This window comes from Leptosomus discolor, chromosome 1 (genome assembly GCF_034619465.1).
Source record: "Leptosomus discolor isolate bLepDis1 chromosome 1, bLepDis1.hap2, whole genome shotgun sequence".
Classification (NCBI taxonomy): Eukaryota; Metazoa; Chordata; class Aves; order Leptosomiformes; family Leptosomidae; genus Leptosomus; species Leptosomus discolor.
In genome coordinates, this window is record NC_141391.1 from 109,149,378 (window position 1) to 109,293,556 (window position 144,179).

A 144,179-nucleotide genomic window follows, 5' to 3' on the forward strand; every position below is an offset into this window, starting at 1 on the left:
TAGCGATCAGACCTACGTAGGTGTCTAGTGTCACACAGCCCTCTGCTCACAGAAAAATGTGGTTAAATGCTGAAGTCTTTGCTGAAAAATTATACTGAAGGTAGACTGTGCACATCTGCAGGCAGGTAACTGTTCTTAATTCATTAGAAGTGGCACGTATACGCACAGAGAGGTATGTCTCTACAGCCCTAATTAATAGCGGGTAATATCTGAGTAGATACTGGATTACTAAGTAAAAAATATATTTGAAGGTACTTTCAAAGAATACTTTTAATACATACTTTTACTTCTTTAATTCTTTTAAATAGATACAATTTTAGTGAGTTATTTATTTGCATGTATTATGTATAGATATAAAAATGTTCCCACACAACCTTAGTGAACTGTTTACTACCCAACAGTACAAATGTTAAGAAGTTATTCATTAACAAAAGTGAGTCCTATCCCGCAATGAATAGCATAGGGACTTTTCAGGAAAACTAAGGGAGCTGTAGCCTTCTCTGCTGTCTCACTCCAGTATGCACTCAGAGTCAGAGAGTTTTGGTGGTTTTTCACTTTGTGTTCGTTGAGTAATTTTTTCCTAGTTGCGGTTAGTCACGTAAAGGTAATTTCAAATTTTAGATCCTCTAAGTTTAAGTTACTTCAAATTAAAACTTTATATCAAGAGGATCTGTGGGTACAGAAGATAACTTTAAAATTACTTTAGCCTAGATTCATTTAAATCCACTTTTATAAATAGATGTTCTTCTCACAGCTGATGAAAGCCGATTATTGCCTAAGGAAGGAGGTAAACAAATCCAGGCAACTAAAAAGAGAGTCAATGGATTAAACAAAACAAACTCTAAGAAAAAGATTGATAAAGCTGTGCTCTTAGCATTACATATTTGCTCTACTTATTGTGACAGACAGTGTCTTAATCAAATTCCTGCCTGATGTAACAAGCATAAAGGGAAATTGAGAAAAAAATCACAACGAAAATACCAAGAAAAAAAAATCCAGTCTGTTCCCTCTATTCTACTAAATGATGTAATTTTCTCCCAGAAGGCTGTGCAGTAGAATAAAAAAAAAATCATTTCTTTGCAGGAAAGGGGCTCTACTGACAGAATATGTCACATGAGTGGAAGCTTTCAAGTAGTACAGCAGTTTCTTGCAACTCTTAGTTTAGTAAGAAAGGGGATGTGATTCTTCCTTGGGTGCAGTAATGGGACTATGGCCTTAAAATCAGAGTTTGTTATAGCCTCACCTTTTATTTATTTATTTATCCACTCTGTCCCAGCCTGAGTAGCTCGTAGGAGTTACTTTCCTCAGTCTCTTACTCCCTCCAACCCCCATCACAAGTAATGGTTATTTTGAAAAGACTTCCTAAATAACACAACAAACAGAAGTTCCTAATCATAAGAACTGCAGCTATAGTAATGCTGTTACATATTCGCCTCTACCTCCACTGTGCTCAGATGCCCACTGCTGCTACCACCATGTTAACAAAAAGCAATGAAAGTGCTTTTTGGTCTTCACCAGCTGTGCTGATGTAAGAATGCTTCTAGCTGCAAATACCTCTCTCCACTACCTGAAGCTATATTCACCTGTGCCACTCTCTCAGCAGCACATATCAGCCTGTGTGAAAGATTACTAACAGACTTCCTCTGGTTTTTGTTTGAGCTTTTTGTTGTAAGGTTGTGGGAATTTCTTTGGTTGGTTGGTTTTAATATGGACTTGACGGTGAAATGAACATTTTAGCCTATGACTTCCCAGATAATAGATTTTGAGCTTGGAGACTACAATAGCTTGGGGCATGCAGATTTTACATTTGTAAAAATGAACATTAGGAAGTGTTAGTGTTAGGAATGTTAAGAGCATCGTATTTCCTCAGATTCCTACTCTGAGTAAATATTTAGCTGCACTCTATTACAATGACATATTTACAACACTAGGGTTAATACTACATTTTTTAATGTGTTTTCTGCACTCCATTTTCCTGAATACCACAAGGATTATGTGACATTCTGTTTGAGTTCATTTGTCTTCAGATGCTGAAACTGTCTTGTGTGTTATCATATCATGCAAAAAGACAGCCTGCAAGCCCTTGCTAAGCCTCATAACAGTCTATGATAGCATGAAAAGTGAAGTTAAGTGCAACCGGTTATAAGCCAGTTACTACTCAAAGCTGTGAGCAAGACCTAACAAACCTGCCTTTCTTCACTGAACAGTAGTTCAGCAAAAGTCTGGTTTTACTTTCAGGGAAAATGTAGTGTTTGACCATTACACGACATCTGAAGTTGCACATATAGTATATTAATTTTCTTTTTGGTAGCAGTGTATCAATTAATACAAAATAAAAAAAAAAAATTTTGTTGGATATTATGAGCGAATATGTGAAATTTTATACATGTTTTAACTTATACTAGCAAAATTCCTTTCAGAATTGTCAAAAATACATCTCCATGTGCAGTTACAGAAAGCTTTATTTCAACTAAATTTCTCAATTCTGGTAGGGAACAGGAAGTAGATTCTTCCTTCACCCACAATACTAAGATTCATAGATTTCAGACCTTTTCCTCTCAAAAGAGCATATGGACTTACAAAAACTTCTTTGAAGATGAAAGAGTATTCTGTTTGTTAAAGAAATTTAGGATCAGAGCAAGAGTGATTAATAATTGTTTTCTTCTGAATATTGTGAATTGTATTTTATTCATTTAAGTACTAAAGTCTAAGCCAAAATTAGTTTGTCTAAATAACTATTTGAAGGAACTATGCTCTCCTGTTTCATTCAGGAGATACAGAGCTGAGACTACAGAAATAGAGTATCTCCTGGAGAAGAAATTTGATACAGAGTTGTATGCCTTTTTATTTTGTTCGTTAGTTCTTTCTTTCTTTTTTTATTAACCAAATATTTAATTTCTGTGGTTTTGGACATTTTTAAATTTTTTAATCACGCAACCCTCTACTGTCTTTATTAAAAGTACCTACTCTTACCTGTTTCTTTGGAAAAAAAGATATTTAAAATGAATTAACAAAAGGAGTGTTTTATATATTAAGCAAAGCAATTAAAGAGTTATACTGTGAATACAATAATATGCTGTTATTCTTTATAAAATGTGAAAACAAATTTATAAATTTATGTTTAGGAAAGGATTATTTTGGTTATTTGATTTTCTCTTTCCCACATCCTGCCCATTGTTCACTATGGCAGAGTATGAAATGGAAAAAAGGACAGAAGAAAGCTTAGAGGCAAATATACAAGGAAAAGTGGCACAGGGAATATACTTCAGAAACAAGTATTTTTCAATAGAGGTTCTTAAAAATACTCTTTAAAAATTTCAGAACTTTTTGAAGGTGAAATAATTTTAAGTAGCACGGTCATATATTTTAACAAAACATCTCTGTCAAGTCTGACAGGGTCTACAAATTAAGAAGCAGACATGTTAATTAAAATTAACACATTTTGCAAACAAAGAGTACCTGAAGAACTTCAACCATCTGCTTTTCAGAAGTTACTAGTATTTGGTAATGTTTGATGATTTTCTCTATATTACTTTTTTGTTTCACATCATAGAACTGCTTTAAAACTTTTTCAGAATAAGACATGGAAAGTTAACTTCAAAAGATGTCTTATTTAACTTTTCAGACCAAATCAGGTCCAATACTCTGAAGATAACAAAATGTCCAGACTTATATCAACCATGATATGGGTCTGGGCCACCACATCTACCTTCAGGCCTAGTAGACTTTAGTGTAGGACAATGTAGAAAATTCTATTATGCAATCATTTTTATACAGTGGACAACTGTATTCTTCAAATATTATAATTGTTATTGCACACTCTTTGCTATCATATACAAAATACTGTAAAATAGAATAAGGAAGTAGATTAATAGTAGCTTAGCACATGTAAGTGCCAACATTAAGTACACAACAGGTATCTTGTGCAAACACAACATTGGGCTAGGCTAACTAGAAACAAGATGAACAGGAAATACCAGAGAGATTAGAAAGAGGTGAATTTAAGTTCCCCACAGGTAAAAAGGTCAGAATAAATAGCCCAACTGCAAAGTAGCTCATAATTTACAGCCTATAAACATATGTGATTCCCTATATAGATTTAGGTAGTTTTGTATTAGTGCTTAAGATGATAAAAAGAAAGATCCAGCATGATAGTATTGGTCTGACTGTGTGATTTGTTAATGCAGGGCACTCCCATCTTGAACATAGCTTCTGCTGAATGGGCAGTTTCCATTCTCTGTACCTGAAGAATACCAGAGTAGACTTAGGGAGGGTAAAAAGAGGGCAACTAAAGTCGAACTAAAGTGAAACTTTTCAGAACGGAGGTGTTCGTTAAGAGTTTCCTACCCAGGAGGTTAAAATTCCCTACTACCTAAGTAGTCTTAACTGTTAAAATACTCACTTTTACATTCTAATTTTTTCCTCTTTTTTTCATGTCATTTAGTACCCACAACGTCACCGACTGTCACCAATGTGTACGCTTCCTATCATTGTATGAGATATAATGGTTCTCCTATCTACTTCATTGTTATTTATTTACTCAGTACATTACATCATTAGATTAAGTAATCCTCTTTTTATCTGTTGTACTGGGTCTGGCTGGGGTGGCATTAATTTTCTTCACAGCAGCCTATATGGTTCTGTGTTTTTTATTTGTGGCTAAATCAGTGTTTCAGTGCTGTACAGTGCTTGCACAGTGTCAAGTTTTTCTTTTTCTCCTGCTCTGAACTCCCGGTGAGCAGGATGGGGGTGGGTAAGACATTAGTCAGAGACAAAGCCAGGTCAGCTGATGCAAATTGGCCAGAGGGATATTCCATGCCATATAACATCATGCTTAGCTGTAAAAAATACTATGAATAGAATCATGGAATAATAGAATGGTTTGGATTGGAAGTGACCTCAAAGACCATCTAGTTCCAACCCCCCTGCCATGGCAGGGACACCTCCCACTAGACCAGGTTGCTCAAGACTCTATCCAACCTGGTCTTGAATACTTCCAGAGATGGACCACCCACAGCTTCCTTAGGCAACCTGTTCCAGTGTCTCACCACCCTCAGGGTGAAGAACTTTTTCCTTGTATCTAGCATAAAGCTGCCCTCTCCCAGCTTCCAACTGTTACCCCTCATCCTACTACTGTGGGCCCTTGTAAAAAGTCCTTCCCCAGCCTTCCTGTAGGCCCCCTTCAGGTACCGGAAGGCCACTAAAAGGTCTCCCCAGAGCCTTCTCTTTTCCAGGCTGAACAAGCCCAACTTTCAGCCTGTCTTCATAGGAAAGGTGTTCCAATCCTCTGACCATCTTGGTAGCCCTCCTCCGGACTTGCTCTAACATCTCTATGTTTTCCTTGTGTTGAGGGCTCCAGAGCTGGATGCAGTACTCCAAGTGAGGTCTCACAAGGGCAGAGTAGAGGGGCAGAATCACCTCCCTCGACCCGCTGGCCACACTTCTCTTGATGTAATCCAAGATACGGCTGGCTTTTGGGGCTGCAAGCACACACTGTTGGCTCATGTTCATCCTATCATCCACCAGCACACCCAAGTCCTTCTCCCCACAACAGCTCTCAATCCACTCATTGCGCAGCCTGTATCTGTGTGTCATGGTTTGAGCCTATCCAGCTGGCAGTAAAAGCCCCCTGCAGCTGCTCTCTCACACCTACTCTGCCCCCTGAGGGATGGGGAGGAGAAAATACAACCAAAAGGGCTTGAGGGTCGAGACACAGGACAGGGAGGGCTCACTCACCAGTTATGGTCACGGGCAAAAGACAGACTCACCTTGGGGCTAACAACACACATTTAATACAAAACAACCACCACTATCAAGGATAATGAGAGTACAATCTGGTCTTAAATAAAACACACCTCCCCCCCCCGCACCTCTCTGGTCTTTCTAGACTCAACTCTGCTACCTCTTCCCTCCCAGCAGCTCAGGGGGCAGGGAATGGGGGTTACCTGGCACAAGGTGTCTCCACTGCTCCTTCCTCCTCAGGGAGAGAGGTCCTCACAGCCCTCCCCTGCCCCACCGTGGTGTCCCTTTGTCACGGGTTGAGGCTGAGCCAGCCACTAAAAAATGACAGATGCTCTCTATTAACCCCTCTCCGTTCCCAAAAGGAAAAAGGAGAGAGAACAAGGGAGAGAGACTTTACAGTTTGGAAAAGAAAACTAAAACAGCTTCAGTGAAAGAATAACAATAAAAGAAAAGATAATAATAAGAATAAGGAAATAATGAAATATATACAACATGTACAAATATATACAAATAGATACAAGACCAATACTGAACCCAGCTCCCCCCACTCTGATGATGATACGTCACCACCGACACTGCAGGGCTGGCACTGGGGCAGTCCCAGGCTGGACTCGGCAGCAGATGGAACCAGATGCAGGAGATGGACTCAGGCACTGGATTCAGGGATGCACAGATCGGGATTGACGAGAGAAGAACAGATGTAGGCCTTCTCAGATGTAGGCCATAAAAGAAGAAAGATTGACCCTCATGATCTCTCAGCTTTATACTGAATATGACGTATAGGGGATGGAATATTCTGTTGGTCAGGTTTGGGTCACCTGTCTGGTTCGCTCTGCCCTGCAGGTGCGACCTTTTACGTGCTCGTGACCTTTTTCATTCCCTGCACCCCAACACGGAGTACAAGATTTAGCAGTGACCTTGGTCGCTACAAGAACAAGTACAAGCAAGGGCCTCTCTGCACACCGTTCCTTGGTACGATCTATAAACCTCAGGCCTGATCACTGCTAGAAGCCGTCACTGTCTGGGAAAACAGGCTGCTGCTTCAGAAAGTGCAGTTAGTTAGAAGAGACTTAACTGAAAACTTAAAGCACTAAAACAGAGTTAGTTCTGGTTTAGCCCAAACCAGGACACCCTCTCCCGGCAGACATTCCTCCTCCCGCTGCCCCAACGCGAGTCCTTCCCGCGGGGCCGCAGCTCCCCAGAACCCCCCAGCGCGGGGCCCTCCCGGGGCTGCCGCCCTCCCACCCACGGGCGGCTCCAGCGCGGCCGCAGTCGCGCTCTGCTCCGGGCCCGGTCCCTGCCCCTCCGGCCCGGGGCCCTCCGCGGGCTGCAGGGCGACCTCTGGGCCGCCGCGGGGCTCCAGGGGCTGCAGGGGCTCAGCCGCCCCCCACCGCGGGCCGCAGGGGAACCTCTGCTCTGGCACAGCTCCCCCTCTCCTGCCTCACTGACCGGGGTGTCTGCATGGTTGTCTCTCCCCCGTCCCTGCTGTCCCCCACCCCTGCACTCACCAGCACAAAAAAACAAAACAAAAAAAAAAAGAAACCACTTCTTTCACTCTTAAACATATATTCTCAGAGGCACCATTGGTCTGGCCTTTGCCAGAGGCAGGTCTGAAATTGGAGCGAGGGGAGTTTCTCGAAGCTTCTTAGAGGAGCCACCATTGTAGTCCCCTACCCCACTACTAAAACTCCACCCAAACCCCGCCAGACCCCAAACCACCACGCCGTGCTTGGGATTTCCTCGACCCAGGTGCAGGACCTTACACTTGGCCTTGTTAAACTTCATGAAGTTGCCCTGGGCCCACCTCTCAAGCCTGTCAAGGTCCCTCTGGATGGCAAAGATATTGAATAGCATAGGTCCCAGTACCGATCCCTGTGGAACACCACTTGTCACTGGTCTCCACTCAGACATCGAGCCATTGATCATGACTTTTTGCGTGTGATCTTTCAGCCAATTTCTTATTCACCGAGTGGTCCATCCGTCAAATCCATGTCTTTCCAATCTGGAGACCAGGATGTCATGTGGCATAGTGTTGAAGTCTTTGCACAAGTCCAGATAGATGACATCAGTTGCTCTTCCCTTGTCAATTGATGCTGTAACTCCATCATAAAAGGCCACCAGACTCATCAGGCAGGATTTTCCCTTGGCGAAGCCATGTTTGTTGCCACCAATCACCTCCACATTTTCCATGTGCCATAGCAGAGCCTTCAGGAGGATCTGTTCCATGATCTTGCCAGGCATAGAGGTGATACTCACTGGCCTATAGTTGCCTGGGTCTTCCTTTTTTCCCTTTTTGAAAATAGGGGTGATGTTTCCCTTTTTCCAGTCAATGGGCACTTCACCAGTCTGCCATGACTTCTCAAATATGATGGAAAATAATTATAACTCATCTTACCGGGGAGATATCCTTTAACATTTGTAAATCCTTTGTCACTGTTTGGAAGTGGGTGTGTCAACAAAAGAGTGATGGCACCTCTGTGTGTCCAGATGAGTCACTGGGTTTGAATGTCTTTATTCATATCCAGCTGAACTGCAGAGATGGCATTCATTTCACAGAATCACAGAATCATAGAATCACAGAATCATAAAATCACAGAATGTTAGGGGTTAGAAGAGACCTCAAAAGATCATCTAGTCTGACTCCCCTGCCAGAGCAGGGCCACCTAAAGTAGATCATACAGGAACGCATCCAGGTGGGTTTTGAATTTCTCCAGAGAAGGAGACTCCACAGCCTCTGTGGGCAGCCTGTTCCAGTGCTCTGTCACCTTCACAGTGAAAACGTTTTTCCTTATGTTAACGTGGAACCTCCTATGCTCCCGCTTGCACTTGTTGCCCCTTGCCCTATCATCACTGAGAAGAGCCCGGCTCCATCCTCCTGACACTCACCCTTTACATATTTATAAACATTGATGAGGTCACCCCTCAGTCTCCTCTTCTCCAAGCTAAAGAGACCCATCTTCCACAACCATTCATCATAAGAGAGATGCTCCACCCACTTAATCATCCTTGTGGCTCTGTGCTGGACTCTTTCAAGCAGCTCCCTGTCCTTCTTGAACTGAGGGGCCCAGAACTGGACATAATATTAGAGATGTGGTCTCACCAGGGCAGAGTAGAGGGGGAGGAGATCCTCTCTCAACCTACTGACCACACCTCTTCTAATACACCCCAGGATGCCATTGGCCTTCTTGGTCATGAGGGCACATTGCTGGCTCACGGTCATCCTGCTGTCCACCAGGAGCCCCAGGTCCCTTTCCCCTACGCTACTCTCTAACAGCTCAGTCCCCAACCTGTACTGGCACATGGGGTTGTTCTTTCCCAGATGCAAGACTCTACACTTGCCCTTGTTGTATTTCATTAAATTTCTCCCTGCTCAGCTCTCCAGCCTGTCCAGGTCTCTCTGAATGGCAGCACGGCCTTCTGGTGTGTCAGCCACTCCTCCCAGTTTTGCGTCATCAGCAAACTTGCTGACAGTGCACTCTGTTCCCTCATCCAGGTCATTGATGAATATATTGAATAGTACTGGTCCCAGTACCGACCCCTGAGGGACTCCACTAGACACAGGCCTCCAAATAGACTCTGTCCCATTGATGATAACTCTCTGACTTCTTTCATTCAACCAATTCACAATCCACCTCACTACCCAATCATCTAGACCACACTTCCTCAGTTTAGCTGCAAGGATGCTGTGGGAGATGGTGTCAAATGCTTTACTGAAATCAAGATAAACCACATCCACTGCATTACCATCATCTATCTACCTGTTTATGTCTTCATAAAAGGCTATCAGGTTGGTCAAACACGATTTCCCCATGTTGACTGCCTGTAATGACCCTCTTATCCTTGATATGCCTTGACAATACCAAGGATAAGTTGTTCCATCACCCTTCCAGGGATGGAGGTGAGGCTGACCGGTCTGTAGTTACCTGGGTCCTCCTTCTTGCCCTTTTTAAAGACTGGAATGGCATTTGCTTTCTTCCAGTCCTCTGGCACGTCACCTGTTCCCCATAACTTACCAAAGGTGATGGAGAGTGGTCTAGCAATGACTTCTGCCAGCTCCCTCAGCACCTGTGGGTGCATCCCATCAGGGCTCGTGGATTTGTGTATGTCCAGGTTGCATAACTGATCCCTAACCCAGTCCTCATCAACCAAGGCAAACTCCTCCTTTATCCTGATTTTCTCTGGGGCCTCAGGTGTCTGAGGGCAGTCTCCAGCAGTATAGACAGAGACAAAGGCGGCATTCAGTAACTCTGCCTTCGTTGTATCCTCTGTCACCAGAGCACCCGCCTCATTCAACGGTGGGCCTACATAGTCTCTAGTGTTAGTCTTGTCTGCAGGAAAGGAAATTTTGAGCACCTTATCATAAGCAAATCACTCCTGAGCTACAAAGCGATCAGATTACTGGAACCAGGCTCAAGCATCACAGGCGAATGTGGTGCTCTGACACATTTAGCAGTTGTATCAGGCTTTACATATAAAAGTTTAGAGGTGAACACGTTTCTTAGTCTTCACCATGTCAGGATATTCAAAATTCTGTTGAAGACTCAATAAACATGTAAACTTGGGATCATTACTGGATCTGTATTTAAAAAATGAAGCAAGACAACGCGTGTATATAAAGTAGGCTTTTAGAAAACACAAGGCATGAACAACTTCGTCAGACCAATGGTCCATCTATCCAAGTAATCTCAATAGGGTGCTCTGTCTCTCAATGGGAGATGCTACTTAGAAAGCATACAGAAACCTGGTCAATCCCACACCTATAACTTTATTTGCCCTCCTCTATACCCTCCCTAAGTCTACTCTGGTAGAGTAGAGAATGGAAACTGCCCATTCAGCAGAAGCTACACTCGAGATGAGAGTGCCCCAAGGGTTTTGATTAGCGTTTTAAGTAAATTTTAATGATGTCCTCTTTAACGTTGCCATTAACCCTCCTAATGGTGCCCTCAATATTTTCTTTGCTCTCCTGGCTGCCGCCATGCACTGAATTAAAAATTGTAGATGACTGCTAACGATTTTCCCAGGATCTTTTTCCTGAGTTATAATGGATACTCCCAACTTTAGCATAATGTAGTCATATTTTAGATATTTTTTCCCCCTAGATGTATAATCTTGCATTTATGTGCGCTGAAGGTCATGTTCCACCTTTTTTACCCATTAACTCAGATATGAGAGATCCTTCTAGAGCTCCTTGTCATTAGTGCATCTGACAATTAACCAAAGCTTAACATCAGCAATGAACTTGGATATTTCACTGATTACACCTTTCTTTAGGTCATTGATGAAGAAGCTGGCTAAAAAACAATCCCAGCACCGACCCTTGAGGGACTCCGTTACAGACTCTTCTCTTCCCTGAAAAGTGAGAATTAAGCTGTCCCTTTTGCTTTCTGTGTATGTTATGGGTCACCGTTCAGGGATCTATACACCAGTTCAGTGGCAACTTAGTTTCTTTAATACTTCTTCATGTGGAATCTTGTTAAAGTGTTCTAAAAAGTGAGATATTTCCACCATACGCCTTTATCAAAATGCTTATTGACACCCACACAGCACATATTGACTTAAATATTATGTATAACTGTTCCAAAATGATGCATACATTTTACTCATCCAAAAATACAGACATTCAAAAACTTTGCAGTTAATTATTTACATGCTCTCCATCTTGTATTTTAAGAATTAAATCAAAAATCGTATTTTTGTATCTTTATCTACCACAAAACGACTTTACAGTCACATTCTTTCAGCACAGATTCTTTAAAAAATTTTTACTAAATAACTTCTTCATTGTTAAATGGAAATTTTCACATTACTGTAGAGAAGAGTAATCAATGAGTTCCTTTAAGAAAGAAAAATTGCAATAATTAATGACTGAATTACTCATAGTTTACAGAAAATATCTTTTGCACATTATGTTACACCTTAGTCTACGCATTTTGGTGTTTTTCAAAATTCATGAGGCTTTTTTTTACTTTTTTTTTAACTTTTACAATATTTCTGTTATTTTTTTACCTTACTTTACAAGTTTTTACCTGGATTTTATTTTTCTTCAAGGTTTCCTGCATGTCCTTCGAACATGTTCCTTCCTTCTTTAATTTTCGTCTCAGCGAATCTAAATCTCACTTTGAACAGAGTATCTCCAAATTCTCTGTATTTTAATTTTTCACTGAGGACTGATCTTTTCGGATGTTTTCTATTAGAAATTAGGTGAAAATTCAGCTTTTATACTTTAATAAACAGTTTGTCTCCATCTCTGTGACTTTTGAATGAGGTGTATTCTGTTGACTTTCCAAGGGGCAGTGTAAATGCTATTAACTATCCCGTCTCCACTGTTTCAAAAGTGTCACATTTTTCATGCTTTTTTAGAAAAAAGTTTAGATATAATTTTCAAACAAAAAAATCTCTAATTATTTTATTTTTTTCATATAAGTTCTAGTCAAAAGAAAACAACTGAAATGATACAATAGTAATAAATGTTATTTATAATTCCATTATCTTTTTATTTCTCAAATTTTTACAGTTTCTATAAATACTATTGTTTGCATAGTTGTATTATTAAACCATCTAATATGCATTTTACTAGACTGCTTCACTCTGAAAAATTGCCCTTTTTATTTGCATTTGACTAATGTGATCATGTGTGACTGCAGTAAAAATCACTGTTTTGGGAGATTATGCTGTTTTCAGCCTCCACGTACTTTTTTTAAAAACACTGCAAAGATGCATATGATGACACAATTTGACTTTATAATTTATGACCTCCTTTTTCTGTTGGATAAACTTGATCTCAAAGATAAAGTCTCAAAGATAATCACCAAGAGCAAATATTGCTGAGGGGGTAAAAGGAAAATGCATACTGGTACACGTAGGATGTTAGGACCCCAAATGAAGATGTAAGGTTATTGAAGAAAGTCAGATGTTTGCCACTGTGTAGAAAAATATTTTATTTAAGAAATAAGAAAAAAAATCAAGCAAATTTAAATAAATCAGATTTATTTTTCGTGCCTGTTCTTTTAGGACTCATCTATCATGATTATTCTTTGTTACGTCTAGAAGAAAGAGAGTAGAAACTTAGTATTATAAAAGATACAGGACTGCTAATTCAGCATTTACAGATTCTGAATGTTACATCTGTGTTACCCTGTCATCCTAAATCTTTAAAACTTGTTAGCTCTATGGGTTCTTACTCCTCCAGAGCAGAGCCTTGAAGGCCAGACTCTAGCAGACTCTGCTAAAATCTTTTTATCCCCAAGACAGTAGCTCTAATATGGATTTTTTTTTTTTTGGTTGGTAGTAACAGGAAAACCTTACAATGTAGTTGTACCTCAACAATGATGCCTTAGAATATATGTACAACTCAGTCTAACCGGCACACTTTAAGTTAAAGATGATTATCTTGTGACTGAAAAGAGTTTAATTTTCCATTTATAGTTTAAACAATTGACAGAGGCATGAGAGAGGGTAATACATTCTTTTTTTGTCAACAGAACTGCCAGCTTGGTTCCACTGCTGTAATCTTTTATCACTTCTATGTGTAAATGAAAAAGAACAGGGATCTCAAATCCATTTACGGGGCTAGTACTTAATAAGACAAATTATTAAAGGTAAATTGATTCAAAATGTGTTGCTTATGCAAAGTTGGAAAAAAATCAGATTTATAGGCAGTGTAGTGATTACAGGGGTTTGACATTTCTACTGAAGTAATTGACATATTTGATAGCTGGAAATGCTAAAACTCTTCTATATTTATATATCAAAAGTAAGAGATAAATACAAGCAAAAATGTTGATCGATTTACAAATTAAAATTCTTTCTGGAAGAATTATACCGAAGCATGCCCTTCTCATTCCCTGTCCCTCCCTTCCAATGAGGGAAAGAATTTTTTATGAAATCTGAAATATTGGTCTCATCTATAGGGAATTTTTTAAGGTCTCATTTTTGGCAGCATCGCCATTTGGTCAGTTTCTAATAATTTTTTGATTTTTGCCACATTTCAGACTGACTTAAAAGAGCAACTATTTTTCTCTTTTTGTTTTTTGTTCTCCTCCAAAACATTTCCAGTCTGTCAGAGTCTATTTACATTTGTATGTAAATCCTTTCATGCAGAGTAGTCCTGTGTCTCAGCTGTCCAGTTTTCATTGGTTTTTGAGTGGCAATTCTGATTTTTAAATGAAGACAAATTGAGGCTGAAAGCTTGTCATAGAAAAAGTAGTACAATTTCAAATATCATTGTTAGTATTTCATGTGTTGTTTTTGATATCAGGTATTTTTGTCCCATATTGGATAGACATTAAGATAAAGAAGTCATCAATAGTTTTAACAACAGAAAGCTATAAAACATTTTACCATACAGCATCTTGGGAACATTTAAATTGTTTTGAAAGAGATAGTCTTATTTTTGTAGCACTCACAATGGGTAATGAGGAACAATATGAACACAATGACCAAAATTTGAACTCCTGTTCAAATAGAGTTAAATTATATGAACCTTTGAGAAAGTAATTACATGCTTAGTTGACCTCATTTTCAAAATCCAAAAGCATTTTCTTCATACTTCTGTGTTATCTGTCAGCTACTGTTAAAATTATTATCATGAAAAAAAAAAAAAAGAAACTTATTGTACATTCTTTATTTTATTTCTCCATCACCTTGTCAAATGTCCGATGCAAAAAGTTGATTTGGTGCAAGAAGCTGAATGGATTATCACAGAGGTCTAACCTGGATGCCCTTCCACCTGTGTTTAAAAGAATATAAATTATTTTTTGTTCAGTAGTTATTTTGTGGGTCAAGTATAAAGGACAAGAAAATAAGAGTGTTCAAATCATTTGGTGATCTAAGTTTTCATCAGTATTTTCTTGCTTGGGGAAGCTTGAAACGTGGACTACAATAGTTTATTTGGCATTTGTTTGTTCCAAAACAAACACATAATTGTTGCCCTACTGTTATGTTAGGTGTAAAGTGGGATTTTTCAAAGGATTCTGCACTGGTGTAAAACTTCTACAAGTCAAGCTCAGCTTCTACTGAAAGTTTTACTACAAATTTCAAAAGAAAAGGAGCAAGACTGAGGCCGAATTTTTTGGAAGGATGTGCAGAGTATTTTTAACATCAGAAAATATCGTGCTGTCAAAATGCTTTGTAATACGTGTATTTAGAGAGACCAAGCTCATGCTTATATTTGACACATTGAGCACTAGGTAAATGCTTATCGGTGCTCTTTTACAGCTTCCATGGACTGATCTTTTTCCTCATTTTTATGCACTATTTATATGAGTGAACTTCAAAAATTTCAGATTTACTTCTCCCTATCTTCTCCTTTAAATGGAGCATTCTCTGTCTCACCTGTGTATCTGATTTTCCTTTACTCTGGTTGATGTGGTCAACCAGAAATAACCCCTATGAAGTGGTAACAAATGGCATAATAACGGAGATATTTGAGGGTTTGTTTCTTATGGTCTGCCTTCCAGAATCTCAGTCAAGTAAGAGTGCTGTCACACTCACAATATAGCTACACAGGCATACAAATGTTTCATAAAACCAAACTGGATTTCACATAGAGAGTTCCCAAATCATTCCAAAGGCTTTGGACAAATTATCTTGGTCTTTGTAGTATTGATTATAAAGGGTAGAAACAGAGACAGCTATTGCTGCTTAGGCATTTCTTACTCTTCCTGCTCCAGAGATATTGACGACGAGGGTTTTCCAGGGTTGTAAGAAAAAAAGATCAGTTTTAAAGGTGTGTCTAAAAGAGGTTTATCAAGAGGACCTGGAGACTGGAACTTCTAAAGCACTTAAATTTCAGAGAAACCGGTGCTATTCCCACTTTTTATAGTTAATGACCTTGTAAGTACCTTCAGCTAGCTGATCTGCAGAACAGGGGATAGTAATGTTTATCAACTTCCGTGACCTGCAGTCAATAAATTGTTTGATAATTGAAATTACCTTAATGAAATAATTCATATTTGAACATGAAATTTCCTATTATTCATATTTTTTTGAGGCACAGGTCTTTGAGTATGTATCAGGAATAACACTTTGCTAACTAGCATGAACAACCAGCAATGGTTTTCCCCATACTTTGCAGAGGTTATAGATACCATGAAATAAGTTACATAGGATGGAAAGAGATTAGACTAGCCTATATTTAACTCCTTGTTTCAGTCCTTTTTCTTTTCTGTGTTTTGTGGCCCCTTAACATGCATAAAAACATCCAAAGATTTATTCCAAAGCTTCTTTAGAAACAAATATATACCGACAAAATCCTGTGTGTCTAGTATAGAAAAAGGTAGTTTGCATTTATGTTGTCATTCTGAATAAAAGCTAAGGAAGACAGAGGAGAATTGTTCTCCTGCCATTTTAATTTTCTTTTCAATGCTTCCATATTGGCCTATAAGGCACAAATTTATATGTACAGTAATGTTGCTGTAATTGCTTTTATTCATAGAAACTATTACATTGTGGTAAATTTACTGCTGTTTTCAGCTACTGCTCCACACTGACTTTTACATTAATTCAATAAGATCAGCAATAATGCTGCTATTTCTTCTTGACCTTTGTCTTTTACCTGCTTATTTTGCCATTCAGTGTTATCAGTGGAGTTAAGACTGATTCTTTCCCATGTCTGCCATATCTGTTCCTGCCTCATCCTACTTACTCGTTAGAGAACTTTGCATTGGCATGCTCTTTTCATTACTCAGATAGTTCATGATATTTTGTTCTCTTCTATCGTCAGCCTCCACTAAATAGTGTTTTATTTATTGATTGCTATTATCTCCACTTTGTTCCCATGATCCATACCTTTTTTTTTTTTCTAATAATAAGAGGAAATAAAAGGAAACATATACAACTAGGGGTGCAAAACTAGCTAACTAATTCAGTATGACTAATTTTCTTAATCGAAGGCATCATGTTATACTCAGCTCACTTAATTTTAACTACCTAACAACTAGATATTTATGTTACAAATTTTATTTGTGATGTTTCTTTAGTCAATGAAGAAGGATTCACTGCCTCCAGAAAAAAATTCTACCCCTCACCATTAGATCTCTAAAGTTAGGTGAAAGTCTTCCTTTACTCTCAGTGTCAGCTGCTAGCGCTGTGATCACTTCGGCTGAAGAAAACTGGATTCATCACAGATTTTTCTTTCTGGATACTCTTAATTTGATCTACTTTCTGTTATAATCTATTAAGAAACACATCTCTGATTCTGACTTAAAATAGGATTCTCTGATTCTGTTTTGGGAACTACTGGAAAAGTAAGTGAAAGTTGAGTTGCAGTTACCCAAAGTCAGACAAGGTATTGATTGATCTGGAAAGGAACCTCAGTGCTCTCCTGTGGAATCTTTTTGGATGTGCTTAAACAAGGGAAGTTATGATTTTGTTGGTGCTGGGTTTTTTTTTGTGGGGTTTTGTGGCTGTTGTTCTTACTTTTTTTTTTTTTTTTAAAAAAAGGTCTTTCACTGTGGGAAAGGTAGTATATTCCACTTCTGCTTTCTGTGCAAATTTTCTTTCACCAAGTCAGTCTGAAGTATTATGACTGCTAATGACAGCAGTGTATTTTTAATTACTTTCCTGATATGAATTAATTAACATGGAGACAGGTTAGTTCCCAGCGATCCATTTGGATCATTTCATTGAATAGTTAATTTTAATCCATATTTCTGAAGCCCCTTCAAGGGTTGTATAAATCCATGGGGTTTTTATGTTGGTTTTTTTTTTTTCCTTTTTGTTATAGGCTTGTTGGAAGTCAGAATTTAATTAAATTGTGAATGCACTAAACAGCATAGATATTAGCTCATGTGATAGCAATCTAAAACTTCTCAGAACCTTTTGTCAGAGTTTCAGTATGGTCTTCCATATAAAGTAACTGTATCAGTTACTTAATTGTATTCAGTTTCCCATTACTGTATTATTTTGCACATTACACATCCCATCTGTTTAGTGATCACTCACTCCTAGGAAACTTATTTCTTCTCACGTGTGTATGTGAAAGATCTTGGGTAGTGTCTTAAAGCAAACACCCTTGTTAGATGACTCCATGAGCAGGTCTTCCCATTACCAGTAAATCTTCCAGTGTGATGAGACCCGCCACAATCAACTCAAGAGTTTTCAACAATTGTTACTTCAATGTATACTTAAAGCCCAAATTTGAGGAATGTTTAAGGACTGGAGGCAGGTATCAGTGTCCAGTTCCCTTCTCTATGTTCTCGCCTTCGACAATCATAGCCTAATGGAGACCTACATTACCTAGTCCTACTTGTTACATGACCCTGAAACCAGATTGGGGTTTTTTTGTTTGATTTTGGAGGGTTTTGGTTGGACGGTTAGTAGGTTGTTTTTTTAATTAGCTCAAACTATATGACTTTGGGGGGAAAATGAAGACTTTGTTCCTTCATACCTTTCACTAGACTAAAATACAGGTCTTTCCAAATTTATTCAGTATTTTTGTGTTCCAAAGAATAGTTTTTTCATAATCTCTATTTCAATTTAAAGAAAAGCAAATTAGTCATTACTTACATCTTTAATACTGTGAGCACTTTTAAAATTTTGTGATCTCGTTTAAGAACCTCAGGATAAGAAATACCATCCCAGAAAACTGAAGATGCAGCAAGTCCTCAAGTTGGATTGTCCTGGAAATGCGTGAAAATAGGGTGTGCAAAGACTATGTGGTCCTCTGCTAAGTCATGTCTTGCTGGGTCAGATATGCATAAGAAGATCTCTGAAGAGAGTATAGCACATTAGTGATGTATATAGTATGCCACTCTTAGTCAAGCAATATTAAATAATGGATTACATGAAAAATCATATATTTTTTAACTACTAAAAATTCTGATAACTCATTTAGTAAATGAGGTCCATATTTTTCATTTCATACAAAATTTGACAGCTGATTGACCACTATCATATATCTTCCTCATCCTCAGTACATGTAGTTGGAAGATAATCAAAATGCAGGTTTTAGATTTTTTTAAATATGGCACTACTGAGAAGTTGTGCTTCTGTATGAGTTCCCTTTTAAACTTCTTTTTATGATTTAATAGTAAAAATAAGCTCATAATCTGTTTCTGCACTTTCACTGCAGATCCATTGATTTGTTTTTTTGCCTCCCTCTATGGAAGTCTGAATAGCAAAAGGAACAAATCACTTAGATATCTGAAAACAGCCTCCATAGGAAAGCTGATTTTCATTTCATTTTGATATGGGAGGGCAAGTCTGTGTGGGTTACCAAAATATTTTCACACAGATAGCTAGCTATTAATGGAATGTCAGGCTTTATGTATGTTTGTGATAGACTGGGTATTAGAGAAGGTATCTAAACATAACAACCCCTCCTTTCTATGTCAGCAGTCTTTTTACCTTGTGCTGGAGACTGATTGAACAAGAAAATAAAGGCAGCCCAATAAGGCTATAAAACCTGTGGAGCTGCAGATGTGGATGCAACATAAATGAACTAAATTGTGAATCTGTTAGGCTTCTACTATGGCAATGACTTATTTCTTTAAAAATGACCTGGTCTCATATTTCATTAGTATGACTATAGTAATAATTCAAAAAAACTATCAATTATCAATACGTAAATATGTTGCCACATTTCTCTGGTTTTGAACACATTAATAGAATATTTGCCTTTGTACCATTTAGTCTATTTTTAAATCGTGGTATAATTATTCCATCATACAGTTCACAAGCAGTATCATAAAACTAGAGCTTGGAAAACAACACACAACTGATTTCATTAGTTTCTTATTTGCAAATTGTTTGCCAATAGAATTGAATAATCATCTGGTTCATTATTTTTAATGTTATATTATTTTCTCCAGTGAATAACTTCTGCACTTCAGGCTGTTCGTGGCCTCTGAATACTCACAACTTGAAGTAGATGGAAATTCACTCTAACTTGATAGTAATATCAGTTAATGCTCACTCTTTTCCTGAATGGATCACACTGTTTCATCAGTTTAGTCATGTAGCAAACCAACTTGCAAGAGTCCTATCGGTCTATAGAAGAAATGGAAGTGAACAATAAACTTTAGAGTAATCGAAAGAAAAAATATACAGCCAAGACGGAGGAAGAAGAATAACAGGAAGAGAAGCAACTACATGAGGAATAAAAGAGTAGAAGCAGGTGAAGTCAATGGCTAGAGGGAAGTTTTAAGATACAGTCATTAACAGGACTTGTTATTAACAAACACAGATATGCCCTGACAAGAACCTCATAAAGTTTATTCAAGTTCAACAAGTGCAAAGTTCTGAATCTGAGATGGAATAAACCTATGTACCAGTACTGACTGCGGGTTGATAAGCTGGCAGGAGTGTCTAATCTCTGCCTTCAGCTACCTAAGGGATGACTACAGAGAAGATGGAGCCAGACATTTTTCAGAATTGGATAATGAAAGCCCAAGAGGCAATAAATACAAATTGCAACTGGAATTCCAGTAAGACATAAGAAAAAAAAAATCACTACGCAGGTAATCAGTTCTGGCACGGGTGGTTTTTCCAGAGTGGTTGTGGGGTCTTCCACCTTGGAGACATTCAGATCTTGCCTAGACATAGCCCTGAACAGTCTGGTCTAATTTCAGTTACCCCTGGTTTGAACAGGAGGTTGGACCAGATGAACATCACAGGTGACTTCCAGCATAAACTGCTCTGCTTCTATAATCCATGATTAATGGTAAAGTAGCACTGGCAGAGTGTTGAAGTCTGCCTCTCTCGTTTTGAAGATTTATAAATTAATATATGAAAACATGTGTTCTTATATTCTTTTTTAACCAGACCATAGTAGTACAGACTATAGCATGTTACAAAAAAATTAATGAAAGAGCTCGCTCTTAGTTACTATCAGCTCAGTGTCCAGGGCTTGCCTATAATTGTTACTACCATGAAATTGTTGCCAGCTAGAATTGTTTAGGAAATGAGTTCATTTGTAGGAGTCATAACTCTGGTTAGAGACTGCCCATGCTAAGTTATGTCCTTGGCCAGACTGTAATCAATGTATACGAGTGCATATACAACTTGACTATCACATGCAAGGTGCTAGTGAAAGAACTGAATTGTAAATGACCACAACTTTAACTTCTCTTGTTAATCACTTCACCATTAGGGCATAAATTCAGAATTTAACATGCAGTGATGTCTTTGGATAATAATGTTTATCTTTTATTAGCCGTATACAATATCAATGATACAAATAGTTAAATTATGCAAAATATGACAGAGGAATCCAAAGTCCATCTGCACAAAACTCCTCAGATTTGTGATAAAAAATGTCTAATTAGGAATAAGACAGGAATAAACTAGTACTGTTTCAGGCAGCATGAAAAACTGTAGTGAGTTAACCTTGGCTGAATGACAGACGTCTACCCAGTTGCTTCCTCACTCCACCTCCTCAACAGGACAGCGGGAGAAAATAGGAAAGGAAAACTTGTGGGTCAAGATAAAGGCAGGGAGATCACTCATCCCTTACCATCACTGGCAAAACAGATTCGGCTTGGGAAAAAAACATTTGATTTACTACCAACCCCAAGTGGCACAGGGCGATGGGGACTGGAGGGTTGTGAGCTCCTCTCTGCCACTCCTTCCTCCTCACATGCTTCCTCTGCTCCAGTGTGGATCCTTCCCACAGGCTGCAACCCTTCAGGATAAACCTGTTGCAGCATGGGGTCTCCACAGGCTGCAGTTCCTTCTTGAAACATCTTCTTCCATGGGTGCAGTGTGGATACCTTCACCACCAAGGTCTCACCAGGGGCTGCAGGGCATTACCTGCTGCCCAGCAGTCTCTCCAGGGGCTGCAGGGAAACCCCTGCTCCAGCCTGGATCACCTCCTTCACCTCGACATGCAGGGCTCACAGGGCCGTTTCTCACCCTTTCCCCTCATCCCCCACCGCCGGGCAGCACTTTGCCCTCCCTCCCCCTGGCTCTCCCCAAAGTGCCACCATCGTGGCTGTGGGGGTCCGCCGTGCCTTGCGGGGAGTCGGTTGGAGCCGTCTGGTACCGTCTGTGTCCAGCCCAGGGCAACCCCATCTGCTTCCCACTGAGGCTGCCCTGCAGCCCCAATCAGCCCCTGGGCAACTGCACCCGGTGCAGCCAGCACATAATTATGTAGTTCTGCTAGATGTGGGATAATATAACATGTGTAACTGAGCAAAGTGGGATGTTTAGAGGTATTCTGAACTTCTGTAATAGAGGCAATGTTCGGAAAACAATAAAAACTTAAAATCCTTGTAATGAAAGGTATTAAAATTATTGCTGAATAATCATAAATAGTAACAGAGATACTACTCTCTATCATCTATCAACAATCCCAGTTAATGAGAGAGGTCCTGGAAGACTAGAGGCTTGCCAATATGATGCCCAGAATGAGGATCTGGGGAACTACAGGCCTGTCAGCCTGACCTCAGTATCAGGCAAGATTATGGAGTGGTTCATCTTGGGTGCTTTCACACGGCAAGCGCAGGACATCCAGGGAATCAGGCCCAGAGAGCATGGGTTCATGAAAGGTAGGTCCTGTTTGACCAACCTAATCTCCTTCTATGATCAGGTGACCTGCATAGTGGATGAAGGAAAAGCTTTGGATGTTGTCCACCTGGACTTCAGTAAGGCATTTGACAGCCTCCCACAGCATCCTATGAGACAAGCTGGTGACTCATGGCTTAGACAGGTGTATCCTTCACTGGGTAAAAAATGGGGTAGATGGCTGGGGCCAAAGACTGGTGGAGTTAAATCAAGTTGCAACCGGTCACAAACGGTGTTCCCCAGGGCTCAGTATTGGAGCTGGTCTTGTTTAATATCCTTATCAATGACCTGGATGAGGAGATTGAGTGCATCCTCAGTAAGTTTGCAGATGACAGGAAATTAGGCGGGAGCGTCAATCTGCTTGAAAGTAGGAAGGCTCTGCAGAGGGATCTGGACAGGCTGGACCGATGGACTGAGGCCAACTGTATGAGGTTCAACAAGGCCAAGTGCCGGGTCCTGCACTTGGGTCACAACAACCCCATGCAGCGCTACAGGCTTGGGGATGAGTGGCTGGGAAGCTGCCTGGTGGAAAAGGACCTGGGGGTGCTGGTTGACAGCCGGCTGAACATGAGCCAGCAGTGTGCCCAGGTGGTCAAGAAGGCAAACAGCATCCTGGCCTGCATCAGAAATACTGTGGCCAGCAGGAGCAGGGAGGTGATTGTGCCCCTGTACTTGGCACTGGTAAGACCACATCTGAGTACTGTGTCCAGTTTTGGGCGCCACAGTATAAGAAAGATGTTGAGGTCCTGGAGCGGGTCTAGAGAAGGGCAACAAAGCTGGTGAGGGGTCTGGAAAACATGTCTTATGAGGAGCACTTGAGGGAACTGGGGTTATTTAGCCTAGTGAAGAGGGGGCTGAGAGGAGACATTGCTCTCTACAACTACCTAAAAGGAAGTTGTAGTGAGGCCGGTGTTGGTCTCTTCTCCCAAGTAACTAATGACAGGACAAGAGGTAATGGCCTCAAGTTGCGCCAGGGGAGATTTAGATTGGATATTATGAAAAATTTATTTACTGAAAGAGTGATGAGACATTGGAACAGGCTGCCCAGGGATGTGGTGGAGTCACCATCCCTGGAGGTCTTCAAAAGACATATAGATGTGGTGCTTAGGGACATGGTTTAGTGGTGGGATTGGCAGTGTTAGGATAGTGGTTGGACCTGATGATCTTAAGGGTCTTTTCCAACCAAAATGATTCTATGATTCTATGGTTCTATGATTCTACACTGTGCCACTGTTCAGCAAAGTGCTCAGCAATACAGATTTAATTTGCACTTTTATATATATGTGTATATAAACACACACATATTCATATATATATGTCTGTGTGTCATACACATACAAAGGGAATCCTTATTGTAATTCATCTAGCATGATGACTCAAAGATCTTATCCATTTGCAGGACATAGACTTAGTTCACTTTTGCTCTGTAAGGGCAATATGTTTAAGCTGCCCTAAATTTCATTTTAAAAACTTTGGTTTGAGGTGAATCATTATTAGTAGTTAGTAATGAGAAGTATTACTAAATTTCTTTCATTGTGTTGTGATAATACACTAAATCGAGGATACTACTGACAAACCAAGATTATTATTGCAATTTAGAGTGCTTTAAATCTGTGTTGCAGATGCTTTCAAATATCCCGCTTTTCACAGACTGGGCAGAGAACTGTTACATCATCCAAGAGTCTTATTTCGAGCCTTTATGATTTCTTCCCTATTCTTATTATCTCCATTTCTGTCAATTTACGGTAGCTAGAGCCTCTCTCTTCCAAAGATTGACTCAGGCAAGTTTCCCTTTCGTTTTACAGGTGGCAATATGGCTGATTTGCTCAGATTCTCCAGTTCTGTAAGGAGTTCTGAGGAATGCCATACCATAAATCTCAATGTAGGACCTCTGATCCAGAGTCAAAAACAGGAGCTCACAGGACACCAAACATAAAATCAGTGTAATTCCACTTTTCTGGAGCTGATTAATTCAAAAGTTTTGACAAATTAAATTTGTAATAAAAACTTTTGTGACTGGATGATATGTTGTTTAATTTACTCTTGTTTTATTAAGGATGTAGGACTAGCCATCCACAATGCTTTAAGTTTATCAAGAGCTTGCATCCCATGGCACATTTATGCCTGGCAAGAAAATACAGAAAAAGCACACGTTTCGTAATATCTTCTCTGGTTAGTTCTCCAAATATGTGGTTAAAGAACCATGCCTTACACAGATCAAATTTGTACTGCTGAATTACTATTCAGTGCCAAACACATTGCTGAACTGTGGCATAGTACTAAACAACTAATTAGCCTTGCATTTCCTATATATTTGAAATTAATTTTAAAGAAACTTTTTAAGCAGAATGATGAAAGATACGGCTTTAACTATTGACCTCATAACTGTGCTTGTGACAAATTACCAAAAAAATCCTATATAAGCAGTAAATCTGACGGCAGTATTTTATATTAATTTTCAGTTAAAAATAACAGATGACAAGAAATAGTGCAAATCCAGTGACCAACCTTACATTTCTGTGGTTTTGCTTATTCTTTATCTGAGACATAATCTTAAGCGCTTCCTTTCTGAAGACATTTCTTCATATTTGCATATCTTATGCATGAATATGACTGTTCTGGAATGTTGTAAAAACCTATGTCAATGAATTTTTATGACATAATTAATTTACAAGCGTCTCCTATAAATATCTGTCCATGTTGTGTCTTTTATTAGTTCTTAATACAAGCTTTCAAGACAGAAATGAAGCTGAAAAAATCATCTAATAAGAAATATGTCCCTCTTAGTTACTATGAAATTTTGTTTGCTTCTCTGCTTGCAATTTTTGTGTGTGTTTGTGTTGGACTGCTTGTACTTTCCTGGTTATCAATCCAGAAGTTAGAACGAGGTAAGTAGCCAAACTTTAACCTTTTCAGGGGGTTTTCAGTAGATTTTCAGACTTTGAAGCCAGTGATATTGTCATTGTAACTATATTTTATATTTCATGCTGTGCTTTTAATGCTGGTGTGTGTGTGTGTGTTATGCTTTCTTCCTCTCCTACTCTGGAAAATGGATGTGAACAATCTTATGGCAAAAATACAAGCCGTTGAAGCATGTCCCAAAGCCATAGAAATAAATTTTCGTGGTTTAGATTTTGGGAGAGGTCCCTGGAATGCAATCCAAGCTATAAAGCTTTGATTATTCAATTGTGTTCATCATCTAGAGAAAGTAATGTGGCAAATTGTGAATTTTTGCTTTTTGAGGTTTGACTCAAAGTCATTGATAATTCACTGAAGTCTGTGGGAAGTTTTAGGTGTTCTACATCTCTTGGAACCTTTTCATTTTCATGATAAAAAATGATTTTAGAGTCATTTATTGTGAGAGAGATCCTGCATTAGACAGTCAGCTCCCAGCCTTACATAAAGTCATTCTTAATATTTAGCCAATGCTCAGAATGTGATAGAATCAAGCTACTAATATTCAAAGTAAATCAAATCAAAAATCAGTGTAGGATGATTTTCAAATGGAACCAAAATTTTGTTTAAAGATCTGGGGGATGTATGTTAATTTTACCCTGGTAAGGCCACACCTGGAGTATTGTGTTCAGTTCTAGGCTCCCCAGTACATCTAGATTTTTGATTGGACGGAAATGTGCTTAGGTCCACCAAGCTCTCACGGCTAGTAGCGAAAAAGTGTTTTGAAATGGGGTGAAGGAAACAGGTTAGGCAAAAGATTCAAGAAACACATTTTTTTCATTATAATGATATTTATAGTTGAAAAAAATAATTCTGATACATTGAAGTTTTTAGTAACTTATTAACCAAAAATCCATACTTTTTCGTACTGAAGTACATGAAGACTATACTAGCTGTAAGCCATACTTTAAAAAAACCTGTTTTGTTGGAATATTCATATTTATTCCTTTAGTTGCTATCGTTTTTCATTCCGCATTTTAATAGTTGTTCTCCCTGCTGACTTTCCTCTCCTCTTACCAGAATGCTATTACATTCCAGTAAAATAAAATGATCTTAAAGGTAATGATGGTATATTATTGCATCTAGAGACAGGCTTTAAATTAATGACTTAGGTTTTAGAAGATAAATAAGCAAGAGTTTAATCGTGTACAAGCAATAATTTAAAAAATTATATTTGACACACATAACAAAAAAAGGCCTTTGCTATTTACAAACATTTGTTTAAACAGATTTGCAATTGCTGTAAGGATAAATGGCCTTTAAAGAAGCTCAAAGTAGTCTGCTGTTACTAGTTGATAGTAGCAAATTGGTGTCACTAGGTTGTGCCTTCATCACAAGCTGTTTATTATAGCACTTATTAGTTATCTGGTTTTGTCTTAAAACTTGTCTTGGATGTTAATGCCTTCAAACACAACCTAAAAATACCACTGGTACTGTGACTGGTAAGCAAAAAGCATTTTATATCATTATCAACCACATTAATTCAAGTCTTATTTGAAAATTTCCAATGTGTTACACAGTGCGGAAATATTTTTAATGTTTAATTAATTGCTTTATGCATACCTCATATGCTGTAACACATTAAAAATCAAGAATAAATTTGCAGTAAGGACCAGTTACCTAGTTTCTTCAGAATCCTCCCAGCATTTCATGCATGTATTGGTAAGAACGGTCAGGTCAAAAATAGTTTAACTAGTCTGACACTAGTGTTTCCAGTGCTGTCATCAAAACCAATGAACATTTATATAAAAAAGTGCACAGTATTTAATAAGAAAGTGTAAAGTAATAATTCCTAATATTTTTAATTGAGAATACACAAAACCTCCATAATTCACTCTATAATAATTCAAACTATTATTCTTCCCATTTATCTTTGTCCCTTGTGTTAGATCAACTGGACATACCATTGTCCCCTTTATCTATTCACAGTGCTGCTGGAAAACAGCACTGAAAACAGACTTGAAAGTAATGAGAACCAGGGACAAATGGTGTTAATAAAAATATGTTTACAGGCGTGACTATTGCAAACATTGAAAAATGCCTATCACTTTTAAAGTCAGCACTAGGCAAAACATCTCTGATTGCAAAGCAAAACAGAAAGCTGAAAGTTGTTGTATTGATGATCTGTGGAACAAAATCTAATGTAATGTTTTTAAATTATTTCCATATAATTCAAACATTGATTTTTATTTTTAATTATCTAGCTGAAGCAGATGGGAATACTCATCGCTACATGGGAACATTTAAAATACTCTCAGGGACATCATTCACTCCTGCTTTGCAAAACAGATCGTCAGTTGATTTCAAAGTCCTTGCGTTTGATGTTGAACAATTGGTAAGAACCTATTGGTCTCTGCTTGATTCAAGCATATTTGATAGGTACATTAATTTCCTAACATGACCTGCTATTGATGCCATTTTCCTCTCTCCAAAAAGAGATATTTCTGGACCTAAGCCTGATCAGAACTCAATTTCTTCCTTATTTGCGAAAATCAGTGAAGCATCAAAGAAAAAGTTTGCTTCTGTAGTCTAGATCTGGGAAGGAAAAAATATTTAGTATTAAAACCATGAATGCAATGTGCAACTGGGTGTATTTTTAGTTATTACATGGGTTCAAGATTTCTCTTTTCCATATAGATACAAAATGTCTTTCAAGCAAGTGACCTGAAAAATGAATTTGAGAGATGTGAAATTTCCCAGTTCAAGTAGGTACAGTTTACTTAAACTTTGCGAAAAAATGTCAAAAATCCTCACTTAGCTATTTCTCTCAGCCGTGCTGACCAATACCTTGCTTTTCAAGAGATCCTTGGAAACATCCTTTTTTGTTCCCATCACACCTTATATCTTCCAAATGTTACCGTGGGAAGTTTGACACCAATGTGTTTACTTGGGCAAGCTTCCTTCTTGGACTCCTCTATGTCCATGCCTTGACCAAACAAGTAAGGCTAAGCCCTAAAATCAACTCACGACACTTTTATATTTTAAAGAATTACTAAAATCTCCCCCCCCCCCCAGGTTTATTGGTTGTGCTGTGTTTGCAGGGTTGCTGGCCCTTGCCATCTAGAAGAAAGTTCAGATTAGAGATCTGCTGGCATAAACTCAGATGAATTGACATACGTTCATATGTCCCTATGGACACGAATCCACTTAACTCAAATTCCTTAGGGTGTTAGCAAATGAGTATGTCATTTGACAGCAGGTAAAGCTACACACTGTGTGTCCTAAAGAGTCCATAAAATAGTTACAGTACAACCTTCTTCATTTATTAAAGCTTGTTTGACTTCATTTTTCAATGTCCTATTATGTTGGTTGTCCTACTGAAGGCCAGCTGGGAAAAAAGTCCAGTATATGCGCTGAGGTCTGTAGTGTTAATTCCATCTGCACTGTTCTTAATGAGGTCCTGATTCAGCAAAATGTCTGTAATACTGTCTCCCATTATTGAACAGTTTCAGAATACGCTTCCATCCTATCCACAACATTATAAACTCAAGGGGAATCATATGCTTTTGTGTTGTGTTTTGGTTTATTGATTTTTTGTTTCTACAGGAAATCTGAAGATGACCATGAAAGATTCAAGAAATCAGAGGCTGGGTAATTGCATATGACAAAGTTTACTTAAAATATGTGCAAGAGACAATGATCCTATTAATTTAGATATTTCTTCTGTGTACAGAATAGATGAAAAAGTACATTAGAGATTGGATAAGGCCCTCGAAAGAGCGTATGAAGTTACAAGGCATATCTTTCCTCCAAAAACATCATTTAGCATTAGAAGAAAAAAGATGTAATAGTCCCTGGGACTGTCAATTTATAAAGAAAAATGGGAAAGGTAAGGACAGGGAAGTAGGTAGGAAACTAGCTAGAAAAGAAAGGGTATCAGTTTGTGCTGAGCTTGCTTGTGGAAAGCTGCTTAGACTGGGGGGCAAATCTCACATTATCATTAGTAACTTAAGTTTTAAATAAAGAAAGATGTGATGACAAAGTATGATAGGTAAGAATAAAACAGAGGACAAAATATTAAGACTCTAGAAGAACTGGAATACCTTGAGAAATGAATGATATAATTAGTTGTCTTGTAGGTGAGACACAAAATTAAGAAAAATACACATTACATGTCAGCAGATGATGCAACTCTGTGATTCTGTGATACCAGCTGTTCTTGTGATAAAAATGTTTTCCATAAATTCATAAAATGGATAAATACTCAGAGGACATAGTTCATTTGAATGATAGTGCTTGCAAAAGAAAAATGGAGATTAGCCAACTGTCAATACATGTATGTTGAAAATGGGAAGCAGATTTGAATTAGAGCAATCTTTTGACTGGAATAGTGAAGGCATAAACCTAATTAGCTAGAAAGGTGGAGTATAATCACTTTATGAAGGATTTTAAAACATCAAGGGAATGGAGTACACAGTGGTAGGAGTAGGTCTCTTCCAGGTTTTTGTCCTTGTGAAGGTAGATCCAATCAGCACAATTGGTTTCTGCAAAAAGAATGGGACTATTCCCATCAAAATTTGGGCATCAAAGATGGAGACAACTCTGAGCTAGTTGCTGAAGACTCTTTGTAAATGATGGGTTTTTAGATTTTTCTCGTCCGGTCAATTAAAGTGCCTTTTATAGGGAGAGAGCAATTATACCAAAGAATGTCTTATTTCTTTCCATCAACTACAGTAGGAATCTAAATATCTGCACTGTAAACATCTATATTTGGTAAAACCAATTCCACCCCCATATCTTGACACAAATACCACAGAAATCACAGAAAATCTGATTTCAGTTAATGTGCGATCTGGTTTTAAATATACCAGTAAGTATCTGTCTTCATTTCTACTTTGAAATAATACTTGAAATATTACTTTGTCCCCAAAATTATTTTCTAGTTGACTTTTTTCATTTAAAAACTGTTTACCCCTTTGGGTAATCTGTTTGTTACTTCACCCTCAAACTCTACTGAGTCACAAGAACAGCAATAAAAGCTTTTGTTTGCTCAGCATGGCCTAGAGGTTATCAGAAACGTAACAAATTAAAGATGAGAGTGTTTCCATATACTGCAAACTGCAAACTATGCTCAGCAAAATGGCAGGATTAATCACCCCTCGTCAAAAAGCCCTACTAAGTCAGTTGCAATTGGGTAGCATAAATACTTCAGAATAAAAAAGTTTACACTTGAATTTAAGTAAAGGGAAAAAAACTTTATCTTTAGCAAGCATCATACTTTGACACTACCTTAATCTAGCTACAAATATAAAACTCAATAATAGTATCTAGAAAGTCTGGGAGAGAGTAAACAGAAAGCACTCTGGATAAAATTCAGGCCTCATAGAAGTTAAATGCAGTTTAACAACTTGTTTCAAAATACCCGTGCTCTCAGCCATTACTGTTTCCTTATGAGAATCCAGGCAGTCACACAGCAGATCCTCACAGATGCAGAATCCATAGAAGAGGTTTGCTTTATAGAAGTGATCACTTTGTATTATATTTTTGTAACACGAATGTATTATTTAATACTCACAACATTTCAAGGTTCACCATCAATATTTTAGGGCTTAAAGTAGAAGACCCGTTGAATAACAATAAACCTACTTCTCCTTTGGTTTATTGAAATTCAGGTCCATTGCAGCAATTGATATGAGTGTTGTTCTGATTTTGTTTTTTTTTTTCCACACTGAAAATAAGAGTAGATAAAGAAAAAAAAAGCCTGTTTCTACAAGGTTCAAAGCTACCTGATAATTAAGAGGTGATTCTTTATGTGTCATCTTTGCCAGCCAACACTTAAAGATACTCTGACTTTGCAAACGGAACGAAATACTGTCTAGATGATTAGTCATACAGATTTACTTCATTAACTTGCGTAACTAACCACCTTCTCTGTTTTGTATTGCCAGTGTTGTTGTGATCTTCAATCTTTATTTTACCCAGATGGTAACAGTTGAGAAAGTAAAAAATGAGCTGGTTTTGGGTATCAACGCAAATAAAACTAACCAGACATTGAAAATTGATGTGAACAGCATACAAGTCACAGGTAATGCTAGTAAACATTTTTTATTATTATTATATAAATCCTTGAGAACTACAGGTAACATGAATGAAAACTTTGGCTCACAAACAGCAAAGGAATTGTTACTTACGGTCATGGTTACCCTCCTTCCCCATTACAGAATATTCAGTAGCAGCTGAAAGAACCATTTACAACTTTGACAACAAGAAAGTGTGAGTCAGCATTGTGTATGTTCACTAAGGAGGGCAAAGTAATGATTTTCCAGTGAAAACCACTCAATTTCATCTCTTTTATGTAGCATAACATTTGTTATTTTGTTATCACTCAAATTAAAGCAATTAAATCCCAACTGTGCAGTTTCATAAGTAAATGCAAATATCATTTTGTTTTGCTAAAGAATAAGGAAAATGGCTCAGCCTCACAGTGAGTGAAGACTCATTGATTGAAAAGATGTCAGTAAGAACAACAAATTGAATATAGAGTGTGGCTTCTGGAGAAGTACAGCCAAGGAACTGATTTCGTATTTTCTAAAGCTTAGATAAAGTTTAACTGGAAAAAAAGGAATGTCACTTTAAAGACTAGGTAGTTTTGAATATTGCAAATATACTAATACAGTGGGTTTATGTAAGTACAGGAGAATTTATTGAAGCCTAAGTGGAAGCCAAACAAGATCAATAGGAATCTTTGTTTTTACCACAATAAACTTCAAAACGGACCTTCACTGAGGATGAGGATAAAAAGTAATTTCAAACCTTTGAAGTGGAAGTTGATTAGCTGACATTTGTGGACCTGCTGGAGATACTATTAAGTAGCAACTGATTGCTTCAAGAGGAGTGGTACATCTGGTGTGCAATGTGTCTTACTCTATTTTAAAAGGTGCATTTTTTACAAAGTACTTCAGATATTCAAAGGCTAAATTCTGAATCTTGATTTTATTTATCTTTACTACCTGCACCACGTATAAGAAGTTGTTCTAAATAACTGCATATCACTGTGGAAAGTGATTGCTCATTATACTTCAAAAATGCCACCAAAGAAAATTATGAAGAGTTTTTTAAAAGGTTGTATATATATTGATGAACTTTGAAATAGCCAAATTTTTCTTGCTGTGGATCGTTAAAATGTATCTTTTCACATGGCATATCATCTGTCCTTTCCATCGGGAGTGCTTCAGTAAAATAATAACTGTAACTAGTTAACAACCATAATCATATATGGCATTCTTGCATCCTATATCTCAGTATGTTCTGCAAGAGAAGTCCTATTCCTGTTTCAGAGAGGGAGGGAGCTACAACACAGGTGTGACTTGCTTGAAATGACAGATTTCACAGTGATTAAAAGTGACTTTCTTTCTTGCAAATTATCCCAGGTTAATTTTAACTCATTCATCTGATCTAAATACTGTCCTATAAGACACAGGTGCTCTGAAAATCTCGATAGTATAAAAAGTGCCAAGATGAAAATTTCCCAGATGAAGACATTTCATATTCAATACAATGAATAGGGCTTGAGGATTGAAAGAGATTAATATTTCCTCTTTAGGAAAATCATAGAGTTTGAGAAAAGGTTGGGAACAGGGCGAGATGGTCAAAAGGAGAGAAGTGGGATACTGATAATGATTCAAAGAGAAATAGCCACAGTCGATTTTTTTTTTTACTTTTCTTTCTCTGAATTGTGTAAAACTAGATACTGTGCTATAAAAGTTTATAATGAACTTGCTTTCTTCCAGTAGCTGTTGAAAATCTTACTACAATGATGCCTTTAACTTCATCAGGTCAGTACCTTTCATAAAACAGAAACTATCTTTTGTAACCAATACAACATGAAGAAACAAGACTTGCTTTTCAGCTGATGTAATTTAGTAAAGCTCTTTGCCTGTAGTCAGGGCTTGACTGTTAGGGTCCATTCAGTGATAGCAGCTTTTCATCATTTCTGACCATTTGAGAAAGCAGTGATCTGAAGTCTTTGCAAAAGCTCTAAGAGCTTAATTAGTGGATCAAAACAAAAGTTGAGTCTCCATCAACCATCTGAGTCACAAGCCAAAGTTTTCCTAGGTTTAGACAGGTAGATGAGTCTGAGGAGTACTACTGTCTTGCTGTGGTTACCAATATGCTGAATAATGTTGATCGATAGACTTTCCTACCACTATCACTGGACATCTTATGACGATAGGGTATGTAGTAGACTTAACTCCTTGGTCTCACAAATTCGCTGAGTATAAACCTGCCAAAAGTCAGTCAGACTGCTTAATAATACAGGAAGTGCTTTGTAGCACGAGATGCAGGTAGAGCTGTCACATAGAAACTGCTAACAAATTATCACATACAAATTCTCCGGGGCAGGGTACTAGACCAGGAACATCACATAATTTATGCGAGCTAAAGAAATGCACCTATGAATATAGGAGTCAAGTATTTATTGATAGTCTAATTACAGCCATAACAATGAAAGAGTTATTAGTCTAATTACAGGCCTCCTAAGATGTATAGTACAAAATGCACAATTCCCAGTGTATTCCAAATAATACAATTAAAACTGCTAACATACAAATTTTCTCCTATCTGTCCCCACCTCTGGTGTGCTATCTCAATGCTCCCCTGAGTCCTAAGTTCAATGTCACTAATCAACCTCAAGAAGAAATTGGGAGGAGGGGGGAGGTGCCAGAGGAAGGGGGAAAAGAGTTGGAGTTTCTGCACCCCAGGCTGGAATAGGAATAATGTTCTTGGTGTGGATTCCTTCCCCCTTGGTCTAGGGTCTGCTTGGGGTTATTCTTTCGTGTTTGCTAACACTAGCTGCCTCCTTGCTCTTTCTGTTTCAGTCCGAATCCTGGTATATACCCAAGTTTTACCATATCTGGTATGTTTACATCTGCTGGATGTTTGGGGTTTGGCTCTGTTGACCTAAAACCATCCTTATCCACCTCACATGTCACTTTAGTGAGATCTCACAGTAATTGACCATTTGTGATTTCTGCTTATGCCATTGATGCCTCTGTCACTGTCCTGTGCTTTTCCTTTTATGGCTTTTGCTGTCAGCTTGTGTGTGCACTTTTGGGAGTGCCTGTAACAATTCCAATTTTTTTCAACAGTCTTCAAGACGTAGCTTTCTGACAACTGTTTCATTAGAATTGCTTGCTCATGCACACATCCATGTTTTAGGTCTTTGAATGTTTCATTACTTCCAAAATAGCTGTCTTTTAGAAAATATATAGACAGATATGCAGGTAGATACACGTGTATGTAAGACTTTGGAAACTACTGTGAAGGTATGAACAAAGCTTCCTTCTCTGAATATATCTGTATGTCCATGCAGCTACACTCTCCCTGCACCTTCTGCTGGGCTCTCCTCTCTCTTTGCCAGAGGAACTGTGTCCTTAAATTTGCTGGGATAGAATGCTCCATTTAATACAAAATGGCCTAGCCTAGCTTAATAGTGTTTGCTAAATATGAATGGTTTGATAGAAAATTTGTAGGAAGTCCTCATGCAGGTTTGTGCACTTGTAGGTCTGGGAGAGAAAGAACAGCTAACAAAAGTAAGTCTGTGATGGCCAGTGATCAGCAACGTCTGCCAGCAAAACTGATAGAGGACAAACTATAGAGAAGGCCTTACTACATCTCTCACTTTATTCCTTCTGGACCTTCATCTTATAAACTAAGGCACAGGATCCATTAACTGTATTGACATGGGGATCTTTTCCAGCTGAGGACATCATCATCCTGCTTAGATATTTGAGTCTTAATGTAGAAAGTAAAAATAGCAAACAGGGATGCTAATGCAAATTCAAAGAGGAAAAAAAAATACTATTTGGGAGCCAGAAACACCAGCGGCATCCTCAGTGATTGTTGTTAAGAGCAGCACTAAGTGGAAGTTGTTTTGTAACAATCATAAATAAGCATTCCGTTTTTCCAGAATGTTTTGCAGTTCACAATCACTAATACAAATATACTTATGTACCTAGGCATTTGTTCATGTGTAAATATGTATACACACAAATATGTATGTATGCCTATATGTAATATACAAATACTAGATAGGTTTGAGGCTCCTCTCCTCGCACTGCAATAACTGATTTATTGAGCAATGCTATTTATAAGAAAATGTATATATAAATTTTAGTATTAATATCAAATTTGTCATAACTTGTCTTGTTTTCAACAGATGCCATGAGTCTAATTACATACTCCCTGACACCAACTTCAGGTCAGAACTTTTACATACCAGGGGAAGACAAGAAAACATTGCTGTTATTTTAATGAGAAAAAAACTCAAAAGTCTTCTGAAGTTATTTAAAAGCATGTGACTGGAGCTAAAAGAATGAGATTTAAAATACACTTGGGGTCTACATTATTTTTCTCATGTTTATTGTGAATTTGTCCTTCAGGATCAAGCCACTCAGGTTGGTGTTACCATATCATTACCTAAGCTGGGATTTGGGGATACAGCAAATAATGCATATATAAAAGCAGACTAGCTGCTGCTTAGTTCTGCCCAAGCGACTGCAAAGGTGCTCCCAGAGAGCAAGAAGTTGAGTTCTAACCTTGAGTTGTGTTTGCCTAGGTTCAGGACAACTCACCACAAGCAAGTCCTCAACAACTGTAGGTAGGTAACTACATATGGGGAGAAGCAGGGAAGTTATATGGAACAGTCTGAGATCTTTGAATTACACTGTCTGAGTACAGCCTCTTCTTTCATAATTGAATTCTCACATCCCATTCCTACAAACACACAATATGCGGGTTTACCTTTGATTTGACTAAGGAGACATCTTCAAAGAGAAGGGACTTTTAAGACAGTATATTCTACAAAAATGGTATATGAATTGTGTATATTGATGTATATATTGACACTCATACTGACTGCTCATTTTTGTTTCCTAATATTTCTTGTGGCTTTTTGAAAAAAAAAAAACCTCAAAGCTGTTAGCAAACTCTCACATGACTTCCAATGGACAGAAAGCCAAAGATGTTTGAAAACTTCCCCTACCCTTATTAAATGGTGAAATACATATGACATTTATAAACATTTTCAAATGCGTCTAATGTATTTACTGCCATTTTTTAGTTGAGTATAGCAATTACATTGCAATTTAAGGTAATTTGCTGTTTAAAAAATGAAGTCCGAATGTTTTACTAGAAAATGTTCATTTTTTCCTATCCAGTAGGTGGCAATGCTGGTTAGTTTTCTGAATCGAAGAACAAAACTAGAACAGAATATGTTGTATGCAAACAATGTTTACTTGCATATTGGGCTTGTGCAAAACATATTCCTAGATTATCAGCTGGTTTTTGTTCTGGGCCAAAATGCACAGTTTCATCTCTGCTCATTTGTGGCAATTCAGTCATTGCTACTGTAACACTTCCAACACCTGACTAAAGTATGTTTGGTTTGCTTCAGTTACCGACTGGATGCAAAATGGCAGCTCTTTTGCTTTGCACTGCATTGCTAACACTGGAAGTGTTTTGTAAAGCACTTTGAAATGCTACAATACATCCAAACCAATTTCAGTCTTTGTCACTTATACAGATATACAATACAATATCATACAAGTGTGTACTTAATCTGATTACAGAACTAACAGTTTTATGAAAAAATAAATCAAGCAGTAATGGTTAGAGGCTGCAAGATCAGTTTCGCAAATTAGTATTTTCCCCTCTTGCATAAGAAATTTTTGCCTTTTCCAGTAAGCATTTACTGAAGCAAAGAAAGGGAACAACATGTATAGTGCTAGGTGAATAGTTTCCATAGAATTTAATGCAATTTTCAATAATTTTTAAATTAGTAGTTATCCACAGTTTATTTTAGCTACGTGGTTTTGTTCACTTTAATAGGACCTACTTGAATTACAAAGATGTCTAAGACCAAAACCGCCTAAAGACTAAAAGAGCATGTTTGCAGTGGATGAACATTTATTGTCTAAGAAAACACTGTTAGTGAGCTTCCACAATTTTAAGGCTCTGGCCATATATTCCTTTTGCTGATATTTGCTCTTGACTTATAAATTTAATTTGCAAATCTGAAAAGAGTAGTGTTTCTGCTAGTCCCAGTATTTCCAAGTCTTAAAGGCTTTCATTTTCAAGATACACTGGTTAAAACCCAAGATTCTTTAGTATGATGAAGTGCAACAGTGAGATGTGTTGAAGTTGGAGAAACTAAAATAAATTGTATTCAAATAAAACCAGAGATATTTCACTGTTATTTAAACCACAGTACAGTTTTCTCATGTTATTCAAGCATAAGAAATTGGAAAATGTAATTTATTTTTGCATAAAGTAGTTTATTTGGGTAGAGGAAGGAAATGGGAATTCATGGAAATTTTCTTCCAGCCCTACATCAAGCATAGTATCCAAAAAATATGTCACCTCTGAGAACTTCCTCTGTTCTGTGCCACATTTATCTTTTTAGTATATGATATTTCATTCCAGGCTTCCAAAAATGCAGTTTTGTAAAACGCAATACAGTGGTTGATTTGATTTGTGTAAAGTAACCAGAGGTAAGTCAATTTTCCTTTATAGTGAAACTATATTACTGCTGTGCTGTTATTGCTATTGTCTTTAACATTCCAGCTGAGTGTTTGCCACTTGATGAACTCTGTGATGATGGTGTAACCTGCATTAGAAAAGATTTATTTTGTGATGGAGTCTTGGACTGCCCAGATGGTTCAGATGAATCTGAAAAAAGATGTGGTAAGAATGTAAACCTATGTAAAGCAGTCTTTTTAAACATACTTAAACCTGTCAGTAGTTTGTAAATAGTTTATAGGCAATAAACCACACAGTGAAGTCCAAATCAATTCTACTAAAAATAGTGAGTGATTGTTAAAGCATTATCTAGTAAATGGAAACAATTTTCTTTAAAATTCTCATTAATGAAGAATATGTTTAATAAATAATGAAGAAATACTACAATCTGGCTATATTAATATAAAATAATACAGAAATTGTTTACTGCATAAATGTTAATACTATACATTAATATAATGTAAATTATAAAATAATATAGACATTTGATGTGTAGTTGTGTACCAGTAAAATCAAATAATGTTCTTTTCAAATATAAATTAAAGTGATGACCCTATACAGATATGAAGTCACATTACCTAGTATCAGACACCACCTAATGGCATATTTGGAGTCAGAAGAGAGGTTTCTCTTTTGATTCCAGCATGGAGAATATCATCATATAGAACACTACAAACAGCATTCTCCAGGTTACTATGTACATGCAGATACATTGATATTGTACATGCAGAAACTTAAGGAGGGTGGGGGTGGCTGGTGGGCAATGGCAGCATTTTACAGCCAGGGCAGACAAGTGTGACTGCTGCCACTGCAGGATGGAGCCCTGTCAGGAACTCTAACTCTTTCTGTTGGCCTCCCATCTGCATCTCACTGCACCAAGTGCTAGGGAATGGGAGTGTCTGTCTGACTCCAACACAAATGTTTGAGTTGCTGGCACCACAGTGAGATGCAAGACGATGACGTGAAAATCAGGGCAATTGGCTCTAGGTGGCCCTGCTTGAGCAGAGCGTTGGACCAGGTGAACTCCAGAGGTCCCTTCCAACCTCAACCCTTCTGTGATTCTATGAAAATCTTACAAACTTGAAACCTGATTAGTGTTTAGTGGAAAAAGTTTATATCCTTCAGTGCCAGTGAGTTTATTTGTCTTTATTTAACTGCCCAGTTTCCCTAAGCACTTTTTTGTGCAGAGCGGCTGCTGTTCCATGCAGCAGTGCACACTCTGAAATTGTGTCAAGGAGTCTGACTACGTTGCCGCTTACCAAAGTGCATATGCAGCTTTTTGGTGGGGAGGCATGTGTGTTAACGTGGTCTGCATTGCTCTTCACAGTCTCTGCTCTCAGTTAATATCTGCAAAGTTTTCTTGTAAAAAGGACTTTGCAAAAGTTTTAGGGGAATTTGGAACAATTAACTCCCTCAGTGTTTTGTTTGTTTGGTTTTTAAATGTAGAATTCGGTGCAGGAAACTTGGAAAGTTCATTTCCTTTCTGCTGTAAGAACAGTGTCCTGAGCTTTCCTGAGAATAATGGTGGGGACAGTCTGGTCTGAGCTTTCAGAAACATGTAAAGTGCCGGGCTCTGGTTTAAAAACAAACAAGGAAGTAAAAGACCAATTTTTTTAAAAAAATCTTCAAGCCTGTTTCTGAAGGCTGGTGACATGCTGACCCCTTCTGCTAGAAGTGGAATTTTCTTCAGAAAAAAAAAAAAAGGTGAATTGTAGGCCTATCATCTCTATTTTTTTTGAGTACAGCCAACTCAGAAAAGAGACTTAGCTGAACTTTTGGGGGAAAACCCATCAAAAAACTTCAGTAGAATATCCAGTGAAATACATCCACATGTCTATTTAGTATAACAGCTGCATCCAGCTACATCATAACAATGATGTGCTCTGAGCAAGTCCCACTGCAGCTGAGGAAATCAGAAGGTCCTAAAGTAGCCTCAGCTAGACCTTTGTTCCACTGCGAGCGTTAAGGTAGCACAACCCCGAAGAGTTATTTAGTCATTGTTTCTACCATCATACTGTTTTGAGCCACGGATTTTGTTTGTGGTATTTGTTTATTTTGTTTTCGTTTCTTTAATTTTGTTTTACTTTAGATATAACTAAATAAAAATGTGCAGATCCTTCTAGAAACAGAGGTATTAGACACCTCATCAAAATGAGTGCTTTTTCATTACTGTGAGTGATTATATTTGAGTTTACAAGTCTTGCTCACATTTTACTAAAGATATTACGGTCAGACCTGTTATATAGGACAGAATTTAATTGATATTTGTAGATTGGTAGATACAGACAAAAATAAGCTCATCCACTTGCAGTCAAAGCTAGGTAAATATAACTCAGCTGTGCCCTGGAGGCTAGACAGTGGTTTAAGTGATGAATTGTGCTTGAGTACAGTTTTTCAGCTGAGGCATAGCTTCTTATGCACATGGCTTTTGGATCTTTCGGATCTGATTTGCATCTCTTTCTGAATCTCTGCCAAATATGTTGTGAAGGCCCTGCTCCTCTGTAATTGAGGATATTATTAATCAGCGTTTTAACAGTCACTAAAATGTATGTACAACAGATGAAAATTTCAGGAATGTACACACAAATAAAAATAGACAGAAAGTCATAAGAAAACTAGCTACAGTTACAGTCCACTTCAGGGAGCTAGACGATTTGCCCCTTTCATCTTCATCGATGCCTGGTATTTCCAAGCAATTCATTCATTAGTTTATCAGTTTCAGCTCATAATCTTACAGAAATACAGCTCTGGCTGGAGGACAAATTGCTGCTGCATGACTTTTATGTTACATTTTCAGTTTTAAATTTTTCCATCCAAAAACTCAGAGCTTTTCCAAATTTCTGTATTTAGATTTCTTAGCAGACTTTGCAAAACCAGTGGAATGAGTGGCAATAAGCTGTATGCACATTTGGGATGCCTGCTAATTTTTCTACCTCTTTGATTTTTCGCTTATGTCCCATCCCTAGTTAGTAACTCAATCCAGTCACATGAAACCTAAAAATGTCTAGATTTTCAGAAGTGCTTCAGAGTTTCACAATGAGATTTACAGCCAATTTGTGATTCATACTACAAGTGCTCTTGCACACAAAAGAGTTGGTGCCCTTTAAATAACTTGGTTTGTTTTTTCATCTTGATTATTATTCCCTTTAGTACTTCTGATTTTAGAATATGGTAGTGGGTTTAAAACACAGGACACAAGGGTGAATTTTAATAGTCTCGGCCTGCATTAGACAGAATTCAGTAAAAGTTCAGATTCTCAGCAGAGATTCAGACAACTGAACACTTTCATTTTTTTTTTGATTTATTGATTAAAATTATCTTGCTACGTTTCTCTCTGGCTCTGCAATGCAGTGCAGTAACAAAAGGCATTGCAAAAGTGCAGTTAGTAATTCAAATGAAAAAGTCTCTAGAGAAATGTCAAAGTCTGAACAGCGTCTATTAATAACGGCTGGCATTGCTGAAAAGGAGCCATGTAGCACATAAGTATAAGGAAAGGGAGGCTGGAGGCTGATCCCAGGAGCTGTTTCTCTCTGCAGACTCTCTTTGCAGTTATTATATGTCTAGGCTAACATTTTGTGATTACCTACCTCACAGCATCACTACAGTACTGAGAGAGACTAATCATACGTAAGCTGGGAAGTAATATACTGCCCTTGGCAGAGAAAGGTCCTGTCAAGCAAAATATGTGGGCTTGATCTGACCAGTTTGGGGAGCTTCTCCCTGCAATTCAAGGATAATAGGATTAATCCCTCCTAACGTGCCCTGTATGCAACATAAGTAAATAGAAACGGACAGCAAGATGCATGTGGGGGAAGCAGTGAAAGTGTTTCCTACAAAAGATGTCTCCTGTCTCATTAGGAGAACAACTGAGGCTTTTCTGAGGGCTCCAGGAGGAGGCAGAAATGTAATGAGTTCTGTGACCCTGCCTGCCTTTGACCACAGCTGCCTCCTCCCTGCAATGAGGAAGCACTGGGGGGTCCTTCAGGGAAACAGGATCAGTCCCAGCTATCTTCCTGCTTATTCCGGAGATACTAAGCACTGACCGTTGCTAGGCTGCAGATAAGCAGCCTAGGGACTTTTGCCTGAATCTTTCTGTCCTGTTTCAAGTTACTTGCTGTCACTTAAGAGATAAGAAGAAACAAATAAAAGCAAACAAGAAGAACAGAAACGAACTGCTGACAAGAGCAAACTTTTGTCATTAATTTTATTAGAATAGTATGCTACAGCTCTTTTTATTACTGCCAGTGCAGGAGTTCCTTTTTAGATCAGGATGTCTCTTGTTAACCACTTGTTAACAGTACCACATTTTTTTGCACACTTCATTAATAAGAAACTGGGCACTTTCCTTCTTCTCATGCTGATTTTATTGCTCGCAATGGAAAATTGTTGTAAATAACAGCCCATTGGTAAGGCTAGGAAACACATGAATTAAAACGGACAGAAAAAGTACTTCTATAACAATACCTGGCTCTAAAGCTGTAGTCTATTCTGATAAAAGGTTGTATAGAATAGCATCTCTCTTTTTCATGGGCCCTTTTTCTCTATGTATTTAAAATCTGATGTGTTCTGTTTTCCTCTCAAAGGCCATGAAGACTGCAAAAGGGAGTATCTTTCTCTTCCAGCTCATGCGTTAGACTTACCATCATTAGTGAAGTTCATTCTGCACAGTCTTTGTTTAATATGCATGCCTGAGCCTGATTGAAACAAAGCTTAAGTTATATGTTGTGTTTGCTACAGTGGTAGTCAGAAAGAATTTTACACTTATAAAATGAACAAACAAGGAGCTTTGATTGATCATTGTATATATCATTTCCCAGAGGAGGACTATGCTCAATAAAATTTCCATTTAATTTTCAATGTGATTGATTATTCGTAATTTGGATAGTCATTATAGGTATGATTTAATTTCTGATGTTAATGAAAAGCTCTGATTATCTGCCTCAAATTGATGATTTTGCTACTGTTTTTATCTTTATTTGAAAGCTCTATGATGCTTTTGAAAAAAACTGAAGAAAGCCCATCCTCAGATTCCTAACATACTGTTCAAAAGGTGCAGCAAAAACTTCAACAGTGCTTCAGTGTTTGCTGAAATAAAATAACTGTATGTGAATTAGCATTTCTAATCTTGCTGAGGCTTAAAAATGCTTTTTTTTTTTTTTTTGAAATAACTGATTTTTAAACTGAAGAACATGTGTAGAATGAAATAGCAGAACCAAGGAAACAAAACTAATAAAAGCTTTTTGAAAAACTATGATGATGCATGACATTTTCCGCAAATGAATTAATTCAATAACTGGCGGGAAACTTGCGACAGCCACTTATCTCTTTGAGTACTTAATAATATATAACGCGAGGAACTAGGAAGCTCATAAAAGAGATAGCAATAGTCAACCGTATCCCTTCTTGCTTTTATTCACATGGGATCAAATTGTTTCAGATAGTGCAACATAGTTTCCTGATTTAAAGTAGCTGTAGATAATAACTGTTAAGGCAAGATCCTGTTTTCTTATGAATGTAAAAAATAAAACAAAAGAGAGTTGGACTAGTTGAATCCAACTGTTGGATTTTAGTTATTTGGATTGCTTTGGTCTAGATTGGATTAGCTGGATTTTCTCTAATTTACAAGTGAGTTATCTGTACTGTCTTTTTTGTCATATAGTACTTTGAGGTCAAATAGTTACAGGAATTAGAAGTGGGAGCAAGCTGGTAGTGTGTTTTACTTTGTCTTCCCACTGTTGCCCACAAAGCATTTCCAAGGTAATCCATGCAAACGAATATCTAAAATTGCCCTCATTTTGGGTCTGATTCTGTTTTTCAAATGGCATTTTGACAAATGTTCTTCATTATATCTTTACAGCTGCAGTTTGTGATGGAAAATTTATGTTGACTGATTCCTCCGGGTTTTTTCACTCTATGAATTACCCAAAACCGTATAACGCAAATATCATTTGCCAATGGATTATACTGTAAGCCATTTTCCAATAATTTTCTACCTAACACTCTTTTGATTATGAGGTGATACTGTTTCCTGCTCATCAACTTAATACCATTTGTTTCTATTCCCAAACACGCTAGCATTGACAATATGTAACAGCATTTTCTCCTTTGTATTTATGTAACATTTCTTTAAAAACTTGCACGCCTGAAACCCGTAACTATATCAATAATTTTCCCACTTACAAAAATTCCTAGGTATGATTTTGAGAAATCTCACGTGTTACATGCATGCACAGGAACATACTTGCAAGCTCAAAATTAATAACACAAAATAATTGCAAAATATTTGTTTCAAGTTATTACAGTAAATACTAGTCTTTAGCTAACGGTTTTATATGACATAAATGTTACTAACACATGGAGTTTTCAAGAATTCCAGTGTCATTTACAGGTACAAGTTTCATATGGGAGTTAACAGGACTTGTGCTCCTAAGTCATTCAGGATAGGTTTTAAAAGCATATGAGTATCATTTGACAAAATAGCACCAAATGCCTTTGGAGCCCTAGGCACAAGAAGTAGAATTTGAATAATCCAGGATACCTACATACAGGGAGGGACAGCTATTTGACTTTGACACTCTAGGTCCACTTCATGGGCAAGGGAGAAAAAACAATAAACTTAGTATGTGATAAATCTCATCCTAAAGTACACATCTAAAATAAATTAGATGATTGTAAGTTGGAAGCTCCTAAAAATCCCTATAATGACTGCCAATTCAGAAGTTACTGCTTTGAAAGGCAGTAGTTCTTATTATGGTTTTGTAATAATGGCCATTCTTTGATTCTGAGAAATATTAATTTGGTAGAAGTGTTTCAATGGAGATTAAGGAAATGCCTTTAAAATTGGGTAAGATTTGAACTTGTCATCCCCAAGGCTCCTGTGAAAGTGCTAGCCTTTGAATTTGTTCAGGACTTTTGTCTTCACCTTGACACTTCAGGAAAAAGTCATGGTTTTCCTTCCGTTTAGTACATTTTTTCCTTCTCATCTTCAGCAATACTATTCACCAATAATTACCAGCTACACCTGGCTTTAAAATATAGGAAAAACACAAGATTATAACCTTCAGAACATAAGCATGACTTGTTCCTCAGTTCACAGTGTGGTAGATTTTGAGCACAATAAATAATCGTGTCTTAAGTGAACTACCTCCTTCTAAGCTGTTAATTTTGCTTCAAAAACTTCTATAGCTGGAAGCAGCATTGTATTAGGTAGATATCTATACCAGAGATGTAGCTAACAAAAGCTTAATTTTGGAAAGAATTATGAATTGCAAACAATATAGTATAGGTACTACAGATCTGTGTAATTACAGATTGATCAATGACAAAAACAACCCTCTGGTTTTATTTTCCAGTTATCTGCTTTAAAAATTCTGGCAACACTGACAGTAAAGGCCTGAAAAATTCAATGTTGTGCTCAAATTTAGTCTCCCTTTCAAGCAGAATTGTTTCTATAAGGGAACCATTTGGGTTTCCCAGCAAGAAATGAGAGACATTTTGTCCTATTATTTTTATTATCCCTATAAAAATGTGTTAAAAGTCACCCTATAATACATCCAGAATTTTATTTCTCTTCTGCCTTTCTTTTTCTAGAAAGATTTTCCCATTGCCTTTAGGAAAAGCTTTTACATTTTCACCCCATTAACTCCTCCCCAAGTGAAGATGTAATTTCCTCCCCTTTTAAAAGTATGAGCAGTATACTCAACATTTCCCTGAAAGATTAACTTCCTGAAAGATTATATATTTTGCTCTTTTCAAACCAAGGATGTTTTTTCTTATGGAGAAATACATAACAACAACAACAACAACAAAAAACAAATGCAAAAATTCAGATACTTAGTTCACACTTTCTACTAATCAGTACTGACAAGCACTAGCAGACTGCTGTTGAAAAGCTCTCTTCATTGAGTCTCTCAGTTCCAGAAAACAACAAACAGTGGTATAGAAAGTTAAGCTGATTGTGATAGTAGAGTTTTAGAATTTGGACTACCATATATGTTTAGTGGAAAGGCAATGGGAGAACTACTTAAGTATAGATTAGTGAAAGAATATAACTGAAGCAAAATAAAACTCAGCATTTTTTCACACCTTTGTTAAGGTGACTTTTGTTATTAAACTTACTTAGTGATGGTTAGGTTTGATAATATGTTCCCAAACAGTGGGTTTGAGATCCTCAAATCTTCATGCAAATCCTGGTTTTGTCATAAGAGACATTATTTTGTATTTTCAGGAGACAGATTTTGATATCTTGCTATCCATATTGATACATGATACTGTTTCTCTGACTTTAGGAAGTCTACCTGAGCAGTGAGATCTTATCTATTAATAACATGTATTAAAAAGTAACTGTAAATTAATAAGATGCAGAGAAAAAAAAAAAAACACACAAAAAACTGTTCAGCTGAATATCACATTCTGAAGTTTAGAATATTCAGTTCCTAAAATATACTTAACTCCAGTGAGTAAAGGAGTAGTTGTACTGTTACAAAAGGTTTATGCCCTATTCCTTTGGTAATTTTGCAAACTAGAAGTTAGCCAAATAGGTCATCTTGATTAATAATCTTGATCAACGTAATTTTGCATCATTTCTGAACTTAACATCATTCAAGCACACAATGACTTTTACTACAGTCAAAAAAAGATTATTAGAACATGACTTTTAGTTTTGTGGTTTGTTTTTCTCTTGTTATCTTAGAGTGCCTCAAGGGCTATCCATTAAACTGAACTTCACTTCTTTTGATACTCAACAATATGCGGACATTTTAAATATTTTTGAAGGTATAGGACAAAACAAGATTTTAAGAGGTAAGGTTATTTTTCAGCTAATATTACTTTTTCTATTAATGATATTTAAGTGGTAAAATAAGATTTTTTAAATGAATGTTTCATTTTAAATGAAAAAAATTGCATGCCTACATTTAAGTGGAAGAATGCATCTGTGTAAAGTTACCCTGTTAGACAATTGATCTCAATATACATGTCTACTCTTATGAAGTGACCAGATAAATGTTTCACTAATATATTAAAAAATCTCTACTTTTTTTTAATATCTTATTTGAACAATCTTGATGACTTGACCAGAGCCACGGTCTTGTGGAGTCCACCTTTTACTGGAAATATGTTGTCTAGAAGATCCTGTAACTTCAAATGAAAGCGTTTAATGAAACTGTTGGGAGAAGTACTGTGATACTCCCTGAAATCCATTACAAACATGGCATTGCTTTCCTCAGACCTTGAAATATTGATTACACCTTATCTCTGTCCCTATGTTTTATTCTGGAAAACTAGGGTTTTGCCCATTTTTCACAGGACTCAGTCTATTCAGATGAATTCCATCAGAGGTGGAAAATATGTACTTGAAGATAAATAGAGTTTGAGCAGCAGATTTCCAGGTGTTGGAAATAGCAAATATAGAGGAAAGGACTATAAGACATTTCCAAATTAAGACTCTCCACTTAAGTAAAAGAACCTGAGAAGGAGGAAAGAAAATAGCGCATATATAATTAATAGTGTGAAAGATGATGCACATCATCTTTCCTTAATAATTGGGCACTGTTTCAAAAATATAGTATTACAACTAGGTAAATAGATCCTCCTCAAAAAAGCAAAGACCCTCTATCCATGCAAAACTGGGCAAGGACTTCAGAACAGAAAAAGTGGAGGCAAAAACCGTCACAGAACAGTGAGGAATTCAGGATTTTCTTTAGCCTGAATATGGTCACTAGTCTAACTGTTGTTGCCTAGTATCATATCAGCTTTAGATGGAGAAGCAACTATTTTACTGTATGATTTGTATCGATCCTTTCATTTCACACATATTGAATTTATATGAGTGGATTTAAATTAATTTGGAATTTAAAGTCAAAATTTAGATACATTGTCCCATAGAATCATAGAACTGCCCACCTCAGAAAGGACCTTGAAAGATCTTCTGGTCCAGCTTTGATGGAAAATGGAGCCTAGATGAGATTACCTAGCACCCTGCCGAGTCGTTTCTCAGGACATTGCAATCGATCCTGTGCTATATGCCTTTAAGTATGCATCACAAAATGAAATTCCTATGTAATTTCACAGTTTCCTTACTCTTTGAGTATCTGTAAGTGTATGTGCTAATTACTAAACTCTGAGAGTAAGTATATATAAAAAAATGTATAATCAATGCTCTGATTCTAGAGTGTCAAAGTAGATATCTGTAAATTTTGAAAACATTTACAGAATAATAAACATGTATATGAAGATTATAGTGTTGAATATGTGTACCATAAGAGATGTTTCTCCACTAGTTGATATCCATATTGATGGATATGTGAGATGGGATGTGCAGAATACTTATACGGCAGCCAAACACCTAAATGCCTTCAGGGTTTTGAAGTTATTGTAGGCAGGATCACAGCAAGAGGGAAAGTATTCTTTAAGACTCAAAATGCTAATCCACTGTATTTTTCTGACAGCACTGGGGATTTTAATGTGCATGGGATTGTTTACTCTCTGACTATGTTATTCTTTATTTATTCTCAGCTTCCCTGTCAGGGACTAATCCTGAGACAATTTACATTTTTTCACATGAGGCTACAGCACAGTTTATATCCGATTATTCTGAAAATTACAATGGCTTTTATGCAACGTACACCACATTTAGCGCAAATGAACTAAACAGTAAGTGGTCTTTGTGTGTGTGTTTTTGTTTGTTATCCTGTAAGTTTGGTGAAACTGTATATTAGGTTTGACAAAATAGAGGTGAAAAGAGAAGCATTATTTTCTACCAACTAGATCCACTTTGAGAAATTTCATACTATATTAAAGATCAAATCACTGATTTCAGGAAGACTGTCCACAGGTTTACAGGCCTGGATCTAGGAGCAGGATAATGCCTTACAAGGTTAATCTATTTAAATAAGAGTAAAACACTGGCCATATCTCCATCAAATTCCTCTCAATCAGATTGTTCACTAATGAACGCTGTTGAATCACTGACACTAATCATTATTCTGTGATCGCCTGACAGAACCTGTTCTCCCGAGTTTCTGGTGTACTAACTCATTGCCACAAGTAGTAGTCCCAAACTGTAAAGCTAACAATCAGGAAAACACCTGCTTCAGTAAACAGGCATTGGGAACATTCCAGGTGTAGTAAATCTACAGTGACAATAAAGTTCAGCAATAGGACTCATGCACTGGTGTTCTTTAATATTCGGGAAAAAAAATTAGATGCAGATCGGACAAATGAACGCTTCTTCAGCTCCTAAAACTTGAGCAGGATGTGAACAGGGAATGTGACTGGGAAGGGATATGCTGCAAGAAGCATGGAGGGTGCCAGCAAACTCTTGTCATGTGGAAGCCCTTGCTGGGGACTGACCTGCACTTCAAGGCACCACGAAAAGACACTGAGCAAAATACCAAGAAAAGTGATGAGGATGTTGCAGCAAATATATGTGAACAAAGGAGAAGAAGGAGGGGGGGGGGGGGTGTGGAGAAGGAGAAGGAGAAGGAGAAGGAGAAGGAGAAGGAGAAGGAGAAGGAGAAGGAGAAGGAGAAGGAGAAGGAGAAGGAGAAGGAGAAGGAGGAGGAGAAGGGCATCCGGGTGCATGAGGCACAGCACTTCTGAGCATTCAGCTCTGGTGGTGAGCCCTTTCAGCTGGAGCAATTCAGAGCTTGGCAAAGAAAAAAGAGTGGGGTTAGCCCTTGGTGCTAGCTATGCAAGGGGTCGTCTCTCATTCAACCACCATGTTACTGGTGAAGGATCAAAAAAGAAAGTTGATGCATGAGTGAAAGAGCATGTAGGGCACCTTCAGCGATATATTTTCTTAACAAGTGCAAATGATGCATTTCTTTGAGTAATTATATTATACTGCATAGAAGAGGAAATTGAGTCACTGTGGGCTCCAGTTTTCAAACACAGTGAAAAATTTATTGTTCATCACTCACGTAATTCTGAGAAAATGCTTAACGTCTCTACCATTTTTATTTACTAGAGGTTCTTATTCACAGATTATGAGAAAGTCAATTGCACTTTTGAAGATGGCTTTTGCTACTGGATACAAGATTTAGATGATGATTCAGACTGGGAGAGAGTTCAGGGTCCTACCTTTCCCTTTATGAGTGGTCCTGATTTTGATCATACATTTGGCAACCTGTCAGGTAAGATCGAACACAAGTTGCTTGTAGATTAAAGGAAAAGCTTGATTTAGCTTATATTATACCACTGCACATATGTACAATATATTCTATGTAGCGGTACTATTGGGATGTAATTTTATTCTGCCAGAAAAATGAGCCAGGGCTACCAGACAAAACATTTGATGCTACTGATTGCCATCTTGTGGACATACGCCAAAACTAAAAGAAGAAATAAACTGATTAAAGTGTGAGGTATTGAAAAGTTTCAATGTCATTAATATGCCAAAGTGCCTTACCTGAGAAAGGAGCTTCTATTATGCAAGTGTTATAGGTCAAATAATTGCATGTTTACCTTAAGGAAAAAAAAGTATAGTTACACTTTAGGGAAGTCACTTCTATCACATCCCTATCTACTGGTGACACCCATATGATGGTCACAGAATAATTTTAACATAAAGTTGACCTGCAGGGTGCATAGAATGTCTGTGTCCCCAGTTAGAATGGCACACCAAATACAGATTTTCTACAGATGTGCAAAACATAAAAACACTCCAGCAACCGCTACAGCAAAACGACTTAATTGTAAGACTGATCATATCAAATGTGGGTTTCAATTAAAGAGACAATACTGATAGAAATCAGATTCTGAATGTGTATCATGAATGTTTCAGCAGGAAAACCAAACAATCTCTTTCTCAGCTGATTTGTCAGTTCAGCTAAAACTGATTAACATAATATGGATTTTGTAATTGTTATAAGTATTCTATGTAAGATTTATACAGAGCTTATTTCAGTGACAAATAACTGAAAAAATTTCAAATTATTCTGGAAGAAGTTACTCCCAGGAAAAGAAAAATGTTATTCAGCACATTATTGGGTAGAAATTATTCATCTGTCTCTGAGTAAATGCACGTTTTCTAAACAATTTTCAGAACAGTTATATCTTCCCACTTGACTCCTAGAATGCAAATCAGATGAAAGAATATTAAATTTATTTAACAAGACAATTGACAGAAATTTCTAGCTCTCTTGGAAATGCTAATTTATTTTACGTGCTCTTTGTTTCACTGTGCTAGATCTAAGCTGACATATGTAATGTAGCTATATGCAGTGTTGCTATTATATTGAATATTCAAATTTCTGCAACCTGCATTTGAAGTAAAAATGTGAGCTGCATCATCATATCTAGCTATTACATACATTCAGTGAGACTGTGTATTTTTGGTTTGATGCTCTTGGAAAGCAAAGAACTTAATACATCCACAACAATTGATTCTGAATGCTGAGAGAATTGATGAAAGAAAGACAAGGAACTGTCACTCTGACTATATGAAGCCCTTTTCTGAAAAAGAAGGCTATGTTCATTTTCTTAAAGCTAGACACCATGCATACTTTAATGCATGCTTTCTAAGCCAACACAGGAAATGAAAGTCCTGATTCAGATTTCAGACTAATTTCCAGGTACTTTAACCTCCCAAATGAAAAAGCTAGCTAATCTAGAAGTATAAATAATGGAATATAGTATATATAATTTACATTATATCATTATATTTATATTTATTTGTAAATATAATATTTGCATATATAGGTATTAGATAGATAAATAGACAGAATAAAATCTAAGATTACAGCCATTATTTCAATAAAGCAAGAATTTTATTTTAGGACTTTTAACTCTCCTTAATTTTGCTTTTCTTGTGACAAATCACAATGCTTCTCTAGCCAGACCTCACATCACATTTCCATACGGTAGCAAGAAATCCAAATTCCCAAGTGCAAGGAATTAACTCAGAAAAATCTAAAAACCCAGTTTCCTCAAATAATGTATTTTTCTTGTTAATAATGCTTGACCTTGCTATAAAATATTCATGTAGTCATTCCCTCAACCCCCTCAACACACAACCCGTATTTCCCATTATTATGTAGATAAAAATTATAAAAATGTCAGGAAAATCTTCTGCAAAATCACAAGCAATGTCAAACAGGAAGACATTTTTATAAACTAAGTAGAAATCGCTCAGGTGAATCTGCCTTCACTAAATAGAAGGCAGATCTCCCACTGACTTCAAAAGGACTAGTTTCCCATTTCATGTCTACTTCTGAGGAGTGTTTGATAAGCATAAAAGCTCATTTTTAATATGTCATTGACTGATTAATATAACCTGGGATAATAATTCACATTTATTTTGTCAGGAATCTTTCAAGTCATGCAACACTATCTGTGCTTTAAATTGTTTATTTTATTTCTAATTTTAAAATATCATTAAAAAAAATAAGTAATTCTGTATTGACTAATATGTGCTCATTATCTTTCAGGATTTTATATTTCAACGCCCATAGGACTTGGATTAAGAGAAGAGAGAGTCCGGATTCTGAGTTTGCCTTTGGTCTCTTCAGATTCGTCTTGTCTAAGCTTTTGGTATTCTTAAATAATTCCTAAATATATGCTTTGTTTAAGAATAAAACCAAATAGATTTCTTCCATGTATAATATTAATCCAAGTCAGTGTGCCACCAATACAAGCCTGCTTCTGTTTGGATTTCCATGATAAGTCTCAACTCCAGGCCTGAAACTTTGACTCCTTTATGGGTTAGATTCTTGCAGTTAGCTCTAATGTATTTTCTTTTTCACTTTGCAGCCAATATTAATTTCTATACAGAAATGATTATAAGAATCCCTGAAATATTTTTTGTCATGAAGCTTAACTAGGCCTCTGCAGAAAACGTAGCAAAGTAACGAGTAAAACTTCCAGGTGTAATCTAAACATAGGATTAATTTTATTTTTATGCTAACTGCAAATTAGTCCTAATTCCATAAAAGCATTTATAAAATAAAAGCTTGATATTTGTTCATGAAATTTCACTTTGTTCTAATAATACCAAAATTGCTCTTCCACCTCTAGGTATTTCATGTACAGTACTAATGTTTACCGCTTAAGAGTTAGTGTAAGTAACGAGCATGGTTTGGAAAAGATAATTTTCCAGAAAGAAGGAAACTATGGAAACAACTGGAATTATGGACAAGTAACTTTAAACGAAACATCTGATTTTAAGGTTTGTTAAACTGCTAGTGTTTTTTAAAATCTATTTTAGCTAAACTGATATCAGAGTTTTCTGCCAAATGAACCAAATGATCCACAGCTCCAAAATACTGTCTAGTACTGTTTACTAATGCATGCCATCAAATAAATGTTAGTATGCAGAAGACTGAAGTCCCCATTTGAATTGTCACCCCCCACCCCACTTCCCTACTCTGGAATTTAAAGTATTATTGTTGTAGAAAACACAAAACCTTAATGTTGTGTGGGACAATCAATATTAACATGGAAGAGAGCTTTCCACAAAACAAAGGTGTTCGAAGCCTATTAAAATCTGATGTGGAGTTTAAAATCTGGACAGCAAGTGTGAAATGAGGCACTTAGCCATGAGAAGATTTAAATTTAATGACTTCAGATTCTGAAGAAGTATTTCCACTAATTAATTACAGAGTAAGTTACTGAAAGCATGTTTCAGATGGAAATGTATTTGGTGCCACATGGTTAACAACCAACCTGATTTGTTTGTAAACAAAAGGAGTAGACATGTTAGACAATTCCTGCAGCAACTCCCTATTGAAAACAATTTGGTTTTATGGTATTTGGGATGGCTTGTCCTGCTATAGCAGTTTTGATGCAAAAGCACTGCCAGGAATCTGAGGAAGTAAATGAATCTGTGATAGCTGCATCAGATTTCCAGCAAATGTGTGCTTTATGATCTCAGGAAGAGTGTTATATCTAGCCATATTTCACCAGCACAAATTCTTTGGTAGCAGAATTACTTTAAATATGTGGATATTAAAGCACAATAACAAACAAATGAGATAAATTTTAATTTTTCATGGAGATAGGCCATTAGATCAGGAGAAGTTTGGACTGATGAGATGAGTGATACAGAATTTGTGTTTCAAAAATTACATGTATTTATACATAAAAAACAAAGTTATTGAATAGTTTTAAATCATGTTAATCATTTATATGAACAAGTTCCTGCATTCCTTGCAATGCTCCCCTTGGTTTGCACAGTGCTGTTTTCGTTTGTGAGGAAAGATTGCAGTGGAAATAAGAGCATTCAAAAAAGAACACAGAATGATTCAGCATAGGAAGCTTAAAAATATTTAATTAAATTATAAAATTCTATTTTTTCATGAAATCAGGTTATTTTTGATGGCTTTAAAAAGCATGGTCCCAGTGATATTGCCTTGGATGACATCAGCCTGACAAAGGGAAAGTGTAATGAAAGTATCTATGTAGAGCCAACTGCAATTCCGACTGTTACTACTGTCCCTTCAGTTCCTAGTAAGTAAACACTAAATTAGAGTTGATTACTATTTCCTATCACTGTATTTGTCTATAAATGATTCAGAATTTTCAACCTTCAGTTTTAGAAAAATGTCTCTTCAGCGTTATAAAAGTATCTTCAGGATAAGATACATAGGATCAGGTTCCCTGTCCATGACTCCATTGATAGCAAAAGAACTGGTAGATTCACAGCTTAAACTATCAGTACAGTATCTTCCAAAACTTGAAGACTGGAGGGTAATTAAAGAATTCAGAATTTGTCTCTAAAAGCTTTCATTAATAAAGCTTCCAGGAAGCCACTGATGGGGAAGGAAGAAGAAAGAGAAGGACGGTTATAACTTCTGTTTTTGAAATTATAAGCAATGTAGCAGGAGAATAAGAGAATGAGCAAAGTCACATAATAATATCACTAGAGGTCTCAATAGCAAAAATTCACCAAGCTCTGAGAACATGTGCACACTGAAAACATATTTAGGGGAATGAATCTATAATAGTGCCAGAAAGGTTTAAGAATGGAGCATGATCTAATACACAAAATAGAGGTACTATCCGGAAAAAAGCTCACAATTAATGAGTTCTTTCCAATATGTATTTGCCGTATTATTATCCTCCTATATCTGATTACATTAAAAAAGAAAAAGAAAGCAATATTTGCTTTGAAAAAAATGTAAATAGGGAAACAGAAAGAACAGAAAGACAGTTACAAGTTTTGGAGGAAATGAGTGGACAAAATAACCCCAAAGAACTCTTTCCATTCCCTGATCTAATGAGAGGTTTCAATATTTGCATAAATTATGAAATGTATCAAAACCTAAGCCTGATTTCTTCAATTTTGCCTTTGCTAGCTCTATTCCTAATGGAAGAGTGATGAATAAGTGCTTGCTCTACTAATAACGGATGGGGCCTTTTTCCTGCTTGTTGGGACCTTATTTCATCTCACTCTCTTCTTGACACCTTTTCTGAATCCCAGGTTCAGTTGGAAGCTGTGAAAGGGTTGGTTTTGTTTGCACATTTTTGCCATCTTCTCCAAGTCAAGTAGAAGTTAATGAAACACAAAATATTACTACCTGTAATGCATATGCACTTCTCCAGACGGGTTGACCCAGGCCCATCATACTGCAGAGTCTTTTAGAGAAAAGCACACAGATTTAGGCTTCCTCAAAACATTCCAGTTTCACAGAGCTAGTTAGAAAAATCTCACTGAAAAAAATCTGAAAAATTATTTGTAGCCATCATTGTAAATGGTAAATGTATATACAACAATTAAGAAAGATTGCATATGATGTTAACCAGGTCCACACATATTCAAAGCAAAAACTAGTGCAAATACAAATATAAATAGAGCTTGTGGAAAAAAATCATTAAAATATCTGATAGGGATTTGTAATTTATTGTGAAAGAGGTGTGAACTTTATGGGAAAAAAAAAAAGAGATTCCTACAAAAGACCTAGTCACAGATGACTTCAAATCATTAAAACAAACAATGATTATGTTCCAGGACTGCGTCTTGTTAGATTTACTGTCACTTACAAAGCACAGTTAGCTGCTCTCTTGACAGCATATAGTAAATAAAAATGGTCTAAAATCAAAATAATAGAAAAATGCTGTTTGCATTGTATTCATGTTGAAGCACTGTGTACTAATATTGTCATTCTATCAAATCTATCACCTCTAAATCTATTGCACCAGGACAGGTAAGAAAACAAAACTTTCTAAATATAAGAGCAATACTCAGTTTTAGAACTCCATCCTGAGACACAGGGATGTAAAGTTCAACAAGATGTCTGTCAGCAAAATTAAATTTTAATAACAGTAGTAATTTCAGTCATAATTTACCAAAGTGAGTTTTGGAATCTGATTGCAGTTTTCATTAAAATAATACTGTGGAGACATCCTGATGTCTGCTACCTCCAGCCATTTTTCAGGTGTGGTGGGTAAACTTACCTCACAAGTTAGCATCAGGCTAATGATTCGTAGTAGAATGACCCTGTGGTAAATAGTATCTGAATGTTGCTGTCAAAACACCAAAGAAATATTATTCAAAATGTAGATCTCTACTCAAAATATAGTGATAAAGTTTTATTCATATTTATTATTTTTTATTTATTTAAATTATAATATTTATGTAAATTTATTTTTATAAATTAAATAAAATTTATTTAAATTATAATATTTATTTTATTCAATTTATTGTTCAAAAATAATATTCAAAAAAAAGGATGTGGTCATGTGACATATAACTCCTTACAAAACAGATTAGAGAGGATCCATGTTGTCCTTCAACATGGTACAAAAGCACGGTCTAAGATGTTGCTGGGGAAAAACTAACTTGTTTGCATAAATTAATTGAGGCATCAATTATGTATATGCTATCTGTAACCTGCTGAAAAAAAGTCAATGTTATCAATCATCTTCAAAGAAGTATGAAATTACTTTGATGGATGTGGTGCAAGCTTACTAACATTAATGGTTTCACTATAAATGTCATGTCTATAAACATGAGATGAAAGAATTTGAGCTGAGCCAATTTTTTTTTCCTGGAATTAGAGCTTCAGTAAGAAGCACTGGCATCATTCACAGTGCCACAAAAGCTCATTGAAAAGTCAAAAAAATTTTTGGTGGTGAGGTAGGGAAGCTGGATTTGCTTTTGTCTTCTGCATAAGACTATCAGCTTACACTTTCATCTAAAACAAAGATTGCTTTCATCTTCATATTTATAACCTGTCTTCTAACACAAACAGTGTGGAAATTACAGTGTAGATTCCACATTTAAGATGTGTAGATCAATATAAATTAAAGTTTTGGCCAAAGCACAGAGGATTTTCTTTTATGAATAGTCATATATAATTTTCTGCATTGTTGAGAAGATTGTCTATTATGTTTAATGGAAGAATCAAGATTATTGGCACTGATTGTTATTTGGTGACAGATATACGAGTAACTCCATATAAATTTGTGCTTAAAGAGCACTGGAAATTTTTAAAACTTTTTTCCCAGACATGGGTAAAATCAATTACTTCTGGTGGTTTTCTATGTCAGGGGAAGATCATTGCTAATGTGCCTTACATGTAGTCAACATCAGATCAGCTTTCATCATAAGTTGCCCCTGTTCTGCTATTAAAAAAGGTGGTTTTGCTCTGCTCATATCATCAGATGATACTGGCTACGAATCATATATTCTTCATGCAGCTTGTCTGTTTGTATGTGCAGTGATGTTTCATTAAAAAAGCCAATGTAATCCTTATTTTTTGTTAATGATATTTACAGAAATTAGTCCTCATTGTGAGCTGTATGGCTGAAACATAATACACTTGGTAGTTACTGTGTGATTGTTAACAGTTCCTTTTCCTTTCAGGGAGTTCAGCTTTTCTTGCCAGGAGTGATTTGGTGAAACAGAAAGTTCTGTAAGATGGCTATCATGAGAGACTTCAAACCTTTCTTGTATTTAGTGAAGCTTCCTCTCAGTGGGATTCAATGGGCAAATTCAGTAGGACTTGTAGATTATGCAGTCCCCAAACCAAGTGCCTCAGAGTATGCAATACTGAGAGACATAATGAAATTCAACATTTGAGCCATAAGGGGTGGATCTGTGTGTGTGTGTTTTGAAGTTTAGCCAAAGTCTGAAAATAGAAAAAAAAATCGTTTTTAATTCAAAGACTAAAAAAACAAGACAAATAAAAAATGTAGATTTCTTCTGCCTTAACTTCTATTTCCTGAAGCAGGTCAAGGAGCACTGTTTATTTTTGCATAAAACAATTGCTAACAACAGAAGTGGGAAAACACCAAAGTTCATTTTGATGATACAGCTGAAACAAAAATAAATAGTATTTCTCAATATAAAGTAAACTTTTGGAATATGATGCTGATATATTTTGCATGTAAACTACCATCTAAACTATATATTGAAAGAGAATATTGAATATACGAAGTACAATTAGCTATGTCTATGCGTGTGAGGGAATGCGTGTGTGTATATATGTAACTACAATATTTGATTTTAAATTAATTTTATTTATTTTTATGTATAAGTGCATATATATGTTTATCATACAGACCTTTCTTATTGGAGAAGTTATTTCAAGGAAAAAGCAAATTGCTACTTTTACCATTTACAAGGCTTAACTGTAAAAGTTTTTAGGGTCCTGTTGAAATCAACATAACTACATGGGGAAGATGCCTCATAGCACCATCATGAATACAGTTGTGCACCTGGGCACTAGCACTCACAAGCAGCAATATATGAACTATAGCTGTAGATATCACTATGGCATCAATTTTGTGTGTCAGCAGGTCTGACTTAGACATTGTAACTAATAAGGACAGTAAATTTCTTACACGCCTTGTTTCCTTGATGCTCTGTGTCCTTCCCGGAGTGTTGGCTTCCCACAATTCATTGTTCAAGCTTTATACCAATGGCACTGTAACTGAACCCTTACAGTGATGAAGTTAGCTTGAATACTCTTTTCATAAAATCACTTTTTCAAATTTTCTTTGTTACAACGGTTTGCAAAAGTAAGACAAAATGTTAATTATGTTTTTGAAATGTTTTCTTTTTCAGCTGACTGTGGAGGGCCTGTTGAACTCTGGGAGCCAAACAGTACATTCAGCTCTGAAAACTTTCCAAACAATTACCCTAATCGAGCTTTTTGTAAGTCATTCTTCTCCAAGTTCAGGAAAAGTTTAGCCATATAAAAGTAAAGTTACTAAATCTGTTTTCCCAAGCCAGATGCTGTCAAGCAACAAAGATCTAAGCTATATACAGTGGAATCTTTTAACTGAAGTCTGTATGGCACTTAGCAGAAGCTAACGAATCATGTACCAGTTGATTAAAAAGCGATGAAGACAAGCATGATCCCTTGGAATGGATTCAGACAGGCCAATTCCATCACACCTATTATGTCAAATATCTTTATGTCAATGCAACAACAGACAAGGTTCTGGAAGTCCCTATTCAGTTCCCAAGTCAGCCTGGAGATAAGAAGGCTTCAGAGAGACCTTGTAGTGACCTTCCAGTACTTAAAGAAGCCCTACAGGAAAGATGGGCAGGTACTCTTTACCAGGGAGTGTAGTGATAGGACGAGGGGTAACAGTTTCAAACTGAAAGAGGGGACATTTAGATTATATATTGGGAAGAAATTCTTCACTGTGAGGGTGGTGAGGCACTGGAAGAGGTTGCCCAGAGAAGCTGTGGCTGCCCCCTCCCTGGCAGTCTTCAAGGCCAGGTTGGATGGGGCTTTGAGCAACCTGGTCTAGTGGAAGGTGTCCCTGCCCATGGCAGTGGGGTTGGAACTAGATGGTCTTTAAGGTCCCTTCCAACCCAAACCATTCCATGATTCTATGGTTTTACCATTACACCTCAATGTATTTGCCAGGTTAATATCATCATCTCTTCTGTTAAATAGTTAACATTTTCTAGGGGCAAAGAATGTGTGTATGTATTTTGCAAGGGACCCTCTCTTTATTAAATGTTTCTTAACATACTAGTTTAAAGTCATCGTTATTCTACTGATGTTACTTGACTTAGATTAAGTTACAGCTGGCAAAAGTGAAAATATTTCAAGGTGGTCCACTATGTGCTGTTGATAGATGAAGCAAGGAAGAGAACTTTGTCATTGCTTCTTAATGAAATTTTAATTATTTATTACTTCACCTTTAGCTGGAGAACTGTGTTGGGAAGCTAAATTGTAATTTTGTGTTTCTCTTCCACTTGAGATATGACTGTCATTTCCAGGTATTAATTTCACAAGTCCCCAGATGAGATTCCTACTAGTGAGAAAATACTAAATTTATTTATTTTATTTATTTATTTATTTTGGTAAAAAATGCATGTGTATATGTCTTAGGAGTCTAAATCCAGTTTTCAGAAGTGTTTTAGAGAATAGGAGTCAATTGAATTTTGGATCTTGACAGCATAAGTTGCTTTAAAATGTAAGATTTAGAATTCTCTTGGGTGATTCTCAATAGTTTAGCAGAGATTTTTTTTTCACCCAAATCCTCCAATATGAAAATGACACAGTAAACGTTAACAACTGAAATGGGTTTTTTTGGATGTGTATTATTTCCTAGGTGTGTGGTACTTAAATGCTGAAAAGGGAAAAAATATTCAACTTCATTTTCAAGTTTTTGATCTGGAAAATATTAATGATGTAGTTGAAGTCAGAGACGGCAGAGGACAAAATTCCTTACTTTTGGGCAAGTAACAGCACTTGGGTACTAAAATTAACGTAATCAGGCAGCTGGACCAAACTGATGGATATAATATAAAGGAAATTAATTCTCTCTAATTTCTTTCTGCATTTCTTCACATTTTTGTTTCTCAGAAATTAGGAACAAAACTTGAGAAAGCATAATGTATGCTTTCTCAACATATTTCCCAAATATTAGCACACTCACTCAGCTTTCTATGCAATCCAAACAAAATTAACATCTCAATTAATTAAACTGCTCATATATGTTGGACAAACAGAAGAATAATCTCTCAGTTGAACATTATTTTTCTATACTGACATGTCAAATTTGAGATCATTGCAGCCTGTTAACAGTTAGGATCGGGGGAATAACTGTATTCATCTGCTAACAGTATTTGCTTTTGAACCCAAAACATTTTGAAATACATAGGAACAGGATAGCTTAAATGTATTCATGTTCTCCTGGAGAACAGCTGTCTATACAGGACAAGACCCATTGCCAGATGTCTTCTCTACAACAAACCAGATGACAGTAATCCTCCTTACGGACAAGTCTGCAACAAAGAAAGGATTTCTTGCAAACTTCACTACAGGCTACCACCTAGGTAAGCATATAAACCCTTGTATTTAAGAAGTTATACTACTGGTTAAGCGCATTTGAGAAAAAGTGGAGGATGGAAGGTGACAGAAATATGAAAAAGTTAAAGAGAAAAAGCCTAGCTGTTGCCCATCTGTACTTTATGTTTTCTAGCACGAAAAGTGATGCTTTTGTTGCTTTAGTGGAATTGGACCAATATCTGTATCACCTGCAACTCTATGTGACATTATGTGAAAAATTGACTCAGTATTTTGACCAAAAACTGTCCAAATACTAAGAGGGTAAATACGAACTATTCTGTATACAAGCCCCAGAAAAGAACATCACTTTGTGACGTATTTGAGGGTGTCATTAATGTGTGTTTAAATGCATTTGTAAAATACTTATTATTGATCATATCCACTAGAAGAGAAAAATGTGTATGGTAACTCTGATTAATGTTTGTAATACGGTCGTCCTTGCATCTTTAAAAATTTGATCCTTAACATGTGAAGATCTGGGACGAGTTAGTCTTTTAAATATTTGAACAGCAGTGTTTCTGGTCCCAGACACTCCCCTTCTGAAAGACTCCTGGTTTTGCTGGGCACTGCAATTAGACTTGTCACTCATATAAATAATTCAGCAATCAGATCTCCAAAAATATGCAAAATGGAGCCAAATGCTGAAGTACATGGAACAGCAATATGCTTACCAGGACAAATACTTACAGTAACTCTAGGCCAAATCTTGATGGAATTAATTAGTCTTTGTATTACTTCTGCAGAAGTCTGACAGGAGAAAAAAAAAAAAAAAAGATAATTGAATTCAGAAATGTGTGAAGTACTATTCGTTTACATGAATGTAAAGTCAACAAGATTCTACACTCTTTTTCTGACTTTAAATAACATATAAGACAAATGTCTCCTAGCATGTTAGCTAGTTGCATCCTTTTTATATGTTAACAGTAACCCTATTAATTTTCTTAATCTTTGAAAAAATTTTAACCGTTGATTTATCTTTGTAAAGGCAACTCAGTTTAGTCCCATTGTGCAAGACAGAGAGGTAGGTTTATATGAACATATAACCATTTTGCTGCTTCTTGTTCTGCCTTCTCTATCACATTTGTTCAGTCCAACAACACTATGCCTTTATTTTAGCTGGTTCAGCATCTTTGCTGAGCCAGCTTTGCCCATATTTTGCTGTAAAATAAAAATCAAGCTTAGCAAGCCAGAGTTCTCAATGTGGCCATTGCCAATTCTGGTTAAATATATCAAAAAGGTTCCATTTGCAAAAGAATTATGCTTATTCATGATCTTTGCAGCCAAAGGACAGAGACTAATAGCATTAGCATGCAGACCCAAGGATAAAAAGACTGTCAGTAAATAAATTATTTTTATAAAAAAATTGATTTTTCTTTGTATTTTATTTTTCCATGAAATATTGAGTTTTTGAAAAAGTAGCATAATTTGAAAAGAAATACTTCTTGGCACTATACAATATAATAAAAATCTGTCTAACTGAGAACTAAGTTCCATGGAAAATCTGGCATCAGTTATGGCCACTGAATGTGTGAAATTCTGGTTTGGGCCTTTTATAAACCCTGTTCTTTTTCTTTCATACTGTACAACAGGTCATACTGACTGATTAATGAATCATTTCATATGAATATTAGAAATTCAGAAGCAAAGCAGTTATCTTGCCTTAAATAAAACTTCTAGATAATTAAATGTTTCAGTCAGTAAGTTCAGAAAGGTAAAATAAAGAAAATAAACAATTTTTTAATGGAAGTAAATTTTATGACTGTATATTTCCTGTAAATGTATAGAATTGTGCCCTTAAAAATACATTTTGGGCATAGAAAGAATTATAATTTTATATTTACTCTCTGCCTGATCTGCTTTTGTTACATAACTGATACTGAAGTAGCCTAATCCTACTTCCGTGAATGCTTTCCTCGTTCATTACTGTTACTTTTGTGGCTTCCACCTTTCCTCCCAGACAGGTTTCCAAAGGAGACTCTCAGCTTTCAATGCCTCTTTACTTATATGTTTGATTTGACATACTTTAAGGTCTCTCAACTTTTATGAAAGTGCTGAACATCTGAAACTTGAAATCACTTTTGACAGGATTTGTTCAGGATTTGACTTTTTCTCATCCCTCCAAAGCTTATTACATGTAACAGAAGAACACTAGTAACTGAGCACTGTTAACTATAGTAGAAACTATAAGGTATAATACTATGTATTTTGTTTTTAATTAGCTTCTATTTCTCTGAAAATCCTCTTTATTTTGAAAAAGAGATTGATAGAATAGAAAAAAAAAAAGAAATCAAGGGTTCTGCATACTATCCACTCAATATTCCTTTCAGGTGGACTGTATGATCCCCAGTGAACATCAACCTTCCTTGTAATTACAGAATAATTTTCCTTTCCTGTTTTCCTTCAGGAGCTTGTGCAATTGACGAGCACCAGTGTGGTAGCGGGGATTGTATACCATTGCATAACCTTTGTGACAACCTACCTCACTGTGAAGACGGCTCTGATGAAGCAAAGTGCAGTAAGGTTTCCTTCATACAAAGAGAAGGAATGCATGTATATTTGGTAGGAATTACCTAGGAAAACAGCCACAAAACCTCAGCTAGCATAAACTACTGTAGCTGCATGCAGGTCATGCCAATTTACACAGCGGTACCTCATTGAGTTTGTTAGGCTGAAAAAAACAGTCACTTTTCTGAGATAGTGTATGTAAGCTGGCAAAGATCTCTGGAAAAGGTAGGAAGTTCTTCTGTGTTTAAAACTGTGGCTGCTTATAATGGCCTCAAAATTAAATGAAAACTCATTAAATGCTTTCCTTCTGTATCACACAGAATCACAGAATGTTAGGGGTTGGAAGAGACCTTGAAAGATCATCTAGTCCAACTCCCCTGCCAGAGCAGGACCACCTAGAGTAGATCACGCAGGAACGCGTTCAGGCGGGTTTTGAATGTCTCCGGAGAAGGAGAATCCACAACCTCTCTGGGCAGCCTGTATACACTTCATATTCACAAATTTTATCACTTTTTGCTGTGATTAAGTTGAGTTTCACAGCAGTATAAATTCTGCAGTGTAGGGCAGAGAATAAGAGTCATCTTGATGGAAATACCCAGATAGCCTTGTGGGTGTGAAGCCAAACTGCCACATATGGCACTCTCCAGCCTGCCTGGAATTGTGGAGGCACTGCCATAGGGTGAAGGGATGGCACAGCTGCAAAAGCAGCATCCATTGCTCATAGTGGATGTGCAGATTCCTACAACAAGGAGACCAACAGCTGCTATTGCTTAGTCCTCTGGTAAAATTGTAGGTGTATAGTATATGGCTTCATTTCACATAACATGGAAATAGCATTCTCTAAACCATAATTTAAATGTAAAACTGATATTAAAATCATGTTGGGCCTAGTACAGAAAATAAATCACTCTTTCTGACAAAGTGCTGTTCTGACAATCTATTATGGAGCACTAATGGAAGAATTAAAAGTGGGCTTTTAAGCTCAGTACAACATCATCTTCCTTTGTTTTAAAGAGGACTGCTAGGGATGAGATATATCCTTGGATGTGTGCTGTCAGTTCTCATTGATTTCAGTATTTTACATGTGCATATAGATATGGCATATATAAATATATGTACATAAACATATGTGTATGTCCAAAGGCACAGATTCACTTGTGTCAGCACAGTTAGCTGTTTTGTTGCAAACATATTCTTCCTTTAAAATGCATAGAATAAAATCCTACAGGAACAGGCCTGTCAGTCTGACGTCGGTGCTGGGGAAGATTATGGAGCAGATTGAGTGCCATCACGTAGCACATACAGGGCAACCAGGTGATCAGACCCAGTCAGCACGGGTTTATGAAAGGCAATTCCTGCTTGACTAATGTGGTCTCCGTCTATAACAAGCTGGCACACTTAACGGATGAGGGAAAGACTGTGGATGTTGTCTACCTGGACTTTAGTAAAGCCTTTGACACTATTTCCCATGGCATTCTCCTGGAGAAACTGTCTGCTCATGGCTTAGACAGGTGTACTCTTCACTGGGTAAAAAATTGGGTGGATGGCTGGGCCCAAAGAGCGGTGGTGAATGGAGTTAAATTTAGTGTTCCTCAGGGCTCAATGTTGGGGCCAGTTCTGTTTAATATTTTTATCAATGATCTGGACGAGGGGATTGAGTGCACCCTCAGTAAGGTTGCAGATGGCACCAAGCTGGGTGGAAGTGTTGATCTGCTCGAGGCTAGGAAGGCTCTGCAGAGGGACCTGGACAGGCTGGATCGATGGGCTGAGGTCAACTGTATGAGGTTCAACAAGGCCAAGTGCTGGGTCCTGCACTTGGGTCACAACGACCCCCAGCAGCGCTACAGGCTTGGGGATGAGTGGCTGGGAAGCTGCCCGGTGGAAAAGGACTTGCAGGCAACGGTCAACAGCCAGCTGAACATGTGCCAGCAGTGTGCCCAGGTGGCCAAGAAGGCCAACAGCATCCTGGCCTGTATCAGAAACAGTGTGGCCAGCAGAAGTAGGGAAGGGATTGTGCCCCTGTACTCGGCACTGGTGAGGCCTCTCCTGCAATACTGTGTGCAGTTTTGGGCCCTCACTACAAGAAAGACATTGAGGTGCTGGAGCGTGTCCAGAGAAGGGCAACAAAACTGGTGAAGAGTCTGGAGCACAAGTCTTATGAGGAGCAGCTGAGGCATCTGGGGTTGTTTAGCCTGGAGAAAAGGAGGCTGAGGGGAAACCTTATCACTCTCTGCAACTACCTGAAAGGAAGTTGTAAGAAGGTGGTGGTTACTCTCTTCTCCCATGTAACAAGAGATAGGATGACAGGAAATGGCTTCAGTTGCGCCAGGGGAGGTTTAGATTGGATATTGTAAAAATTTCTCACCAAGAGTCTTGTTAAGCATTAGAATAGGGATCCCAGAGAAGTGGTTGGTCACCATCCCTGGAGGTACTTAAAAGACTTCTAGATGTAGTGCTTAGGGACATGGTTTAGTAGTGGACTTGGCAGTGCTCAGTTAACAGTTGGACTCAATGATCTTAAAGGTCTTTTCCAACCTAAACTGTTCTATGATTCTATGATTCAGCTTCTTCTTAAGCCAAGAGGATTACAACTAATTTTTCCAGTCATTGCTAAAGAAGATCAGAACAAGGTAACCATCAGCTACATTAACATGATGTACATTTTCCCAAAGATTTATTTTGCCATAGATTGCCTATTACTTCATAACAAATTGCTTCACATTAAAGGACCGGGAGAATTGTTTCCAAAAACCCATTTAATCCAAACATTGGCTGAATCAATCTAAACCTTAAATAAAAAGAAAATCCAATTAGACATCCTCACACTGAATCTTTTCAGCGTCCAAAATCTTGCTCATTTTCCTGAAATCAATTTCAATTTCTTATCAGAAGTGGCAATTTGGACTAGACAAACTGTCATTTTCAAATATTCCAACTTCTGAAACTTCCCAGGGACTGCAAAGAAAAGCCATAGGATACCTCTTCCTTTGCAGAATCCTAAAATATATGACATTTGAATTAAGCAGTTATTGAGTGCTCAATGACTTATTCCTTACCAACAACATGTTTGGAGAAAAACATGGATCTGATGAAGAGAAAGGAAAAGGAATTACAGTTCAAGTAGAAGAGAGGAGAGGTGTCAAAAATAATTTGGAGAAATCCTGCAGTGCAAACGATTCTGCAATTTTTCAAGACTGCTCAAAAATTTCTTGTGACTGAAGTTTACCATTAATTAATCACTGTATATCACTTCTTTCATTCATTCACTCTGGGTGTCAGAGACATTCCTAAAAATATGGGGTTTTTTTATTATTTTACTATGTTGGGTACATTTTACTTTTTTGTGGAAATGTTTTGGTGGAAAAAGGTTTCCTGAACAACTAAGATTTTAAAAAAAAATATTTTGGCAACTAGTAGATTTCAAACGCATTGTATATTTTTTCCTACTTCATGCTGGCAGTAACTCTGCCTGAAATGCAGCTGTAGCTACTGAGACATACATGGGATTCTGTCGATCTTCTTAAACCTTATGGCCCAACTCACTTAATCACTGTGCTAATAGCATAAGATTTTTCACCAAATACTTAATGTGATTCTGAATTTTTGTTCTGAATATTTTGTTTTAGGAGAAGTTTTGGTAGCAAGATTGGTTTTCAGGGAGCTTTTATTATTTGTGTGTGTCTTTTTTGACTAAAGATGCAGTGAAAACAGTGAAAATTCTCATAGGAACTGGAACTGGAAAATCCAATTTTTGTCAGCTCTTGTTTTAACCTTATTTCCAACCAGTGTTACTGAGCATCATGTAGCTAAAGCTTCACATAGTATCTGGAAATTACACAATGCTTGCTAAGAGAAAACATTGATTAGAGTTGATGGAAAATGTATTGTTTATTGTGAGACATTTGCAAAATACAGGGTACGAAACTCTCCTGTGGCAGAAATGTAGAAAGAGGTAACAATAACTTTTCCTTCCTGTGGGAACACAGTATCCTGGACATGGGTTTATTACCACTGTAACGTATTTTACCTTTCTATTTTTTGTTCTTTGCTGGCAATAATAAATCTGTTTATATTACATTTCTGTTTGCTTGGGGTAGGGTAGAGGGTGGTTTACCACCTATCTAAAATGCTTCTGTCCATTTTCGTCTACAGTGAGATTGCTTAATGGTTCTCTAAGCACCGAAGGGCTGGTACAGGCCAGGATTGGCAAGATGTGGCACCTGGCATGTGCAGATGATTGGAATGAAGAGACTGCAGACAGTGTTTGCCAGCTGCTGGGGTTTGGGTGAGTGAAAAATATTCATTGTCCTTGTAACTTGTTTGCAAGTTTGTTGAATCTGTATATTGGTATTTTCCTCATCATTCTACTGATATTTTTCTGTGGCAAGTGAAGTGCTTGCTGTGCCACCAAATTTGTAAGTGTTGCAAACCCTGTTTGATGGCATTCATTACGGGACTCTGTTTTGACGGCATTCGTTACAGGACTCTGAATATGGCAGATTAGACATGAGGATACATACTGGAGAACATTGGAAGACTGATGTATTAGTCTTTTATCCCTTTATGTCATCATTTACGTCTTCACTTTTATGAGGAAGGCTCGAAACTAAAGCCAGAGCAAACAGCAGCCTTGGCTGCTCCAGTATCATACAAATGTTCATTTCAAGTAAATTCAAGATAATCACTTGGGTATTCTGCTGTTGGGTGACCAATACATTTCATACCTATCACTAGACCTGAGCTGCTGGGAGAAGAAAATGTATTTCTCTTGAGGTATACTTAGAGTGGGGAGGGAGGAGAGAAGAATATGATGGAAAAAATAGATTTGGCTTCAGTCACTGTTCAGCAGAATTTCCAGGGAAGAGGTGGGGACGGTTGAATGCAGAAGTGTGGTACTTTTCAATCTATGGTAAAATTTATGGCCTAAATTCTGGCCTTACTTACACTGTATGCAACTTCACTGAATAATAAATAGCTTTCCTACAGTGCTGAGGTTTTTAGGGAATGTCACTCATCCAAGTAATAATCAAATTAAATTCTGAGCTTGCAATTTGTTATGTTGAATACTGTAACCAAAGTAGGATGCCTGTAAATGCCCTTCTGATAAATCAATTGTAGACATCACAGAGTTAGGAGGACTTAGATAAATATCCAAGTGTTATTTGAAAATATTTTTAATCATTGGATGAATGTGTGCTGGTTTGCCTTTTTACTTTTTTTCCCTTTGGGTAGGTACTGCATTTACATAAATATTAGACACCTGCATGCACAAATCCTGATTGTAATTTTTGTACGTAGCTATATCATTAATGCATGCATATAAGAACATACAAATTATGACTAAATGATCTTCTAGTCAAATACCTTGTCCTTTACAGTGGCCAGTAGCCTTCTTCCTCTGATTCTTTCTCCCCCTCTCCTACCTCCTTTCCCTCTGTAACTTCTGGATGCTAGTTTGTGGTCTACTGGTTTAATTTACATTTTTATATTTGACAGGCTTCAGTGAACTTTGTCTTTCATGGTACTTTCTAATATGTTTTAAAAATTAATTATGCTTTTGTCTTCATAACATTCTGCAGCAATACGTTTCAGTTTGTCTCTATAAACTACATATTCCCATTGTCAAGAAAAGTACTTTTAAACCTAAATTATGTCACATTCTTATATGCTGGGTGCTTCTGCTGTTACCGATCCTACAGAATAAGATAAAATTCTCACATATATAGATATGTATAAGTCCTGTAAGCAATTCACTGTTTCTGCCTTCCATGAATCTCCCTGTAGCAGCATATTTATTAATAAATGGCACCATATTTGTTACTAAACAGATGTTTGTAATAATAGGTCTTGAGTAGGCTATCGATCATGCTCCTATACTGAATAATTACTTAGAATCATGCTTTATTAGAGAAAGAGGATAAGGTTCATCTAGGACAATTTACTTTTGCTGTTAATTGCTTATACATTGCTAGTCTCATTTACTGTTTAATTTATGAAAAGGACCGAAATGATAGAAGTCATGTAGCATATCCTGGTTATTTATGTAGCTGGGCTAGAAATTGCAATGTTCCACACAAATTCTAATAAATCATACATGAATCTTTCTGCCTCCATTTTTCAAATATGACACTGTCGCATTTGTGATATGTGCCAAACAGGAAGCAAATCTGGAGGTAGGCCTGTGTGTTCGTCTACAAAATACAGCTTAGGCAAATCATTTACAAATATTCTTAATGAGTCTGGAGTGCAAGGTGCACAAATTGATGCTCTTGAGAAACCTGAACAAGACCCTTTGCTCAGCTTGTACTTGTAACTGTGTGCATCTGTGAGAACACTTAAAATGTGAGTATTGTTAGCATTGCTTTTCCTTGAACCAACAAAATCATACATTGAGCTTTTCACCGTTCTACTGGTCTGGTGTGAAACATGCTTGTTTCTCTGGGACAGAGCCAACTGAGTCTTTACTGAATTGTACCCAGGAATGGGGGTAGACCTTGCAATTTTGCCATACCCAAAAGTCCAACAAGGACTGAGAGTTTAGGCCTTGCTCTCAACCCTGCAGTCTGTTTTCTGCACGAACTCACAAAATTCTTGAGAAGGAAATGAGTTCATTGGAATACAATGCCTTCTCTGAGATTTCCAGGTCCATTAGGTTTTCATGTTCCCACTTACGAATGGTCAGTAGTAGCTATGTGCCTAGCTCCTTGAGACCTGAGAAAATCCTGTCATTGACTGTCAGGCTCAGGTTCTCCAGTGTGCTGAGAATATATCATACAACCTGAAAGGGGTGGAAATGATCCCCCAAAATTTATGCACAAAAAAATTGTATTCTGATGGATAAATTACAATAATAGACAGTATGATCTTACTCTGCTGTAGAGCCAGTGAGAGTTGTGTGCTGGATGTAAGAAAGAACCTGGTTCTGACTGTCTTCAGGCTGTGTTTGCAGCACTGTGAACCAGAATTAGGACAGTCCTAGTAATTTGGCGATAGACTTAATTACATGTCAGTTGTCACCAAGTAATAATGTGCACTTTGACCCGAAAGCCTCAGGAGGAGTCTCAATGATTTTTTTGGATTTGTAGATCCACAGCTTCATTTACAATCAGACACTGTTAGCAAGCTTGGCTTAAACTCAATGCTTAAGAAGCTTCATTTCAAATCCAGAAAGAATAGAGAGGTTACTTTTATTTATCATTTGCAAATTTTCATATAAAGAAATTGTGTGCACACAAGCATTTAGAAAACAGCAGCTCTTCATACAAATCCACATGTGAACAAAGCTTTTTTATGCCAAAGAAAGTGCTTGCTATTTGTAATTTGCTACTCTTCTTCATTGTTTGTTTTTCTGTCAGAAAATCAGTGGATGAAACAGAAACACTGCCCTGTGTCTCAAACACAAATTAAACAAACTGCAAACATCCCACAGGCTGAGAATTAAACAATGACTTACAAAATGTGTGAACATATTTTCTTCAAACTAGAAATACGTTGTGTTTTTTTTAAACATGGAAAAGGAGTGTAGTTATCAGACAATTGCTCTTCTATCCTTACCCTGAATATTTTTTTTCACATGGTACCACATCATCTGAATCTTTCCAAACATTTGCTACTGCTTATTGTTACTGAGCACATCTGAGACAGAGGTAGAGACTGAAATCATAGTGATCCTTAGAGTATTTAGGTACATGAGGACCAATAATATCTGAAGAATTTACTGCACAGATATCTCTGTACGTCTGCATGTAAGAAACTTCTAAGACTATTCTCTAAGTTTTCTGTAAGTTTTGCCAGGTAAGCATGTTGAATGGAATAAGGGTTACTTATCACCTAGGTTAGACTCTTAAAGGCCATTTTTGTCACAACATGAAAGATTTCTAAAGGTCATTTTCATTAAATGTTTCTTGAGTATATGTTTCAAGCTGATCATACCAGTATCACAAAGTATATGATTCAGAATGGGCTATAAAGTAAATCTGGATACGGGTTGTAAACGTCAAAACAATTTATCTCACAGTAGTGAGATAGAATTCTTGGTGTTCAAAAGGCCATCGTTACAAAAAAAGTTAGTCGAGGAGTACACCCCACTTCAGAGGAACTATCTGTTCAACAGCAAACATGACACCCTTGACTTACTCCACAGTTATTTTGATTTCAACAGATCTATGAAGTGAAACTTAACTTCTAAGGAAGGTAGCATTTATTCCACTAGATTCTTCATGATACAGAACATAGTTTCATTTCTTCTCTAGGCACAGAAGTATAGTATCAATGTAATTACACCCCCTCAAAAAAGCAACACTAATATTCCAAGGTTCAGCTGTTGGTAACTTCTACCATGGGTAGAATGGGTAACTTCTACCATGTTCTATTTTGCATGTTAAGTTTTAGCTCCATATATTTAAGAAGTGGTTCTGCAAACCCTTCATTGTGGCACAGAAAAGCAGAAATTGATAATTTATTGTTACTAAAACAGTTATGTCTGTCTCCTTCAGTATTATTGTAGCATTAGAAATCTCAGAATAAGATGTAAGAGTGAAAGTAGGTGAGTCGCATTTTAATCCATGTGTGTTTTAAGCACCAAAAATCTCCTGATAAATAATCATTATTTCAGGAAAAAAATGATGCCGTTTATTCCACCAGCATAATCATTTTGCAAACATTCCTCCACTGGTGGAACACAACAAATACCTAAAAATATGCATGTGAGTCTTTTCCTTCCAGGGATGTCAATATGTCGTCAACCGTATTATTCACTGGAGATGGCCCATTTATCAACATCACCAAAGCAGCTAACCACAGCCTAATATTTACAAAAAGGTGAGTAGAGTGATGTTTCTTCCTCATACAAAGGATAACAAGGTATGGTGGTGATTGTTTATACACAACGAGCTCAAGTTTATCCGACAGGTGACATGGTTCTGCATGAGGTCTGGACTATAAGCATGTCTACGTTTTATTCTCTGTCTACTGCTGAATTCTGTGTAACATTGGGCAACTGACTCTTCCCCCTTTCACTCCTGTCCATCTACGGCAAATCTAAAAGGAGAAAGATGCTTGCTACAGATTTAGCTAGCATGCAGTACAATCTAAAGCTAAGTCTATACATTTACTGTGGAAATGATAAATACTGCTATTTTTACAAAACATTTCTTATCCAGAAATCTCTAAATTATGAATATATAATATAGTAGAAGAATTAAAATGGACTGGCATTCACACATGGTTATATAGTAGTTATAACACTGGCTTCTCTCTGTAATCAACAGAGAAAAATAAGCCCTCCAAATTGCAATCCATCAAGGTGTCTCTTGAAATATGATGAGTCGCACTCTATAATCCATTGGCTTTATTGATACAGATTTAGGAGTAAATGCGGATTGCACAGGTAAGCAACCACAGACAGATGTCTTTATTTAGACAAATTAGTCTCACTCAAAAACGACTTCCGGATTTGTCTCCACATTTAGAAGTGAATCATTAGATGACCCAAATCTCAGAATACATTTGATTATATTCTAATCTTTCTCAGTCCAAATAGCAGCTGAAGCGACTCTGAAGAGTCCTACAAACTGGTAGAGTTTCTTGTAGATTAAATAAAAATGTAACATTAGCACAGGATTATATTCTCTGGAAATTCTGGGATTTATAGTACACCCCCAAAAGGACAAAGGCTTGCTATCATCAAATAATAATAATAATAAAAAAATATATAATGACTTCAATTACTGTCTTTCTGCTTACAAGAGGGCTTATTATACACATTTTTCTGGAATCTTACCAAAAACACTGAGGCAGAAAATTACTGTCTAATTGCTAAAATGCTGAAACCATGTTGAGGGTGGCAAGAGTCCATGTTCTTTCAGGTTTCTTTTATAAATGTACCACATAGTAACGAAGCAAGAGAGAATTTTTAATTTGCTATGCTGTATTTTATCCATACTTTAAAAATATTTAAAAGATACATTTTATGTTCTAATTATACATTGTAAATCCCAAACATTTATCATTCTCACTGGTGGTGAAACTATCCTAAACTAACAGAACATCATTGCAAGCTATTTTTCTTTTTTTCTTGAGTGGATGATTAAACCATCATTGCCACAAGAGATCTTAAAGAGCAGCAATGATTTAAAGATGTCTTTTGTTAATTTCTATTAAACACTAAAAAGTGATTAAAGCAGGAGGAAATGGAGCAAGTTAATTCATCGTAGTTGTATTTCTGTTGCAGAAATGGGTAACGTCTACCATGTTTCATTTGGAAAGCTGATGGGAGTCATTTTACAGGGTGACACCATTACAGATCTGCACACTTTTTTCTGTACATATAATGAACGATAGAAAGATCACACGGATTTGATAATTAAAAAAAAACCAAAACACATTCACTAACTGATAATCAAATTATAAAACATATTTCTCACACTGTCTTTGGTCTTTATGTAAGTGTAACTACCACTGAAGCAAAGGAAGGCACATATAATAGAACTTGAAAGCCACGGTGGCAGAGACATCGAAACTGTTCTCTGATGCCCTTGGGTAATATATTTCTTGGCAGGATAGCTTTGTAACAGGGCAAAAGCCTGCCTTGAAGATATATGTGAGCAGATTCCACAGGCATAATTGCTTTTCCCAGTCCTAAGTGAAGATCATACTCACAGATGTCCCAGCTACTCCAGACTTCTGTCTGGCATGCTGCTTCACAGCTGACACTCAGAGAGGCACATAGGGTGGGCATTCAGCAGATGCAATGCCGCTGTTGCCTTTTGGATATGCCTGTGCTCACCAAGAGGCAACTGAGGACTGGTGAATTGAAGTGCAGGCAAGGAAGTGGTTTTCATACCGGGAGCTAGCTTCAGAAAGAAGAAAAAGCAGAGGCACATGAAGTAATTTCTACTAAAGCAATCAGTAGGTACCGGTGGTGGGACAAAGACCCTTGCAACATGCAATTCTGTGCTTCAATGTAAAAAACATAGGGACAAATCTGACATGTTGGATGTTAGTTTGGCTAGTTTATGCATCTACCTAAAGAAAGTGTAGGACTGGATAAAGGAGCTAATATACAGTACCACTGACCAGCCTTTTACAGCCTATGGAGAGAGCTTGGTCAACTGCCATGAAATTTTTGCAGAAGATGGTATTTGTTTCCTGTGGATTTATGCATTTCTGGTTGTCCTCCTTGTGGTTTGTCTCACTATCAAGGTAAACCCTTATGAAGTCAATACAGATTTGAATACAAATTACAAAATTTGATTTTCACTTTTTAAAATACAGCTTTAAAATTATGCATCTGTCTTGAAGTGGAAAATGGCTCCATGAGACTATTCAGGACTGGAGGCATATCTCATTGTTATCCCCTCTGTAGTGAAGATTTAACTGGGGAGGTGACAGAAGGTTACAGTTCTCACTTGCTCTTCCTGCACCACTATGTCATTGCGAAAACGCTGGGTTATGTCATGCATTATTTCCCTCACAACAGATATCAAATTTTAGAGCAAACATAGTGAGGGACACATAATACCATATCACATTTAAAGTATCCTTCTCTTTTTCTATTCAAAAATGATGTAGAAATGCATACTGTAAAGTAGCCATTGGCAGACTTTTTTTTTTCCCTCTGATATATTTCTGTGTACCAGATATAAATTGCTAGCACACACACTGTCCCAAGTGTTCAGATTCATTACAAGCTATGAAGATAATCTTAAAACCTCTGGGTATCAGGAACGCTTGAGTAGTTTTGATCTGTGGTCTTGATCTCGTCAGACTCTGGCTTTATATCTCTGCTAAATAATTCCTAACCCTGTATATGCAGCTATATATTTTACGGTGCATTATAATCTTAGTGAAAAGGTACAGTGATATCAAACTAACCTCTTAAATTCTTTGGTCACACTGATCTCTAGTGGTAAGGTATTGATAACATCTCAAAAGATAGAAAAAATACCATACAGAGTTACAATTTTACTGAGAATCTGTCACAGACAGATGACTCATTCCCTAAAACACAAGGGGAGTCTACTTTTATTTCCATGACATATGCCAAATAAATCTCCATTGAAGAGGAATATGTACATTTAATTATATATCATAATGTTTATCTATAATTAAAATATAATTAAAACATGTAGGACAAAATATTGTATTCAACAGTTTGATACTGATAAACTATATACAAGTATAAAAATGCTTATATACATTAATAAAGACATGTATGTGTATGTATGTGTATTTGACAGTCATTTAGTGTTACCTGGTGTGCAGATACTTGTGATTTAATCGCACTTTCATTCTAGAGAACACTGTTTGAACAACCTGGTGGTTCATCTGCAATGTAACATTAAACGTAAGTACACATACCCTGGGAATATTTCACACAGAAATCAAATTGTTCAGTCCATAAAGCCTAATGTTTATAGTTTGAATTGAAAGGTTAGGGAATGGACTATAAAAGCTATACTCATAATAATATAAACACAGGAAAATTTACAGTCTTCACTTGTTTTCAGAGTTAAGTATACACTAGAGATGAGTCTATACTGAAAACACATATATAAAAAATCCAGGAGGTCTGAGGAAACATCTAAATCCAAGTTATAAAGTTGCATCTTGATTTCAGCTATAAAATACCAAACTTTTTTTCCACAGTGACATTATTTTTGAATAGCAGTTCAGATACTCCAAAGCCTATTTTTCCAACAATGTTAGCTAGTCTAATGAAACATACTGTATCCCTCTAAAAATCCACAAATGTTTCTTTTTCCCTTTTTTCACCTTTTTCTTTTTTTTTTTTTTTTTAATTTTAGCTTGTGGAAAACACCTGGTAACTCAGAAGAATGGAACAAGGATTGTAGGTGGAAGTGATGCCAGAAGAGAGGCTTGGCCTTGGATAGTTTCACTCCATTTTAATTTCAGACCTATTTGTGGAGCTTCCCTTGTCAGTGATGAATGGCTGGTGACAGCAGCACACTGTGTATATGGGTAATGTTCATTGCTCTTCAAAGCTAACACATTCTGATACTTCCACAACATGCAAGTATCCAAATGGTGGATAGTCATTGGTAAAGCTGGGTTGAAGTATGACCTAAGCCACCAGTCAGTCCTGTATAGAGCAGAACACACTTTGGAAGGATCACACTGAAATCACTGGGGAGCAGCACTTTTTAGAGGGTTTCTAGATGTTTACTTTAGAATTAATTTAATATAAATTCACAAGTGCCTCTTTCTCTCCACTGGCTCCAGGGCATCTTTCCAACTGCCTAAGATGGTCATATGAAAACCACGCCACGTCTTTTCTTTTTGATTTTAATGATGACAAAATACTTGTTTTATGTGCAGGTTCACTGAGGCATCAGATTATGAATAATTTGTGACACTGATATAAAACATTAACAACTAGCTCATTGTTTAATTACTGTGTTCTGAATCACTTGTGGGCTCAGCTTAGGGCTCCTTTACTTTCTGGTAAACCCTCAGACCTTACTTTAAAGAAGAGAATCGTGGAAACTAAGCAGCATTTTCTGAACAATGAAGAATTGCACTTTAAATATATGATATTAATACAGAGCATTTGCACTTAACCCATAATTAATGTGGGCCTCCATTAATTAGTTGAATCTCTGCCAGTGGTATAAAGGATGACATCATACCTCATGAAGGTAAACTCAGTGTTGCCTGTTCCTCCTGTATATTATCATACATTGATCAAGATTTACTGTGCCTCATTAGAATGGACCTTGATTTATATGCATTGATTAGGCAATATTGGATATTCTCTAGACGGTGTTATTTGTACCATTCTAAGAAATTATGCGTATTTAAATATTTTCTAGGGTTTGCTTCCATAAAATCTATAACAAAAACAAGTGCTGTAGAAGACACCTGGAAACTGGAATGGCAAAAAAAAGAAACATTAATATTCAAAATTACAGTAGAGACAGGACAAAAGGAAATGCTTTTAAACTGAAGGAGCATAGGTTTAGACTAGATCTTAGGAAGAATTTCTTCAGTACGAGGGTGGTGAGACTCTGGAATAGACTGCCCAGGGAGGTTGTGGATGCCTCCTCCCTGAGACGTTCAAGGCCAGGTTAGATGAGGCCTTGAGCAACCTGGTCTAGTTGAGAGGTGCCCCTGCCCATGGCAGGGGGGTTGGATTAGATGATCTCTAAGGTCCCTTCCTACCTAAGCCATTCTATGATTCTATGATTATAAACAGCTAAGTAGTAAGGAAGTGGAGACTATGCCAATACATTAATGACAGGAGTTATATTCCACACAAAGACTGAAATGAGAAGGATCAAGCCCTCTTAGTTTTCACACAATAAAGCCACACCTGTCTTGGTACTTCTTTTTCACTTACATCACCTTTCTATTTTCACTTAAATCTCATTTTATCATCTCAACTTCGCTGGAATTTTCCTAAGTGGGATCTTGCAATTTCACATCTCAGTTCTGAACATTTAACTTAAACGCTTTCAGTTCAGAACAAGACAACCTCTTGAAGTCCAACCAAAAGATCAACAGAAACCAGTTCAGTAAAACAATCAGGCTGAAAACATATTTTTGAAACTATGAACTGGTTGATTAAAAAACAGTAAATAATTAAGTTATCCCATTTAAACACAGCCACAAACCAGCCCACATAGTTCAGCAAAAAATGCAGATTATGCCATATTTTGTCTTAGCATCTTTTTTTTTCGATTTAGATTAAAACAATAAGAGACCAGTTTTCTGAGTTTATGAGCTGCAGCATTTCCAATGACATTTTAGACCTATTATTCTTCAGATATTCCATAATAATTTTCTAACTAGGACCAATATTAATTGCCCAGTGGGCAGTCAGCAGTATTCTTCACAGTGTTTAAAATGCCATAGTAATTTAGTTAATGTATTTTCCTTCTCTGCACTACTGTCTGATTAATTCTTTATAAATAATGCATTACAAGCTTAACATAAAAAAATCAACCATATATTTCTACAATGTGGATGTTTAAGATAGTATTATTACCACTAAACTGTAAACACATCTGCTACATTCTACTTATTTTGACAAAATGTGCAAATGCTAGGAATTATCATGAGGTTAAAGATTATGATTTTACCTAACACGTTTTTCAAAACTTTCATTAATCACTCATAATTATGAATATTCTTTGCAACTTCTAGGAGGCAATTAAAACTATCTCAATGGAAAGCAGTTCTTGGCATGTATGACCAATCAGATATGACAAATCCTTCAATAGTGGTTCAAAACATCAATCGAATAATTATAAATCCTCATTACATGAAGCGTACAAAAGATAGCGATATTGCTCTCATGCACCTTCAATACAAAGTGCAATATACAGGTGAGTTGTTATTTTTCCATGAAACATTTACTCTGTTATGCAAAACTCTAACTGTGCTAAGCATATGAGGGTGATGGGATGGCTGTACATTTTTTACAACCAAATCATTCCAGAGTCAGTGCAGTATTTCCTGGATATCATGCACCAAAAATGGGTTTGAATTAATGAATATTTTCTTACGTGACTCCATAAAAACCTGAATACAGGGAAGAGGTCAAAACTGATTGCTTGTTTCTCATTCACAGATTACATACAACCTATCTGCTTACCGGAAAAAAATCAACAGTTTTTACCAGGAATTAAGTGCTCTGTTGCTGGATGGGGTGATATTATGACTGGAGGTGGGTCATCTGCTTGGAAAATTATGACAGACATGAAGCTGTGAGGGAAAGCTTGCTCCTGAATCCACAGCAGTTGTTAAGGTCAAATAGTTTAGAGAGGTACTCCTCCATATGAAAATTTGGGAACTAACCCCCTCCACTGTTCCTCCTCTAAAGCAAAGTAACAGAGATATAACTTATTTATTAGAGGAAAATATACATATCTAAGACCATTAAATTATGGAAAAACCTTATTATGTTATAGCTATGATGACTACTTTTCTCAATGTGAAATATGTACATCTTACTTCCAGATATTGGCTGGGGGAGGAGGAAGATTAGTCTTTTTGACAATGTGCAGATGATTTCCCCCAGAAGTCAAGCATACTGACTGTAGTGTGAAATGTATGTTCTGTTTGTATATCATATGCTCCAGATCTGGGGTCTCTGTGAAATAATAACATGCCATTTCACTTCCATAGTTGCTTGTATGCACTTGTGTCTACATTTTCAGAATAAAATTGCTTTTAAAATTTTGGGTAGGAATTTGTAAAATAAATTTTTATAAAAACTTGAAATACTCAAATATTTACATAATTAACAGTGAGGAACACTGGACAATCCAAACTCCTAAGCCCTTAATTATCCCTTAGATCTCCCCACGGTGAGTTCATAGTCATTGATTTTAGTAATCTTGATTTAATTATAACCAAATTCAGCACCATTAGACAAATGAAAGACAGGATTCAGTTAATGAGCACCATTTAATCAGCGACTGTGTGACAGGGGTATAAGCCTGAATATAGTACAGCAGTGAGGCAGGTCCTCCTGCTGCTCAGTATCATGCCCAGCACGCTGGAACAAGAACAAAACCATCAGTGTTTGGAGCAGCATGTATATATTTATTACAGCAGGTAAACGTACCTTGTATTTTCATCAGGTCCCCCTTCAAATATATTGCAAGAAGCAGAGGTCCCTCTCATCTCGAATGAAAAATGTGAAAAACAGATGCCAGAATATATTATTACTGAGAATATGATCTGTGCGGGATATGACAAAGGAGAAATAGATTCCTGTCGGGTAAATACAAGCAACTCATTTTCACTGCTAGCATATACTACATCTGATTACTGAATAAAATGCTCCCTGATCCTCCAGTCATTAAAACCAGGACACTCACTGTCCATAAACATAATTTCTACTCACATTTGCCCATTTAATACTTCATCAGGATACAAGTTGAAAAGATAAAAATCTATTTTGTATTATCTTAACATAAACAAGCATGGAGGAAGATAAATATGAAGACTGGAAATTTTCTGCACTAAGCTTTGACTAATCACTGCTGAGTAATTCCATGAAGGAAAGAGGGAGGAATGTTTTCCACGAAGGAAAGAGGGATATGCTTAGGGAAAAGAAAGAGTGCAATGATGCTTTTCCCCAGAATCTGTAGACTCTGAAGGCTTTTTGTAAGTGGACGCCACGGTATTTTGGAGAGGCTGCCTTTCCGCATTGATCTCATGTGCTGCTTCCTGGGGATCTAGTTTTTATCCATCACAGCTCTGCTCATAAAGCACTGATTCTCTTTGAGCATGTAGTCAAGAGTTGGCTGTCATAATTTTTTCTTTCAGCACTATGGAGTCTATAGCATAGAGACTGGCTGGTTCTCCTCAAGCCTGATGAGGAGCACTCATGTAATTGCTTGTGCCTTGCCCTCACAACCTAAGCTTTCATCAGGTGCAAGGACTTTGGCTAGCTTGGCTAGGAGGATGCAAGCCTAATCGCACTTGCCATTCCTTCAGCCTCTATGACTTTCCTCTTTCCTTTTTGCCTTCTGAACCTCACACTGAAAAAAAAAAAAGCAGTGTAGCACCACAGGCTGCTACAGAGTACAAGTGACCAGTGTTGTGATCAATGACCGTTCAACCATAAGCAAAGATGAACAAGTGAGTCCTGATAGTGCTTCAGCCTTTAGGCTGCTGTCACAGCCTCTGAACATTTGCGGATGCCCTAGATTTATGGGCAGAAGTATTTTAATGGCCAAGTCCTTGCAGAACTCTCCCATAAAGGGCCGCGAGAAGACAAAAATAATATACGTTCAATTAACTCGATAGACAATAAAACCTAGTCATTGTTTTCTTTCTCATGGAAACAAGAAACTCACGGCTGACTCATCCCTCACTCAGGTTGTGGGATAAACCAAATTTGGTCTCCCACACTCTAGTGCAATGCTACATCTGCTAAGCTATTGAGAAGAAGGTGTGAGAAAAGGACAACTCTTCTGGCAATCTTGCCATCATTTTCTCTAAATTTGAAATTGCAGAAACTCTGGTGTGACTGAAAATAGAACTGCATTTTGGCTGAATAGATTCAACTGAAAAATAATCCTACACATTTACTCAGGCTTTGTGAAAGATGAAGGCCTAAACATAAGCTCAATAAGCAAAAAAAAAAAATCATTTGAAACCCAGTCCTGTATTGAAAGACTCATGAGAGCTTAAGATCACATCCTTTAAAAAAAAAAAAGAGAAAAAAGGAAATAGATTATGTCAAGAATTTTTACACATGGAAGAATTCACATTGATCTCCCTTGTGGTACCCAAGACATAAGAATACAATGTCTATGATCAAGGATCAACAGAAACAAAATATAATAAACAGGCTTTGCTCCAGAGTTGACAATGTTCACTTTTAACTTTTGAATTTCATATTGTAGGGAGATTCAGGGGGCCCTCTGACATCTGAAGATGGTAACAAGTGGTTTTTGGTTGGTGTAACATCATTTGGCCATGGGTGTGCACTTCCCAAACGACCAGGAGTGTACGCACGAGTCACCATGTTCGTGGACTGGATGCAAAAAATCATCTATTAGCTTGATATTTTTTAATGACAGAAATAGAATTTAAAGGTTGAAAGCAAGCCATTGTACAATGATGTAAACCAGACTGGCATTTCAACCTCACAGTTATAGAAACTGAATAAATATTTACATTTTGGGGAGGAAAATATTAATAATTGAGAACTCCATTACCAATTGAGAGCAATATTTCAAAATAGATGCTGTGCTTATGTTAATAAACAGTTTTATCATTTTACTTTTTCTTTTAACTGAGACCTTGGGGAAAGTTTCTTTGAACACCAGTGCATTAAATGCACAGCAGAGGGATTTGCAAAGCATGGGCAGTAAAAAAAAAAGCTTGCAAACTGCAAATGTTTTATTGAAAAATCATCTAAATTATTGACCTCAGGCCAAACATTACCTGGTTTTATGTTTTTACACTGTATTTTTCAACATGCATTTTCATTTCAATGCATAGTCAACTCTTCTCAGTAATCTCACCACATATCTGTTCAAACTGCGCTTATGGGAGTTCTTCAGTCTTGTCTATTACAAAAAGCTCTGGAATGAGGTTTATTGATTGTGCACAAAGGCTGATCATGTATCATGCTGCTTTCTAATGAATAAACTGAATGTAAGCCAAAAGTTCTCTCTCATGTAATTCATTTGGAATTAATAGAGTTAAATAAGAATCAAATACAGCTTTTTAGTTTTCTTTTTAGGCAAGTGTTTTGGCAATTATTCAAGCAATTATAGATACGTGCTTGTGTATGTCCAAGCACAGACACATAATATTGCAACTTCCTATCATAAAAAAGCAATGTTTTTTAAAAAAACCCCTGACAATAATGAGTATCAGCTATTCCTGGTGAATAAAAAGTAGTTGGGTTCCTTTAATATATTATATGCTTTTTCTGTACTGGTGCCTTATTACCGATTTTGTGCTTTGTATAAAAACTACAGCCCATTACAGCATTATAAAGGGGAAACAACATGAAGGAAAAAAGGGGGTTTAATCTCCTTGAGCTCTTTTCTAAATAGGTTTCTATTAAAATATCTACTTGTTGAGATACCTTAAATTCAATGGTGCCTTAATGTTAATGCAGCACATCGTATTTCCTTTATTTCTGTTTTCAAACTAGTGTAGGAATTTAATATATTTTTAATTCCAAAGTACTGCATGAAAATATAAAACGCATTCTAACTTACAGTGTATGTTTATCTACACATATACACACAGATATACAATTTTTGTAAGGAGCTCCCACACTTGGTGCTTGTAACACTAAATGCAGCTATGAAGGGCTCAAAATATAAGGCCAGCTTATAAACACAGGTCAGCAGTCACTGAAGGACTAGGTCCAGACCAAAATACTTAGCTTTATCAATACATCTGTGACCACAACACCGACAGATGTCATTAAGCCAGAAAGAAGACACTTTTTCATATAAACTACAGTTTTTAACATTAAAATGTTAAAGTTGCAAATCCTGTCTTTCATAGTGGACTGCTATTTCTCCTGTCACTCTCCTTCACTTGAAAACAGCCACTGAAAATAAAGTGCACTCTGCTATCAGTATAAATTGATTCGGAAGAAGCAATTACATTAAAATGCTTAATTAAAATGTGACATGATTTCTGCATTATTTACCATATATCACTATTGTAAATTGTGTTTCAGTTTGTTAATGAAATACAGGAGCCAACTCAAAGCAGATCCAGTCACTAGAAATTGTGCTTCCCAGAAATACAGTAATATACTTTTATTTATGCGTATTTTTTGCTTCCCAAAATGCAAAGCATAGATATATTTTGAGGTTTACATTAATAAACCATCCCATCAGACTAAAAAAAATCCTGTTATAAACTCTGGTATAGAAACATATATGTAATATCGATTAGTATAGTTGAAAATAAACATTTCCACTAATTTATGTCTAGATAAAAATAACATAACCTTAGTCATCCACATTCTAGCCTTCATTCAGCATCCATTGCTTCAGTTGTCTGCATATTAACCTGTGGAGAAACCAGCTGTTACTATGTTAAAACATATGGGCAGAAAATAATGGATTATTTTCAGTTGAGTCACAGTCCCAAGATGCTTTGAAATAGAGGGTGGAAGCTTGATGCTGATTGACACTTGCTTGCACCCAAAACGTTAAAAGATTAAAGAAGGAAACAAGAGCTTTTTCTCCCAGATGCTTTTTGCTTGCAAAAGGCCAAGATAACTACCAGGAAAAAAAAAGTTATATTCCCTGGGGAAAACCGTGGAAGTACAAAGTTTTTTAAACTGACAAACTGAGGCCCTGCCATCCATCTGAGCACTAGCCAAGGTTTACTGTTGATTCTTCAGCTCCTTGCCTCACCCACTGCTGTCATTTAGAAGAGATTTAGAGAGGCAGTGAGCAGAAGGGAATCTGGTCACTGTGAGGGGACCTCACAGCTTTACAGAAAAGCCAAAAAGCTTATTCAAAGTGGCTCTAGTTGATGAAATCTGTCACCTGAAACTGGAAATCATTTTCCTTTCTCCATTCTGCAGATTTTAATGTGAATATGAAGGACAGAGGAGGTTGGGGAGTTTTGTTGGTGGGTTTTGTGGGTGGGTTTTTTCGTTTGGGTTTTTTGTTTGCTTTTCTTTGTAAATAGCAATTCTGTTGCCACTAATGGACCATGTCATGTAAATACCTGTTGTTTTTCTGTATTCTTTAAGCCCAAAGAAAATACAAAGGAAATATCAGCATAAAGTCCCATTTCTAGGTATTCTCTCTGTAAGTATGCATCACACCTATCTCTCCCCTTTTCCTCTTTTACTTACTCCTGTGTCCATTTTGTGTGTGGAAATAAGGGAAATAAAGACAAAAGAATCTGTGTTTGTATGGGATTTGTATTTTTTACATGGGAAAGAATCACCAGCTTAAAGGTGGGAGTCATAAGACTGTAAGTTTGATCTGTGCACCATTCGCAGACTTCTACATAGGATTCTTAAGTTCATTGAGATTTTACCTAGTATCTAGGAACACCATCCTAAGCAAAGGAAATGGCAGGAAACTATTTCCTTCCCCTAAGCAGGTGATAAGGTATGGAAATATTTTGTCCCAGTAACCAATATTTCTTATTTACTTATAGAATCTGAGTACATACCACCTCCCATTCTTCTTTCACTCAGAGCTTAAGATCGGTCCATGTTTATAACTGCCCAGCAATTGCTTTCACTCGTCAAGAAAGACATCTGAAAGTATTTTCATTCTCCTAATTGCTACATGGAAATACCTTCTGCTGCATTAATCATACTATCAATTCCTACATCTTTACATGTCCTTTGGAAGCACAAAATTTGAATATGAATAGTTAATCCTTTAATTTAAGGGAGTTAATCCTTCAAGACCATAAAAAAGAACTAAGTCCTTTTTACCACAATTGTTCCCAAGAAAGAGGAATCTCTTACCCTCAGTTAAGCAATACTTAAGTCAGGAGAAAACAATTCTGGTCTTGGTGATCATTCAGGGTCATAGCATTTTCTCTCTGTTTACAATTACTACAAAGGAAATTGAAGTAAAGGATTGACCAAAGAAAGAAGTGGTGACTGATGCGAAAAACTACATAACATTTTAAGTAGGAGTAGCAATACTTAATGTGAACTACCGAAGAAGGCTTCTTCAAAGAGGAAGTAAAAACATGGCACAACAGCAACTTCAAGATGCTTCCAAAAGTGCTTCAGCAATAGCATTGAACAATTAGTTTTAGTGGAATTGAACTTTTAAATGTTTTTTCTTTACTCAGAAAAATTGATACACATTTGTCTCCAGACTCAGAGCTGTGGTCAACATCAGCTAACACAGCATAGGCAACTCGAAGAGTAATACAGTTTTGCTTCTGTCCCTTCTCCCCAGATTCCAGACAGCCATAGTTTTGAACCTGTGTTAGTGTAAAGCCAACTAGCTTGAACTTGTGCTCTTGAACTCTTGCTGTAACTGCAGCAAAACCCCTTAACTTTCTGCTACAGCACCAGCCTGTCACCAATAAACCAGCCAGAGTGCTATTGCTACCACTCCAAGATCTGTTCCTAATGACTGGTAAAACTATTCTTATGGCACAGAAAGTTCTTAAGGAACCAAAGAGAACGGACATTAATGATGTTAACAACAACTCTAAAAGACAACTTTAAATGTATCAGGGTATCCCTACATCTGTCTATCAATTAACATAATTAACACTTTTCCAGCTAATAGTCTGAGTAACATTGGGATCAATCTATTAGGGCCACTTCCAAGAAAAGCCATTTGTCATCTTCTTGATCCAACATTACACTATGGTCTTTATTGCCTTTTTTACATAATTTAATTAAACATGTAATTATCATCTTAAACTTTTTCCCATTGTGATATTTCCCCCCCCCCTCACAAAAAGTAAAAAATATTTTACTTAAATAACTACTAATGGCTGCCTTCAAAGGATACCTCATTAATGAGGCATCACTTGCCAAGTTATTTATGTTGCCTTGGACCAATACATCAAAAAGTTATGATCATTCCCTGGCAGAGTGGATTCATTACATGACATCAAATGACTTTTATGAATCCTTGAACTTTGCCACATCAGATCGATGTCACAACATGGTGGCTATCTCCGCTAGCAACCATGTTAATATTTAATAATTTGTGCGCCTGAGGATCAAAAACTGTGTTAAGTGTGCAAATAAATACTAAACAATTATTTTGTATCAAACATTTATGCAAAGATAAATAATTGTTACACTGTAAAATTGTCAGGCCATTTACAGTACATTAACTAGGTTACAATACATGAGACCAAAGGAAACAAAGTGGGTTTAACTACAAACAGTCTTAAAACTGATATACATTGTAGATATTTCCCCATAAAAACTTCAAATGCTCTGTTCATTTCATTGCTCACAACTAGCTAACTTACATCTCTTAGCAAAATAAACACATACCCTTTATTTAGCATGGCATATTTCGTTACTGAATTAATAATCAAACATTATATAAAAATGATCTGAACATTTGCCTCAAGGGGGAGCTTACAGTCCATTCTTCTAGATCCTTTGCATTTTCAAGCCATTCCAAGCTAATGTTCTTTGACGACATTCTAATACAGCCTGACTGCAAAATGGTACTTTTGCTTTGTTTTCAGTCAGTAAATCATTATACCTCCATGCTACTGTCCTTCCTAGGCGTCTTTGAAATCCATAGTGTGGACTGGTTTGGACTGGTTTTTGTTCTTCCTTTACTGAAAAATAAAAATAGAAACTATTTTCAGTGCACATGTGCCTTTGCAGTCCCGGTTTGTGATCAGATCTGGGTATTTCATCCCTTATTTGAAGGCCATCTTTGTTGCTTTCATAGCATAGCTTCCCCATCCACTAAAGGGTTGTGCCCATGCTGCACCAAGCATAGCACCACAGCGGTGGGTCGAGGTAAGCAACTGTTACCAAAGTTACCAGACCACCCCACTTAGCAGTGCTCCTCCCAGGGACTGAACTGACTTGGCCTGGGTTTTGTTTGGTTGGTTTTTGGTTTTTCCAGTTCACATTCAACCACACCGACTCACACAGAGTGGGCTTTTCAGAGGTGGGTGTGGACACTGTTTGACCAGGGCAGTGGAAGGCTGAGCGCTTTCCTTGTCTGGGGGGACATATGGGGGATGTGAGCACGCATGCCCCCAAGCCCATGTCCAATGTGCTCAGGGTGCAGCCCACCCACCCCAGGGAACTACCACAACCCTGCCCATGTGCACCCTGGAGCAGCACCCCTGTGACTGTGGTACACTGGTGGGTGCCAGTGTGTACTGGTATGCCAGAAAGCTTCTCCCCTTCAGGGCTTGATCTAACTTGAATGGAGTAATGGTGCATGAATCAGACTCCTAGCAATGAATGACTGGTAGAAAGCTTCCTCAGGCCTAGTTTTCATTCATAACTGTCATTAGTAGGTTTTGTGTTTGGGGTTTCTTAATAAAAAAGATAAAACTGGTTCCAAAAGTACTTGCTCTTTTGCAATACTGCAAAAATGTTCACCCTAATCTTTACAGAGAGCCCTGAAGTACCCTGTAAGCTGATGCTAGTTGTTCCACATGGCTAGCATCACTGCTCGGACCGCCACAACACACCACCTTCCCTCACTTAGATGGCAGATGACAGTGCACTGCAGCCTACTGAAAAGAAGAGGCACTTCGTGAACCACAACTGCATTTCAATCAAAATGTTTTAGTCTCTGGCCAGACTATTTCACACTGATGGTTTTTTCCACTTAAGTAAAAACCAGAGGAGCAGAAGTAGCCCCACATAATTCTCTAAGTTGGAAACCTCAGTCAAGATCCCAACAGTCCTATACATTCAGTTTTACTCCTTTCCTGGTGTGTAAATGTAAGCACGTCTGAGTTGTTTTAAAAATGTACTTTGAGGGAGCTGCACAGTACAGTAGTTTTTAGTCCCTCCAGACTTACCTCTGAAGTCCTACAAAGTAATGCATTATGTACCTGAGCCCATTGGAGTAACTGAAAAGACTCCCTTTGGTTTCAGTGGACTTTAGATCAGGCCACAATGCTATAAACAAAGCAACTGCAATGCATCAGCACTTCACTAGTTTCAGCACTTCTTTAAGAAACTGATTCACTATTCCTTCCAGATTAATACAGCAAAATCAGGCATATTTTGTAAATTGATGATGAAATGCTTTGAATGGAGAGTCCTTGCCACATAGCAGGAACAATTTCTAAATCCTTGGATCAGAACGTTAGCTGTATAAAATGAGCTTATCTTCAGCAAACCTACACTGACTTTCAACAGCTTTACATCTGGTTTAGGAAATAGGTTTTAGTAAGAAAGATAAGGAAGATGCAATAAATAGCTTGAGCATATCGCTGTTTTGATCATCAAATGCAATCATAGAAACTGAGAAATATACCAGGTTGGAATTTAAACTTTCTGCAAGGCATTCAGATGATAATGGAGATGAGTCTTTGAAGCAGTTTCTCCTTGCTTCCCTGGAAGACATGAAAGGGAGAGCATCTAAGCACGAATGACCTGATCATTTCTACTAGCTACAGGGAAGATATTTTGCTTTGCCTTATTACTACCCTTTAAGAGCCCAACGCCAGGCAAAATTAGTCATGACCTTTCAAGCTAGGCATGTCCTGGTTGGCCATGGATTGTGGCTTTCAGAGGAAAGGTCACCATGTTGTGGAAGCCTAAAAAAGAATGAGAAGTCAGATTCATTTGGAAAGTTGGGGATCCCTCCTTCCCCAGCAGGACAGAATCCCTTTCCTAAAGCTCTACAGTGTCCAGCTGATCAGTTCAAGTTGTTGCCTTTTTTTAATTTGCTTTTTGTCCAAGAACCGTATATTTGTGATGAACCAAAATAATTCACAAGGCAGGTCATATGTGGAAATACAACTGAAAATAGATGAGTTAACGTATTTTAAAAACAAAGTTCTATTTCAACAGATAAAAAAGAAAATGCTTCATTTTTTGTGATATCAGAATATCCTCTTTTGACTTACATGAATTTTAAAGAAAAATTGTTTTGTTTTCTCAATTAAAAGCTCTGGTGCAACCCAAAATAAACAATCTGCTTTGATTCCAATCCATTTTCCTCCCTGATTTTTGTACCATTTTAATCTACCAAACTAAGAAGCTAACAGAAAAAGTACAATCTTCCAAGCTGAATTTCCAATACCTGTGTCATGAAACTTTTAAGTCTTGGAAGTTCAGATGAACTACTTCTGGATGAACTGCTATAGCATCAAAGGCCTGACCAAAGCCCACAGAAGTCAACACTACTATTTCTATTCATTTCAGTGGGCCATGAATCTCATTGTTTTCCCACGAGTATTTGAGAGCTGAACCTTTTCTCAGGAGAGAAAGAGCTGCCAGAAAAGGTATGAACACGTACATCATACTTACCAAGAATTCCAGGTCCATTGTAATAAGGGTTCCAGGTTTAGAATACTTATATAATTGCTGTTATTATACATATGATTCATTGATTACTCTTTTCGGTTTTCTACAGCCCCAGCACTGAGGTTTGATACAGCCTTTCACAATCACGAATTTGCCTGCCATAAGACATGTTGGGAAGTGCACATTTTCCTTTTCTTTACAGGAAAGTGCATAAAATAAAGACACAATCTACAGACCTCATAACAACTTTTCTTTGTGATTACTTCTTTCAATGAGACACATTAAGGAGTGCTGCAAACATCAACGTACACTCACTCATACAGATATAAGCAGACTTGACATTTGGAGTGTTTTCTCCCTTTAAAAGAGGTATTTCAGCTATTTGCAAAAAAGGCTAAATAAAAGCCACAGAAAAATACCGAAGGAGGATTTTTTTTTCTAATTTCCTAAAACAATGTTATCCTATTCCTTATTAGTATTCCTGCTTTTCAAGAGGGTAAACAGATTGTGAAATGGTTTATTGCTCTTGTTATTTTACGAAAATAGCATTTATCCATAAAACATTTCAGTTTAAACTTTTCTGGACTACAATAACTTGAGAACGCTTCCTGAAAAAAATTCGCAGAATCAAAAGTATCCTCAAAAGTTTCAGAAAAATTAGTTCACAAGAAAAAAGTATTATATGTTGTTATATCTGGGCATATCATATTTTGAGAAAGATAAAAAGTCCAAAGAATTTTAAAGCATGGATCAAAACATACCCTGTTTCATAGGCTGAAATGTTTCCATTTGACACTACATCTATGTTCACATATCTGTTTACTTCCTGCATCTTCTTTGGCAGATACATGATGTACAAAGGAGTTGCACTGGCGTGTGGCTCAAAACATGTTGTTTGCTTTTTGTTTTCAATTCATCTGCTCCAGTGGCCCATCTGTTGCTTGTATGGAATGCACACTGAAACATCATTAACCAGCTTCTAGCCCCCTGAGGTTTATCCTTGGAATAAACTGCACTTTGGGTCAGAAAGTGAGGTGAATCCTTGAGTTCACCTGGTATCATTGAGGACCCCACTATTATTTCCCATAGCCCAGATGCTATGGTGGTAATCATGATGGAAGAGGTGAAGTAAAAGTGCTGGCAGTAGCTCAGCCTATCAAATGGTCAGCAAAGGTACCTTCTTCAGAAAGAGGTGAAATCCTAATGAGAATATACTTAGAGACCTAGAACTATTTCAGCATGTCGTGGAAAAGCCTGAAGGTGAAAGTTCACATGTAACAGCTGTAAACTACTTGGATTTTAATAGATGTAAAGATGCTTATTTGCATATTTGGGGACAGATGTAAGCAGTCTTTCAGCATGAATAGCTTGCCAATGGAAATATGAATTCTGCAATATAAGACCATTGTGGATTAGTATATTTTACCTTTTATGAAGCATCTGGAAACAGCAAGTCCCAAAAGCCACCAGTATCAACAGCAGTAGTGGTATAGTGGGTATTATGACATAAATTAGATTTGGAATTATACCTACAAGAACAAAGTTCTCATTAATGTCTCCCGTGTTGAAATACTCTTAAGCATGTGAGTAAAAATCTGGAGCAAAATATCAGAAATGCATTAACTTACACAAAAGAACATTTATACATTCCTTCTATAGCAAGATCTCAAAAGATAACTGAGCAATATCAAGAATAAAACAGTACTTCTCCAGTGACACGCAAAACATATCTTAAGGACTCAAATTCTGACATTTTCTGTATGCATTGACACGATTTCCAATTTTGTAATTGAAAAATCAAGTACTTTAACAGAATACATTTCACAGTCAATTATTTTTACAGTCCATATAACCTGTCTACTCAGTTGCCCTTGTATGTTGGATTCCCACCCATGTAGGACAAGAACAAACCCTGCTCTTGTCTCCCCATTCCCCTTAAAAGACAAAGGTACACCCTTCTTGTCTAATCGGGACAGAGCTAAAGGTGCTTCCCTGCAGGTCCCTGGACAAAAGGAGTGGGAAATGGTACAAGCTGGGACTCCATAATCCACCTACAATAGAGGATGGGGTCTACAACTTCCAGAAAGGTCTGAATGTTTTTCAGTATCTATATGCCCATGTTTTATAAACAGTACACATTTAACTTAGAAATTGTGGAGACTTTCTTACCCATTGTTCTCTTTTGAACATATTTTCACTAGCAAGAATAAATGTGAATGTTCAGGTTGGGTTGATTTATGAGTTTGATAGAAAGTCTTTGCATGGTTTGTATAAATAGTAATATTGATTTCAAAATACAGTTCATCAGTATATCCATTCTTCTGGAGTTACAACCAACAGGAACATCAGTCAAGAAACTGGCTCAAATCCAGCCAACTAGTGTGGAAATGGAACACTAGCTTTCCATAATCCCATGGTGTAATCCTGTAAAATCTTGAGTTGCTCCTTAGAGATGTTCAATTCCTTGAATTAAGGCCATGCTACTATTCTTCATGAACCTCAGGACTGTGTTCAGGATAAATTGCTAAATGAACTAGCTAGGGGCATAACAGCAAGCTCCTAGGCAGTAGGTAACCTTTTTCAAATTATCAAGTGCCATCTCTGCCAGAAATCTCAGCAAAGCACTCATCTTCTCTTAGCATGTGTTGTTCCTTAAAACACAGGGTACTCAGGGGAGCTATACCACAGTGCTTATGCTGCAGGTAGCTGAAAAATCCATGCCCTATCTGTTAGGAAAGATTAATTTGTGCCTTTTTGTGAACCTTGGGAAGATAATATGAAAGATAATATAATACAAGAGATAATGTATACACCATATGTTCATTAATCACGTGTTGGGAGAGAGGTGGGAAGGAGACGGAGAGAGGCAAGGCACTGGTTATCACAGCTAGAAGGAGACACTCCACAGCTGGGAGACCACCAGTGAAATCTTGTGTCTTGACAGAAACTCACCAGGGTCAGAGACAACGGTGCAGATTTCACAGACTGCTAAACTGTAGATTTGGATCAAAGTTTGGGGAGACATGGAAATAATTTGTTTCCACAGTTAAAGAGGACTGACTAAAACTCTTGAAATGTTATTCAAAAGTGTATGTTTTCAGGGCACTTCTGGGGAAATGGACTTCTTCCTCCCATTGACAATAACAGACATTGTTAAAGATTAATTTAACTGAGTCCACTGTTAATATTTTTACCAGAACATTAAATTCATATGAACACATTACCTGTTTCAGTAGCAATAACATGATACTGATCTTCTGGTTTGCTTGTGTCATAAGGATTTCCTGCTGGCACTGTTGGAAAAATATCTGAAAAGGATATCAGACATTTTAGGAAAAGAGCGAGTAAAAAAATATGACTGTTATGTTGTTAAATAGATTAATAGTAATTACATCTTAATTTATATTAGAAAAAAGAACATTTTCATGATTGAGTAATCTGCTGGATATAAATATGTAAACAGGATTTTATTGCAAAATTTGCGTTACATCTGGAACAAGAATTATGAGCAGCGTTATTCTGAACAATAGCCATATATTTGTAGCTATTGCTCTCTAAAGTATTCATTTTTCCTATGTTCCAGTTCTAAATTACGCCTGTTAAACTTGAGTAATTCTGGAGGTTCCTGTAAGCTATCTTTATAATTATGTATTTACCATTGCAACTCAATTTAATGTTTCAAAATTTCTTACCGTAATCTGGCTCCGCTCTGTCTCCTAATTCTTTTTCTAAGACATTATCTGTTAAATCAACATTTGAAATTGATTGTCGAAGAAGGAAAAATGTGTGTAATAAAACAGATGTTTTCATTACTTTGCATGCAGATAGATACATTCTCCAAAACAATTACTGCTTAATTCTTCAGCATTTAATCTTCTTACCAAAGACTATTTGCAAACTAGTGTCAAATCACAGAATGTTTGGGGTTGGAAGGGACTTCGAAAGATCATCTAGTCCAACGCCCCTGCCAGAGCAGGGCCACCTAGAGTAGATCACGCAGGAACGTGTCCAAGTGGGTTTTGAATGTCTCCAGAGAAGGAGACTCCACAGCCTCTCTGGGCAGCCTGTTCCAGTGCTCTGTCACCCTCACAGTGAAACAGTTTTTCCTCATGTTAACGTGAAACCTCCTGTGCTCCAGCTTGCACCCGTTGCCCCTTGTCCCATCATTGGACATCACCGAGAACAGTAGTTCATGATTTTTTGCTCCTTAAAGAGGGGCTATAGTTTATTCTAGTTCCAGTTCTTGGTGGCCTCTGCTAGGTTACTGGCTAAGTCACTGAATCCCTTAATTTCTTGCACTGAATGAAACTTCTAGCATATTCAAAGTTTCATTCGTGCAGACAATGCTAAAACAATATAAGAAAAGAAGTTTTCTTGAATAATACTTAAATCTTATTCACATTTCAAAATAACGCTTACAGAATTTTGGCTATGAAGCAAAACAAAGCAGCACAAGTTTGTGAGGTTAGATGTCAGCTTCATGTAGTTTAGTTTTGCAACAGGCAGCCCTAAAGTACAAATGATGGGCAGCGGGTTCTAATACATCACATAAGTGAAATCGTTAAAAGAGGTATCATAGTATCATATTTCTTCTAATGCACCAGAAGCTGGAGAACTTATTCATGGCTTTAAGCTGTATTGCAGAGGCTTGCAAGTTTACTTATAGCTATTGTTACTATTAAAATTTTAGAAAGATTATAGAATCAATTACCTCATACTGGGCATAGGAGTGGAATCTGCATGATTGTATGAATACCATTTCATTATCATAAGATTATATCAACATAATAGTGCTAGAGGCCTGCAGTTCTGAGTTTCCTGATAAACACAAAATGCTGGGAGAAATTGAAGAAGCAATAAAGTCTACTAGAACAAAGGCAATTATTTCATCTGCTCTGGTAAAAACTGGCTATGTTTGGCCATATATTAAGAAAGATATCAAAATGCCACAAAGAACTGAGTTGCTGGCTCTAGACAGCAGAAGAGGAGATGAGTTTTTAATTTGATTATATAATCAAACCTACAGGAGCTGGACAGAAACTAAATGTGGTTGCAATTACCAACCTGTAATTAAATTTAAGATCACTGAATGATCAATATGATCTAAAGCCAGACTGAGCATTGCAACAGTAAATGCTGTCAAGGGAGGTACTATAAAAAGGTCTTAGAAAAATGAAAGTGACTACCAGAAATGTAGCTGCTGCTTGAGTGAGACTGCCTAATGAGCATGGCCCTGAACTTGCTGCTGATACAATGAGCTGCAACTTCATCACGGTCACCTACAACCTCTGCATTTTGGCCTATGACTGGCATCATACACCATACACTCCAAATGGAAAGGAAAAGTTGTGAAGAACAACATACTCTGATAACAAAGTGAAATTCAATATGCATGTGGCATTTTAATAGTCCTGGTAAAATGGATGTATTTTGTACTGCAGATGGCTGACGCTGAAGCTGTTACAATGATTTGAGAGGGGGTGGGGGGGAGGGGAAGGTCCTTTTGTAAGTCTCACTATGGTTCAGACAGCAAATGTAATTTTCTTACAAACACTGTGGTACTTTCTTCAGGTAGTGAAAGAAATGTCATATACCTATTTATATACATTCATGCATCTACCCTCCATGTGATAGAAAAATACATTTCTGGAGAATAGTCTGTTTTGCTAAAGAGCACAATTCCAACAGCTTGAAAAATAAATAGCTACATTTCAGCAGTACCACATTTAGCTGCATAACAATGTCAGTCCTAATAATAATCTACCTATATATTGTTTGCCTTATTATAGGCCTCATTATACACTAGTAATCTATTGCTACATAGTGAAATAGAAATACAAATTCATTTTTATAGTTACTGTTATTTTGGTTTCTGATAATCCAAAATACCCAGCATTTTTTCAGATAGTGAAAGCAATAAGATAAAACAATTGTTTATCATATCTCAACTATAATGGTAAGCAGTTCACTATTACAGAATAATTATTTTACTTCAATTTGTTTGTTTTTAAAGATGTGACTGAGCCCTTTTAATCAAATCTGCATTTTCTGACATAAAAATGTACTTATTTTAACTACTTTAAACATTTTTCTCTTATTTCAAAATAATTGTGATGTTGCAAAAGCAATAAAATTCCTTGAATGGCCTGTGACAGAGATGATAACTCATCAACATAAGACAGTGATAGTCATTAATAATTTTAGAAGCAGGAACAACTTAGTGGGTGGGGGTAAAATGTGTGGGTATATCAAGCCTTCCAAGTATTTAATATGTTTGCAATATTAATTGCCATTAATATCCCCACTAATATATTAGACAGTGAGAAAGCTATCTACCTGCCAAAAATAGAGGAAGAAAATAGCCTGGATCTCTACAGACACATCCCTACAAAGAGTGTGATTATTGCTAGATCATGAGTATAGAAAAAGCAGGTAGGAAACTGCAGAATTAAGTAGGTCAAATAGCTGCTAAGAGTAGCACTTCATATGCATTCTGACTTCCAGCTTAGTTTTTGACAATCAAACACACCATAAATTATTTGAAAATATTTGCATGATCCTGCTGGAAAACATGTTTTCATTTACTGTAAATACTATCAAAAGTAGAAATTGTTACAGGCTCAGCTTGAAAGTTTACTTTCCACATCCTTTTTCTGTTTGCACAAAGTTCTAGTTTACAGTTCATGTTTCCTCTGACATATACAGAACCTATGTCATGTCTGAAAGTACAGCCAAATTGCCTAAGATCTGTCTTTTTCTGTCACCATCTGAACTAGTGTGCATCTGCTTTTCACATCTACAAATCTACATGCATGAATGCAGAAATTTCTTCCCGCTGTTCTGGACTTCATTCCTTAAGTCAAAACTTTTTGAAACAGCCAACACAAATTGGTATAAAACAGCAGAGCTCTGCAACTACAAGGACAGTGTAATTGTTTTACAGTAGGACCCAGAGATGTCTTGGTCATCCCACTTGATAGTGAGCAAGGCAAGTAGAAAGTGGCCACTTAAAACACTTTGTGGAAAATGAAATAACTAGTGAATGAGTTAAATCAAAGTAAACCTAGGAATGCAGTGAAGCTAAACTTGAAAACATTCTTATTGGATACAGATAGGTTCATTTAAATTACCAGTAGATTTAATATATTACCTTCCCTGTTAATGTCAGCTCAGGCACTCACACACCAAAGGAATCAGTACCACAGACCACAAGACATTTGCAGATTCCCCTCACAAAACAAGAGGCAATTGTTTTTCTAAGTAAGTATCCCACCTCTGAAATACAACTTTAGTTTCACCTACCTGGGCCATACTTGCAGATAAAATTGTGCTTCATGTTGCATCTATCATCATTCCATTGGTAAAGGTATGGCCCTCCCAGACCAGGGTTTGCAGTTGGCTGATGATACATCACAACACAGGCTTCACTTCCACAGGAAGGCTCGTCTGTATACCAATTTCTAGTGGTGCACATAAAGACAAACTTTCAAATTTTGAAGGTAAGGTTCATCAGGACACCAAAGAAAGGAGTGTACATCAATGAAGACATGTCAACCCCAAGGGCCCCATCCTCTTCAAAGATATACCGCATTTCCCACAACTCCTCTGTGAAAGGAGTTTAGAGCCTGGGCTCCACAGCTCTGGATCTTAAAAAAAACTCTCACCAGTCAAAGCACCTCTGCAGAAATAACATCCTACCGTTCTGCTACCTGTTTTCCTTCCTATCTGACTCTTACCTGTCCCTTTGTCCCGAGTCCTGTGAGCTGCTGCTACTCTGGCCTTTGGCTTAATCAGGAAATTAAAGGCTTTTCAAAAAAAGAGGGTAGAAACAGAAAAACTTACACTAATTAACATGCATTAATTTACTTGGTGGCTGGCTCCCTGATTTGAGCTGGCCAGAGCCTTGTGGAATTTGTCTGCCTGGTTTCAGACCACATCCTAAAGACTATGTGTGGCCAAAAAACCTCCAAAAGCCACACAGATGCAAACTCATGAGATGGGAGCAAAGAAAATTGTAGGCTGAAGCCACACTGTCACACTTTTACAGCTTCAAATTCAAAACCCTGGCTGCCAGCTTCCCTTTATCTGGAAAAGTTAAGGAGGGAAGTTACTAACTTCATGGGACAGCAAGTCTTCAAGCTTTTTTCTAGAAGACTTGACTTGCCAGACATACCGCTCTCCATTTCTTTCCATGAAACCTTCCCAATAAACAGTTTTACAGACTTACCTGAATGGTGAAATACTTCCATCAGCCCACTGGTAGAGGTCAGGGCAAGCACTTGAGGTGGCTAGTCCATCACCACTTCTCCACAACCCAATCCAGAAATCACCATCAGAAATCCCAGAGCCCGATTTTGTGAGGTTTTGTAACATGTTTTCTATTAGTTGCTGCTCAGCTTCACTTTCCAAGCTCAGTAAAGCCCCACCATCAATTTCACAAGCTTGGCGGGCCTCCTGAAAGCCCACACGTCTAGACAAGTCCTGGAAATAAGCTAACTTGTAACAAGAACGCTTGAAGTCACCATAGCACACCTTTTGACCTGAAAAATATAAATATGAGAGTGTTTAGAGTACAGTAATGAATATCACAACTGAAAAAAAAGAATAGCACAGCATGCATACAGTCATGGAGAAGGACAGTAAGGTTTTTTCTTGTGCCCCTGAGAGAAAGAACTCATGGTGATATGCTGACACTGCTAAAAACCTTAGCTTTAATTTAAATTGCAAATATCATACAGCTCATAGGAATCCATGGATTTTTTCCCAAGGCCTGTGAAACTCTAAGACACTGAAGACTCCCACTAACTTCTACAAAAATAGTCTCTACTTTAATGACTGCACCATCAGGCTCCTCTGTTAAAGCCAGGACCTGTTTGGATGGTATTTTCTTAACTATTTCATACTAATTGACCAACTCCGCTTTTACTTTGCAATCAGAGCTACTTGATCAGAAAAAATATTTAAGATTCTCAATTTTAGTGGCAAGAAGCAGCTAGCAATTTCTTGATTCTGCTATCTAATCTGGAGAGGCTGTATTCACAAGGACCTCACAGCTACTCTTTGCTATAACATGTCCAAGCACAACTTGTCAGGGTGTGTGAAAGGAGAGTGCCTGCCCCTTTAAGGGTATCTGGTCAATGACTTTTTCAGTGCTTTCAGGGAATAGCAAGAAAAGGAACAAAACCTACAGAGACAAACCTGACAGGAAAACATAACAGAAAAATGAGAAAAAAACTCACTCATTGGTGGGCTATCAAGGAACTGCAGGCAAACAGGATTTTGCAACTTCATAAGGATGTTGGGGGCGGTGGTGGGACTATACAATCTGGTAAGGGACCATGCAGAATCAGGGAACAGGGAGGAACAAAGGGGGAATAGACAGAAAGGGGTATAAAAGGGGCCAGTATACTGGATGTGTACTTCCCTAGTGACCTTTTGTCTCTGCCAGCTGACTAGAGGACTTGGCAGTTTATGTTTACATGGGTCCTGCACATGTGTACTGTTAAAGGCAGCACCTTGTCTGTGTCAATCTGTGTGATGGCCATGTCAGCGTCCTGTCTGTGTGTAGCATTGGGACACCTGCTCAGCTTTGCTACTGGTTGAACCAAAGGGCAAAGCAGCAGCCACAGCCCTCAGCTCAGAGAGAGGCCTTGGGTGCCAGGGTGGACACCAGTGGCCAGGCAGGAGAGAAACCTGGGACTGGAGGCAGTAGCCACACTTTTAACATCCCTTAACACAGCTAACAGACTCCAGATATTAGCAGATATCACAATACTATCCAGATACCATAAAGAAGCCCTGTGATGCTTTCAGAAAGCACTGGATCTGCTGCATTCACATTGGTTTTCCCTTGCCCCTCAGTTATGTCTGTGGAAGGAAACGAAAGCCAAATGAAGAAACAGTGTTTATTGCTTCCAGTTCTTTGAGTAAGACACATGCCTTTTTCCTAAAAAGAAAAAGTAATTATCATCCTCAGTTAGTAAGACTCTCTAGAATTTATTCGACACATACAAGATGTAGAACGAACGAACTCGCGTAGCTGCAACTGAAATCCAGTATGTTTATTTAGGGATAGAAGGGTTTTAATCACAAGGAAATAAGCAAACCATCTCTTAAAAAAAAATCAAGTTCTCAGAGTATGGAAATTTATCATTGCATAAGAAAAGTAGAAGAGTTTATTTTGCTAACTAATTAAGAATTACTGAAGTATACCAAAGTAATAAGAAGTACCAGGTAATATCTGGATTGTTTAGAAACCAACAAATTTTATCATTTAACTGGAAAATTTCGCAAGAACAGTATTTTGTTGTACCACATCAGTTTTGCATTTGAAATTCTTGTATTTACTCCCACTCTTAAGCAAACCCAGATACATAACTCAGTAAATAACCCTTTGGCTTTACCTTTGAACAGGTTTTATCCTATCTTACCTTAAAAATATACTTGTCATTTGTCACTAGGAAACAGCAACATCATCTTATAACTTAAGCTGTACTTAAGCTTTTTAAGCTGGCATTTTTCTATACACAAGAAATAAACATAGAAGCGAACAAAAGAGACTAAAAGATACAATAAAGTTAATTCTTCTCACTTTAGTGCTGCTTCATTTTTTTTGATTTAATGAGAAGTAGCACACTTCCCATAGCAGACTGCATACAGAACAAGACCCGACTGAAGACTTCTCTGTATTTGCACAGAGCATAGTTTCAAGAATTTGCAGAGAATACGCAGACTGTATCAAAACTGCATGAATATAGGAACATAAAAACAGGATCATCTCATGTCTTACAGCTAAATCTGAAATAAACTCTTTTTTTGGGATCTTTTTTATTGTGGAAAGCTAAGCTATAGGGGCAGTAGGAATAAATTATGTCTAGTTTTCAAGGGTTTCCTAAGATTCTTGTAATCTTCCCCCCCACCCCACTCCCAAAGAAATCTGAAACTTTTTCTTTATGACACCCTATTAAAGTTCATCTGGGAGAAGGACTGTCAGTACGAGAAGCAGCTTTGCAGTCTCATTCTTAGGCTTTGCAGACAGACTTCTGAAAAGCCACTTGTTAATCAGTAGTTAATCTGCCAAAATAATACAGGAACAAGAATAACCTAACATAAGGACAAGCTTGTGCCACAGATATCTGTGGAAAAAGCCAGGCTCTGAGGTCAGGAAGAGAACATCTATTTGGATCTTCTCTGATAATGTCCTGACAATGCCATGTATGCCTCAGTTCCTTTCTTGCCATTTCCCTTTATTCACGTAAGAGCCTTGCTATCAATTAATGTAGGAAGAGCCACAGTCCTAGTCAGAATTTGCTGCTGAAGAATCAAGGGGCAGAATCTTTGCTAGAGATGCATATAAAATAATGAGTTTCTTCATACAACTTCTTTGAATAAAAATTAAAATACCCCTATTATCAAGGTAACAAAGTGATGTAAAAAAGTAACACAGATGCTGTTCAACATCTTTGTCGGCAACATGGACAGTGGCATCGAGTTCACCCTCAGCAAGTTTGCAGACAATTCCAAGCTGTGTGCTGCATTTGACACATTGGAGGGAAGGGAGGCCATCCAGAGGGACCTTGACAGGCTGGAGAGGTGGGCCCGTGCCAACCTCATGAAGATCAACAAGGCTAAGTGCAAGGTCCTGCACCTGGGTCAGGGCAATCCCAAGCACAAAAACAGGCTGGGCGATGAGTGGATCGAGAGCAGCCCTGCGGAGGAGGACTTGGGGGTGCTGGTGGATGAAAGACTGAACATGAGCCAATAACATGTGCTCACAGTCCAGAAAGCAAATCACATCCTGGGCTGCATTAAGAGAAGTGTGGCCAGAAGGTCAAGGGATATGATTCTCCCCCTCTGCTCCACTTCGAGACCCAACCTGCAGTACCACGCTCAGCTCCGGGCCGCCAGGGTAAGAAAGACACAGACCTGTTGGAGCAGGTCCAGAGGAGGGCCGTGAAGATCATCAAGGGGCTGGAGCACCTCCCCTGTGAGGACAGGCTGAGAGAGTTGGGGTTGTTCAGCCTGGAGAAGAGAAGGCTCCAGGGAGACCTTATAGTGGCCTTCCAGTACTTAAAGGGGGCCTACAGGAAAGGTGGGGAGGGACTCTTTACCAGGAAGTGTAGTGACAGGATGAGGGGTAACAGTTTCAAACTGAAAGAGGGGACATTTAGATTATATATTGGGAAGAAATTCTTTACTGTGAAGGTGGTGAAGCACTGGAACAGCTTGCCCAGAGAAGCTGTGGCTGCCCCCTCCCTGGCAGTGTTCAAGGCCAGGCTGGATGGGGCTTTGAGCAACCTGGTCTAGCGGAAGCTGTCCCTGCCCATGGCAGTGGGGGTGGAACTAGATGGTTTTTAAGGTCCCTCCCAACCCAAACCATTCCATGATAACTAAATGCTCAAAAGTGAGAAGTGCAATAATGAAAGCTGCATGTGAAGTCACAGCTCATTCCCTTCATCCGTAACGCTACAACTCAAATTTTAACATGATCGTCACCTTATTTTCCCCAGGTGCTCTGTCTCAGTGACAGGAGCTGATCAACATTTTGATCCTCATCACTGGGTGCATAACAATGGCTTATTGCCAGAATACACATGTACATAACAGTGCAAACATCCTAAGGCTAGCACTGAATTCATAGGACACTAATCATTTACAAGGAAAACAGAGCACAATTCTCCCTGTAAGAAAGATTGGATTCAAAGCATTAATTCAAGATGTATATCCAGATTTATACCTTCATCCACTGTCTTGTTCTTATTTCCCAGACAATTTTTAGAAATAAACTTTCATGATTCCTTTCATTCTGTGCACATACTCCTCCTTGCTCATACCTTACTACTTGGTGTCAAATTCAGGTATCAAAATATCCCTGTTACGACTTCAGTCATGCAGGAATGTTCAGTCCTCTGAGTGTGCTGGCCCCTACCAATCTCAGTTCCTGTGCTGTGCCTCCCTTTCATGGGAAAATAGCTAGCTTTCCATCCATCACACAGGCATCAACTCCCCTTCTCCATGTGTTCCTCAGGTGGTTTAAGTGCCCCCCCACCCCACTCTGTTCTCACGCACAGTTTTTGCTCTGCTGTGACTGACTCTTACAACCCAAATCAAATGACTTCTCCAACAGGACAAATTGGTCCTTGCTGGCTAACTGACCAAGCTTCTTCAGGGTGCTTATCTCCCAGTCTGCTGCTGCATGGAGACTCACATTACCCAATGACACATGCTGTTTCTGAGCTGCTATAAGGTTCTTGTCTATACGCCATAAGTTGTGCTGTATACTGGTCCAATACGGAGGTTGCATCAGCGTGAAGGCTCAGCTCCACCACCCACACCAAGCTGAGTAAAGCAGGTGGGACTGTACAGAGCAGGGAGGAGGACAGGCACTTGCTACGGCCAACAGCAGTAGAGCTGCTCGATAAGTGCCACTGCAGCTCCTAATACATGCCCAGTAACAGCTTGTCACTGTTGAGCACTTGAAGCAGGAAGCCCTCTTGGAGCCATCCAGAATACAGATGTGAAGGCCCAATCTGTATCCAAGGGTTTATCTGAAAGGATGAGTTAAAATCTTGAAGATTTGTGTGAAAGCTTTTTTTTCTTCCCATAAACAGATCTGAATAATTTTTGAGGATATCATTGCCATTGCAGATGTCTGTGAAGGGTTAAATAACCCTAAAAATCAAGTGTTCTAAACAAAGAATTGAACAGGTGAAAATTTACATACAATCTAACTCCTAAATTACTTCTCTACACCTGCAGCAAAAGAAATCATTTCCTTCTTACAGGCTGATCATTTGTGTAAGAATATACCTCTAGAAAACAACAGAGAAAACAGCAAGGAGTCAAGAAATGTCTGGCATTAAGACCCGTCAACCCATTTGGTGTGAATGAAGTATGTGATGCAGAGTAGCAAGCTTTCTGGAAGAATCTGTGAATTTTTTTGTTCTAGTTAATTTAGTCCCCATGTTTAGGCAATGACCTGCTCTGAATGTTTTCTTTCTTCTTTTGAAGGGGACTTTTATCTGCTGTAGGACAGCTAGTTCAATGTGTTAATGGAAATCTGCAGTTGTACCTTAACAGCTGGCAAATCAGTTGACATTTTAGTGCTCTTCTCGGAACACACTGAGATGTCAAGTTTTCAAGCTTCATTTTTTACAGCTTTCTCTCGCTACTAATTTCTGAACTACAAAGCAGAAATAATTTACCAGTGAAAAATGACAGAATGGACCATATTGTATAGCAGACAAATATAGAAACGTTAACTATAGGCTATTTTACCTTCTTATAACATCTTTGCAGCAGACAAAACTCCACTATTAATTCTAAAGCACCATTTGCTATCACCACAGTATAAATTGAATTCCAATTTTTTCTGTCACAATTTAATAGAAACTAGATTTGTAAGCAAGTCTATTGGAATGAAACAGGCTAAGATACTGCACAATGTGAATAAGTACAGACAAGCTAGGCCTTTACAACCTTTCCACAAAATCTGCCCTGTGCTGCTTGAGAGACGAAAGAGAAAGGAAAACATTGTTTCATAACAGGGTATCCAGAAAGAAAAAAAAAAGAAAAGCATGTTATTGTATTCAGTTCTCCCTTCAGCATAAGACCAAAGATCTGACTAATTAAGATCTAAGAACTCATTCTTACTGTTTTCCCTTACAAATGCTCAGACAAATTAAGGTTTCAGACAACCCTACCTGCCTATCTGCAGGTGTGAAGGTGGAGTGCTTATCCTTGACTCACCTTCCCTCACTCAAGCAGAACAGCCCAGACCTTGGTCAGAAGTAGGCACAGAAATAAGCAAAATACACACTTGGCTTGGTGTCATGCACCCACGCCTTACCTTTTCATCATCTATTTCTTTCTTGCCTGTTGGGGGATGAGTGCTGTGTTGAAGCAACAACTAACCAACAGACAAAGACTGTTCCTCATTTTTTCCCAGTTGCAGAACTGCAAGATTAGGTCTCCCCAGTTTCCTTAACAGAAGTGTCTCCAGGTTTGTTCTTTCTACCCCTCCTGCATACACCAGCCATACAACATAACTCTGGCCCTGTTCACTCAGTCTTAGCAGCTCTAGTTGCCTACTGCACAGAATCTCAACTGGCTGAAATTCCCTTGCATTCACTTTGTCTCACCATCCCAGTAGTCGAAAAAAAAAAGCGTACGGCACTTGCTCTAAGTGCTAGCTACCATTTCCATCCATATGGATAAGTTTTCATCTTTGGGTGTCACACAGCAGCTTCATAGTAGAATGTTTTGATATCAACATTAAAACAAAGATAGCTTTTAGGTGAAATACTTGCTACTTAGTTAAAATATTTCTGCAGATAATTCTGCAGGGGGGGGGGGGAATCTCCTTCAAGAAAAGCAGGCACAAGCAAATTCTCAGCTGGTATTTCAATGATAGAATCATAAAACAGTTTTGGTTGGAAGAGATCTTCAAGATCACCAAGTCCAACCTTTGTCCTAGCTCTACCAACACCACTAAACCATGTCCCCAAGTACAACCTCTACCCATCTCTTAAACACCTCCAGGGATGGTGACTCCACCACCTCCCTGGGCAGGCTGTTCCAGTGCATGACAACCCTTTCAGTAAAGAAATTCTTCCTAATATCCAGCCTGAACCTCCCCTGGTGCAGCTTAAGGCCATTTCCCCTTGTTGTGTCGTTTGTTACTAGGGAGAAGAGACCAATCCCCGCCTTGCTACAACTTCCTTTCAGGTAGTTGTAGAGAGTGATAAGGTCTCCCTTCAGCCTTCTCTTCTCCAGGCTAAACAGCCCCAGAACCCTCAGCTGTTCCTCATACAAGACAGGCTCCAAATCCTTTCCTAACTTCGTAGCCCGCCTCTGTACCCTTTCCAGCACCTCAATGTCCTTCTTGGAGAGGGGCCCGAAACTGCACACAGTACTTGAGGTGCGGCCTCACCAAAGCCAAGTACAGGGGCACGATCACCTCCCTGCTCCTGCTGACGACACTATTCCTGATACAGGCCAGGATGCCGTTGGCCTTCTTGGCCACCTGAGCACACTGCTGGCTCGTGTTCAGCCAGCTGTCAACCAACACTCCCAGGTCCCTCTCTGCCTGGCAGCTCTCCAGCCATTCCTCCCCAAGTCTGTAGCGCTGCTAGGGGTTGTTGTGGCTGAAGTGCAGGACCCAGGACTTGGCCTTATTGAAACTCATGGAATTGGCCTTGGCCCATCAATCCAGCCTATCTAGATCACTCTGCAGAGTTTCCCTACCCTCAAGCAGATCGACACTTCCACCCAGCTTGGTGTCATTTGCTAATCAATTATGTCTCCACGATGTTTTAACGATGCTTCGTAAAACAGAAATAAGAGGTTCCTTTAGGTCTGTCATGACAGAATTTAAATCAAAATATCATTTAGAAACAAAATTACTGAAAAAGTACCCATCTTAAAGACTCACCTCCTTAAGAGCATAAAGCTCAGCCCTAACTGCACCCCCATGGGCCATGAGGGGCACAAAGGTTATCTTGAGTAACACACACGACTCAGCTGGAAGATTTGAAGATGTCAGGTAGAAGATAAGCTCCCTACTGGTAAAACCCATCCCTCTTCCTCTTGAGCCTCATAAACTAACCTATAGTCCAGGGTCTGCTACCATTAGCATCCACCTAAACTAGTGGGGAACAGCAGCTGCATGTGTATAGCATATGTGAGGGGAGAACAAAGGAATGCACAAAGCCTGCTGTAGAGAAGCCCATTATGTTTTCATACTGTGACTTTTTTCTTCCCAGGATAATGGATTCAGCAGAAATCACAGAGAAGCACACAAAGTATGGAAAATATTTAACACTAACCAGAGTCCCAAAGGTCAGTATGAGGCTAATGGAGGCCTCTGAAAATAAAGTAACAAAATAAAGACACAAGGACTTAAGTGTAAGTGATCATGAAATAATAGCAAGACAGAAATCTACATACATTAACCAAAATATTCCCCTGGCTAGATAATATTTGTCTGTTTGTGTTACAAAGACTAGTCTTGGTGTTGAGCTTGTGTGAGCACACTGACCTCAGGCGCTGTGTAACCCACATGCAGGACACTGGGCACAATTTGTTTTTACCTATCCCTGTGTCACAGGTGCTCCATGCCAAGTCCCAGTAATGCACTTCAGAATGTGGCCAGTAAGATGCTAAAAGGTATTAAGTTTTCCTAATTACATTTTGATTCAAAGCTGATGCATTTTGTCAGCTGACCTTTGTATCATCCAGTCAGATTTTGATTGCATTCAGCTGCTAGACATGTTTTAATATATTGTTACTGCTGTTGATGTTTTACTGCATCACATTTGTGCCCAATCTACTGAATTTAATTTGTTTTTCTGATGATTCATATTACTTCTTAAAAAATACTACTGTGATAAGATTTCATAATTATGTTCAGTCTTCATTTATAATGAAAGCAAATTGCCATCTTCTCTCCTGAAGTTCATAATACTGAAGACACATCGTTCCTAGTTGAGTCAGTATTCAAATCACAGATGTTGCTCAGCTCACACTCCAAAGCAGCTTAAGGAATTCAGTGTGCTCACAAATTTGCCATTCAAATACAAGCTGCTATACAGATCATATGCTAGCCTATATCTGTATTAATATCTTCATAGCTAACCCTTCCATATCTTAATAGGTACTTTTTCCTCCTAATAACCAAGTCTGCAGAAAAGAGACATTCATTATTGATTTATACTTTTTCTGGACTGGGGTTATGCCAAACTGTCATAATACAGTTTCTCTAAAGTGATTTTTCTTTTGTGAAAAGCTTCCAAAGATTCAAAGTCCCTTTTAAGCGCTTATATAAAATAACCGAGGGTCACATTTGCCTATTAAGTAGCTGTACTTCAGGTAGATGTATACAGGCAGACAGTTTGTATACATCATATCATATAGTCATTAGTATGCAGACAATGTCTAAGGTGGCTCAATAGAGGCTGGCCTCAACCTTTCTTAGGCAAAACTCATCTATTAGCCAGACTTCAATTGTCACAATGGAGTCCCTTTCTTGCTAAATTCTTAGGCATTAGCATGTAAAAATTATAGATGTACAGATAGCATGTATAAAATCATAGGTAAAAGGCAAATTCATTCTATTCTCTCTCAGACCAGATAATCTATCTTTGGCCATTAATCATCCCATAGCTTGTGAATTAGCAAAGATGATTATAAGGGTCCTCAGCCACCAGCCAAACAGACATCTCTCTAGGATTAAGGCAATTCTTTCAGAGAGAAAACTGGGGATGATGGAATTTGTAAGTAAAGTATTGTATTATACCATTCAAACGGAGATTTAGTACAGTTATGCAGAACATGAAGCTACATAAGAAGCATTTGTCCCAGTCTAGTCCCTGTCTTTATTTTCTCTTTTGCCATGGGAAGTGATTTTCAGTCCATTTATTGCTGAAACTAAATTTTCACCTGTACGTCAGCCTTTACTAGGTATGCTATTGTGATTCCAAGTGCTTTTGGGGACAAGGAGTTGACTTTTTTTCTGAATAACAACTTTTCCCAATAGACCCATAACAGCTGCACTTTTACAAAGCCTCTATGTGCTCAGAACCTGCACTGTTCTAGGTCTTGGGAAGATGTAAGCAAGGATTTCTTGTCCTGCAAAACATAGGTAAGTTTTTCATTGTGTTGAACAAAGCACTGGGAGGATTTGTCTTCCCCAGAGCAGACTAGAAGTTTGTCCCTTTTGTAGGTTTTTTTTTTTTAAATCAGGGATGTGATGTTTCACACACAGGCTTGCTCCTGATGTACTGGGGAACTGGAATACCCACACACATGAAAGGCTGCCATCTTCACCAAGCAGTGATAGGCTTACTCACTCATTTCACAAAGAAAATAGCACACACATTTATTTCTTATACTTAGCTTCTCAGCCCTGGCACAGGTAACAGGGATCTCAGGCCACCGATAACGGAGCTGTAAAGAAGTAGCTTGATGTCTAAATAAATCTCATTAGAAGCTAATCAACACTTTACCACTCATAATTACCCTTGCAGGAAAACATACAGTTACAATTATGTAAATCAATACAGGGTAAGTGTCTTCAACTGGAAGATAAATATCCATTTTTATGAAACAGTTTTAGTCACTGATTCAAGTGATATATCAGTGTCAAAAAAAAAAATCTATAAAGTATTTCCCAAGTACTTCTTTTTCCCTCCCCTCAGTCAAATTAAAGCCCTGATAGTTTTTCTTAGCTTCTCAGTGAAACATACCTACTTTTTTGGCATCAGCTCTGTTTCAGATATCTAGCACATCATAAATTTGAAGCCTGAGATCCATTTAGCCTTTCCCGTTATAACCATTTTCCCCTCTCTTCTGATCATGTGAACTTTACAGGTATACATCATAGGGCTGATCATGGCAGACAGCCACTTGCTTCTATTAAAGGCCAGTGCACAACTGCACTGCCCTAGGCATTCATACAAAGTGTCAACATAGTTGCTAAGACAAGCCCCTAAAAACTGCAAGTTGCCCTACCTTTTCCCATGTTAAGAAGGAACTGAGATTGGCATCAGACCTATACTTTTCCCCTGTCTGTCTTTGAGAGGTCTAGCAACATTGTCACAGCGCAGGCTCCTTGGCATCACCAAGCACGAGAACAATGCACTTAGAAACCAAGCATTGGCATCCACAGAGATGATGGGTTTGCATTTCAACATGGTACCATCTGCATCTTCTCAACTGGCAATAAGAAATAAGTCACCACGAGCATAGGACATGGAGCATAAACATTTTCTTTTGCAATATATACTCAGGACCTCAGTTTCCCTAACAATTAATCACATTTGTTAAAAATCCGCAAAATTACCCAAAGTATAACACTCTTCATAGGTATAAATAACCCTATTCAATTCCACAGACACAAGCAGGCAGGCCAATGACAACACACATGTCAGTGGAATCTATTCGAGCCTACTCAAACCAAAAGGAAATATGATGTGCTATAAAGATCTACACGCCTACAAGTCTGCTCCGGGATGTGGATTATTTACTCAGAACTTAAAAAAACTACTTACTGCTGAAGCTGTCAGCAGTGGTTTTGCTTGATTGTTTTCATTTTTCTGAGAAGTCTCACACACACACACTACATAATTTTTTTATATATCACTATATACACACTACAGTGATATATATAGTGATATAGCCTAAAGACACACCAAGAGTGTTCCATCATTTCAGCTGTTTAATAAAAAGGCATAAATACTGACACAAACAGTTACAAGACTGGCAAATTAGGTCCCTTCATCAATAGTTTGCTGTGTAGCTGTGAAGACCAGAACAGATTTCCCAGATAATTTTAAGACGGACATAATATGGCAGCTAGTATGGTGGTGTTAGCATGTTGTGGAATAGACTTGACTGAACAGCTTCAGTATAATGTGTGTCAGCCTAGGAAAGTAGGGAGTATTCTTCTTCTCCTGTCTCAAACCAGCAGACACTTTCACACATACCTAATTTCATATACATTAGTAGACTCACTCAACAGGATTTCTCACAGCCATAAATTTAAGCACTTTGAGAGTTTCTGCTGATTGTTCATTTCTTATTATTGTCTCCAGAAGGAAATAGTTCCTAAATCTTTAGTCATTAAAACGTACTTTTCATCAATCATTATCCAGAGCAAGCATCATCCGTTCTCTTATTCTTTTTCAGTGAATTTTGAATGCCTTTTTCCAAGTAAATGTATTTTCATAGATTCGTTACCAAGAAACTTGCATTTACCACAGATGTAAGTAAAATTTATTATATACGGATGTGAAATGATACTAATTTCCTTGGCTTACAGACTTAAAGTTTCTTAGAGTGGAACACCTTATAGGCATCTCAGTACACAAGTACAATAGAGTACCCATCTTTTTGCAGTTAGTTCCACATTTAAAAGGGAAAGCAACAGGCAAGTCCCTGCTCACTCACCTTCTACTAAAAAAAAAAAAAACAACCCAGGAAAAGCCAGTCCACATGGGATCTTAGAATTGGTGACAGTTCACTTAAGGCAAAACTAGAAGGGACCTTTGAGGGAAGGAGAAATAAGAATATTTTTCTTTTTCAGGTAAACTCCTTTATAATAAAGTCAAATAGAGGTAAAGCTTAATTGGTTAATTCATATCACACGTATACAACCCTGTATACAACCCAGAAACTGTTGAGATGCATAGAGTGAGAGTCATCTCACCAAACTTTAGTTATTTACAGTGTACCTGTCCATACAAAGCTGGCTCACTGAGTTCACTCTGTAAAGAACTGAAAAAAACAGGCATTTTTAGGGTGTATCTGCAGTATTTAAGTTCTATGTTAAAATGAAATTAATCCCACTTGAAAAACACTGATTTTTTTCCTTCACTGCTTAAAGTGACCCTGGAGTGACTAGCTGTATGCTGCAGCTACTTTTAGCTTTAGAGCCATGCAAACTGTTTAGTTAGGACATGGTATTTCTTAAGATTGCTTGGAACTGAAGGTCCTACTATCTCTCAGTGGTGGGAGTGGCGACTGCTTCAGCATTATTTCCTACTAGTAAGTGACAGGCATGAGTATGGGATTACAGTACAGAAATTACAATCAATTCATCTTATTTCACATTAGCACTAGATATTATTTTCTGATCCATGAGAGATTTGCAAAGAGAAAGTAGCTACAAGAATTAGTTTCAAAAAGATATTGCTGTATAGAACACTTTATGAACCAAAGCATGTTTTTCTGCAAACATCTCATAATCAAAATGTTTGATCTACACAGGATCAGATCTGAACTACAGAGAAGTCAAGCCAAGGTACAGAACATGACTTCGGCAACACAAGAGACTGTTCTGCACCTAGCTGCTGCACTGGGACAGCACACCAGCCTCGCCTCTCCGGAAGCAAGAGCAGCCATACAGAAGAGACTGTCCATACTGTCCCACACATTATTTATCACAGCTCCCACCATGGTAGGTATTTTCTCTTGGGCCCGTTAGCCAAGTGTGGTACTGGGGCTTAGCAATGATGAGTTTGAGAATTCCAATGCCTTCCTCTATCTTTGAACAAGATATCGAGAAGGAGAAGTTGTATTCCTGGAAAAGTAGCGTGCTCACCTGAGGCAACACTAAAATTTTTCATCACTCTTTCCTTAGCCCCTGAATAGAGCCACAGTTTGGCCAACCTGCATAGCCCTCCCCCATAGGCAAGATAAGCTTTACAGGGTTGATAAAGACAGAAGTCCAATTCCTGAAACTGATTTAAGTACTTTGGTATTTCTACCCTGCTATAGGAGGACTCATCCACGATCACACATCTCAGGTTACCAAAACTATGTTGTTATCTATGAGCCACAGCAGTTTACTTAATATAAAGTGTCTTTCCACAGAGTATTATGGAATTTCTTGGTCAGGAGCAAGGTATGTTTAGTAAGAACATGTATTAAGTCTAAGAGTCATCACCTCATTTCACTAAGAGCCTAGATCATTTATTTGTTCCAAGAAGACACTGCTCAGAACAGGTGCATAAGGAGAGGAATAAATAAGAAGTCTAGGGGAGTTAAGTGCCCAGCTTCCCTTGCAGTTCTCAGTCTCAGCTTTGGTGATTACTGAGACCTACAACTAAACAAATAGATCTTGCACCACATAGGCATGCATGTCCATTAAAAGCTTTGCTAGTATGGAACTGAATGCTGGACATTCACAACAAAATGTTGTGTTCAATACACAACTGTTGCATGTGTATCCTGTTGATGAGACTGTAGCTTAAAATTAACAGTCTGTGCCCCCCTCCACCCACCCCCCCCAAAAAAAAAAGAAAAACCAAAAAACCAAAACAGTAGAAGTTTTCATGTACAGAAAATATTTAAAGTCTGAAGACAAAATTCAGGTGTAATAAGCAGGCCAAGCCAACAGAACTAAATCAAGTTGTGCCTTTTGAGAAAGGGTTTTTTTGTCTCTATTCAGTTTATTTCTCTATTCAGTTTATTACCCATGAAGAAATTTCTTCAATTATCTTACTTTACAATGTTTTATGACCAACTCAAATCTGGTCATAAGCTGTAGAAAGGAACATATCCACATCCTTAAAGGCATCTGAAGCAAAGAAGCCTACAGTTTAGGGTCAACTCTTGCTGTTTCATGAGCCACCAAATGTTTTTCTGCATTTAGTGTTTTATATATCCAAATACTTTTATACCAAAATAGATACATATTTATTTAAAATGCTGTATCAGTATTTAAACTTCTATTGATGCATAGTAATAGCAAAGACCTAAGTTTTAAAATCCATAGAACTACAAAAAGACAGCAAACAGCAGTTATTAAACCATAACATCTATGATTAATACATAGGCTGTTAAACGATTAGTAATAAGATTAGCTTGCATCTTTCCTGCCCAATAGATACTTAAAGTAATTGCATCTTTGCAAACTGCATTATCATCACTTCACGTTCTTCATGATGTCATGGGACAGCAAGGCAGACTCAGCAGTTTCTCCCGAGCCTGCTTTGATTTTTTTTCTTTAAGAATCAATTCTTTGGCAACACTAGATATTCTGATATAGAGGCGGTGAGCACTGCTCACAGAACACCTGCCTAACTACATTAAAAATTATGAAGTATTTGGGTTACTTCTCTTCAACAACTCCCAAACTAAAGATGACAAAGAAAATTGAATTGTTTAATGCCAATAATAACTTTAATTATATCCTTGAAAAGATAAATAGAAAACCTTTAGCTAAGGAAATGGCATTTCGAAAAGCTAGACCCTTCCTTCTCTTCCCTCTTGTCACTGTTGTCAAAACGGTTGTAATTTTGCAATTATTGCTAGGTCTGCTGCAAACTTAGTGCAGTAAAAGGGAATCTTCCCACAAGGTCCAACCACCACTCAAGTCAGTTTCAGGAACAGTTTCTACAGGAGTGACAGGAATTAAACATTTAACTTCAAATGAGAGCAGTAAGATTTCCATTTATTTCAGATTATCATGACTGAAGCAAAAATTAGCAATTCTTCACAAACAGGTCTGTTTAAGATGTAGACTGATGATTTTAAATGCAAGTCTGTAAGTCCAAACTGTTGGTTCTTATATAAGATAGGTAAGCTAGATGGAAGTCAGGTGGACAGCACATGGTGCTCCATAATTCAGTAGTATTATTTCTTGTTTGAAAAAAACCCTACTGCTAGTACTAGACCTATCCATGTGCATGTAGCAGGATAGGAGTGTGGTCCTTAAAAGAAAGGAAAAAAAAAGGAAAAAAGACCCAAGAGTTCATCTGCCAGTGTATCAGGACACTCTGGCACAAGCATATCAAATATCTTTGGCTGTTATTGTCTAGAGAATCTTTACCTAATAAATACAGCTTAAGCTACTACACCACAGTATATAAATGGTTCCTTCCATAAGTGGCTTCAAATCCTCTCCTATATTCTACCAGCCAACTATTAGCTGCATAATACAGTGACATGAGACTCATCACATGCTTTGAAATGCTTCAGGGAAATATGTGGTAAAGCCTGTACTCTTTCAAAAGCCCAAAGCCCTATATGCACCTAGGAACAGTTTGACTAAGCAGTACACACATATTACACACCATATCAAAAGTTGGACCTTGACTCAGTTTGCTACATGTCATTTAAATGCAGAAGCTTCAACTAGAAGATCAAGGGATTGGGTGTCCTCAACCACGCGTGGACTCCTGCACTGAGACTGCTAATGCAAAACACATCTCCTGGCTCAGTAATCTTCACTATTCCTTAAAATAATAAATTGTTACATAGTACTCACATAAATTGCTAAACTAAGAGCTTTTCTGTATGGTATATGACTGCACAATTCACATTATAAGAGACAGATGAAATATTTCAGGGTACACTTCAGGCCAGCAAGCTTTTTCAAGATGTTGGAAGTATCGCTACTTAGCTGTTGTTCCCTGGAAGCTACAGTTTCACCAAAAGCCCAACAGCACATCTCAGTTCCGCACGTGAACTTGCTTCAAATAAGACATCACCAAAACAGTCAGTGACTGTACTCCATCAGCAACTTAGAAAATTATCTGAATTCAGTAACCAAATGTTTGACACGTTCTTGACATGCTACCGTTACAGCCTCCGAAACAATGGTATACAATTTGCATTGGTCTGGAATCAGTTTGTAAAGAGATGTGTTCTTACCTACAAATACAGAGGTTTATACACACAACTCGTTAACAAGCGTAGTCAAGGGTGTAAATCTCTGTTTCAAGGTAAATGTACGGATATGCCTGCAGGCACAACATGCCTCCAAGAGCCTTTTAGCTGTGGCTTTGAGAGTTTGTCCCAAAGTGCACTTAAAAATATCTTTTTCGTTACATTTAGCAGCATTTGAGCACATGCACCCATGTGCAGGAAATACACCATGTGATCCTACAGGTCTTAAATTAAGCCTAAGTTCAAACGTTAGATATAGATTTCTGAAGTATTGTCTTCCTCTCAGTTTCAAGACGTTTGGATATGCCCACACATAACAAAACTACTTATGCTGTACGCTCCTAGAAGTTTGCTTTTTCCTCCAAGCTGTATTACAAACAAAGAAGGAACACTGATGTAGAGCTGGAAACTGAGGTCAATGTATAGCTGCTGCTCCGAAAGACACTATAGCGAGTACACGCTCTGTCTTTTTAAACAATTAAAACTACGCAGGCGATCAATGAGATCCGAAAACCTGCCCGTCCAAGACAACACCGTGCTGGCAGGAACCGACTTCAGGCTGCCGCAGAAGTTCGACAGCCCCCCTTCCTGCCCCCGAACACCCAGACCCACAGCCGCTCCCGGCTCCGCCCGGCGGCCCCAGGACGCGCTCGCCCCAGCCCGCGCTGCAGGTGCGCCAGCCCGGCCCCCGCGGTCTCCCCCACACGCGGCCACGGAACGCGCGGCCCTGGTCCCCGTCCTTCCCCGCCGCGCTTCCCGCTCCTGCGAGCGCCGAATCCCCACGCCGCCCGCCCCCCGCCCCGCACCGCCGCCGGCCCCGGCCCCCTGCACTCACCGCTGAGGACGCGCCCAGCCAGCCCCCCGGGCCCGCACAGCACGGCGGCCGCCAGCACCGCCGCCAGCCTCAGCCCGCCTCCGGACCCCATGGCGGCCGTTCCGCCGACGGCTCCCCCTCCGCGAAGCGCCCCGGGCGCTCGTGGCAGGCCGATGCCCGCCGGAGGGGATGGGGCGCCCGCCCTGCTCCGCGCCGCTGCCCGCCACTGCCTCCCCTCCGCGCCGCGGCCCTGCCTATATCGGCTCCCCCCGCCGAGGGCCAGCCCAGGCGGGCGGCCGGGACCGCCCCCGCACCGCCCCCCGCCGCCCCCCGCCTGGCCCCGACGGCGGCCGGACCCTGCCTCTGCCCCTGCCCCTGCCTCTTCCCCGGCTCCCGGTGGGGAGGGCGGCCCGGGGGCGCAGGGCCGGGGCCCCGCCGCGCCGCAGCCCGATTTCGGGTGGGGAGAGGACCCGTGTGTGGCGAGGGCCCGCCGCGCCTTGGCCGGCCGCCGTGGAGCTGGGCAGAGAGCGGGAACGGCAGCCGGTGCGCGGAGACGGGGCGCTGCCGTCGCGGCCGGCGCTCTCCGCCCCGGGCTTGAGGGTCTCCACGGCGTCCCGTAGTTCGGGGTCAGCAACTGCCTGGTGAAGTGATCAAGACCCAGGTCCGTGCGGGTTTCGTATCTGTTAAAGGCTTTACAGGTTTCCCCCGTCTGCGTTTTCCTTAGCAAGGGTAGAAACGCGCTGTTGCCAACTTAGCAATGTGTAAATATATATCTATATGTACAGGTACACATACTGGAAAGTCCCCTTGTCTCACTGCCCTAGAGGATACCGTAGTCAAATTCACATTACTGTCACTCTGGAAATGCACCATGGTAATTCTCTGGACCTCTTCAATGGGCCACTTTGAAGACTTTGTTCTTCAGAGTCACGTTGTTAAGGTTTTTTCTACAAATACAGTTTGTAGATTTCTTTTATTACTTGTGTACTTGTGAATGCTTTGCTTTTGAATGGGATAGATCATTATAAATAGGTTTAAAGGACATCTTGTACACAAATTATTTGATGGTTTGCTTGTCAACCTCATCTTTCTTGCAACCCAGCTAGAGATCATATACACATGGCATATTGGTAAGTCATTTTCCCTCTGGATGTTTATAGCCAGGTTTTGAAGTCAATGCATCTTAGATTACTATGGATTTTAAAGCACTTGATGGATTTCCTAGCTGCCTTAAAGCTACTTGAGATCAGTTTGTTACTAAAAAAACCCTTGAAGTTTATAAGTAGCAAAGGAGAATTATTTCAAGCACTGCTGTGTTTTGTTACCAACTTTTTCGATTTATCAGCAGAGTTATTTATTTGTTTGACCTATACAGATTTTTTTCCATGTGGATTTTAGACTTCCACATCCATAACTAATTTTTTCTGCTTCTATAGGTAAGTTGAGCTGTGATCTAAAACTGATTGCACTGAACAATACGTTCTGAAATGGAGAAGTTACCTTAAATCTCCAGGACACCTGAGAGTCAATCTTTTCATCATCTAAATGCAGAAAGAGAAGAGCATGACCAAAAACTATAATGAATACAATGAGAATTTTAAAACATGTTGGTAATCAAAGCCTTTCAGCTCTATCTGTTTTTAACCTACTCCTGTGTGATAAATATGAGGGTGTTCAAATTTGTCTGAATTATCTTAGATCTCAAGTGATTTCCAGCCAAAGGAGGTGGAAAAATAAGAAAAATGTTCCAATTTTTCCGGAGTGTAAAGTCTCCTAGTGTCTCAGAAATGACATGAGGGTAGTAAGTGAGGAAACCCTCCAAATTGGTGAGAATCTTACGTTGAATACCAGCCATAGGCACTGAAACGTTCTTTCTTTTCCTTACACCTTTGCAAAACTTTGTTAAGCCCCTAAAGCCATGTTGCAATGAAATAGTCATGTATTCACACAGCTAAAAAAAATCTCCAGGCTTCAACACCACCATGTCTTTTCCAATGGAATTAACAGCATGCAGAGAGAAACAAAACAAATTCTGTCTTTAGTAAATTATGCAGCACTTTTTTGACATGCTTTATGCTGGTTTATTAGCCAAAATTGTATATAGAGTGACTGTTCCTGGCATTCTGCTGATCCTTGCCGCACATCTCATCACAGAAGTCTCCTGGGGGGGGGGGGGGGGGGGGAAAGTAAGTGCAGTTGTGTTGAGACCAAAGTGCATTTTCATAATTATCTGCAGAAACTTTCCAGGTTTGTCTTCATCTTACTTGCAGCCACTGCTGCTTTCTTTCCTGCAGAAAGAACACACAGAGCCCTGTGATCCTGCAGCAGAGATCAGAGGAGCTTTCCTTACCAGTGCCAATTCACACCAGCTAAGAAGCTACCTATTAATCTGTTGCTTCTCCCTGTCCCTTCCATAGTTGAAGCATATTTCTTTTTTTCAGGAAATGGAGATTTCACTTTTAGTTAAAAATAATAGCTTCCCAGACCTGGCAACTGCATAATTTGCAATTGTTCACCTGGGCCTTCTAAGCGACGGGAACAGGACTTACTGCTGGGAGCGGGTTTGTGGTCTTTATAATACATTCACTCTGTTGGTACTGTAGTTTCATCCGCAGTGTATGAACATAAGGCACAGTGGCATTGTGAAGAGACTGAGCAACCTAGAATTTTAACAAGTTACAATAATTGTATTCCAACTCTAAAAACCTAGTAACACGTAATTCAAGGTTCTGGTACCCAGAATATTGAGTAACTTCTAGTGCATGGAAAGTTTATAATGATTATTGCAAAATCTTAGTAACTTGTACGTCCGTGAAATGACTCTTTGAAAGGCAGATTGTCTCCTCTCTGGCATCATTATTTTGCCACATTGCAAGGTTTTATTTCCTAATCTGGAGTATACAAAATTACAAAGAGAAGAGTTTAGCTGAACATAAAGCTTTCAAAATACTGTTGTCTTCAAATCAGGACTAGGCACTTTTTTAATGTAACTTTCAGTCTGAGTCAATTTGCCAAATCACGGAAAAAAATGTGTAAAATTGAGCAGGTTTGTTCCATAAGGCAGTGAAGCCATTGGATCACTTAATGTTACTTAGACAATGAATTTGTGAATAAATATAATCATTAAATGCTGATGTGTTTCTCCTTATTGCTTTTTAAACACTTTAGAGACAGATTTGGCCAATCTTAAAAGATGGTTACTATTTAGTGTCACTAATCAATTTTCAAAGAACGCAACAAGGGGAAAAAAAGGAAATTAGGTTCGAATAGTTGCGCTTTGGGGTGGCTTAAGAGTTCGTCTACTTTGCCATTCCCCACAGTGGTAGTGCTCTGCACTTCTCTTTCATGAAGTGAGTTACAACTGTTTGCTCAGCTCATATCTCAGCAATTATTATTTTCCTTTTCTTTTTAATTTTACAACTCGTATCTAAAATTTTTCTGTCATTTGCCCGTGAGCCTAGAAGATGCAGTTGCTGAAGCTGCCCTGGTATACAACTGAAAGTAGGAGGAGAAAAAAATTTTGTACATTTACCATATGCAATGGCTTGCACATGGATAATTTATTAAATAACTTCACTGGACTAGATAGAGCTAGAGCTCTATCAATTTGATATCTCATTGGCTTCCAAAAACTGTTTAAACTACTTAGCTTCTCCTGCCAATTTTCTTGGGACTATAACAGCACTGTATTTTTAATATTTTTTTTAATTCTGTAATTATGGAAAAGAATTCAGTACAGATTCTAAAAACATTTGAGAAGATGTAAGAGGTACTAGAGGAGGGAAGGGATTAACGAAATTTTAAGCTTCCTTCACCCCCCTTTAGCAGCATCTGAGGCATCATCTACCTACAAAGATAATGCGAGTCAAAAGAAAAAAAGGAGCAGGAGAGAGGAGAGAAGGGAGGAAATGTGCCATCGTTCATTATTCAAGTGTCTAAAAATAAGTCTAACCTGCCACAATACCGTGCCCCTTAGGAATTCCCAAACTACCCATGAGTTAGTGCTCTGCGTAGCTGGGGCCAGCGCGGCGCACTGGCTCGCGTTGCAATACCCCAGTCAGAATGGCAGCGTTCCCACCTTAATCTGTCCGGCTCCGAAGCCAGCTAACTCAGCGCTAGCTCAGGTGTTTCTGCAGAGTGCTGCATTGCACAGCGCAAAATGCCGTTGTGGCTGTACGTGCAATGCAGTGTGACTGACAGTTACACCAAGTTCTGCCAAGGAGGACCAAAGTAATTTAATTTCCTTCGATTATAACCCATTTAGATCTAACATATAGCAGAAGTGGCTTTCAAAAAAAAAGGACATAATGTTTTAGATAAACAGGGTTTCTTAAAGGCCACAGGACATTTTTTTATATATTAACACAAAAATTGTAAGTTCACAGATTTTTTAAGCATCCCTGAACTGAGATATCTTGTATCCACTAAAACAGCATGCTTTTCCCCTCCCTTAAGATCCCATTAAAGCTAGTTCTTCAGCAAAATCTTCATGGCTACAGATCCAATTTATTAATATTTCTTGGGATTGGATCAGACTACTCAGTAGAATGAAACTCTGTGCATGTTAATTAAGCCTGATTTTGCAAGCTGCAAAGTACTGACTCTAAGTGAGCAGCAGTTCTGTCCCAAACCAAGGTAGTAAGTCACATTTCAAACTGCCAAAATGAACCTTTTGACAACTTTATTATGAAAACAAATCCAAGGCAAGAAGGTAATTGAAAACGTCTTGTTAGAAAATTCATCTTTCTGGGTAAAAATAGCAGTTCACCAGAATTCACAGCTGAGTCAAATTTCTAGCCACTTCTTTCTCTGTTTGCTCAGGGGAAGCAGTAAGCATGCAACAATATTGTCTTAAGACGTATGCCCAGCTTCAAAGTCCAGGTGGCCTTTACTGGAGGAGAATAAGTTATATTTTTGGGTGAGCACAAGCATCTGTATATCTTTACCTGATTTGCCTGAATGAGAACTTAAATCCTGATTATTGGTGTTCATCAAATATCATGCAGCAAATTTGTGAGAGTAGAAGTATTAAGATTAATATTATTCTTTCACTGTGTTACCCTATTTTCCCCATGTACCACAGATGATGATAGGACCTCATTTGGATGCTTAGGGTCTCTGTGTATTACAGATATCAACAGCATTTACATAAGCTGTGCCACTGTACCCCACATGAAAGATGCACTGCACATTTCCTTTTTGCTGTGACCTTTGTGAATGTCTAATCTTAATTTGTGCTCATGTATTTTATCAAAATCTTTGCAGTCTGTAATTTTCTATAGACTTTCTGGACAGTAAGTGTGTTCAGGAATGGCATGAGATTCGCTCGTTAAGTTTTCAGACTTTGTTTTGACTGCTTACTCTTAACTACTATTGTGACGATTGAGCAGGACAGGTTTGCTAGGAGGGTTGGCCAAGTGCTTTTGTGAATCAGTAACCACGTGAGAGGGAGTACAGATTTTATTTTGCACTTCTTTAGTCCAAGTGTTATCTTCTCCTAAAAACTTTATCTGTTTCTTGAAGCATGACTACTAGGCCAACACACCTATTGTTTCCTTCTCAGCTGCTTCTAGGCTCTTGAAACATGAAAGAAAATGTGATTCAAAGAAGATGTGGCAACCAACAAAGATTGATGACTATTAGGTCTGCTCAGCAGCAGAGGTTGCCTGGCAGTCTCAGGATCCTTCCTTTCCCTGTGGAACCTGAGCTGTGGGTTGTGTTCTGCTGTTTGTTCTTACCGTTGGGGGTATTTGCACCTACCAACAGAAGTGGTTCATCTAGGCTAGTCAGAGAAAAAGTGAGTATCGCGTATTATTTTTGAGGCTGTATTAATGTTTCCTTTTAAGCACTTTCTTGCAACACATTTCTCAGTTCTTCTCAGCTCTACCAATGCTTATTCTCTACTCTTCCTCTACTCCTCACCCTGTTATCCTAATTTGATAATTCTATGAGTGTTACTGCAAGTATCCTGCAATGTTATCTTGTCTCGAGCTTCTTCTTCTAGCACTAGGTTTCCCTAACTCTGCTGATACTGAGGCCTGAAGCTCATTTTTGCTACTCCTGATAAGTCAGAATCATGGTCCATAAGCCCTGTAATGCTGTGAAAGCATCTCTGTAGGCCTGCTGAGTCCTGATCTCCTAACAGCAGTGATATTGCCACATGCAGAAACTCCTTCATTCCCTGCCACATCTTTCTTTTCCGTCTCAATTCACCAATAAGCCTATTTTCCTTTTCAGATTCTGCTGCCTCCTTATGCTGAGACATGGGATTTGCGTGTCAGCTGAAGAGGTGAGAGTACTGAGGCAGCTGTAAGAGATAGCGATGTATTCTCTCTCTCCTTCCTTGGGAAAGACTTAGTGTTTCTGAAGTAGAACAAAGAGGCCTGCCTGTCACTCAGTGTCTGCGTTTGTCAATGTCTCAACTTTTCAATGATCTAAGTAACTCTAATGCACGTCAGTGTTCGAGTAGAAGAATAAACCAAACCAAACCAAACAAAACAGCTTTATTGCACAACCTTGTTCTGTTTCCTAATGTGTTGTGATCAAATCGCAGAATTTGTTAGCAAGAACTCTCACCAAGATTACAGCTTTGTGTTACAAAATTTGGAGTGCACCTGCTTCTGTCTCTTCCAAGCAGAAGAAAGAGGCAATGTTGATGCTGGCAATGTTACTCGTTTGAGTCTGTTCCTCTTGGCCTGGATAGGTCAGCTCACATCTCTTAGCCAGCCAACACGATAGGTTTGCCTATGGTACAGAGGGAGTGAAAGAGGGTATCTTGCATGTTGTGTCAAAACAGACGAAACTATGCTTAACGTCAGGCTGGATATACTCACGGTGCAAGACATGAGTGTGTGTGCGGAGATGGTTTCTTGCACCTCTGCTGGCTGAGCTGTGTGGACTGTAGGTTAATGGAGTCATGACCAACTGAAGCAGAAATGCCAGAGCAAAGGGAAAAGGACATCAGAATTACACAGGAGCAAGATCATCTTGTGTTTCTCCGGGGGCTGTTGCACTTGGATGTCAGCAGCTGACGTTTCAAGTTTTCCTCGCTGCCCCTCTGATCCATTCTTGCCAGCAATAATAATATTACTTAGAAAACCTCAAAATAGAAATATGATTCCTGGAAGAAAATTGTTATCCCTCTTTAAGGGCCACTCCAAAGTTCCTTAGAACAAGAGGCCTGACACAAGAAGGCTAGCTTACACTAGGACTATGTAGTCAGTGCTTCCCACCCTCACTTAAACTTCCAGGCTGGCAAGGCCTATAGCTTTGGGACAGAAACTGAAGTAAGATAACTCTAAATCTCTGACCTGCGTTTCCCAGTTGGCCTTGCAAAGGTTCATAGCTTGAAATTTTTACATTGCCTCCCAGCTCATGACATCCTCATGTGCACACACTAGATCTGATCAATTTATGCTACTCATGTCCAAGTTTCCACTAAGAAAGAGCTCCATTTGGGGCTGGGAGAGGACAGCCTGGATGATACTCGGAAGCATGACTTCTCCAACCCAGATTTGAGGAGAGGCCAAGGTCTCAGACCCTGCAGGCTGTAGTATGGCAGCAGGCCAAAGCCAGAGGAAACTGAAGGATGACTAAGGACTTCACATCTAGTGGGTTAGATCTTTAATTCCTCTCAATGGGAAGAAAACATCTTAATTCTCAGGCTTCAGTACTGGGGATTAACAGTTAGCTGCTGCTGCCCTTGCTACCTTTGTCTTCTTCATTCTCACACACAAACATGTTTCCTGCACAAAATAGTCCTTCCCAGCTCTGGCTTTGTTCCAACCAGAAGTCCTTCAAATCAGAGGCTCCCAAAAGCTGCCCCTTGCTGGAAGCAAAGGGGTGGTGAGCGGTGGCATTTCTGTAAAATCCCACATTTCTGGCCTGCTGTCTTTCTGATTCAGCTGCTGGCATCTGGATCCCAGGACAGCTGGATTTCAGCCTTTTCTGCCTGAGCAGCCTCTGTTTCAGACTTGTGTACATTTGTACTTTCTGTGTATGGATACAGTTTAAAAGTAAAAGGTTTCTGTAAAGAAGATGGGTTGCTTGTATAAATACAGCTAGAGAAAGAGGACCAGGTTGGGGTGTAGAAAAACTTGGGAGTTCAGCTGATAGCTAGCTGCAAATAAGGCAAATCCTGCAAAAAAATAGACTTGTTAGATCAAGAACACTTAACTTTTAGTATTCCAGTTGAGGAAAACACTAAGTATTTGCACAGTAAAATAAATGCCTTTCATTTGTATCCTCCATTGCTATACCTATGGTGTTCCCTGCCTTCTTTACTGGCCTTTTAGCATTTCATTTGAAAGACTAGACAGTATGGCTCATTAGTATGATCTAGTTCTCTGACTGGACTCAAATGATCTGTGATGTTGAAGCTCCAGAAGAAGCTAAACCAAATGTCATGCTGCTATTCTAACCTAACATGTAACACAAAAACAATGATCTATATGGATTTGTCCTCTTGAACAAATGGTGGTGTTTTCCAGATCCAAGGCTGTTAAGGCTACTTACACCTTGGGGGACTGCTTCTCTAATAAGGGGTAGCTTCATCGTAGCTCTCCCCTCAATAAAGAGAACTACCATGGTCTTATAACTTTCAGTAATTTAAATGGTTACTACAACTGTCAGCGATTCCTCAGTGTTCTAGGATTCTAATTCCTGGAGAGCTGGGATTAATTCAGTTGCAGATGTCAGTTGTTGCTAATTCAGCTCTGCAGCGATAAGGTGGCTGATTCAGCAGGAAACAGAATTAATTTTCTTCTAAATACATACTGGTATCTCTTTTCATGTGTTAAGCTATTTGTGATCCTCCCTACCTTGCAGAAGCAGGAATGCCAGTTATAACTACTGTTCTTGCATTCCCAATGAGGTCTAATCAATGGTAGAGATGCCAGGAACTCTGAAGGCTTGGCTCTCATGCTTCTGTCTGAAACCGAGCTTTGGCAACTGCTACCATCTGAACACGTTGCTGATCCTGAATTGTTCTGTTTCCCTCCTTCCTTTTCATTCCCTTCTCCCTGCAACTTCCCAAAGTGAACCACTTGGGGAGGGGGGAAGCCAATCCACACACAAAATACCTTGCAGCAGCTAGCTTAATGGATAACATGCATGAAGTACAAAATTATCCTCTCTAGAAAGTCTAATCAATAGATTTTACTTAGTCTTTACAGAGAAGATGGAATAACCTCGTGAGACTGCATTGTTGAATTAAAGCTTCAGTTGTTTAAAGGGTGAAGGTTTTGTTCAAGGAGGAAGGAAAGAGAACTACTGACATCTGCAGCACAAAAAGGAATCTTGGAATTTAAGAAATAAGAATTCCTATACGAAAAGTTTGATCAGTAAATCATGGACAAAAGTGTACAGCTTTATAGAAGGAAAGAAGAGATGATTCGGTTCCTAGAGAACATTTGGCAAATGTTATTTTTATTGCATGAGGATATACTACCCAGGATGCTACTTCGAAAACAAACATCTGGAGGATTTTGTCTTAGCTACACCTAAGCAAAACCAAATCCTGGCTGGCCAAGAATACCAGTTACACTTGCTACAATGAAAGCTCCATGTAATAAGCTTGTGCAATACATACTCTTACGACTTTAAATATGTAAAATACCTTAAGGATATCTACTCGTTAAAATGATACTTATCAAATGCTATATTGCACAAGCTGACCCATGGCTTCATGAGTTTCCAAACTTGGAATGCCTTTAGCTCTCTAGAGTTGAATGTCAGATGACAGGCTGCATCTACTAGGGGATGGGATGGAAAATGCTTCACGTCCTCTTGGAGGAAATTCACTGCAGAAAGCTGATTTGAATGTTTCTTGTTCCCTTTGAAGTCACCTGGCTGTTCTTCTGTATGTGGTGTAAACTTTCACATTTAGTTTAGTAAACAGGCTGTAGAACAACTTAGATATTAGGGAATGTATGTAGCGAAACTGAAGAGTTAGTATTACTGGCAAAGCTTCTAATATATGGCTAGTCCACAAGTGAGATAACTAAGGATTACTTTTTTTCAGATCATCTTCCTAAATGCAGGCCACTTTAGTCTCTGAATGTGTTTGGATTCTCTTCTTTCTCAAAATCTTGTTAACAAGCACTTTGGTGAGATAAACATACTACTTAACCAACCATAAAAGCTAGTTACTTTTGATAGCTTGATGGAATATATTTAAGTAAGTAATTATATTAAAATAGAACAAAAAAGGCTAAAAGTTGCTATAGAATCAGTCTTGGTGTCTATTAACTTTATACAGGTTAGAGATTTCCAAGCATCAGACTAGTAGAACTGATCATGAGAATTGAAATTGTACCTGAAAGCAGCAACAGAAAACCTTTTCATTCATCTTTGGAAGATCATATTATGGGCAAAACCTCTGTTCTTTTGGAGTTGTTTTTTAACTAAGTTTACTTTAATAGGACAAAAATCTTGAAAATATTTTTCTTTAGCACTTAGTTTCAGGGAAACCCAAACTGTGTCAAGAATTAGAGAATATATACTATATAAACATATATATATATATATATATATACACAATAATATACTAATAGATGCTAAAGTTTTAGTATGTATTCCATATATGTATATATATTAGAGTGTAATATTCCCCAAGTAGAGTGACAATAGCTATTAAACAGTCAAGCGAGGTAAGCGTGAGTTTATCTTTCTCAAAACAATGCAAAAATCTATTAATTCCTGTGCTCTATGTAAGCTGCTTCAGTCATAAAACTGAAAAAAACTGATCGTTTCATTTGGCACACATATCCGTCTTTTTGCTGGAATTGGAAGAGTTTTAGAGACATATCTGATACAATCAGGAATGTTAGATTGCCTTATCTTCCTAGCTTAACTTTAGCCAAGTGGTTAATGGTAGGTAGTTGTGCCTTTTTAAAGTGTTTGGATTTTTTGGTTGGATTGGGTGGGGTTTTTTGGGGAAACTAGAAACTTAGCACACGTATAACTAATCAGATTATTAAAAGGTCAAGAGTGTGCCTGTTTGGGCTCTGGGTATGGTGGCAGGAAAGTGGCTTTGTACTTGTAAACGCATAACTAATACTTTCTTATTCCTATCTCTTATTATTTCCCCCAAAATATGAATATCAGGGAAAATATGAATATGAATTTTCCTTCCCTTTCTTTGCAGATTCTCCTTTTCCTCCTTCCTAGATTTTTACATGACACCAGTCTTCTCCTGCCTTGCACTGAAGTTAAGCAATCCCACTCCCAACAGAACTATCCAGTTTTACTCAGGGACTTCTTGATTTTTCTTTCTTTCAGAAATATTGTTCAAACATTTAGTATTCTTCAAGTTAGGACTAAATTTCCCACTCATGGAGATAAGTCCACTTCAGTACATCATAATCTAGTTGAATCTTTTCCTTTGGATACTGCTTTATTTCTGGTTTACCCCCCTTCCTTGTCCCAGCTTCTATTCCACCAACATGTTGTTGCATGCAATTCTCTACACATGGTCCTCTTTTCTCTCTCTAGAGAGAGAATGCTAAAACAGAATCTTCCTTTAGAAAAGCGCTGACAATATAAGGTTATTTTGCCATAGATGAAAGAAGAAAATCATTTTGCATCTACAAGGTACATGTTTCTGGTCTCTGAGCAGGGAGAAAAATTGATTAGATCATTACATGCAAAACACCTTAATGTTTGTGGCTGTTCCAACTGCCTAATATGGAAAACCTGAGAGTGTTTCTTAGTAAGATGGAATAAGGGATTGCAGCCAAGTGGCTGCATGAGAACTGTCCTAGAAGTAGTGGTCTTTGTTGACAGAATTGGCTATAGGTATGTTGTGGTGCTGAATTAGCTGAATTGTTAAAAGCATCAGAAAAAGGTATGAGTTAAATTACATATACAGTTAGGTACTGTATTTCAAAAATTTCCTAAGCATGATAAGGAAAATAAAATAATGCAAGGTATCTTTGAGAAATTGCAAATGTTTACAAATAGTACTGTAGGAATATCTGAGTGGAAATGCCTTTTTAATTTAAATTTTGTTTTTCTTGTCTGTCCTTTGTCTGTCCTTACATTCTTCTCCAATTGTCCATTCACATCAAGACTGTCTCAAACTTGAAAGCACAGCATCTAGAAATGAGTGGTTCTGCTGTCCATTATAGGAGCTGTATTTTGAAAGATTTTAGTATCTGAACATCTTAAAGACAGTTTTGCTGATCCAGACATTATAAACAAAACCTAAAAAATCTCAAAAAGCATCCTATTCTGATCTCATGTGTGTGGCAGATCTTGCCCTACTTGCTTTAAGGCCCAGGAAACACTTACTGCTGACCCAAGAGTTGGGAATCCTCTTTCTACAAGTAAGAAAAATTCAGTATTTCTTCAGGGGCTTTATTGATGTTGTTTGACATGATCTCACTGAACTGTTCCCAGATATCTAAGATACTTTCCCAGGCTGCCATGACCTCATGGAGCCATATCTGGGATTGTCCTGAGACACATGATCTGTCCAAAATTGCTGATGATCTTGCAGGAAAGCCAGGACTTAATTATGTTTTCTGCTTTAATTTGGGGTGAGTAGCAGGGAGATGTGCACTACCAAAAGTCATATTCCATAAATTCCTTCACTGGTGCTCCCCCGATGTGAATGGACATTGCATGTTTGGGTAGCTGAAATGTCCAAGGTCTTGGAGAATGGAGGAAGCCTTCTGGAAAGGGATGAATTCCTCTGTAGAAAATGTGAATAAATTCACGGCACAAATTTTATTTTAAAAATAATAATAATAAAAAAGCATTGCTGATGGAAAGCGGACAAAAATGTTGCCCTACTAGTGAGTATTTCCTGGAGAGTCCTACGCTCCCATCTTCTGGGGGCATGATGGGAAGAACTCAAACTGTGAGAAATGAGCAATGAGGAGCTTAAGGAGAGCATACTCTGTTTTCAAAGGCTGAAAAAATCTGCTCGTTGACTGGCCAGTTTGCAGAGTTCAGGAAACAAGAGGACTGCTGAACTCCATTTTGCATCTCTGTGACCTCTGAATAATCTGTACACTTACATTTCTGATGATTGAGTACTCTGCTCTGTTTAAAATTTTTGATCTGACTGTGTGGTATATGAACAAATAACCAAGAGAGTCTGCTTGCGTCTTCAGGCCTTTAGTAATAAAATATTGTCATAGCTACTATAGAAGCTGGCCAAGGTAACTTTGGAAAAGTTCTTAATTTTTGGTTGAAAATCTGTTTAAGTTACATGTTTGAGAGGTTTTACTTCTGCTTTATAAAAAAGAAAATTGATTTCATAGAAACAAATCCTTGATAGATACATCAGTCTGTGGAGGCATATTGGTTGAAATCCCACACAAAGTAAATTCGGAGGAAACTATTATGTAGAAAACCTCTTTTGGTAAAATCAATTTTTACCTAATGATTCTAATTACAATGAGTCTGGAAGATGATTGTCAAGTTCTCATTTGAAAACAGCAAATACTTTGTTTTTCTTTCATATTTCTTCATTCTGTGGTATTGACTGAAGTTACCCTTTTCACATTGCTACTTTTGCATTAACGCTTTCCACTTTATGACAAACAAGGTATTCCACATTAGAGCTTTCTACAGTTAGCGTCAAGGCTTCAGAGAAGCCTAATGGCACAAGGAGAAGTTTGTCAAATATTATTTAACAAAAAAGAAACCCTGTTGTGATAGTATGTCAAAATAATCCTTTGCAGTTTAGCATACTTTCTCCAAGTGTTGGATTTTTCACTGTGTTATGAGATCATCACACATGGTCCATATTCTATAATTTATATTTCTTTGAGTTTTGAGATATCAGATCTACTTGCTTATCCATGAAAATCAATACATTTTCTGTATCCATTTATTAAGTTGTGGTAGAAAGGACATGAGTCATCACCGGCTAACTTTACTTTGTTCGATATGATACAGCATCAACTTAATAGCCTCTGAAGATCTTGTCACATTTAGCTATACACCACTACTGTGGCAACCACTTCTCCCTTAATAATGATTTGTATGCCCTACCCTTTCCAATGCTATTAATACGTTTCAGTCATTAATAGCTATATAGTTCTTCAGGTGTGCAGTAGGTGTGCTTTCAAGTGTATCACTACAGATGCAAGGTGTAAAACAAAAGTGGCAAAGGAATAAAAATGTTTATTTATTTCAAGGCTTTGTTCATCTGTATTTGTAACGAAAAGAAGGCTGTGTGTATCTTTCTTCAAATCTCACCGTGATATCATCTTCAAATGTTAGTATAGTGAAGAAAAAAAAAATTGCAAGAAAAATGACAGTCTGTATAAGGATAAGTCTGATCATTTGTCCGTAAATGAAACAGCAAAGCAAGCAATTATTATAATTTTATAAGAAGATCTAGAAAAGAGTTTCCCAAGCTTCTAGCTCCAGCTCTAGATATGTTTACTGTGGCAGATTAAGGCACATGGAGTCCAATTGGGGATAAACAGAACACCTTTATTGTTTGCTACAGCATTATTATAAACTTTTCTCTACTAGTACACGTGCCACTAAGTAAGCTGTGATTGGTGCACAGGCATTGTCCACGCACCACTACCGCTGACCCCATTGGCTGCTGTCCTGCAGGCCTGCGTTCTTCTCGTGTCTAACGGTCTGCACCTGTTTACTTCCCTGTTCTCTTCCTTTACTCTTGTTCAAGGCTCAGGGCAGGAGCTGCCTGAATCCTGTTAACTCTTTCCATCCCTTCTCTCCTTGTTCCTCCTCAGTTTACCTCTGTAACTGATTGAAATGTTTCTTTGAACTTGTTACGTCTGTATGTTGAAGGATCATCCTAAAAAATCATCCTTAGGAATGCCTTGGATGCCATGTTCAGAATTTTTGTACTACTTCAATACCTTAGATACCCTTTTGATTCACTGGTAAACTTGAGAAGCTCAGTGAGGCTGTCGTAATAGAAAGGACTTGAGTCGTTACTGGCTAACTTTTATGGTTTGGAGAGATTTTAGTGAGAGAAAACCCTTCAGCATTGATCTAGGCAATAAATTTAGCCATCATAAAGAAATTTGGGGTATGCTAATAAGTTCTTTACAAAAGCTGTTTGTGTTGTTCATTAACAAGATCTGAGGTTTTCCTCTTCTTTAGTTGAGGGACAGACCAAATAAAAGTGCAGTATTAAAAGTAATCTGGACAAGATGAAGAGGAAACCTCAGTTTTCCAATCTGTAAGTGCAACTATCAAGTTACTTCAGTTGTGGATGCTGAGAACTACGAAACAGCAAACAAGCTGTTAAAGAGGTCTCCAGATAGACACACATTCATGTACCTTTTTAATGAACTTCGGATTATTTGAGGAAAGGTAATTGGATCAAAACTGTCTCAAGTCCTGTGCAAAGGACTACGTTGAAGGCCAGACACAAGGTGTCATGAAGCCAGTGGAAATGCTGTTATTCTTTCCACAGGGCTGAAATCTATTCTGGGGTTATATAACCTCATCTGCACCTTGGTGTAACACTGATACTTGCAGCCAGAGCAGGTGAAATCTGATCTAATGAGGGAGAGGATCTATTCTGTGACAACTTCACACAACTGGCGTTACTGGATAACTCCTCCCCTGCAAATTATCTTGCCCTTTTGCAGTATGCAAGCATCCATCCCCGTAACTGTTGGGAATTATACCATGTGGATGGCATCCTTGAAAATTATACCATAATGAGTATTCTGCTTTTTAAAACATACTTCCTGAATAGTATTATGTAAACAGTAATTAATTCTGGTAGGCTCAGAACAGGATTATGAAACTACTGGCTAGTCTATCTAATCAATTTATTGCATCAAAACACCAAATAAAGAAACAGAAATGGGGAAAAAATATTCTGTCCACAAACTAGGTTTTCTTGTGCTGTGAATAAAAATATCGATTCCCTAAGGAGGAAGAGAATTATGTTGCAAGTCTGCTGTAACATTCATGGTACCAGAGCTAATATAATAATCATTACTCACGTCATGTTTGTGAAATAGGGGAAGAGAACAAGGTGAACTAAATGGTCATAAAAAGTACTTGAGTTAGGGAAGGTGCTTTTCTGGAACACAGACTTCTTTACATGCTGTGGATTTAATTTTGACAATTTGAAATAGGCCTGATCAGAAAGCAGAAATTTCATTCTGGAAAAATAGTATCATTTTTCTGCCTATGTTGAAATGTAAATTAGAAGATTCAAGACCAATAATTACAATAAATGTATAAATACAGAGGTATGTTTTCATTTCAGATCTGGTCAACAATACCTTACTTCTAGTTCATAATGAAAGTGAAGTATTTAACCTGAAATTGAACACTGCAGTGAAGTCACCTACTAAGAAAATCAAAACAAGTGCACTTGTTCCTCCTAGGAATAAATGGCCATTTCTGAGCCTCTGCTCTTGACAGTGGCCAAATTCAGGGGACATTTGACAAAGATTAAACACAAAGCAAGCAGTTGCAGGAGAGTGGGAAGGGACAGATCCTATAATAAACTAAAATTACCTTGGGGTTGCTATTTAGTGTATGTAGACCTTTTCTGGAAAAGTTTCAGTCTTAGGGTTGTTTCTGAGGGAGCACAGTCTGGAATGTGGGAGTTGAAATGAGGATCAGGAATGTGGTCTCTTAACCCGTCTCTCTCCTTCTCAGAAATCTGTTCTCCAGTGCTTTAAAAGCGTCCCAGCCTCAGGGCAGAATGCCCTGGTGCTGGGTTGGAGTATCCTTCATGTTTCCCTTTCAAGTATGCCCTGGAACCACAGCACACTGCTGAGGTCCTGAAGGTCTGTTACACATCTGATTGTGTTCAGCAGACAGATTTGACTTTTTCATCTTGTTCTTATTTTAATTTGCCTAGAGATAATGTCCAAAGTGTGTATTTCATTTCAAGCCACCATAATTACTGAAAACCCGACCCTAATTAGTTCCTAATTCAATTATCCCCTTCTGTCACAGTTTCTCTCTATTACCTTTCACCCTTCTCATTTGTTTATCTCTGCATATTTACTTTGCTGAAGTTCAGTCACACAGTGTCAGCTCACAAAGCTGAGTGTTATTACTTGCATTTAAGGTCAGAATCCAGGAACAGTTGTCAAAATGTTTGTCAAATATTTTGGCAAATATCTGTGTGCCTATTTCAAAGTTTGAACATCTTATACCCGCTAAAGAAGGCTATTTCCCTGGGTCAGTTGGGCTGCTGTTGATCTGTAAGCTGATGTTGTTGGGTAGAAGTTTTGAGGCAGTGTATACAGTCGTAATAAGTTGGTAGCACTGCATCAATTGTATTCTGATAGCTAATCAAAGCTTAACCTTGGTAATACCTGAACCTCCCCTATTCTGATGTGAAGGCTTACAAAGTGGGTTCATATAGGACCAAATAATTTGAAATGTGTAACCAGCCAACTGGATACCCAGTTTCCCAGGGTGTAATAACAGTGTGTTAACATTCAGAAGACCAGATGCAGCTGTCAGACCAGTTTCAGTTGTCAGTCTTGTTCTAACAATAGTTAAGTAAAAAGCTTATGAGAAAAGGTAGTTTTTTCACCAAGGCCCAACTTTGAGATGGGCTTCATCTCTAGATGTATCTAGTAGTATTTCAAATCTCAATCAGTTAAAGTTAATGGTACTGATCTTATATCAGTTACCTATGTTTTCTTTTAAAGTAGTCTGCTATTTGAGGCAGGCATGATTTCCTTCTGGATCATACTAGCAAAAGTGCAGCTTCTGGGCAACTGAGCAGCACAAATAATAATGCTGAGCACAAATCATTCTAGTGAAGAGCTAGTGAGTATCTGCTTGCCTAGGGACTCTGAGGAACTTTTTGCTCCTTTTTTATCAGTAGTGATTTGTGTGTATTGTCTTTGCTAGTGCATTGCACTTCACTGCCATAGTAGCAGCAGAACATTAGAGCAGAATAATCTCTTTTGAGAAATTTCATTTGGAAATTAATCAGCCTTCTTTCTCCTGAAAAAGAAAAATGTCTGTTTCCTTCTGCCATTTGGGTTTGCTGGTAATTACTGTTCTGACCGGTGTTACTGGGACATCATCAGGCTCTTGGAAGTCTAGACAACATCTTCAGCTGATACATAGGGCAGTAAAAACAGTTCTATTTTTCTGTTGTCTTCAACAGATTGAAAAATCTCAAAATTTACAATATTCGTAAGTTAGCTGCTCAGTATTCACATATCTGTAGTCACTTTTCTACCTCAGCTTTTACAATAATGATAGCCAGTGACATGAATTTTTTTTTTTTTTTTTTAAGGAATTGTATATGGTACATACAGACAGCATGCCATTTGCACAAATAAACTCAGTCTGAAAAAGCTGAAGAGTTCAGAAGGACTCGAAATGGTAACAGCATAAAGTATGCTCTGTACTAAAAGAGGCACTGTGTTAGATGCTCTAGAAAAAAAAACTTGATGAACTTGCAGAGATCATTGTCAAACTATATAGAGTCTTGCTAAGAATTTGTCAGAAAAGTGACTGGGGAAAAAGACTTCTGCTTTATCTAAATGTTCCTGTTGCACATCTAAAGGGAGCAAGTGTTGCAAGCTATGTGGTTTTGTTTTGTTGGGTTTTTTTGGTACCAATCCAAAAGAAGGATGTTTTGCATTTGGTTGTCAGTTCTTACTTTCTCATGTGCTATTTCCAGAATTTTGAAGGTTGGTTGGTTTTTTTTTGTTTTGTTTATTTTGACACACAGTTGCAGTTGTGGAAATCCATTACCATAATGTATTTGGCTTTATATGTATATGTGTAATCTCCTCAGCTCACACCTTCTGTAGAATTGCACAGATTGAAGCCGTTATCAAGGACAAGACTAGTACCAATTGAAGCAGGGGTGAAATTAGCCCATCAGAGACCTCATTTCTACCAGAAAATGCATGAGCTGGAAAGAAAAAAGGAGCTTGACTTTCAGATTTAAGGGTGCTCTGACAGGACTAGTAGTAATAAAATCCAAACAAAACACCATTTTGCAGGTGAACTGAGAAAATTTGATCTGAAAGTTACTGATTCACAGTGTACCCAGAAGCCTGAAATTGGTGTAGTATGGCATGGATATATGGCCTGTCTGAGGGAGGGTATTTGCAATATCCCAGTCTTGCATACCATTTCTTATATACTATTTTAAAGAAAACTCTAAGAGATTCTATATGAATAATGAACAAAAAATGCCTGCCTGTCAATGAAAATGAATTGAGGTGAATCTGCCTGATCATAATAATACTTTGGAAACATATATTTATACCTATTCATCTGCCTATTTTTTAATACACTTGTAATGCCCACTACAGATGGTATTGTGTTCCTGTGGACAACTTGATGGTTCCATCAAAATTTTTGACAGAAGCCAGCCTGAAGGTTGTCTAGCCAAATGCTCAGCCCACACACTGAGAGTTAAGTCTAGCAAATGGACCCCTCTGCTGTCTGGGTTTTTTAATTTCCCAGCAAAACATTTGAAAAAAATACAGTTAAATCTTCCTGCCAACTTCATTAGGTAGTCAAAGTATCACTCTGTTAAGGTAAAGTTCTGGCCCAAACACAGCTTATTCTGGCTTATGGTGGGCAGTCCAGATGAACAGGAGATACACTGAATAAGTGGCTGTGGGTATCTATTTTACTTCTACAGTTACCTTCCAGATAATTTTTTTTTTGTAATCATAGTTTCAGTAAGTCTGAGGCTATTCGGAGTTAGAGGTCTTCATTACAGATCTTCTGTGGAAACTTTACCAGCTATACAGATTTTTTTATTATTATTTTAAGGAAAAATAGATAAAATGTATTCCCCATTTAATTCAAAGGAGCAGTTCTATAGGGATGAGGTTAAAACAGGCTCAGGCATCTTGGGATATTTAAAAACTGACATTTGTTAGAGTATAAAAGCACACTTTATTGTCTCACTGCACAATTTACTGTTACAGTTAAAAACGTTACCTTACAGTATATTTCAAAGAATTCTGTTATCTGTGCTGTAGTACCTTAGCAGGTAAAAAGTTTACTTGATGTATGTACATTACTTTATTGACTTGCACTTTACTCTATGATAGATTTATTCCTTTAAGTGACACTATAAGTAGTAAATATAAGACTTCAAACGAAAAATATTTTTATTAGCACAGTGGAGAGAGGAAGAAAAAAGCCATGTATAAAATCTTGGCAGAAGCAGTCTGCACTTGTGAAATAGGGCCAAATTAGTGAGGAAAAACAGCTAGAATGGAGCTTCAGCATGCTGTTCATTTTCCATTAGTTTAAAAAAAAAAAAAGAAAGACTGAAGTCCTGGTTGTGAATTTTTTGCTGAAGTGCAAGCAGTGGTATATTTTATTGCATTACGGAAAATGGAGGGGTTTTCCTGGTTCCAAAAATATCCCACTGCATGATTTGCCACATTTCAATACTACTGTGTGTGCTCCTCAGAGATGTAATATGGATGTGCAATTCATCATACAAGTTCATCATGCTATGTAGGAGGGTTTAAAAAAAATGCAATAGCAGTGAGTTTTAGTGATAACTTTCATGCAGCATATACCCTGAATGGCTTGCAGTTAGATTTGTTCAGGTTACTAACACAGAGACAGATGTCAGGTCTCCGTTGTATGTATAACTAGAGGCTCAAGGTTTGTTTTGAACAGAGGAGGTACAAAACCGTTTCCAAATCCCATAAGAAAGAATTCTCGCAGTAAAGAATTTCTTCCTAATATCTAATCTAAGTCTCCCCTCTTTCGGTTTGAAACCATTACCCTTCATCCTGTCACTATACTCCCCGACAAAGAATCCCTCCCCACCTTTCCTGTAGGCCCCCTTTAAGTACTGGAAGGCCACTACAGGGTCTCCCTGGAGCCTTCTCTTCTCCAGGCTGAACAACCCCAACTCTCTCAGCCTGTCCTCACAGGGGAGGTGCTCCAGCCCCCTGATCATCTTCGTGACACTCCTCTGGACCTGCTCAAGGAGGGAGTGTCTCTTGTGCTGGGGGCCTCAGAGCTGGACGCAGTACCCACATGGGGTTTCACCAGAGCAGAGTAGAGGGGAGAATCACCTCCCTCGACCTGTTGCCACACTTCTTTTGATGCAGCCCAGGACACTGTTGGCTTTCTGGGCTGCGAACGCACGTTGCTGGCTCATGTTCAGTCTTTCATCCACCAGAACCCCCAAGCCCTTCTCCGCAGGGCTGCTCTCAATCCACTCATTGCCCAGCCTGTTTTTGTGCTTGGAATTGCCCCAACCCAGGTGCAGGACCTTGCACTTGGCCTTGTTGATCTTCATGAGGTTTGGACGTGCCCACCTTTCAGCCTGCCAAGGTCCCTCTGGATGGCATCCCTTCCCTCCAGCATGTCTACTGCACCACACAGGTTGGTGTCGTTGGCAAACTTGCTGAGGGTGTACTCAATCCCACTGTCCATGTGTCCAGCAAAGGTGTTGAACAGCACCAGTCCCAATACTGACCCCTGAGGGATTCTTATCTAATCTTATATTCTTATCTTATTAATAAAGCTGCATTCCTAAACAGATGCATATAATATTTCAATATTTCAATAGAAGACAATATACTATACATATAATAAAGATTAATACACTTTAATTACATCTACATATACTAACTATACATTAACTGTATATATATTGACTAAATAGAATCACATATCATCCTTGGTAGAGAGGCATACACCTAGATTAACCATTATGTGGATCACAGACTTCTTGTACAGTATTCTTCCAGACTAACCACTGCAAGGGTTTCTTGTTAAGATCTGAAATAAAGGCAAGCTACTGTGTACAGACAGGAACACTGACAGGTTTTGGGGAAGTAGAATTTCCAGTTAAAGTTAATATGAGATAACATTACAGTTTTTAATTTCTAGCCATTAATGATTTAGTATAATTAACGTCAAATTTGGTTTTACCTGGGGATATCTATATTAATGATACCTATATTATTCAGCAAATCCATGAAGTGTCTTGAATTTTCTGCTTTAAACTTGATTGTTGTCTCTATAACTTACATACAGTCCTTATTTAACTCCTACCCTCCTTCACTTTGTTAAAAGTCTACCGTGCTATCCCCCTGAAGTCAGTAGAAATCAGCCAATAAGAATTAGTGAAGAGAGATCTGAGATCCATGTCAAATGACAATAAGAAGATACCCGAGATACTGACTTCCTATATTTTCCTCCCTTCTGATTTGTTTTCCTGTTATGTCTTCCTCCTGCTGCTCTGTCACAACCTTGCACTTGAGCACTGACAGTGTGGTGCCATTCTACTTTTTTCTTATCTCTTCTAGCTCTGTTCTCATCTTCAGGTCCTTCCTTTATTGCCATTGTTCCAGGGATCTCCTATTAAAGATTTCTAGTTTGACATGATATGAATCTGTATTGGGTTTGCATGGTACCAGTGAGGCCACAAGAGTGGCTTCTGTGAGAACCTGCTAGAAGCTTCCCCCATGTCCAACAGAGCCAATGCCAGCTGGCTCCAAGAAGAAACCATCACTGGCTAAGGCTGAGCCTATCAGTGACAGTGGTAGCGCTTCTGTGATGACGTGTTTAAGAAGTGGGAAAGTTACTGCACAAGAGCAACTGCAGCTGGAGAGAGGAGTGAGAATATGTGAGAGAAAAAAGTACACAGACACCAAGGTCAGTGAAGAAGGAGGGGGAGGAGATGCTCCAGGAGCCAGAACAGATTCCCCTGCAGCCCATAGTGAAGACCCTGGTGAGGTAGGCTGCCCACCAGCAGCCCATGGAGGTTAAAGGGGTAGCAGATATGCACCTGCAGTCCATGGAACCCCCCACACCAGAGGAGGTGGATGCCTGAAGGAGGCTGTGAACCCTGTAGGAAGTCCACGCTGGAGCAGGCTCCTGCCAGGACCTGTGGACCTGTGGAGACAGAGAAGGCCACGTTGAAGCAGGTTTGTTGGCAGGACTTGTGATGCCATGGGGGACCCACACTAGAGCAGTTTGTGAACGACTGCAGCCCATGGGAAGGACTCACACTGGAGAAGTTCATGGATGACTGTCTCCCTGAAGACTTGACAGTGGAGCAGGGGAACAGTATGAGGAGTCTTCCCTCTGAGAAGGAAGGAGCAGCAGAAACAACATGTGATAAACTGATGAACAGACTGCAACCCCCATTCCCCATCCCCCTGTGCTGCTCAGGGGAGGAAGTAGAGAAATTGGGAGTGAAACTGAGTCTGGGAAGAAGAGGTGGGGGGAAGGTTTTTTAAGTTTGGTTTTATTTCTCATTATCCTACTCTGATCTGATTGGTAATAAATTAAATTAATTTTCCTCAAGTAGAGTCTGTTTTGCCCATGACAGTAATGGCTGAGTGATCTCTCCCTGTCCTTATCTCAACCTATGAACCTTTTGTTATGTTTTGTCTCCCCTGTCCAGCTGAGGAGGGGAAGTGATACAGAAGCTTTTGTGGACACCGTTCTGTGGGGTCATCCCACCACAGAACCAACCAATGAAAGGTTTCAGATGAAAAACAACTGTTGGCAAGCCAACGTATCCTGGCCAAAATAGATAGACATCCCCTAGAGAACAATTGTGGTTCAGCATTCCTGGTGTACAACTCTCTCCACTTCCACTTCTGTTCTGCTGGTCATTCATCTTTCAGCAGCCAGGCAAGTGACACTGGGGTGGTGGTCAAGAAGGAACTGTAGATATTCTGTGTGTAATGATGGTCTCTTGGAATCAAATACAAATGGTCCTTCCTTATGTTTAGAGTCATAATAAAAATAAGTGTATTCAAAGTCTATATCCTTTCTTTAAAGAGATCAAACCAAGTAAGTTTAGTAACAGCACATAAATCTCTCATCCCTTTTAATATTTACTAGCAAAGGCAGTAATTCATGCAGTTCTGTGTTAACCTGGCTTTAAGGCTGTGGAAGTTCTGTTAATTGAGATTCCTCTGACTGTCCAAAAGGATGCCATTTTGGGTCATCTGAAATACAGAAGCTTGCAGCAATGTTCCATTATCGTCTTGGTGAAAGTTTATCTACATAAATTGATCAGTGCTACATGTCAGTTTTTATTTCTACATATCTAATTAGACCATAACAAATTTCCTGCTTTAGCTAGGTAAGTTCTGGCTTTCAAATCAGCTTGTTTAAAATCTAATTTAAGTATCTCTACTACCATAAAACCTGTACTATGCACACAATGTTGAACAGGCCTGACCAAATTCAAGAATTTGGATTAAATGGACAATAGAAATTCCTCCTACCCATTCCAGCAAACAACCAATTATATTTATTTTATTGCCTGATCAATTATTTTAATATTTTTAAAAATTTTATAGTGGCCTTCAATTCTGGGAAGAACCAGCAGCACTGAGCTGGAAGCACCACTGTAGATCAATCAATGTGATCTGGTAATAATCTCATGTAACTCTTCCCATAGCCTTGTAAATTGGCCTGATCTGCTCATTCGCGTTATGTATTTGCAATGATGCAGCTTATCCTGTCTGTTTTTTTTAACTGAAAGTACCGATGACAATTATCCACTGTCATCAGTGGTGACAATGGACAATTACTTTTTCTATTCATGTATGATGCTTATTTAAGGAGCTTGTTGAAATAACAGACCTCTATCTCACTTCTTGTTTCATGAGATTTTAGTTGTGAATCAGCTTAAATAGTGAAAATAATTAAATTTTAATTTTATGGATCATATATCTCATGACAGTTTTCCATGGGAACATTGAATTGTGCTGTTGGCTATTTCTGATTGAAATCACTCAGATTTGAGATTTTGAGTTGTTTTGTGGCTGAGATGGCAAAACCAGACATCCAGGCATTTAGAAGCATTCGTCCCTTATTGAATCTTACATAAACTCCTTGTCTAGGCTAAATCAGTTGTGATGCACCAGTCAGTGTCAGTGGGAGAGTAAGGTGAATCCTAGCAGTAGCTCTCCATTAGAAGATCCTTGCTTATGGGACAATGAATAGGTTATGCAGGTGAACTGCTTTACCTATGAGGTTGTGCAGTAGCTCAGAAGACATCAAGGGCGGGGGTAGTGTTTTGTTGGTTTTTTTTGGTAAAATTGTTTCTAGTACTTATTATAGCTGTAAGTAAATAACTTTTTCAAAGTCCAGACATATGGGAATGCATTGATCAGGGAACCTTTTTCCATTTGACATCTCTGAGCACATCTCTACTTCCATTATTCTTCATGGACTTCCCTTGCACTCATATATCATTAGTTGTGGTTTATCTAAACACAAGTCCACAAAGCTGATGGACATATAATGCTGACTTCTATATATAGATATGTGAATAGGGCACGCTTTTGCTGGAGAGTCATAGCCATAGTCAGCAGTTAACATATCTGCAATGAGGAAGGCAGGAATTTATGTTTATTGAATTGGAATTAAGCTTTGCAGGTGCCAATCCACAGAAGTTCACTGAAACTTCATGGCCAGCAGCCACAGAAATTGAATATCTGCTGAATAGGGTGTTAAATTAGCAGGGCTGCTGAAGCAGGCTTGCTGATACAACGTTGTCACATTTTAGTCTGTTAGAACTGTTTTGTGCATGTTTCTGACAAAAAAGATGAATTTCACATGACAGATCTCTTGTTTGGAGAGATGCAGGGTGATTAAGCTGTTAATACAGTTTTTTATTATTCCTTTAGAAGTATTCAAAGAGTATTTCTTTAAATACAGCCCAACGTTGTGTGGCAAAGGTTGAGGCACCTGTGCAGCAGTGAATGAAGGCTATCTAAATATGAATGACTAATTATCAGGGAACGGGAAAACACTAGTTTTCTTTCATAACTAAGATGGCTTCATCCTATTCAGAATAATCTGTTGGGAAAATAATTAGCATAAAGAAGATGGAGTTTTGATAAGTAACTTTGATGTTCATAATTATAGTAATTTCTGTATAATTTCTTTCATTTATGCTCATGTTTTATTTCAGTTTTCTCTTTCAGTTATAAAAGCTGATAATAAATTTTAGATTAAACCTATCTCACTGTAGACAACCTCTTTAGGAAAAACTGTTATCTTTGTACTATAACAGTGGACTTAGCACAAATTTGCTGTTACGATTTCTTTCCATCTCTCTGAATTTGCCTTCCCTATCCTAATAAATCATGCGGATTAATGTGTCAGGAAGGGTCTAGAAGTATCAAATTTAACACTGTGTAAGAAGAAACCTTTTCCACTTTTTTTTTTTTATAATGTTCAATATTTTTAACTTTATTCTAGACAAAAATACATCATCCAAAATGTTGAGCAAAAGGTGGAAATATTTGAATTGTTGTGCCATCCAAACAGGAGAATCTCCCTGACTTAGCTCCAGAGTCTGAAGTAGCAGTATCTGTCAGAGGGCTCTGAAGGTTGCCAGCCCATACTATGCTTGTTCTTGTGCTTAGTATAAAAAGGTATAGACATACCATAAATATATTCTGTCCTAGCTTTCAGTAGGTTCTATAGCACATCTCAGTCAGCTGAGAAATCTAATTTCTTACACAAAATTTCTTTACAGAAAAATGAAATAAATAGTTTAGACATTAGTAATGCTTTTCAGATCTATTTAAGTACGACTCTATTGAATAATTGCCACATCCCTCCTCTCATTTGCTGTCTAAGGAATTAACTACTAGGTTCTCCTAGTAGCTAATTTGGTGTTAAATTGCTCATATTGTTCCTCCTATCAGGGAACAGTACTAATAGGGGGGCTTTATTTCTCTTCCATTTATTCTAGTGTTTGCGTGCACATGTTTTTTAGTGGAATGCTCAGAATTCAGGTGTTTACTCTGAAACTCTGCTTAAAAACACTGCATTGTATCTATCACTTTTTTTCCCACAAATTCTATTATATATAAAAGGTTAACAATGTTCTTATAGCTTGTATAGTTAAACTATACTCCTGGCTGCTCACAACTCAGTGATTATGGAGATACCTTTTTAAATGGCTAGCTATACTACAAGAGGAAGACACACAAAATACAGGGGCATTGAAGGATGGATTGTTGCATGTGTCCTATTGAATTCCAGGGAGACCTTTGTGCAATAAAATTACTGTCTTGCAAGACAGAAAGAGTTCTCATCTGCAGCTGTGCATCTCAGCTGCAGACTGTTGAGCAAGGCAGGTAACTCAAAGCCATGGTGCAAACAGACTATATTGAGGATGTAAACAGGCTACAAAGGAAGAATTTAGAAAATTGTCTGGGCATGAAGGGATGGTGCCAGGAAAAGTGAAGTTCAGCTAGATTCAAGACCTATAAGGGACATAAAGGGCGACATGAAGTGTTTCTACCACTACATTACAGTCTCTCCCAGACCCCTGTGCTTAGTGGCACGGTTCAAGGAGGAGACCTACCAGCAGTGGGTGAAGTATAGTCTACAGGATCACCCAAGGGTGATGAGAGAACTGGTTGATGTCCTTGCAAAACCACTATCATATTTGAAAGGCCATGGAAATCACAGGAACACATCTGATGAATGGAGAAAGGTAAATGTCACACTCATTTCAAAAAACGGCCAAGTAATCAACCCAGAGAACTGCAGGCAGGTCAGCTACACTTCAGTCCCATGGAGCAATCTACTTTGGAACAAATTTCTGGGCATATAAAGCAGAAGGTAGAGATGGGAAATAGTCACCATGGATTTACCAAGGGTAAATCATGCCTAACCAGTCTGATTACCTTCTAAGATGAAATGTCTAGGTCTGTGAGTTAGGGAAGAGTAGCAGATGTCATTTACCTTGACTTTCTCGAAGTTTTTGGTGTTATCCTCCAAATATTTTTGTGTTCAAATTGCAGTATTATGGTCTGGATGGTTGGACAAAACTGACTGAATGGTTAGGCTCAGAGAGTAACACAGGAAATCCTACTCTAACTGTAGGCCAGTAACAAGTGGAATACCAGTGGGGGCTATCCTGGGGTCTGTCCTGCTTGACATCTTTGTAAATGGCCTAGAGTAGGTGATGAAATGCATGCTCAAGTTTGCAGCTGACATCAAATTGGGATGAACATTCCATACTCTTGAGGGCAGGGTTGTCATCTAGAGACATCTAGAGAGGCTTGAGGAATGGTCCAAAAGAAACCTTATGAAAATCATCAAAGACAGATGAGAAGTCCTGTCCCTTGGACGGAAGAACCACTGCTAACAATAGTCTGGTGACTGTCAGGCTGGGAAGCAGACCTGCTGGAAAAGCCCTGGGCCTCTGGACAGCAGCAAGCTGAGCATGAGCCAGCAGTCTGCCCTGGCAGCAGAGATGGCCAGCAGCATCCTGGGCTGTATGGAGCACAGCTGGTAGATCAAACAAGAGGATTATCCACTCACCTCTGCTTGCACTTGACAGATTGAATCTAGACTACAT

The 144,179-nt window shown here is 38.1% G+C and overlaps 2 protein-coding genes across 2 annotated transcripts; one reads left to right on the forward strand and one right to left on the reverse strand.

Moving 5' to 3' along the window:
- Positions 1 to 24,988: 24,988 nt before the first annotated feature.
- TMPRSS15 (transmembrane serine protease 15) lies at positions 24,989 to 82,018 on the forward strand. Its single transcript, XM_086482357.1, has 28 exons — positions 24,989 to 25,133; positions 27,405 to 27,535; positions 27,838 to 27,905; positions 28,747 to 28,791; positions 31,089 to 31,225; positions 32,931 to 32,975; positions 33,335 to 33,381; positions 33,609 to 33,612; positions 37,765 to 37,884; positions 43,577 to 43,685; positions 46,412 to 46,521; positions 48,235 to 48,372; positions 49,704 to 49,853; positions 52,149 to 52,251; positions 52,735 to 52,885; positions 54,024 to 54,165; positions 58,727 to 58,816; positions 60,235 to 60,360; positions 60,830 to 60,979; positions 63,382 to 63,489; positions 67,632 to 67,764; positions 72,204 to 72,299; positions 75,776 to 75,825; positions 76,286 to 76,460; positions 78,645 to 78,826; positions 79,072 to 79,167; positions 80,087 to 80,226; positions 81,863 to 82,018. Exons 1-28 carry the CDS (start codon positions 24,989 to 24,991, stop codon positions 82,016 to 82,018), a joined length of 3,147 nt encoding a protein of 1,048 aa, XP_086338483.1.
- Positions 82,019 to 87,154: 5,136 nt separating this feature from the next.
- Positions 87,155 to 103,210, reverse strand: CHODL (chondrolectin). The gene is made up of 8 exons (XM_009948646.2): positions 103,006 to 103,210; positions 100,618 to 100,650; positions 98,135 to 98,453; positions 97,210 to 97,367; positions 93,600 to 93,647; positions 93,132 to 93,215; positions 91,334 to 91,436; positions 87,155 to 87,239 (listed from the first exon to the last, which is right to left on the reverse strand). Exons 1-8 carry the CDS (start codon positions 103,208 to 103,210, stop codon positions 87,155 to 87,157), a joined length of 1,035 nt encoding a protein of 344 aa, XP_009946948.1.
- Between the last annotated feature and the right edge of the window lie 40,969 nt (positions 103,211 to 144,179).

What these genes read in the sequence shown, in the direction of transcription:
- CHODL (XM_009948646.2), bottom strand. Translation starts at nt 103,210, where the DNA reads ATGCAACCTCCGTATTGGACCAGTATACAGCACAACTTATGGCGTATA. An exon ending in TATCTGCAAGTATGGCCCAG is followed by an intron (nt 93,648 to 97,209) that starts GTAGGTGAAACT and finishes TTGATTTAACAG; the next exon opens with ATAATGTCTTAGAAAAAGAA. An exon ending in TGTTATTGCTACTGAAACAG is followed by an intron (nt 91,437 to 93,131) that starts GTAATGTGTTCA and finishes TTGTTCTTGTAG; the next exon opens with GTATAATTCCAAATCTAATT.
- TMPRSS15 (XM_086482357.1), top strand. Translation starts at nt 24,989, where the DNA reads ATGAAGCTGAAAAAATCATCTAATAAGAAATATGTCCCTCTTAGTTAC. An exon ending in TCTGCAATGTAACATTAAAC is followed by an intron (nt 75,826 to 76,285) that starts GTAAGTACACAT and finishes TTTTAATTTTAG; the next exon opens with CTTGTGGAAAACACCTGGTA. An exon ending in GGGTGATATTATGACTGGAG is followed by an intron (nt 79,168 to 80,086) that starts GTGGGTCATCTG and finishes TATTTTCATCAG; the next exon opens with GTCCCCCTTCAAATATATTG.